At 44.1% G+C, this 117,604-nt stretch overlaps 1 protein-coding gene across 8 annotated transcripts; it reads right to left on the bottom strand.

The window, feature by feature from the left end:
* Positions 1–41,350: 41,350 nt before the first annotated feature.
* On the bottom strand, positions 41,351–102,738 carry PAPOLA (poly(A) polymerase alpha). 8 transcript variants are annotated; one of them, XM_047080136.1, is made up of 22 exons: positions 102,533–102,738; positions 85,786–85,959; positions 85,291–85,357; positions 81,563–81,644; positions 79,699–79,808; positions 79,190–79,243; positions 76,219–76,330; positions 75,439–75,528; positions 75,210–75,348; positions 73,590–73,662; positions 72,156–72,276; positions 71,119–71,203; positions 66,110–66,163; positions 65,472–65,591; positions 64,023–64,132; positions 60,100–60,221; positions 55,725–55,867; positions 51,826–51,926; positions 51,377–51,597; positions 47,498–47,560; positions 45,570–45,644; positions 41,351–43,536 (listed from the first exon to the last, which is right to left on the bottom strand). In XM_047080136.1, exons 1-22 carry the CDS (start codon positions 102,538–102,540, stop codon positions 43,441–43,443), a joined length of 2,220 nt encoding a protein of 739 aa, XP_046936092.1. In that variant the 5' UTR covers positions 102,541–102,738; the 3' UTR covers positions 41,351–43,440. The 8 variants fall into 8 exon arrangements, with proteins under 8 accessions (XP_046936092.1, XP_046936091.1, XP_046936090.1 ...); XM_047080135.1 differs by lacking the exon at positions 102,533–102,738 and adding an exon at positions 102,136–102,346 and having other exon boundaries at positions 51,826–51,923; XM_047080134.1 differs by lacking the exon at positions 102,533–102,738 and adding an exon at positions 102,136–102,345.
* Between the last annotated feature and the right edge of the window lie 14,866 nt (positions 102,739–117,604).

Consider the following 117,604-nt stretch of genomic DNA (forward strand, 5'->3'; position numbering starts at 1 on the left):
CGCTGACCCGTGACTCTCTGACCTTGGGGGCCCTTGGCCTGCCTCCCACGGCCCACCGCAATGGACTCTGGGAGACTTAACTCCTTCCCTTGCTTCCCGGATCACGCCCGAATCTGCCAAAAACCTTCTCCAGAGCCCTAACTACAAAGGGAGGACACGAGGGAAATAAACACAGGAGCCCGAGGGGCAGGAATTGGGTCCATCTAAGCCAGTGCAGGGTCCTGACCCCGTAGAGCTGGCTATATCCCCAGGTTCTCCACTGCCTTTGCCTGAGTGCTATTCCGTAGGTCCAATCTGGTCCTACCCGGGTCGAGATGCTCCACATCCAGGGAGCCTACCGCCTGTGGAAGACGGGCAGTGTAGCATCTGGAAGGTGCTGGGACAGTAGCTGGCCCGCCAGGAGGGCTGAGTGTCCCCGGTGGAGGGTGTGCCTGAGCGGAGTCTTTATGGATGCACCCTGGCAGAAGGGAGGAAGGTCTGGAGCCTTATGGAGAGGGGGCAGCCCGGGCCTCAGAGCCTGCACAGGGTGGCACCACCCTACTGTGTTTCCGGCACCCCTTCAAATGTCAAGGAGACACAGTGTGTTAGTGTGCGTTCTCCAGAGAAACAGAACCAATAAGAGATCGATATAGGGCCAGGGAAGGGAGAGGTAGGAAGGGAGAGATAGAGAGGGAGGGACAGGGACAAAGAGAGACAGAGAGGATGTGTTTTAAGGAATTGGCCCCTGTGAGTAAGGAGGCCGAGAAGTTCCCCGACCTGCCGTCTGCAGGCTGGAGACCTAGGGGAGCCAGTTCATTGTTCTGAGAACCAGAAGGCCAGCGGTGTTAAGTTCCGGCCGAGGGCAGGAGACCGGTGTCCCAGCTCCGCAGTCAGGCAGAGAGAGTGAACTCCCCCCTCCTCTGCCCCAGCCCCCAACCGATTGTGTCAGCGCCCCGCCCCCCCACCGTCCCCCCAACCCCGCACAGGGGAGGCCACCTGCTGTACTCACAGCCCATCAGTTCAGTTGGTAACATCATCCAGAAATGCTCTCACGGACACACACAGAAATAACGTTTAATCTGGACACCCTAAGCCCCAGGCGGGTTGACAAAGAATTAACCGTCACACACGGTGACCAAGAATGACTTCGACAGCCCAAGGGTCCGTCAGCAGAGGAGCGGATAAAGAACACGTGGTATGAACATACGGTGGAATATTACTCAGCCACTAAAAAAGGGAAATCTTGCTGTTTGCAACCGCCTGGGCGGACTTTGAGGGCACTGTGCTCAGTGAAAGAAGTCAGACGGAGGAAGACAAAGACTGCTGTATGATCTCACGTATATATGGAATCTAAAAAATAAAACCCAAACCAAAAAAAACCAGAATTTATAGACACAGACAATAGATCAGCGGTTGCCAGAGGCGGGAGTTGGAGGTGGGCAAAATAGGTGAAGGGGGTCAAAAGGTGCAAACTTCCAATTACAAAATCGAAAAGCCGTGGGGTTGTGACGTACAGCACGGTGACTACGGTTAATAGAACTTTTTGTGTATTTGAAAGCTGCGGAGGGAGTGTATCTCATCAGAAAGGAAAGAACGTAACTGTGTGTGGTGATGGGTGTTAACCACTTACTGGGGTGACCATTTCACAATACATCCAAATATCGAATCTCTAATGTCCCCCCGAAACTGATATATAATAATTGTGTATTGATTCTGTCCCAATTAAAAAAAAAAAAAAAAGACTTGCCCTGCCTTCCTACAGCTTATAGTCTAGGGGGGAGAGACAGATAATATGGAAACACATAAGCAAGATCATTTCAGATAGTGAGAAGTGGTTTGGAAAAAATAAAACAAACACTTGACAGGGGAGCTAAGTGGGGTCAGGAGTTTCTTCAGCCAGGGTGGCCAGGGAAGCTTTCTCTGAGGTGACACTCAAGGTTCGTGAGGGACGAGACAGAGCCAGTCGGCTGGCATGGGAGGAAGAAGGTACCATGCAGAGAAAATAGCAGGGACGGGGCGCCTGGGTGGCTCAGTCACTTAAGCATCTGACTTCAGCTCGGGTCATGATTTCAGTTTGTGAGTTTGAGCCCTGTGTCGGGCTCTGTGCTGACAGCTCAGAGCCTGGAAGGAGCCTGCTTCAGATTCTGTGTCTCCTCTCTCTGCCCCTCTCCTGCTCATGCTCTGTCTCTCTTCTCTCTCTCTCAAAAATAACAAATAAAACACCGTTTAAAAATTTTTTAAAAAAGGGGCGCCTGGGTGGCTCAGTCGGTTGAGGGTCCAACTTCGGCTCAGGTCATGATCTCACAGTGTGTGAGTTTGAGCCCCGCGTCGGGCTCTGTGCTCACAGCTCAGAGCCTGGAGCCTGCTTCCGATCCTGCATCTCCCTCTCTCTCTGCCCCATCCCCACTCATGCTCTGTCTCTCTCTGTCTTAAAAATAAATAAAACATTAAACAATTTTTTTAATTAAAAAAAAAGAAAATAGCAGAGACAAAGGTCCTGAGACAGGACTGTGCCCGGCTTGTCTGAGAAGACATCAGTGCACAGAACATGAGAATGAGTGGAGGGAGGGGGAGCTGGTAGGGGTCGCACTCCTCGGGCCTCGCAGCCATGCGCATCAGTCACTGGCGCTGCGTAACAAAACAGCCTGAAACTTGGTGACTTGAAACGACGACACTCATTGATTTTGCTCATGGATGTGCCACTTGGCCGGGGCTGGTCTCGGCTCCACGAGGACAGGGTCTGGAGAGCTCACCTCCAAGATGACCCACGAGGTTGGCTTCAGCCGTGCCTTTCCGCGTGAGCCTTTCCACACGAGCCTTTCTCGGGTTGCTCAGCTTCCCCCAGGGCGGTGGCTGCGTTCCAACAGTGAGCATCCCAAGAAAACCAAGCAGGAACAGGGCCACCGGGTACATGATCGAGCCTCAGGAGTGTCTTTTCTTCCAAGTCCATCCAAACCGATAGAAGTTCTACCTCTCGGGAGACAAGAGCCAGGCTCACCCTGGAAGCCATGGTCGGGGGCAGGAGGTGGGGGGAGGCTTATGGTCAGTTTGGGAAAATACAAGCCCCCCCCCATGCCGGGAAGCAGTCTGGTTTTGCTGTACATGTGACAGCACACTGTGGGATGGCCACGTGACTGAATTTACATTTTTAGAAGATCAGGTGGGCTGCTGGGGGAGGGCGGGTGGAGGGGCTGAGTGGAAGCAGTTAGGAGGCGATGGCCATAGTTCAGCGGAGAGACGCTGGAGGCCGTACCCCGGAGCAAGCAGTGGACACAGGGAACCCCAGGAAATGTACACAGTTCCTTTTACTGGCGCATGTACTGACGCGACTCTGACGGGTCAAGGTGGGCCATGCATGATGTGTTTGGGGGTCTAGATTTTGTCCTGGGGCATTAAGCCAGGAAGTAATATGATCAGGGGTGTGTTTTAAAGTTTTTTTTTTTAATTTTTTTTAATGTTTATTTATTTTTGACAGAGAGAGACAGAGCATGAGCAGGGGAGGGGCAGAGACAGAGGGAGACACAGAATCCGAAGCAGGCTCCAGGCTCTGAGCTGTCAGCAAAGAGCCCGACGCGGGGCCCGAACCCACGAACCGAAAGATTATGACCTGAGCCGAAGTCGGACGCTTAACCTCCTGAGCCACCCAGGCGCCCCAGTCAGGAGTGTGTTTTAAAGGGAACCTTCTGAGCGGTGCCTGGGTGGCTCAGTCAGTTAACCACCCGACTCTTGATCTCAGCTCCGGCCGGGATCTCATGGTTCGTGAGATCGAGCCCTGTGTCGGGCTCCCCACAGACGACAGGGGAACCTGCTTAAGATTCTCTCTCTCCCTCTCTCTCTCTCTGCCCCTCCCCAGCTTGTGCCCTAAATAAACAAACAAGAACAAACTTAATAAATAAATAAAGGGGACCCTCTGAGAATATGGAATCTAGGACAAGACTCAATCTGACCTGGGCGGTAATGGCCATGAGAACCAGGCACCCAGCCGTCTCCTGGGGTTCTGTAAATTCACCATAATGCCAACGGGCCACCCGCTGCTTCGAGCCCTACCCCGGTCACGGCGACTTTCTCTGCAGATTCACTGAGCTCTGGGATTCTCTCACCTTCTTGCCTCTCGGGGACCCGCCTGTGGTTTCTGTCCTCCGGGCACCCACTCCGTCTTTGGATCCGTCAGCTCTCACCGGACGGCGCTGCAGTAACCAGCGAGCCCCAGAGCTCGGGGACTCACACCAACAAGTATTTATTTCTCCCGTTCGTTTCACGCAGGCCTCAGGGGCTCTACGCGGCGTATCTCCCTGGCTTCCGACGGCTGCGTCTTCTTCGTTTTCAGGTCCAGCCTCTGTATGTGACAGCTCCTTCCGGAGGCAGAGGGAGGAGAGGAAGAGAGCTGGTGGGAACCCGCGATGTCGAAGCTCTTAACACGCCTGCTCACGTGGCACTCACCCGGCAAGTCCCACGCCGGGCCGGAGCTCAGGGGGATGCGAGGCACTGCAGTCAGGTGGCTTAGAAGGAGACGTGGAATCCTCTGACGGGAGAGGACCAGCAGGGGCTGATGGCCGCGAGGCCACCTTCCCCCCCTTTCACCCGGTAACCTTCGCCACGGGGGTGGGTTCAAGGACGGGCACGTGATCCGAGCCAGGCCAACTGAGTCCGCGAGATTCATCTCTAAGCCTCTCTTTTAGGCTCGCGGGAAACAGAAGCACCTATTCCCGTGGGGGCGCTTCTGAGAAGGCGGATGTGAGCCTGGCGCCCTCGGGCAACCGTCTTGGAAGCGAGTGAGGACAGCCTGCGTGAGGACGGAGCCCTCCCAGAGACAAGAGCGAGGCCAGCTCCCCACCTCCCTCGGGGCCCTGCGGCCGCTGCTGAAGGAAGCCACCCTCGGTCTGTCTGGTTACGAGAATGCGCTCAGGCCTTTCGAGCGGGCTTTCTGTCACTCGCCACCAAGAGTCCTGACGAACAGCACGGTCTAATCAGACCCTCTCTTCGACTACAACAGCTGAACTTCCCGGAGGGTGTGCTTTGCGTCTCTAACTAGACGTGAACTCCTCAAGGATAGAAACCCACAGCATGCATTTCCAATCGCCCCGAGCGTCTAACACACAGCGAAGCACACATTTGGGGGAGAATTTATGGAACGTTTGCTCGGTGCCGGGCGTCGCGCTAGGCGCTTTTACGTGACGTATGTCATCCCGACCTTCGGGGAAACCTGTAAGGCGCATAGTACCGTCAACGTTCAAAATGATCAAACTCTGTCCACGTCGCTCCCAAGCCAGTAACAGCTCGAGCCGGTGCCATCGGCCCAGGCTGTCGGTGCCATTGGCTCCTGGGGCTTCCGCTCATCTCGTTAGGCTCCAACTTAGGGTTCTGGCTGTAGTAAAGGGGACACATTCCTCCCGGGCTGACCTGCCGTGACCAGGGGCGATGAGGAGACCAGCCAGGGCCAGTCTGGACTCTGTGCGCAGGAGGTAAGCCCCTTTGCCTTGGGTCAGGGCTCCCCACTCCATCTCCAGCCCAGGCTTGCCCCCTGATCGAATACGCCCGGACCTCAGAAACAGGCCCTGAAGGCTGTATTCACTCCATTCAACCACCTCTAAAACCGGCCCGTCTTTGGGCCAGACTTCTGCCCATCCTGTAGGTCTTCGGGGCTGAAGCAATGTCCTGTCAACATTGGAAGCATGAGCCGGGAGCCCAGACTGCTGTTCCCAGGTTGTCTCAAGTCCCCTGCCTTCCTCGAACTGCCTGTCCCAGCATCCAACCCTCCTACCCTGAGATTATTAAATATAACTCCCATTTGCAGGAAATATGCAAAAACTGTTTATCTTTGGAAACTAAAATATATGAAACTGAGTCATCAGGCAAATTATATGCATCAGTAAGTGATAAATGTTCAGGGCCAGCAATCCTGAAATAGTGCATGAAAGCCTTTCTGCTTCTCCTCTTTTCTGCCTACAGAGCACTTTTGAGCAAAGTTCATCGCTGGCAGTACAAAGTCGCGGCCCGTAGAGGCTTCCACGTTGTGGCTGCCCGCTCAGAGGGCTGCCGGGGGGCTCCCGGGGGGCAGGGAAAGTCCGCGGGCCACTGTTCCCAGCTGGTCCCCCTGCCTCCACCCCAGGGCAAGACCGTCAGAACGTCTCTGGGCCCCAGCTGGAATCCCAAGACCCCTGCAGCCTGGCGTCTTGGGACGAGAAGGAGGTCCGGTAAATGTTCCTCCTCCTGACATCCCCTTGGTTCGTCTGCCCGAGGGGCTGGGCACCGACAGCAACCCCACTGCCAGGCGCCCAGAGGAGGGCCCCATCCGCCAGGGCTCCCCGTCACCGAGGCCCTGAGAGGGGCGGCAGCTCCTGGTCTTGTCTAAGGCCCCCGTGGTTCCATGACTGATTTTCTCGTTCCAAGCGACTGGATAATGTGGCCAGCGACCCAGACATTTAGTCGCTCATTCAACCACAGCGGCCTGGCATCTCCCGTGTGACCTGCACCGTGCTAGCCCCGGGGGTGCCGCAGGCGCGATCAGGTCCCGCCCTGAGCCACTCGCCGTCCAGGACCCCGGGCGCTCCTCGGGCCAGCCTGGCAGGGGCGGCTGAACTTACAAATCGGCTTCTGTCCTCCTGGCCCTGACCGGCCACAGCTCCATTCCGTGCCCTTTATTGGCTCACTTTCCGCGTGGAGAGGTCACGGTTTTAGCGTAGCACGATGTTGAGAATCTGTGGGAGGATGGAGTCCCTGTGCCTCGGGCTTCTCAGGTGACAATGGGAACAATACAGACTCTTACGGGGACAGTCTGTCCTCTGCTGTCCTCCAAGCCCTCCCTCCTGAGTCTGAGCTCTACCCGTGGCCTTGGGGATGGATCCCCTCCCGAAACACGCGGCTTCATCGGATGCCACACCCCACCCGCCTCAGGGCTGCCGTGAGGACCGAACGCGACGGCCTCCACGCAACCTGTCGTGCCGTGAAGGGTTTCGTGAAGACAGAGCCCGTGTTCCCCCAAAGGCAGAAAGCCACTTTCCACGTGCAGGATCAGCTGGGAGGTTCTGGGCTGCAAATAACAGAAACACTGACTCGAAGCGGTTCAAACCACCTCTCGTTGCTTCCCGAACAAAAGCCCCCGCTTCCGGCCTGGGATGTCCGCTGACCGGCCTCCGAGGCGAGGGGACTGGGAACCTTAGACCAATGGCACCCCACAAAGCCGTGGCCGGTGGAGAAGGTGGGAATCCGCCGGCAGGGACGGGAGGCACGGGTTCTGGGCAAGCCACAAGGGCGTCCGTCGCACCTGCTCACACAAGACCTTGGAGCGTGAATGTCTTCATCCACTTGCAAAGCATTCTTGGCATTTCCTCCTGATGGTGACAAAATGAGGAAGAACAATCGGTAAAACCTGGATTGGAAAGGATGCTTCACACCCGAGAGCCAGGGCGCACGTCTACTCGGAAGGAAGCGGCCTTTACCCCCCTGCCCCCCACAGGGCCCCCGTCACGCTCTTTGTGTGGCAGAGTTGTTGTGCTGGAAAATGTGGAAGTTGGTCTCCAGAGTCCTTCTCCTCCGGCGCAGGGATTCCACTGCCTGGGAAAGGAGTCACCTGGGAGAGAGAGGCCTTCGGGGACCCTCCCTCCCCTCCTCCCAGTGTGCCTCTGCTGTGGCCCATCCCCCAGTGACTCCCTCTCAGCCCCATGCCTCTGACTGGTGTCCACTCCCTGTCCCCTTAAGACTGGCTCTTGCACAAGCCCCACTCGTGGGACCGGCTCGGCAGACTTTGGCTCTCTGGCCGCACGGCCCAGGCCTTAGCCCAGGACCCACCCCCAGCCCTGCCCGGCCTCCATTAACCAGGGCAGTCCCCACGCCACTGCCCGGAGCTCCAGCAACAGTCAGCTGAGGCCCCAGCTCGGCAGCCGCCGCCCAGAGAACAATCTGGGGGGGGGGGGTCCAGGGCTCGGCACCCAGTAAGCACCAACTACATACCATATACATGGTGACAGAAGCAATAGGATCCCGAGGGCAAATGTGGACTGCGGTCAAGGTGTGCCCCCAGCAGGACCTGCTCAAGTGGGGGTCCTGGAGGTGAGTGAGAAGCTTGAAGTGAGGCCAAGAGTCAGGCCCCGGACCGTCCTAGGTTCCGGCCATAAGAGCACAGGTGTGTTCCCTTCATACCTGCACGTTACAGCGTTACGACGGCCGCATCGTGGCCACTGGCGCTCTGTGGTCGTCCCCTTCTGGAAGTGGCCCCCCCGTGCAGGGGCTGACCCTGAGAGGCCACATCATGTGGTGCCCACCCACTCCCAGGAGAGACTCGTCTGGGTAGCCAGCCCAAAGACTCTGCCCCCACCCCAGGATATGGAAACTGAGGCACAGTGGTGCCCCTCCAGTGGTGGGGGGGGACACTGGAGCAAGTCGCGTAAGGGCAAGCCCCCCCTCCCGCTGCCGGGTCCCCATGGCTGCCCTGGTTCCCCTTCTTCCTGAGCCAGCGCATCCTCCCATTCACAAAACACCCCCTTCCTATGGTAAATGCTCTTTTCTCGGACAAGACAGTCAGGGTCAGTGTGTGTGGCTCGCTTCCAAAAGGATCTTAATAAACACGGCGGGGGCGGGGAGGGGGCGGTGCTTAGCCATACCCTCACTTTGCAGGTGAGGAAACTGAGGCCCAGGAGGTCACGTGACCGGTCAGGGGCTGCCCAGGGAGCAAATGGCAGGTCAGAGAGACCCCAGGCTTCTCAGCACCACCCCCCCCGCCCTCCCTAACGTTGTGCAAATCACGGGGGACTCGGCACTCCCCGGCCTCAGTGGGCCCCCACACCACGGGCTGCGGGAGGAAGGGCCTGGCCTGGCTCATCAGCGAGCCCAGAGGGGAGCCCCGGGGGAGGGACCCCGTCTCACCACCTCCCGTCCCCTCCGCGCCCACACACCTCCGGTCCAGCCGTTTCCCCGGGGGTGACAAGGGCCGTGACGCCCCCAGAGAGAGAACGTGCGGAGAAGCAGGGAAATGGCTTCTGGAGTGTTTACTGCTCCCTTAGCCGGAAGGAGCGAGTCTGCCTCCAGTACATAAACTCCTGGCAAAGTTGGGCTTTCCATGGTTTGCTGAACTCCTGAACACAGATGTCCCATTTGTGTTTCATTAGTACATCAGCCGCTCTGCGGCTCTCGACCTCTGCACCAGGCAATAATTACCTGGCTCGGGCCCATCCCCTCACCAGCTGGCTGGGGACTTGCTCTGCCCGACCAGGGCTGTGTCTGCTGTCGGCCCTTTCCAGGCAACTGAACGGCTGCGTCATCACCCACGTCCCGGCTGGGCCCCGGGCTGGGGATGGGGGGGGGGGGGTGGGTCCGGTAGACTTGAGCCAACACCTCCAGAGGAGGAGGAAGCAGGGGTGAGAAGGGAGAGGAGGGAGGGGAGGAGGGACGCCGGAGAGACGGGGCAGGGAGGAGGCTGCAGGAGGAGGAGAGGGAGGAGGGGTGGGGACAGGGGGTGGGGGGGTGGCAAGGAGAGGGAGGGGAGCCAGGTGGAGGCCCAGGGCCCCGTGCGGGAGCCGCATCTCTGAGCTGGGCACGCTCAGGAAGGCCCGGCAGGCAGGGCCCAGCCTGGATCCCAAGCTTCATGCGTTTGGCTCGGCCGATGCGTCCAGACAGCCTCTGAGGGCAGAGGACATTCAGGGGAGCTCCTGGAGGGACTTCGGCCAAATTTCGAGGGCGGAGCGGGGCTGTCCTGAGCTGACAAACCCGGGCATGGTCGGGGGCGGGGCTGGTCTGGGCAACCCACCTCTCCCTTCTCCCCCTCCTTCCCCCCTCCCCAGGCCCCACTCTGGATCTGGTCTAGGCCCACAGGCACCAGCACGCAGTGGTCCCTGAGCTCCCCCCACCCTCGCTGTCTGGGAGATTCTGATTGCGGATCAAAGGGGATTGGCTGCAAAGCCAGCACAGCCTCAGCCTCCGGCCCCCTCATGTGCCCAGGCCCCTTCCAGTGGTCCTGCGTCCGATTCAGAATGCATAGTTGTGTGAGGGGAGACCCCAAATGTTATAAGCTCCGGACCAACCCCCCTCCCTCCTCCCCCCGCCAAAAAAAAAAAAAAACCCTGATTCTACCTGGGCATAAATTCTCAACATCTTTTCATCCACACTGAGGTTTGGGATCCGGACACGGAAATGAAGAGGGAGTCTAAGGTGCGAGCGGCAGAGGCCAGGTGTGAAAACCAGAAAGGCTTCAGCTTTGGATGCAGGACCACACGGAGAGGGGCAGGGAGGGCGACAGGAAGAGAGGGGTCAGCATCCATGAAGCACCTAATGAGTGCACCGTGTTAAACACTTGAAATCACGATTTCTTTTCTTTTCTTTTTCGGGTTTACTTATTTATATTTTTGAAAGAGAGAGAGAAAGCGTGTGCCAGTGGGAGAGGAGCAGAGAAAGAGATTGAGAATCCCAAGCAGGCTCCACGCTGTCAGCACAGAGCCCCACGTGGGGCTCGATCCCACGCACCGTGAGATCATGACCAGAGCCGAAACCAAGAGTCAGACGCTTATGTGACTGAGCCACCTAAGGCGCCGCTGAAGTCATGATCCTGTCTGATTTTCCCAAAGCTATGCTCCCCTCCTGCAGGTGGGAAGTTTGGGCCTCAAAGGCGTACGTGGTCCCAGAGCGGAGGTGGGACTCAAGGTCAGGCCTGCGGGCTTCCAGGGCTATGCTTCTCCTACGAAGCATGAACTTGAATGTGCACGGGAGCTGGGGGGAGGCGGAGCGAATGCCTGCGATCTGTTGAAACCACTGGCCTCAATGACCCTGAAACATTTCTCAAGTGACTTGTACCTAGAAATTAACAGTACGGTACATTTCGTGACTAATTACGACCTGTCCAATGACTTTGGTAGTCTCATTAGTTAGCCTGCTGGGCTTTTCTGGTTTTGTTTTTGTTTTTGTTTTTGTTTTTACCATAGAAATGTATTTATAGTTGCCCCTTGAATGACACAGAGGTTAGGGGCACCAACCCCCCTCATCGTCAAAATCTGAGTATAACTTTGTTTCCCCAAACATTTAACCAGTAACTTAACCACTTCCCCCCAAAACTTAACTACTGTTGACCGGAAGCCTTACTGACCACCTAAACAGTGGATTAACACACATTCTGTATGTTATACGTATTTATCCAGTATTCTTACAATAAACTTAAGAAAAAGGATGTTATTAAGAAAATCGTAAGGAGGGGGCATCCATGTGGCTCAGGCGGTTAAGCGTCCGTCTCTCGATTTCGGCTCAGGTCATGATCTCATGGTTTCATGAGTTCGAGCCCTGCGTCAGCACAGAGCCCGCTTGGGATTCTCTCTCCCTCTCTTCCTGTCTGCCCCCCCTCCACCCCAACTCGCACTGTCTCTGTGTCTCTCAAAATAAATAAATAAAAGCTGTAAAAAGAAAATCATAAGGAAAATACATCCACTATGCTGTGCTGTATTTATTGGGAGAAAAAAAACCTACATATAAGCAGACCACGCTGTTCAAAACCATGTTGTCTGAGGATCAATTGTGTATCCACAGATTCAGCTCACTTGTGACCTTGCCGGCCTTAATGCACATTTCCCCGTGAGTTCGTCAGCCTCCAGTTCTCCCTCCAGGAGGCTCTCAAGCACAAACCCATCACCACCAAGGAGAGGAGAGAGAAAGAATGACATAGCTGGGGGACAAATCGCGTCTTTTTTTGCCAACTCCCGTAAGTTGGCCGTGACATCCCGAAGTCCTGTATTAGATGAGGCTCTAGGCTTGGCAGCTGAGGTCTGTTAGCAACGCCTGCCCCCAGACGCAGGGAAGGAGGAGAGGCAGGATCCCAGGCAGGTATCCATCAGCCCCTGCGAAAAGCAGAGACAAACCAGAAGGATGGCCCTCCACTACAGAAATGAGTTTTAGGGGGCGCCTGGGTGGCTCAGTCGGTTGAGCGTCCGACTTCGGCTCAGGTCATGATCTCACGCCTCGTGGGTTCGAGCCCCGCGTCGGGCTCTGTGCTGACAGCTCGGAGCCTGGAGCCTGCTTGGGATTCTGGGTCTCCCTCTCTCTCTGCCCCTCCCCCGCTCACTCTGTGTGTGTGTGTGTGTGTGTGTGTGTGTGTGTGTGTCAAAAATAAACATTTAAAAAAACTGGGAGGGGGGAATGCGAGCTGGTGCAGCCACTCTGGAAAACAGTATGGAGGTTTCTCAAAAAGCTAAAAATAGAACTACCCTACGACCCAGCAATTGCACTATTAGGCATTTATGCACAGGATACAGGGGTGCTGTTTCGAAGGGACACACGCACCCCCATGTTTACAGCAGCCCTATCGACAATAGCCAAAGTATGGAAAGAGCCCAATGTCCCTCGATGGATGAATGGATAAAGATGTGGCATATATATACAATGGAGTATTACTCGGCGATCAAAAAGAAGAAATCTTGTCATTTCTACGTGGATGGAGCTGGAGGGTATGATGCTAAATGAAATTAGTCAGAGAAAGACAAAAATCATATGACTTCACTCATATGAGGACTTTAAGAGATAAAACAGATGAACATAAGGGAAGGGAAACAAAAATAATATAAAAACAGGGAGGGGGCAAAACAGAAGAGACTCATAAATCTGGAGAACAAACTGAGGGTTACTGGAGGGGTTGTGGGGAGAGGGGATGGGCTAATGGGTAAGAGGAACTAAGGAATCTACTCCTGAAATCACCGTTGCACTAGACGCTAACGAACTCGGATGCAAATTAAAAAAAAATAAAACCAATAAATAAATAAATATTTTTAAAAAATTTTTTTAAAGAAATGAGTTTTAGTTTGGGATCTGTGACCGGACTTAAGTGCCCTCTGCTGTAAAGGAGCCGGAGTCCGCTTGCCCCAAAGAGCTTCTGGAACTATAGGTGCCCTGTTAGCTGGGGTGGCCACGGCCAGAGATGCGCAATGGCCAACAGGGAGGAAGATAAAACTTCAGCCCAGTGTCTGGGGCACCTCGCACAGGCCACCTTCGCTCTATCGGCATCTATCCAGTTGTTGAAAGCAGCTTTCACTTAATTTCCACAAGAAAACACTCACCGCGTGAAGACTTTGTCTAAGCGAGGGATTCTACTAAAGTCGGGAACCAGCTACAGGTCCCGTGGGGGCCTCGCGTGCTCGGGGACCACTGTCCTCCCAGGGCTGGGATCAGGGTGAGGCGAACACGGGACTCGCCTGGGACACAGAATTTAAGAGGATGCCCCAAATCAAGATAAGTAATATTTTAATGCAAAAAGTATCGGGGGGGGGGGGGGGTTGTGGAATGCACGATGAACAAAACCCAACATTTTAAACAGAGACAAGATCATTCTTGCTGATTTTTTCCTTTTGCCTCAGGCGCCAATATGGCTCGGCACGGTTGATCTTGTCTTTGAAATTTTGATATTTGGTTCATCGTGGGTTTTTCCACAATTCTGAGTTTTGAAATATGGCATTAAAAATACCACTTCTCTTGGGGCACCTGGGTGGCTCAGTCAGTTGAGCATCCGACTTTGGCTCGGGTCACGATCTCGTCGCAGCCCATGGGTTTGAGCCCCGCGTCGGGCCCTGTGCTGACAGCTCAGAGCCTGGAGCCTGTGTCCCCCTCTGTCTCTGCCCCTCCCCTGCTTGCTCTCTCTATCTCTCTCAAAAATAAAATAAACATTTACAAAATTTTAAATACTATTTCTCTTGATTGCTGAGATGTGGGGCACCCCCTTGGAGGCTGTGCGGGAGGGGGGAGGCCAGCGCCTCCCTCCTGGCCTCACAGTAGCACAGACACTCTCTTCCTCCAATTTTCTAAGGCAGATCGGCTCTTTCCATCCCAAACTCAGTGCCTCATCTCCCAAGACCTGAAACTCTGACACCCCTCTCGGCAAAGGACCGCCCTGTTGAGACAGGAATGAGGGAATAAATTCGGGAGGGGATTCCCACGGAGGTGAGGCCCCTTGCTCACCAAGAGGGCTGTTCTCCCAGGTTCTCTGTGGACAGGAGAGTCCCCACACACCAGGGGAAAGGCTACTAAGCCAGATGGGTTGGGTAAGCAGTCCTGAGGACTGAGATAAAGACCAGGGGCCAGTGGACAGGAATGTGGGTCCGGTTCTCATGGCTAGCGGGCGAGCTGGGAGGAGAGGTCACTTCTCCGCAGCCCGGCCTCTGTCAGGGTCCTGACCTTGGACAGCTTTCCACGGCATCCAAATAGGTGCCGAACCCTCTGGGCGGGACGCTGTGGGGTCCGAGGAGGGTTTGGAGCAGGAGGAGGGCTGGTTAACCTCTTCTCGCCTCTCGCTCTGGGACTTGGTGCATTCCCCCACGGCTCCCCCTGCCTTTCCGCTCTTCCTGTTCCGCCCTCCGTGTGCGAGGCGGCCCGAGAGCCAGAGAGGCGTCCTGTCATCCAAGCGTCTGCTTCCTGGGCTGCACAGATCAAGAGAAGCCAGGAGGCCCCATCGGGCGCTGGGAGGACGCTGGCTGGGCCTGGAAGGGCAGGGAGGCCTTCTGGGGCCTGAAGAGGGGCCACCGGGATCAGTGCCTGGACAGAGCCAAGCCTGGTGTCCTGAGAAGCACTGGCGGGCGCACCTTGTGTACCAGGCTTACGGTCACCTCAGCACGGGTGGTGACCGCTCCCGGTTCGTAGCAGAGGGAACACGGCAGAACCCGGGCCGGGGAACCCGGGCTCAGAACCCATCTGGGCCAGCGTCCCCGGAGCCCGAGGAAGAGCCGGGGGTCCTAGTGTGCTGCATCTGCCCAGACCAGTGCGTGGGCCGAGCTCAAGGTCCCGAGGTTCCCCCCGCCCCCCACCAAAGAGGGAGAAGGGGCCGGCCCTCCAGAGGCTTCTGTGGCGCTGGGGAAAGCGCTTCGCAGACCGCAGGCTTGCGGGGGAGCCCGGTCTCTGCGGCTGACTAGTTGTGTGACCTTGGGGGAGTCAGTCTACCTGCACGTGCCTCAGTTTCCTCATCCGGAAGACGGGGATGGCGGTGAGGTCCACCTCAGAGGCGGTCGTGAGCGCGGAAGGGGCTCCGCTCCAAGTGAGGGGGACGGCGGCTGGCCCGCGGGGAGCGCTTGGTGCCCACCACACTGGGTAGCCTTAGGGACTCGTAGGAAAGGCTAGTCTCGCCATGCTATTAAGCGTACGTTATAAACTGTTTCAGGTGCCCAGTCCGAGGCACGTGGTGGGGGCCGCCCAAAGACACGCTATCTCCCTAGCGCACTCCTGACATTAATACTCCAGGGAGAACAGCTCTCGGAGAGGAGACGGGGAAGAGAGAACGAAGGCGAACAGGGACTAAATAGGTTCTGGAAACATACCGGCTCTGCTTCTGAAGCCACGTGCCCAACACAGACAAGGGCCGGAGGGTTGGGCCGGGGACGGCGCCACCTTAGACCTTGAGGTCAGAAATGCAGACCGGGCGCGTTTTGTTTTTTTAAAGTTTATTTTAAGTAGGCTCCAAGCCCAATGGGGGGGGGGGGCTTGAACTCACGAGCCTGAGATCAAGAGCCGCACGCTCTACCGACTGAGCCACTGGGCGTCCCTGTAGACCAGGTGCATTTGACCTGCTGCTTTGCTATGTAGTCTCACTGAGCCAGTAAATACAAGCAAGCTTGGCCTCGGTGCTCGGAATCTCCCTCCTCTCAGAAACTGTCGTCCTGGGTGGAGGGGGGACCGTTGAGGACCAGAAGGCAGCGAGGACCGGGCCACCACGGCCCCAGGCACAAGCCGGGTGAGGTGAGCTCCCGGGAGGACACGCTCACACACAGCGCTCCTCCTAGAGTTTTCCCGACCGAGATAATGACATCCTAACCCAGCACCAACGGTCTTTGAAACGTCACCCAGAACCAAGCACGTGACAAGAAAATGGGGCCACAGAATAAAGTGTGCCGAGGACATGGAGGGATAGGACAGCCCGGAGGGGAGGGGAGAGAGGGCGGAAAATGACACGTCCACAGCAATGGAAGCTGCCTATCATCCTGGAAGGTTCCAGACTCCACAACCAGCCTGAGCCTGCTGAAGACATTCCGGGCTCTTCCTCACCCGGATGGCAGGTTCCTGGGTGCCCCGGGGATGTGCCGGGGCTGGAGCCCTGAGCTGGCTATGTGACCCAATGGGCCCAGCACCCCCCCAGAGCACAGCCTCCGCCCCTTTCCAGCTGCGCCCTTGGATGGGATGTTTCACCAGCCTGATCTGGGTTTTCTCTTCAGCAAAATGAGAAAAAATGGAACCCATCGTGTAGGACCGTGGTGGCACAGGTTAGAAAAACAGCCAGAAGTTCTTAGAGACTAAATAAAGTGCCCAAGCTTACACAGTACGTGGGGTAGGACCAGAACTCAGGCCTCCCATCCCCAGCCTGTGTCTGTCCACCGGGCCACCCTGCTCTCGGACACCCTGTCACTTTGTCCGCTGAGACCGGAGTCACAAACTGGTGGTCTCAGAGACTGCCTTCACAGCATTGAAATTATTTCACTTTGTTGCCAGCGGTTTAAAAAAATGGGAAACTTCACATAACAGCATAGATCTCCGGGGCCCCTGGGTAGCTCAGTCCGTAAAGCATCTAACTTGATGTTGGCTCAGGTCATGGCCCCAGGGCCGTGGGATCGAGCCCTGCGTCGGGCTCTGCGCTGACAGCACAGAACCTGCTTGGGATTCTCTCTCTCTGCCCCTCCCCCCACTCACCCTGTCTCACTCTCAGAATAAAGAAACATTTACAAAAAATCACAAAGATTTCCACCTTCCCCCCGAGAAATCATAACCTCTGCAAATGCTGAGCCTGATTCCTACATGGTGACAGCCGGCTGGCCCTGAGAGGCAGACGCTCCATCTGGGCAGGGTCACAGACCCTACTTTTCCGGGTCCCCCCAAATATCCCAGGTCTCCTTCTCCCCATTTCCTTTCCCTTCTGGCCTCACAAGCACTCGGACACAGGAACGTGCCGCCTTTTGGAGAGGACGTCCCTTGCCCCTTAGGAGGGAAGCCTCTCGACACGAGAGCTGATAAAAATTGCAAAGCATCCCTTGAAATGTGTATGTGGTGATTAGCAGGCCGGAGACATGATTTATGAAGAACGGTGAACACAGGAAATGTGCCAAGCTTGGCTGAACAGTGACGTGGCCAGAGATGCGCTCCGACCACGGGCCTCAGGAAGGAGCTGAGTCCTTAGAGGAGCCTGAGGGGACAACCCAGCGAGGCAGAAACTGAGCCACGGGAATTTTCAGCTGAATTATCAGGAAACCATCCCCGGAGTTGTCAAAGCCTGGGCAGAGTCACCGTGGAGATGGAAGGAAATGCCTTTCCTGTTCCTGCCTGACTTCTCCTCAAAAGCGGACATCAGGCCTTTCAGCAGGCACGGGGGAGGCAGCCTTCCTTCAGAGACGCTCTGGAACCTGGAGGAAGTGGGCCCGGGAGGGATCACCAGGATTTAGCTTCAGTCTTTAGCACCCAAAGGAAATGGCCCAGTCAGGATCACTGGGGTCCGGTCTGTCCCAGGATCTGGGCTGGTTACCAAAACACGGCCACGGGATCCTGGTTTTGGAAGAATAGCCTGTTGGGTAGGTGTTTTAATCAAGACTCTTTTCAGTTGTAACAAAAACCCAACTCAATCCGGTTCACGTGAAAAGAAAAATTACTGGCTTCCGTAAATGATCGTTTCAGGGGTAGCACTGCTTCAGGTATGGCTGGATCTAGGGGTTCAACGGATGCCATCAGGACCTAGTCTCTCTCCACCTCCTAACTCTGCTTCCTTCTATGTTGGGTTCATTGTCAAGTAGACTCCCCGCCGTGGTAGTGAGTTGGGGATGACCAGAGCTCTGATCTCACATCCTGGAGACCTCAAAAGAAGGAAGCACACTTCTTTCCCATAAATCTCATCAGACATCCTGAGAATAACTCTTACTGAAACAATTTTGGATCATGTGCCCATCCCCATACTAACCAATCAGACTGAGCTGGGGGTGTGATGCTATGGCTGGCTATCCAGCACCCTGAACCCATCGAGGCACTGGGTTGGAGTGGGGTTGGCCCTTCCTCAATCCAGATGGGCTGCCTGTAGAGGAGGTATTCTCCGTAGGACAATTAACCTTCTGTTTCTAGAAGTGGGAGGGGTGGAACTGAGGAGGCAGAACAACACAGTGGGGAGGCAGACAGAGAGGGCAGGGGAGGGGATCCACGACAGTGAGGCTGTCTCTTAGGGCCCACCCAAGCAGGGCCACCACGGAGGCTCCTGGGGCACACTGGGATTCGGGGACACTGCCACTGAGGCCGCCCCAAGTCTCACCATGGACTGCAGGATCCCAAGTGTCCCTCCCCCAAACGCTGAGGCTGGGGCAGTTAACACTCTAGTCACTTGGTGAGGCTGCCTTGGGTTCTGAGTGAAACTGCAGCTTGAAGAGGTCAATGCCGGAAGCCTGGAGGGGCCTGGGGAAGGCGGGGCTCAGGGGCTCGGGATTCTAAGCCCAGAAGGGCAAAATGCACATCCCAAGACACCCACAGTCCCCCCCCTACCCCCCCGCACCCCTTCCCAGTGTCTGTTAGCCTCAGCCTCAGGAAGGATGAATCCCCTTCCTGCCAATGGCTGGCTTAGGCCTGGGCATGTGGTTCTAGCCAATGGGAGGCGAGGGAGGCTGGATATGGAATGAGGTCTGGCCTTCTGGAAAAGGTTGTCCTTGCTGCAAACAAACAAAAAGAATCCCCTTTGAAGTCCCTTTTCCAGCACTGGACTTCATCACGTGCGGATGGCCTGCCTGGACTGGGGCGGGAGCTGCCACACTGAGGGTGGCCACGGAGAGTCGTGGGTCTTCGGCGATGTGGCACAAGTGGCTGAATCCCCCAACCTGGAGCCGCCACCTCGGGGAATCTGTCATGTGACAGGGTCGGTGTCCCTGCACTTGAAGCTAGCTGAGCTGGGGGGTTTGTTCCCTGCAGGGTAAAGCAGCCCACCGAATACAGGGCTGACGCCACTTGACTCAGAGCCGGAAGGGACGTGCGAGGCTGAGAGCAGCACGGCCCAGGAGGGAGGGGGTGACCCCAGGACCCTGGCCACCCCAGGACAGCGTCCTGGCCACTGCCGCGCGCTCTGATCACCGGGGGCTCGTCTTCTTGGAGACACCTTTCACCGCTCAGGTGAAGAATCTGCATTTTCCATCACCTCTGGGCCACAAAAGGGAAATTTTTTTTCCTACGTAACTTTCTTGCTCTGCTTTAAATAAAGCCTCCCCCAGAAGGGCCAGGGATGTTTCTTTTATACGTGCTCAAAAAAAAAAAAAAAAAAAAAAAGCCCTCACCTATCAACAGGGGCAATTAAATTCATTCAACTACAACACTGATGCTGATGCTGACAAATGTGTTAAAGACACGGGAGAGGGGCGTCGGGGGTGCTCAGTTGGCTGGGCGTCCGACTTCGGCTCAGGTCACGATCTTGTGGTTTGTGGGTTCGAGCCCCGCGTCCGGCTCTGTGCTGACAGCTCAGAGCCTGGAGCCTGCTTCAGATTCTGCGTCTCCCTTTCTCTCTCTGCCCCTCCCCTGCTTGCGCTCTGTCTCTCTCTCTCTCTCTCACAAAAACAAACATTAAAAAAAATGAATACATACATACATAAATGCACAGGAGATGCTTTGTACGAACCACCCAAAGGGAAAAAAAGGACACAAAACTGTATGTACAGTGTGATCCCAATTTCACATATGTATATATAATACACACACGTAGGAAAGGGCTGGCAGGAAATCCAACAATGTCTAGCCCTCGGTGGTAGAATCGAGGATGATGCTTTTTTTTCCAAACTTTATATCCCTACATAGTTTTCAAGTTTTCTACAATGAGCATACATTTGGACTATAACCCCCAAACTAAGTGGAACACGGAGGCCCCTGGCAGTACTCCAAGCAAGCACCGGAAGGAGAGAAAAGTCTTCTGTTCTCCGCAAGGTGCGGGGGGCTCCAGGCACCCACCGGGGCCACACGGGGCCAACGCGGCCGTTCGGGAGTGGCCCGGGAGCGCCGAGCTTATCCTCCTGAACGCGCAGGTGGAAGCAGGAAGTCGGCATTCCCGGGCCCAGACCACCTCCCACCCGATCCTGGAAGTTTTCTAGCTGAAACCAAGAAGCAACAGAACCCCCAGCGGCGAGCTGGCGTGGGAGCGGACGCCCCCCTGCACAGGCCGACTCCCTGGGACCCTCTCACACTCGGGGAGCTCGGCACGAGGGAGGTTAATTCTCTTATCGAAACTGTACAAAATCCTAATTTTGCAGAGTGGCAATTTGGGGGAAAAAAAAAAAAAACCCCAGCCATGGGAAAATGTTAGTTATGCAGCTCTAGACGTTCAGTTCTCAGGGGATCAATTATAAAAACACTCATTCAGCTATTTCTATTCAAATGAACACCTGAGAGGAGGCCTCAATGGTTTTAAAAGTGTGTGGATATTACTGGATAAATGTTAGCCCAATAAAAGAGATCATCATCTGCTATTTGTGTACATTTAAGTTGACACTAAAAAGATCTTTGTGGAGGATCGCTGTGGCTGCTTCTTTTTCCGCACGCTTCTTTTTATCTCCTATTCCCTTAACGCTTTAGGAACTGAAGGAAACAGACCAAATGCGGCCGGTCACGGTCCTCCTTGTTTTCTCCTTCTTTCTCCCCCCCAACCCCGCCCATGATTAAAGGGACATGGGTGCTGGGAAGGCCACACCTGAAGAGGGGAGAGAGGTGCCTCACACTTATGAATATGTAATGTCCTGCTTGGAGGCGCAGTCACGAACTCGTAATAAGAATTCACGAGTCTGTGTTTGAAAACAGACATTTGCATTTGCCCTGCGGTCACAGTACATGGACCATTCTTATTCAAAAATTTATTTTTCTTCGTTTTTTAAGGCCTGGAAATATTCTGTGCCCTCACTCCCCACCAACACACACACACACACACACACACACACACACACACACACACACGCCCTTTTTTCTATGTTTTCTTTAAACAGAAATCAAGGGAGCCCAGAGCCCCCGAAGCCTCGCCCCTCCAGCTTCTGGACATGGGGGACTTCCAGCTCCCAGGTAGAAACCCCCCCCCAAAACCTGGTTCCAGCAGTCATTTTTGTGTCCAGGACGAAATGCAGAATGAAAAAGAAGGGGAGCAAAAATAAATGGGAGAGGGTATGCGGGGGGCTCAGCAGACCCCAAAGACGTAGGGGTGGGGGGGGCTTCGCTGGGCACCTGCAGGGACCAGACAGGCCAGGGCAGGCCAGGATATGGTTTCTGGTGTGAATTCCCCAGAAAAACAGCACCCACCTGGTCATTTCTGAAAAACAGACCTCTAAGAAGGGGCCTTTTACATCCGGAAGCACGAAGTTGGTGGCACGTGCGGGGGGAGGGGTCACCATCTGAGCTACAGCTCCCCCACCCCCTCGGCGGGGCCACCCCTCTATACTCGGGTCTCTCCTCCCTTGCTGGCTGCTCTATAAAGGGAAACTCGCTCGGTGACTTCTGCTCAGGGTCCCCGCCCAGCCTGGACCCCGGACCCCGGGTCCGCGAGGCCTCCGGGCGCGCAGCCGGCGGCGTGGACGCGGTCCCCGACCGTCCGGCTGACCGCGTGGACGCGGCTGCGTGCGGCTCCCCGCCCGTTGCCGCCCCTCTTTCCCGGGAGGTCGCGGAGGCCGAGCGAGGCCCAGCCCACGAGCCCCGCGGGGGACTGCTCCCCCCACCCCCAGGACTCTCTGGGGGCCCGTCACTTCCCGGGGGCTGCGGCCCGAGGGGCGGCGGTAGGAGGGGACAACGCACTTCTGGACCCCTGGCCGAGCCGCTGGTGGCGGAGCCCGCCAGCCAGGAGGAGCAGGTTCCTTTGTGGCCGCCCTGGGGCTGGAGAGCCAGCCCCCATTACAGGACTAACAGTGACACCTGCAGTTTAACGCGCCGCATGTCACGCTGGCCGACAGGCGCCTGGGAGAGGCCTCCGGCCACCACATCACCACCCCCCGGGGGGCCTGCAAACCGCCCAGGCTGGCCAGGGGTCCCCAGGGAGGGGGCGAGGTGACTCAGTTCTCCAGGCCTGGTGAAGGAGCCAGGGAGGCTGGACACCCACCTGCTGCCCCCCACTTCTCAGCTCTGAGCCGCCAGAACCCAGGATGGCGCTTCTGGTCTCCCCCACGACCAGCGCCCCAGCAGGCCGCCCTCCGCCACCCATCTGGGCAAGCCAAGGCCAGAGGTACTTGCTGGGCCGGGCAGCAGCCGCCGGCAAACACCCACTTCACAGATAAGGAGACTGAGGACCGCAGGGGGGAAACGGCTTGGTCAAGGTCACCCAGACAAATGGTATCTAAGTCTGGTCTCCAGCCTCTGACCACAGAGCAGTGCTCGGGACTCCCGTGGGCCCCTCGACTTCCGATGGGGCCACCGCGGGAAAATGCACATGGAGCCTTGTCAGGGGTGTCACCCCTCTGCCATCATCCGCTGCCCCCCGCCCCTCCGCGCGCACACGCGCACGCGCACGCGCACGCACACGCACACGCACACGCTGCGTGAGGGCGGCGGGCCGAAGGTGAATCGCTTCTGCTTCTCTGAATCCAGCGCCCGGCTCCACTGCCGCCCGTCCGCGCCTTCGCAAGAGTCTGAGCCAGGACCCGGGGAGCTGGGAATGAAAATGAAGCGTCGCAAAGATTTCTTTATAACTTTTCTCAATATTCTGCTGATTGCTAGCTCAGTAGCAGATGTGGTATGCTTAATGATGCATAGACAAGAAGCAGCCCCTAATCCCTAAATGAACTTCTTATCTCTAAATATATACAGGGGAAGCTATATAAACTCCATTAGCCCCTCCGCTCTTCTAGCTATCCGAACTGAGGAGTGGAGGGAGAGTGGCCACCCAGGAGACCTGGCAGGGGCGCGGATGGAGGGCAGCGCACGACCCGCGGCGCCCACCGCCTCCTCCGGGTGACCAGCGGCCCGACTTCCCGGCCGTGTCCACACAGGGATCTGACGGGTTTCCCGGAAAGGAGCTTCGCTGGTGTCTACAGCAAAAGCGATAACGTCCTGCACCAGCCAAAATCCTCGCCGTTGATTTGTTTCCCGTTAAAGGTGCCGAGATGATCCCCTCAGGTTGGCTTTTCTTCCTCATCTCGGCCTCTGCAAGATATACACCTGTGGCAAGATCCAGCAAGGTATTAAAACCGAATTCGTGGGGCGCCTGGGTGGCTCAGTCGGTTGAGCGTCCGACTTCGGCTCAGGACATGATCTCGCGGTTCGTGGGTTGGAGCCCCGCGTCGGGATCTGTGCTGACGGCTCGGATTCCGTCTCCCTCTCTCTCTGCCCCTCCCCCACTCGGGCACTTTCCCTCTCTCCCACTCTCCAAAAAATAAACGTTAAGAAAGAAAAGGATCTTTAATTAAAAAATAAAAACTGAATTCCTGAACAAGGGAGTTCCAAGAGCATTGGCCCTGGGCCTTCTTCACTGTGTGAAGGGGCCAGGGACGCCTCAGGGGCCAGTGGGGACAGACATGAGCTCCAAGTGCAGATGTGTGGCAGAGGCAGACCCTGGGCTACAGGGACACGGACCCTCCGCCCCCACCCTCCCCCAGGCCAGGGAGAAGGCAGAGGAAAAGCCAGTGCAGAGGCTCAGAGACACAGGAAGAGCTGTTCTGTCTGGAGCCGGCAGGTAAGTCCGGAAGGCAGCTGGGGAAGGGCCTCCAGCACCAGGAAAGGAGTTGAGCTGTGTCCTACAGAAGATCCAGGCCTGTTCCCTCGGGGTACTGCTGACAAACCAGGGCTCCTGCCGCCAGGCCGAGTGGGTGGGCGGGAGGGCAGATCCCGTTCCAGACGCAAGTCCCAGAGATCCCGAGAGGCCTGTCCAGGGCCCGGCCAGTTCACTTCAAGTCAGTGTTCAGCCCAGACGGCCTGCTGCTCTTGAAGGAAACCCGAAGAGGCACAGAGAGTGCCAGTGGAGAAGAGAGTGAAATCACCCTCCGCCCACCCTGCAGCCAAAGGAGAGCTTATGCATATGCATCGTGGGCCCACTCAGAAAGCTTTTCGATTAGCCGCGTGGAGAAGCCGTGGCCGGGTTGGAGAATCTATATTTCACCTTACGCTGCACACAGCTGGGTTCAGACTGGCACCGGTGCTAATATGCAAAAGAGGCGATATCTGTATTCATCAGGACTCCCTCTGAGAAGCCAGGAGGGGCAGGCTTCTTCTCCAGTTCCAGGGCCCAGCAAACAAAGAGAGCGGGGGGGGGGGGGGGGGGGGATGCCAGGGGGTCAGGCTGGCAGGCAAGAGCCAGGTGGGAAAGAAGAGGCCATTGCTTCGGGAGGAGAGACCAAATCTTCATCAAATCACGGTTTTCAGAGGAAAAACATTCGTGATCCAAGAGGAGACTCGGAGCCCAACGGAGCTTGGAACCAGAATCTCCCCCAAGAACCCCAGTCAAATGACCTCATTTTATCGATGGAAAAACTGAGGCCCAGAGAAGACAAATACTTTTCCGAGAGGCACACAGCCAGTTTTATTTATTTATTTATTTATTTAGTATATATGCAAATACATTTGCGTTTACCCTAACTTTTGTTCGTACGGGTACAGAAAGATCCAGGAGATCCCTAGAAGGTCAATCATGTCAAAGCCAGGCTTTTTCTGCTACACCCTGGGTTGAGGAGGGGAAAAAAAAAATGAAGTCTAGAACGTGGTCCTTGCCCTCAAGACGCGTACGTACTGTTTGGGAATAAAAAGGCCGGCTCGTGTTCAGAACAACACAAAGCAAACTGGAAGAACTTAAAGTCTGGAATGCTCTGAGTGTTCTTGGGAGAAGTGACATGAACACGGGCTCGTGCCAGGTTCGCGGCATGCCCGAGGAGGGTCCGTCTGGTCCGCATCATCTCAGGGCCCAAGGAGGACTTAGCAGTCACGCCATAGCTCCACGCCAACCTCCACCTTCCTCCCACTTCCCTCTGAGCCCTGCTCTGGCTCCTCGCCCCAAATCCCCTTCGTCGGGGTTTCCGGAAGAAAGATGTGCAGAAAGCTCACCGGCCCACACGGATGGATGCAGAGCAGAGAGGACGCTCTTAAAGAGGCAACTGAGGCCAAAAAGCTGCTCTCCCCTCCTCCCCCCACACAATTGGCTAACTGACTGGCAAGGCAGCTATCTGTGCTGGGTACACGCAATTACGAGCTAGAAACCTCTTTTCTCAACCGGTTTCCTAGTTAGTCTGTAACATGCAGCTAATAGAGTCTATTTCGCGGGTTCTGCCTGAGTCCAGGACCTGGTGGACTGAAGTTAGCTGCAGGTACGGGCATCTAGGGTAACCCGGGGTGAGCTGCGAAAACAGGTGTTGTCAGGGCGGGGGTCAGCCGTGAATGCCACCTGAGAGCCCCCGATACTCGACAGGGCCCCTTGGCGCGTGGGCCGTGCAACTTTCCTTCCCAGAGCCCAGAAGGCTTTTCTGCTCATGGCTCTGTTCAGAGATTCCGGGCGGCTCCAGAGGGAGAGAGTGTCTGCCAGCCAGAGGCCCGGGTGCCCAGGCCTCTAACGGTAGCAAAGATGCTCTGCCCTCCCTCCCTCCCGAGTCTGCCCTACACCCTCTTCCGCCAACTCCACTTGGGACGATCCCAGGAATTACTCTCGAGTCAGCCTGTGCTCCCAGGAAGGACAAACCGCTAAGGCTGAACGTGAATCTTGGCAGGGCTCTCTCTTGAACGCGCTTAGCATCTAGGTGAAGAAATGAGCATTAGGGCAGTGATATCACATTCATCTTTTTGCCTAAAAATGAATCACAGGCCAAGACCGGTTGTTCACCATCACATAAATCACAGCGGAATTTCCTTTACCGCACCGGCAAGTCCTATGTCGGTCGCGCTGGCCTTGGCCACACTTGCAAAGCTGTCTAGCCCGTCCCTTCGTTCCAAAATGCCTGCCATGGCCAGTGAGGGGCTGAACTAGAAGACTTCGGGTAACCGGCAGTTAGTCCTGGTCCAAGGAAAGGGTTTTGACGGTGACCCCTGTGATCTATGAGGACCTTCTAGTTACCACCACATCCCCATTAGCTGGGCTCCCTGGCATGGTTTATTCACTAAATGACAGTAAGAGCTGTCACGTCGGGGTCTCTTCCCAGTCAGGTGGGACAGACCATGGGCGGAAACGGCTCCTGCCTGGAGGGGCCCCCTTGGCCTTCAGGGTCCTCTCTTCGGAGTCTGTCTGCTCAGGACTGGTCAGAGGGTTTGAATTCTGACCCGAATGCTTCCTTGCTGGTGCCCTTTGAACGAGACGCTGAATTTCCCCGAACACTTAGGTTCCAGGCAACGACACCACCCCCACGGGGGTGTTTTGAGAACTGAATGAAGCTGCATTGCCCTAAGCACTCCACAGCGATGGGCTCCATCATCTAGAAGGTGTGGGACCTCGGACACGTATTTAGGCGCCCCGTGCCTCAGTTTCATTGTCGATCAAATGGGAACGATATTCTCTGCTTACAAGATTCAGCGAGCTCCTCCATGTAAGGCACTCGGTAGCACCCAGACACATCAAGTCTTCCTAAGTGTTAGCTGGAAACCCCCCCCGCCCCGCCCCCAAGTACATCAGGAGCTCCTCAGGCCGGGACTCGATCAGTCCCTCACTCCCAGAACTTACACTGACAAGCACTACCACTCATCAGGGGCCGCGGCCACAGACAGGTGTCAGGACATGGCCCCGGCTTTGAAGAGCTCGGTTTCCAGGTGGGGCGACAGGGCAATAGAGCAGGTGCTAAGGGAGACTTACTGCAGTGCTTTGGGGCTGGGGCCGTGAGTGTGTGTGGGGGGGGGGGTCTATGCCAGCCCGAGGAGAAGATGCTCTCTCTCTCAGCTACAGTCTGCACGGTGAGTGGCAGGTGCCAGGCACAAAGGGGGATGGGCAGTGAGCAGGTGGACAAGAGTCTCCGAGCCTAAGGAAGCCACACAAGGGGGTGCTCTCGGTCTCCCTCCTCTGACCCACCCAGAACCCTCACCAGGCATCCGGGGCTCAGAAGTGCTCAGGAGGGCAAGTAGCCAGCCTGATGCACATGGTCGGTGCCCACCCCCCTCCCCCCCAGTCTGCCTCACATCCAAGGGGTAAAAGAGCCCAGGTCGTGGCCGGCTTATTGGGGGGGGGGGGGGACAGGGGAGGCACGTACTTGGGCAATCAGGGGCCAGCAGGTGCAGGCTCTTGCCTTTGGCCACACTCCCATCACCTCTTTCCGGCAAAGGTGCCCAGCACTTTGTCCTCACTTCTCCCCTTCCCGCGGGCCCTGCCCCAGCCCCCCACGGCTACACCCCCTCAAAAGCTCCTCTCCAGGCTGAGATGTTCATTGTTCGCTGCTGTACCCTCCGCTTCAGCCTCCAGTGAAGGCTGTAATTAGAACCAGCAGACAGACAAGCAGCGTCAAGAGGACGGGCTTGTCCCCAGACGCCTGTTAGGTTGTTTTTCCAGGGTCTTCCATTCAGGTCACAAGTTGCCAAATGCCTGGGGACGGGGGTGGCCTTTGGTCAGACTGCAGCGTCTCCCATCAGTAGTGAGGGCAAACGTCTCTCCTGAGCTCCCCACCCCCGACTCAGAGGCACTGAGAAGAATCCAGCCTTGATCTCTTGGAATACGGAGTGGGTGGGCGAGGGGGGCTGGAGGGCAGCGGGCAGCAGCGGAGCCTGGGCCGCAAGCCCTGTGGGCCGGTGGCTGGGTGGAGGTGGCGAGGGTGAGGGGTGCCTGCTGTAATCTCTATGAACATAGAGCTGTTTCTAGCCTTCATTAAATAAAGACTCAACCACATTCAGCCTAGCAAAGCTGAGCCCCCCCCCCCACCCCCAGTGATGGATGTCAAGGACTAGAAGGTTTTCTGGGGGAGGACTCTGCAGAGACACAGGCCCCCACCCTAAAAGGGCACATCGTGGCCCCCACACACGTGCCAGAAAGGAAAGGGCACATTACTCACGGCCTCCGCTGGCTTCAGTGACGAACTGCTCCTTCTCGCTCTGCAAGCCAGATGAACTTGTGTTTCAGGGACCCGGGGCCCACAGCAGCCAGGGGTGAGGTGCTACTAGGACAGTCCCGGGGGCCAGAGCCAAAGGGCCCAGAAAGGGGGTAGGGGGAGCCGTCACTGCACGTGCCGTGACTCCACACTGAGCCCCGCGCTCCAGCTCCCTGAACGGACGGGGGTCTTCGTCTGCCTTCGTGGGGCTGACGGAGGGTCAAATGCGGAGGAACTGCCGAACACATGAGCTGGGGTCTCAACACAGAAAGGACCTTGGCTTTGGCACCCGACAGGTTTGATCTAGGACCGGCTCAGTGGCTCCTCGGCTACCACGACTTGTCACGGCAGCCAAGTGTGATGTCACCCAGAGCCCCAAAGGGTCTAGCACTGTGGACACGGAGTCCCAGCGGAGCCCCTGCTGGCCTGATTCCCTCCCTGTAACAATACCCTACACCAGGGGGACCAGTTCCCAGGAAGCAGAAGTACATTACCAGGTGGCAAAGATAAAGCAGGGAGGGGGCCGAGAGGGCAGAGCCTAAGTCCAGAAGACTTTCTGAATGTGTTTATTTGGTTTTTCCAACTATCTGATAGGGGTATTCATCTCAGCATGATGCCTGTCTCCAGGGGGAGCTGCCAAGATCCAGTCCTATCCTGAAGAATTCCGGAGTCCCTCACCCCTGCACAGCCTGCCCTCCTCTCTGCCCCCCTCCTGGGTCTAGACACCACCCATTTCTCCAGGGCTTCAAGCCACACTCCAGAGGGTGGTTCCTGGGGATGCATTCGGGAGACGGTCCTGGGTTCTTCACTCAGCCTGTGCAACAGCCGGGACAGTGTGGAGGGAAGACGCTTAGAACACAGAAGTGCTTACCTAGTGGGAGCTCGGCTATGTTAAAAAAATGTGTATATATATGTATATACATATATATATATATATATGTGTATATATATATGTATGTGTATATATATATGTATATATATACACGTATATATATATATATATATATACACACACACATACATATATACATATATATATATATATATATGAACATAAGAGATTTAAAACACTAACTCTGATTATGGATTATGGAAAATCCATAGGATTATGGCTGATTTTTATTTTCTTCTTTATACTTTCTTTTACCTTTCAAGTGTTACAATGCATATATATTCCTATCATGATCAGGAAAAAAACGGACATTAACAAATTCTAGATCAGGCATCAAATCTGCCTAAAATCCAGTTCGCCTAATAATGAATTTGCTAAGTGACCTGTTCACACACCATCCACTCTGAAAACAATGTGTGGCATTTTATATACAATGTACTCGGCACAAAACATTCATTTTTAGATACTGATTTTTATTTTTACCTCCTTTATTTAAAAAAAATATATCGTTTTTATCTCACTCTTCTAAGGGTACTTCTGCCTTAATTTTGTGTTTTCAGTAAGATGTTTTCTTTTTTTTTTTTAATTTTTTTTTTCAACGTTTTTATTTATTTTTGCGACAGAGAGACAGAGCATGAATTGGGGAGGGGCAGAGAGAGAGGGAGACACAGAATCGGAAACAGGCTCCAGGCTCTGACGCGGGGCTCGAACTCACGGACCACAAGATCATGACCTGGCTGAAGTCGGACGCTTAACCGACTGCGCCACCCAGGTGCCCCAGTAAGATGTTTTCAAACAAATATCTTCAGATAAGATAAAGTAGTTATAGCACCCCCTGAGCAATCTATCAGGAAGGTATCAGTGTTGATATTTCTACTTGCTCTACTGATGAGTTTAAAAATTTTAACCTTTCCTTCTAGGTATTCTTGTCGTAATTGGTTTAAAAAGAAAAATATTTAGGGGCGCCTGGGTGGCTCAGTCGGTTAAACGTCCGACTTCAGCTCAGGTCATGATCTCACAGTTCATGGGTTCGAGCCCCGCATGGGGCTCTGTGCTGACGGCTCAGAGCCTGGAGCCTGCTTCGGATTCTGTGTCTCCCTCTCTCTCTGCCCCTCCTCGTGCTGTCTCTTGGTCTCTCAAAAAATGAATAAATGTTAAAAAATATCAATAAAAATAATTTAAAAAAGAAAACTATTGATACGAAAGTAAATATCCTAACTGATATGAAAAATTAACATATTTTAAAAATCCAAGTTTTAGGCAAACTGATGGAGTGTGAATGGGTCTGTTCACCCAAACTGGCCACAGCCGAGCCTTCCCAACATGACGGAACACACGTGCTTTTCCTGCAGCCTCACTGAAGCCCAGCCAGCTCTCCGGGCATCCAAACAGCACAAAGGCCACTCAGCTATTCTGAAACTAGAAGCCTGTGCAAAAAAGAGCGAATAACTCTGTCCTTCCCAGTGCTGATTTCCAAACAGAAATACTAAAAAAAGTAACACTGTAGAGGGGGAAAACGCAAGGCGACATTTCAAGACTACGTTTTGGAGTAAAGCAGGTTCAAGTTCCAATTTCCTGCGTGACCTCGGGCAAGGTGTTTCACAAGCTAACCGGTTTTTCTCCTCTGTGAATGGGGACTCTCCATTTACCCTGTGGGCACCAGCTGTAACGTTAGGCTTACACCAGCTCCGTGAGGAATTTTCCCCCTCACCTCAGTGTCTGAGCCCCCTCACTGCCCACCCCCGCCAGAAGCTGTGCACCGCGTTTGTGTTGGCGCTAAGGCAGAGGAACTTTTCTGAAGGAGAGATCAGTCTGCCCCACCACACAGTAATTTGAAAAATTACAAGGACTTTGCCTGGGTCCAGATTTTTTTCCCTTCCTCTGGTCCTGCCCAAAGTTCCTATCTGGAAGACAGCTTTGGGAATCAGAAGAGGTCTGCAGACAGATACTCCTGTACAATCTGCAAGAGGCCTACGTGTCCACCCTCTTAACCAATCCAAATTATATTTAACCTAGCACTTAAACAAGGAAAAACCTATGATTCTCTTTACACGTTACTTACTTGCTAACCTATTTAAGATTCCAACACGAAACAAAGAAATAAACAAACAATCCCAAAATTCGTCTGGAACCACAAAATACCCCGAATAGCCAAAGCAATCTTGCAAAAGAAGAACGAAACTGGAGGTATCACAATCCTGGATTTCCAGATATACTACAAAGCTGTAGTGATCAGAACAGTGTGGTACTGGCACAAAAACAGGCACACAGATCAGAGGAACAGAAGAGAGAGCCCAGAAATAAACCCACAATTATACGATCAATTAATCCTCGGCAAAGGAGGAAAGAATATGCAACGGAAAAAAACAGTCTCTTCAACAAACGGTGTCGGGGCAACTGGCCAGCAACATGCAGAATGAAACCAGACCATTTTCTTACACCACACACACAAATAAACTCAAAATGAATTGAGGACCTAAGTGTGAGACCTGAAATCATAAAAATCCTAGAAGAGAGCACAGGCAGTAATTTCTCTGACATCAGTCATCGCAACATTTTTCTAGATGAGTCTCCTGAGGTGAGGGAAACAAAAGCAAAAATAAACTACTGGGACATCAAAATGAAAAGCTTCTGCACCGTAAAGGAGAACACCAAAAAAACCCAAAAAACAAAAACAGAACCTACGGGATGGGAAAAGATATTTGCGAATGACATTTGATAAAGAGTATATAGAACATATAAAAAATTTATACAGCTCAACACCCACCCCCCAAAAATAAATAATCCAATTAAAACTGGGCGTTAGACATGAACAGACATTTCTCCGGAGACATCCAGATGGCCAACAGACACATGAAAAGATGCTCAACATCACTCATCATCAGGGAAATGCAGATCAAAACCACCATGAGATGCGAATCACACCTGTCAGAATGGCTAAAATGAACAGCACGAGAAACACGTGTTGGCGAGGACGTGGAGAAAAAGGAAGCCTCGCGCACTCTTGGTGTGAATGCAGACTGGTGCATTCACTGTGGCAAACGGTATGGAAGGTTCCTCAAAAAGTTAAAAACAGGATTACCATATGATCCAGTAATTCCTCTACTGGGTATTTACCCACAGAATACGAAAACACTAATTCAAAAAGATACATGCACTCCTATGTTTATTGCAGCGTTATTTGCAACAGCCAAATTATGGAAGCAGCCCAAGTGTCCACCGACAGATGAATGGATAAAGAACATGTGGTATAAATATACAATGGAATATTACTCAGCCATAAAAAAAGAATGAAATCTTGTCATTTGCAACAACATGGATGGAGCTAGAGAGTATTATGCTGAGTGAAATAAGTCAGGCAGAGAAAGATACCATATGATCTCACGCATATGTGGAATTTCAGAAACAAAACAAGGTACAGGAGTGTTTTTTCATAGGGGCACATGTACCCCAATGTCTATAGCAGCATTATTATTCAACAATAGCCAAATTATGGAAAGAGCCTAAATGTCCATCAACTGACAAATGGATAAAGAAGATGTGGTTTATATACACAATGGAATACTACTTGGCAATGAGAAAGAATGAAATCCTGCCATTTGCAGCAACGTGGATGGAACTGGAGGGTATTATGCTGAGCGAAACCAGTCAGGCAGAGAAGACAGATGTCACATGTTTTCATTCATATGTGGATCCTCAGAAACTTAACAGAAGACCGTGGGGGAGGGGCAGGGAAAAAATAGTTTCAAACAGAGAAGGAGGGAGGCAAACCATAAGAGACTCTTAAATACAGAGAACAAACTGAGGGTTGATGGGGGTGTGGGGAGAGGGGGGAATGGGGGATGGGCATTGAGGAGGGGACTTGTTGGGATGGGCACTGGGTGTTGTATGGAAGCGATGAATCACGGGAATCTACCCCCGAATCCAACAGCACACTGTATACACTCTTTGTTAGCCAACTTGACAATAAATTATATTAAAGAAAAAAAAAAGAAAAAAGAAACAAAACAAAGGAAAAAAAGAGACAAACCAAAAACCAGACTCTTAACTCTAGAGAACACACTGATGGGTCACCAGAGGGGAGGTGGGGTGGGTGGTGGGGGAAAAGGGGATGGGGTTAATGAAAGCACACTTATCCTGATGAGCACTGAGTAATAAATGGAATTGCTGAATCACTATATTGTAAATCTGAACCTAAATTAACACTACATGTTAGCTATACTGGAATTAAAGGAAAATTAATTAGTGGCTCGGTCGGTTAAGTATCTGACTTCAGCTCAGGTCATGATCTCACGGCTTGTGAGTTCAAGCCCTGCATCAGGCTCTGTGCTGACAGCTCAGAGCCTGGAGCCTGCTTCGGATTCTGTGTCTCCCTCTCTCTGCCCCTCCCCCACCTGCACTCTACCTCTCTTTCAAAAATAAACAAACATAAAAAAATGTTAGTAAAAATTAAAAAATTAGAAAATAAATAAACAAATAAATAACTGTAAAGAACGCAAATAATTCCTGATTAGAAGCAGGAAATAGATAAGGCAGAATTGGAGTAGCGATTCTGAGTATGTATTTTAATATAAATTTGATTGTTGAGACTCAAATATTTTATGTGTATAACAAAATTTTAAACATGAAAAAAATAACATCTGAACCAATGATTAAAAAATAAAACCCACATGGGGCGCCTGGGTGGCGCAGTCGGTTAAGCGTCCGACTTCAGCCAGGTCACGATCTCGCGGTCCGTGAGTTCGAGCCCCGCGTCAGGCTCTGGGCTGATGGCTCAGAGCCTGGAGCCTGTTTCCGATTGTGTCTCCCTCTCTCTCTGCCCCTCCCCCGTTCATGCTCTGTCTCTCTCTGTCCCAAAAATAAATAAACATTGAAAAAATAAATAAATAAAAATAAAACCCACAGAAATAAAAAAAAAAAACAAAACGTGTTCTGTTTTGCTCAGAAACTCAGCGTTAAACAACCTGCCCACGGTCCCCAGGCCCTGGTGGGCGAAGAGAGGGGATCTGTCCTTCCGGAGACCTGGGCTTTTTCCTCTCATCACTGACCAGCTTCACTTCTTAGTGCTAATTAAACATCACACACACTGACGGCGGCCTCAGAAGCCTAAGGCACAAAACCTGATGCAAAATGGAGCATAACTGGATTAAAAGGCCAAGGGCGAGGTTTGGCAATATTCAACTTAGAAGTCAGAAAAAATGACCTAACAGAGTTTTGGGGGGTTTCCCTCATCTTATCGAGGGACCTTCAGTTGGTGGCCACTCACACCAACTAACTACATACATAATTTCAAGAAATTGGTGACAGTATTCGGCTGAAGTAATTATTTACAAACAAAATTCACCATCAAGTTGATCTGACACAAACTTTACACTTGAATGGAATCTCAAACATTCAACCGCCTTCCAATGTTGGATTTCCTAAATCCTAGCTTGGACCAACGTTCAAATTGCCATCCACCATTTTGGCTAAGCCAACTAAGAATGCAAAATTGTTAGAAATTGTTAGTCAAAACCTTTCAGGCTGATGAGCTTTCCAGAGTGAATGTCGACGTGCTAAAGCCTAGGTCTGAAAGCAGCAGTGACATAAAAACAGGCACTCTTTCCACTACCGCACAGAAAAGGTGTTTGCTAAATGTTTCAAATTGGCTAATGTGATAAAATGGCAGTCAAGATGGAAGGCTTAATGGGCAATTTTGCTCACTACTGATTCTAGCATGTGCCAAGCCTGACACAGATGCCCCAGGAACCCACGGAACTCTTACACGAGGGACGAGGCACCCCTACCACGATGCCACCGCCCCCTAAAGTGGCAGCTCAAGTCTTTCACTGAACAAAAAGCCTAGCACTCATCTCTTACTCTCCAGAGAGCCCCAACCTTCCAGTTGGCGCGTGTCTGTTCACGCCTCAGACACTCAGATGGGATTCTCCTTCCCGTCTTTTCCTCCTGGTAACCAATATGGCATGTTTCAAGTAAAACACCACACGAGTCAGAGCCCCTTAAAAATGCTTTTACTTCAAATCCTTCATTCATGGAAACTCCATGGTTTTGGATGTTGTAATCTTGAGTGGTGACCAAAAGCTACAAATGAGAATTCCTAAATGATTCTGAATTTAAAACTTTTCATAATCTCTTTACAGTTTAGCAATTAGCCATTACTAGTAAAAAGGTAATGGAAAAAAACAACAACAACAAACAATTTCCGCTGGAATGTAAATCCCATGAAGCCATCAACTAGATTTGGAAGTGGTGATGCAGATTTTGAAAACACTTGGTCGAGTAAATAAGGGGAGGTCGGCATTATTTTCTCTAGGTTTCTGGCCTCACGTTACAACATTTCCCCTTTATCCCAACTACATTATTTTTTTTTTTTAAGATTTTAATCTCTACACCCAACGTGGGGCTCAAGTGTAAAACCCTGAGATCAAGAGTCGCACACCCTACTAAGCCAGCCAGGCACCGTCTGCGTGACTCTTTTTAGAAACTTCATTCTTAAGATGTGCATACACGTACGTGAGGAATATTACACAGCAACAGTAAAAGGATGAGATTTTTTACGTTTGCAACAGCATGGATGTTGCTAAATGTTTCAAATGTTTCAAATACCCTAGCCCTGTAGGGTACTATGCTGTGACAAAGTCAGAGAAAGATAAATACTATACAATTTCACTTACATGTGGAATCTAAAAAAACAGAGTAAACAAAAAGCAGAAGTAGACCTGTAAATACAGACAACAAACTGATGGTTGCCAGCGGGGAGGGAGAATGGGCAAAATGGGTGAAGGGGAGGGAGAGATGGGAGGTCCGTTATTAAGTCAGTCGTGGGGATAGAAACTACAACACAGGGTGTACAGCCAGTGCCATGGAACAGTGTGGTGTGGTGACAGGTGGCGGTGGCGCTTCCCACGAGCACAGCACAACTAGAGATGTTGAATCCCTATGCTGCACATCTGAAACTAATGTAACATTGTGTGTCATCGACACTTAAGTTCATCCTCGGCCCATTTCAAATCTAAGCCATTTCAAACTCTTCTGGAAAGGGAGAACTTTCATGCTTTCCAACGTTGTTTGACAATCGCCAATCCCAAAACTCTTCATTGAAAGTACCGCGAGGGTGAGAGGGAGCGGATGGAAAACACAAGGAGTCGTGGCAGCTCACCTCTCTTTCACCCACCACAGTACCCAAGCCCATTTTGTAGGGATTACAATTTACAGGTCTGTGATTAGAATCAACCCTGGGAAACCAACCTGGGGAGTGTGTCCAATAAATCTTCTTGGGAAGAGGACAACCAACCAGCAGAAAACAGGCTCTGAAACATGCTATACAACTCTGTGACAACCAGGAAGGCTCACTACACGACAATCCTGCAAATGTTCCATTTTATTTCCTCCTAAATCTAAGGTAAGTTGAGAACAAACAATGTAGAATGGCAGGAAAAAAACCCTTTAGAGTCAGACAGATGCGGAGAGAAATTGCATGATCTTTGACAAATTACTTAAGCTAATTTATCTAATTGTAAATTACTGGTGTATATCCATGCTCTTCATTATCCCTGTTATCAACGGATTCCCAACTTAGCAACAGCTCATGCTTACCATTAACCTCAAAAAATGCCTACTCAAAAGAACCTGATCTAACGACAAGTTGCCCCATTACTCCCCAAAGTACTGCTTCACTTGGAGGACGTGTTCTCAAAGTATACACCAAAGGTAGGAGTTTGATCTAATTCCCCTCCTGTTGTCCAGTTCTTGGAGAATGCATGTTAGAGGTTAGATCACCAATACTCAAAGTACAGGGATCGAGTGACGTGCTAATGTCCTGTGGTCTGGTCTGGCTTCAGTCTTAATGCACTCTAGCCATAAAACACCTGCCAGCATGTAATTTTACTGCTGATAAGAAAAACAAGGAGTAAAAATTCAGAAATCTGTTTTAAAGCTCATGTTAAAGGAAATAGAACTTATTTCTAAAAGAACAGTGAAACTATTGTAATCAAGGAAACCATGAGATTTGTTGGACCCCCCCCCCCAACCCCATCAATGGGAATGGTTGAGGTGGTCATGGATACAATGAACTAGATGTTTCAACGGGTACCTTCTAACTTTGAGATCTCAGGAACAGATTTTTAAAGTTAAAAAAAAAAAAAAAAAAAAAGCTTGCGAAATGTGTGTGTCTTTGTGCGTGCGTGTGTCCATCCACCCAACAGTCCTGGCAGATGGCAAAAAACATACATGCAAAATCATGCAAGAACTTTCATCGTCAAGAAACTGGTGTCCACATCTGGGTCACTTTATAAGACAAAAGCCACAATGATACAGTAGTTTCCTTAAAAGACATCGGACCAGTAAGATCATGCTCACATAACCTAGGACGGCTAAAAAATTTTAGGCAAAATCTGTATCTTTAAGATCAATATTAAGAGTGTCAAAAATTCTAGTGGACCATCAAGGAGACCACACAAAACGCAACAGCTTACTTGAAAGCCAGCAACCTAAGCTTCCTAACGGTGACAGGTGAAACACACACACAATTGTAATCATTACTGACTAAGGTATTTAACAACCCATAAACTAATCAATACTTACTCCGGCCAAAGCTCATTCTTGAGACTGTCAAACTAAAGATTTTGAGGAGGCTGCTGTCTGGAAGAAAACAGGCTTTCTGCAAAAACTGTAGTCCTAGTTTCTAAATAAAACTTAATTTTACAAAGCCAAATTCGGATGGATGATTAAGTGTTCTTAAGAATCTGCAAAGATAATTACTTTACATTGGGAAGTATGCGTGTCCTATTTGCAAAGAATACGTCCTGAGCACTCATTCCACGAACTTTAGGATAAAAGTGGGAATGGGAGGCAAGTCTGAATTAAAAAGATGTAGTAGCCTAATAGTACAGCAAAGCTCTTCTAATAGTGTTGGCACAGTGTGCAGGCACGGTCGGTTCTCTGCTGGGGGCAGCTTTCTTGGCTGTGAAGGCGGATCGTGCCCTCTGTCACTCATGGGGAGCAGTGCTGCCCAACTGTCTCTTTTCAACAACTTTATCATCAATCTCTTTATTAACAGCTCCACTGCAGTCAGAAAACGCAAACAAGGACCAATTCTCATGCCAGATTTCTGGAAATCACATAGCACCAGGCACCACACAGTGTGAAAGTTTGTAAGGAGGGTGTCGTGCCAAGAGAGAGACAGCATCCACAAGGAACAGGCACAAAGTTGGGACATTTTGCATTATTACAGTAAAATACATACACCTACTTTCTTATGCCTGAAATTTGAAAAGAACCCAGACACCCACATATGCATGTATATATGGGGATGCAGAGGGGAACAGCCGTGGCACGAGATCATTTTACTCCCCAGAAATAACTGTTATTTTGCATTGACATAAGTCTTCTTAAAGGAAAAATTGTTTAAAAAAAATGTTTTAACGATCTTAGGGACTCTGACATTATTAGAAAACACACAAGACTGAACTAACTGCAATGAGCTGTAAGAAACCCATAAAACTAAAATTCTTGAATTATTCAAAATACGTATTTTCAGATTGAAATCTGTTGAATCAGAAAATAGCATCATACAAATTAATTAAAAGAAATGCTTCTAAAGGGCTTACAAAGTATTTCTGAGAAAGAGATTTAAAAAAAAAAAAATCAGGTCATAATCACATGACTGACATGAAATTAAAAACATCCACTTTAGGTGAGAACAGAGTATACGGTCTGGATACTTCCAAATACTGAGATGCAGGAGACTTACACGAGGTGATGCGTTGTCACTTTAACTGTTAATTACATTATACTCAGCCTGAGACTTAAACCTTAAACTTAATGGCTTTCTCGTTAATCTATTTCAAACCATTGATGCAGCAGTTTGAAAAATATTCAACCACAGATAAAACAATGGGTATGAAATGTACCGAAGGGCTAGGATACTATGTAACTGAATCTATACTGTTCCAAATAATGTGTTTTTGCTGTGGTAGGTCTCAGGTAGGCCTTATGGCTGTGGGGTCTGTGCTCAGCTGGGAAAAAGAACTCTGCTAAGTCCAAGCGTCAGTGGCAAGTTCAAGCCCAGGGTCAATCAGCTCAGGGGCTTCTAGCCCCTGGCTGTTTATTTCACAATGTAAAACAAAACCCACACATTCGGAGGCTTTCCCTGGTCAATTCTGGCACCTCAGAAAGCGGGAGTGTGGAAGGTGCAGCATAAATCCATTGTCCCGACTGAAAAATAACACAGGTGAACAGAAATTCTAAGTGGGGTGGCAAGGAGAAAACAATTTCTGATTAAGGGATTATCCTGTACCTTAGAAATATAGCAAAAAATGTAAAGCTTCTATTAAAGCACACAACAGATTTCTATTTTTCATTTCAAAAGATGACCCATTTCCCAACCTGTGAGTGCAGCATCTAGATACCCAGAACAGAAGGAAAGGGAATGCAGTGCCTCATTTAAAAGTTCACATTTTAAACAGCTGGTTAAACTCTAAGCCCTCAACAACACTCTGCCCTGTCGATAGGATTTTTCGCTTTCTGAGAATGGGAAGCCTTTAAAGAAGGTTAACTGTGGAAAAAAAGCACAGGAGCCAAAATTACCACCTTTCACCCGCATGTGATCTTTCTGAAATGTGAACCTGAGCAGAGCCTTAATTCTACATTTTCAAGGAAAGGCCTGTGAACTAGGAGATGGCGGGGGGGGGGGGGGGGGCGCGCGGGCAGGAAGTGTGCTTCAAACTCCATCCCTTTCGATAAAATCATATACGCTTGGTCGCCGATCAGCCGCAGTGATGTCCACAGGCCCCGGAGACAAAAGTGTGTCTCTGAGGAAGAGGAACAGAAGCTGAAGACTCCCAAGTACACGAAATCACTTCTAGGATGAAGTATATACAACCACTTGTAAAATACACGGCTCAGAAATACTGATGCCAATAAAGCCACATAAAACGTCACGAGAATGTTTCAACTGGTACGTACAGAGAAAGGATGAATAAATGGATCAGACCAATACAAAAAACACACTGCGCAGAATTAAACGGGCCACTTGTCACGGTATGACTTTAAGTCACGTTTATTACAGAGCACACTTAACACCTCAGGTGCCAAGTTCAGGTCTAAGTGAAGACAGCATCCATTTGTGATTCTGGTTTGAAGAAAAACTACCAGGAAAGGCGTAAGGTGGAGAATTTAAAACAAAACATGCAATTCAGGCTAAAAGCAACTAATTTTCCTTGTGCTGTTCTTTTATTAGAATTAAAATAGGCAAAAATCTATCCACAAGGTTATTCAATGCCTTTTTAGAGAAACCGTTTCTCTTTTTGGGCAAATGCATTTAAGTGCACAGGCAGTTAGTACTCCCAGGGCTCGGTCTACAAGCTTGTGTATATTAACGATTTACCCTTTCATACACCAATTGCTACTTGGAGCTGCTGATCACTTATTGCCACCTTGACTGCAGCCAGAACTAATACTACGCAGAGAGCTCTAAAACATTTTTCTGTGTGGAGAAAAACACAGAGGTGTTAATTAGAAAAATACAAACTTTATTCCAGAATATACCCAGAGCCACAAAACACACAACTTTCAAGTATTTTGCTAATTCAGCAAGATGCACGAAAAGCCCAAAGACCACGTAGGTGACCAAACTCAGAAAGTGTGATATTCAGTCCCATGTTTAAGTGTCTGTCTAGGTAGAAGAAGTCCAGCAAGTTCAATTCTGTAGGTGTGAACAACGGAGTCAAGGATAATTTTTACAGTATTTTCCCTTTTACTGAACAGCCCCGGAAGTTTAATAAGAAGTTATCCCGTGTTGCAGTTGTAAATTGTTATACACACACATAAGATGTATAGATGTATATAATAAAGGTATAAGGATTTGGAATTTCAGGAACGAAATACACACAAATGCGTGTCCGGGAGAACAACGGCTTTTACCTCGGGAGGTCCGCCCCTCCCCTAGAAGCACTTAAGATGGCCATACTCAAGAGCGGGCCACTACAAACATACGAAGCAGTTCCCTCTTACCCCACGACTTCAGTATGCAACGTTGAGCATTTGGGGGGGTTAAGAGAAGCAGTATCTGGTTTGGGTTTAGTAAAATGAGAAACAGGAGATCTCAGCTGGTTGTGGTCTAGAATCCTCAAGTCACTGAAAAACAACAGCGCCACCTGCTGACACGAGAGACAGTGGACCAATCGCATGGAACACCAACAGCTTTGGAAAAGAAACGCATCAGCAGTACACGGTCCACACGATTGAGACAAATATGCAGAAGAGGTATAGTGTCTACGTACACAAATACTGTAGCCAGTGGGGCAGCTGAGAGTGAATTAATAGTAACTATATTCACATTTTCCTCCTTATAATGATCATGTATAGGAAAAATACTGATTATATAAGGTACCGATCATTACTAGACTGCCACTGCTAAGCATACGTTAACAAGAAGCAAATCCTTTGTCAAGGTAACCTAAGTAAACTCCTTTGCCAATCTTCGCTGACAGCCGTCCCATAAAGTTGTAAGTATAACCAATGTATCGCTGAAAAAACAAAAGAAATCAAGTCAGTCCGAAGAAACCAGCCAACTGTGGGATTGTGCTGTTTTTTTTTTTTATTGTGTTTTCAATGGAGAAATACATCATCTGTTTACAAAATAGCTCTTGAAAAATACAAGGAGTACAGATACTATAAAACAAAGCAAACTCCAGTCATGAGACACTACATACATCATGCGAAAGCAACAGTCTGATCTCCAGGTTATGAAAACTAGAATTAAAAAGTCACTACACAGAAAAGGTCCAAGTTTCCAGCTTGGCAAAACTTGGGTGCAGTTACATGAAACGTTTAATAAACTGAATTGTTTTCCCCCGATGTGTAAACAAAATGACAAGACTAAATCTGTGCCTGGCAATTTCAGTCTAACTCTGAAGCTACACAAAACACACAGACACCTTGTACACTTCACCTGTTAGCATGACCATCTTTTTTTTTTTTTTTTCCTTAGGTGGCGGGAGGAAGGGCAAGGTGACTGTGCGGAGCGAAGATGTGGGAAGCGGAAACACGGTCTACTAGACGTTATAAGGTACGGTGAAAAGAAAGCCTCCATTAATGCATAGCCTAAGGGGAAAGACTACACTCCAACTTTGGAAAATTAATTTAGAAGGATAGGGGAAGAGTTTAAGTAACTGCAGTTTAACATGAAAAATGCACATGTGATAGAATGGAGCACAATGGAAGATTCATAAAACATGCTCATCAGAAAAATCTGTTAGGTTTGCTTTGTCCAGATTAAGAAAAGTGTAACTAAGTTTATCAACATCTGGCATCCCTCATACTTCGTGAAGACGGATATTCTGCTGCTTAATTATGAGGATTTATTTTCTTTAAAGAAAGGAGTTCCTAATCTACTGATCGGATGAGACAAAATGAAAAAGGAGTAGAGGGCTGACTAGATGCCAAGTGCTTGCTAGAAATGATGTTTAAAATGTTTCTACATGTAAAATTTACTGACAAATTTCGGTCAACCATTTAAAAATAAAAATTAGTTTAAAATTCTTGGAGAAAATGCCTTTTTGCCCACATGTCTAAAATTGAAAATCAACTTCACTACAGAGAAGAGTTCCGTGGAGTGTACAAAATTCCGCATACTCAGAGATCAAATGGCCTTCCGAGACAGGTCGTCACAGTCCACAGGCATGACTTCTAGTCACCCTCAAGTCTCAGCCACGGGACCAAAATTTAGTGTTCTGTGCCATGTGGCCACAGGATCATTGGTTTCACATCATGGCTTAAGAAAATACTGGCATTTTGTTTTTTATGAAATCAAGTTCTACCTTGCTGCGTACAAGCAGAAAGGGAAAAGAAAAGGGGCGGGGAGCCAAAAGCTTTGTTTCAAAGACAAACAGGTCGAAGGCAAAAGAAACGTGGAGCTTTAACAAGCTCAAAGAAACACAGTCGCTGGCTGATTGCTGATTTGTATGCACTCTGAACAATTCTATAAATAAAACCAATATATCATTTCTTAATCATGACCCCATCAAAACCAACTATTTCCTAATTATTCGCTCCATGTCAAATGTATACCCTAGGATTGACATTTCATTTGTAAGGGTTCGAGCTCCCGCACAGGGACTGAACGAGACGTACTCTTACCCTTTCCCTCAAGTAGAAAAGGACACCGCTGCACGACAGTATCCAGTTTGCAGACTAATGGTAAAGGAAAGTTTTCAGGAAAAAAATGAAAATCCATCAAGCCGAAAATCTAAAATTAGTTCTCCTTTCTAATAAAAAAATTACATAAAAGTGCATCATCGAACAAGGAATTCTTATGCCAGTTTGTATTGCAAATTTTCCAAACAATGCATCAAACATAAACCCAATCCAGATGTCAATTATGGATACAAATATAGCTTGAGGTGTTTTTTTTTTCTTTTTTTTAAAGGCAGTAATTTTTTGAAATCGTTAATGTAACTGTTGCTAACACAATAATAATAGTACTCCTGGCTTCACATACTAACCTGGACTTCCGATCAAGTGCTGATTAGCCCAGTAAGGGAGGTCACAAAAAAAACCTAAATCCATTTTCAGTCATGTCTAGTCTTGTACCCTCCATTCTCCTTTTTTAGCATTTGAAGACAACAGGTTGAGTTGGCAGATATTGTTTATGGACCCCTGAGGTTGTTTTTACCGATTCAATCTCAGTTTTATTGAATTCTTGATAACAGGAATAGGATTTGCAGGGAGAGCAGGGATATCAGAAAGGTCTGTACTGGATGTTTTCTGAGAACGAAAGCAAAGAACACAACATTGTTCAAAGCACTGTAACTTAAAAACGAGATTTACTTTCCACTGCTTTACTTTCTAAGAAATGGATGGGACCTTACCATAGACGTATTAAAAATTTTAAGAAAAACAAAAATGAGGTGCAAATAAACACGACTATTACTGTGAAATGATTTGTTCCACACTTGTAGAAATTTTCAAATAATAAAGGAGGCATATTTTAGCAATACACAGAAAACTCCTAAGTAATTTAAAACACAGATTTATAAACACGCTGCTCTAAGAATGACCTGTCATATCGTCATTAAATTCACGTTGAACTATATTTACCCGCAACAGCACTAAGAGCTGTAGCATTAACTGGTATTGGAGCACCCCCATGTGGGAGAACACTTAAAATTCACCTTCTACACAGGAGCAGCAGTTACCGGTCAATTTATCATTTTCTGACCGTAAAAATCGTAAAAATCGATACAGCTGAGCCAGAATTTAATTACTCTAAATTTTAGCAAAGTTTCATGTCAAAAAAGGATTAAATCACAAGCCTCTGTTAACATTCAAAAACAGAGATAAATGTTTGTTTTATTATGGGAAATTCCAGGCATCCACACAAGCAGAGCACGTTAGCTCATGAATCCCCCCACTTGGCCGTTACCTTCGCCGGCGGCCCAACCAGAGCCAACCACCCACCTTCACCCCCAGCTTACTTGGAAGCAGATCCCAGAGATCCTAACATTTTGTATTTCAAGTTTATCTCAAAGCAGTAAGGACTCTTTGTTACACACAGCTACGACATTATAATCCTCTCCCCAGAAAGACAGACACCGCTTCTATTACCAAATAAAGGGATGTACTTCCTTGTCATCTACGCAATCACTCTTTTTATAACTGGGTGTTTTCTCTCTCAATGGCTCTAGGAATGTTTACATTAGAATGTAAGTTTTACTCCCTCCTAAATATACCCAAAAAGGCAAACACCCACGAGTACTGACCACGATAGGGATGAACTTATTGGTAAGGCACAACTAAGAGAACCGTTCTCCAGAGTAGTGCAGCAGAGGCCAAAAGACATGCAAATCGCATCCCAGGAGTTCACGACTGCTGAACAGCTTTGTCCACGGATCAGTACCAAGCACATTTCCTAATGCTGTTTTAGTTACTTCCTCCACCCCGACTTTTTATTAGATAAAAGTTATGGAAATAAAAGACATTCCAGAAAGTGAACACGACGGTTCTCTCTTTAGAGGCTATGAGGGCTAATGGTCAGCAAAAACACATTTTAACATTATCACGTTAAAATAACCCCGAACCTCACAAAGCAGCGAAATACCACTGCCTCAGCTCAGCAGCTTTGCTGTGAGCAACACCGACCTCCCGAGGGTCACCAGCTCAATGTGCACGTAAAGAAAATATTTACTTCGTGTCAGAGTGTGACCTAGACGTTGAAGTAGAATCAATCTGAACAACTGTTTCACAAACAAAATGAAGGTTCCCAAATCACTATTTAAAAAAAGATTCCAGGTGCCTACTGTATGCAAGGGACTGCCACGGAGAGAATTTCTAGGACAAATGAAAAAATAATTTTAAAGAATTATGGGTTACATTAAATTAATAATTGAAAATCAGAAGTAAAATGTGAGACAGAAACACATTTTAAAAATAAAAAAAATTAAAAAAAAAAACTTATCAACCTCACAAAAAGATCCACAAAGAATGGTTTTCGGTTCTACCGTAATTTAAAATTCACTCTGACCTATAAAGAAAACCTCTGTAAGAATACTGCATCCTGTGACTACTGAGGATTTAAATGATTTGCAGTATCAAATAATATACACAGGGAGGAGTCGGCATCTGGACAGTGCAAAGAACGGTCCCATTAAATCCAGTGCTCTAGCTTTATACTACGATACAAGTAGTTACTGTCACAAAGATCATCTTAAGGGTCTTTGGCATATGCTCATTTTAGTTCATTATACCCCACTAATCTTAACAACATTTATAAAACTCTCCTTGCTTTTTGCACTTAGTACCTGAGAGGCCAACAGAGAAGCCGCTGTCTGAATAGTTTCTGATTGAGTTGTACTTGTCTCTGTATCAAGTTGTTCCTGTGAGACAAAGAGGACGGGGGAGGAAAGAGACTTAAAAAAGAATAAAAGAACATAACTGGGTTTGGTGGCTAATAAAGAAGACAAATTGGAAGACAAGAGGGTCAAGAGAAAGATGGGACTACATTACAAACTCATCTAGTGAGCCTCGCCGTAGGCTCTTTCATCATTTCAGATACACATAAATTTCTACTTGCCTACCTACTTAAATTCTATAGGCATGGTCAGAATCTCTCATGACTTTCCAACTACCTCCAACTTGGACATCTGAAGAAAATAATCACTAAAGATGCACACAGGCACATTACGAAATGTTGCCCAGACAGTAATTAACATAATACAAACCCAAGCTCTTAGCTATGTGAAAAAAACCCAGTTACTATTATTAAAATTACCCAAAAGGACAAAAACTGCTCCCACACCTTTAATTAAAAGTAAAAAAAAGTCCCTAAAACATTTCTCTCTCTCTTTTTGTTTTTTTTTTTTTGTTTTCTCCTCCCCTCTTCAATAATCAATGCACTGATCTACTCTATTATCAGAAAAAACAGGGCGAACCATGTCATTCCTCTGAACTTTTTTAAAGGTGTGCACAAAGCAAAATAATACATATATACGCACAAAGATGAAAATAAACATAAATATTTGAATTTCTACAAAACAACATATACAAAAAAACAATGAAATGGCAATTTTCTCTTACGAAACAGAAAGGGGTAAACAGGGTGTAGGTAACAGAAATGGAAGAAGTGCAGGCTTTCTGAAGGACAAACTGGCAAAATGTTGTAAGTCTTAAAACTAAGTGTATGATCTGCCTCAGTAATTCCTTTCGTTAATTTATTCTAATAAACATAAATGGATGCCAGGTATTTAGCTACAGTCAATATGACAATAGAAAAGAGCAACTTTTTTTTTTTAACAGAAACAATCGCTAAAAATAGGGAACTGGCTGAATAAAATATACTAATGGCTTTGAGACAGCATTCTAAACAGCCGTTAATATTTTGTGAATTATGTAATCACAGGAACAGTTTTTCCTGGTTTACAGAGTAAAGGTTGGAAGGTAGAAGGCACTGGCACATATGCCCAAATAAATTCTATAAAGACATCAAAAGAACACATGCTAAAATATCAATTATGGGAATAATTTGGGGAAAGTATTTCCAAATTTTCTACAATACAAGGAAAAAGTTAAAAGCCTTCAGTACATTCCAATTTCAAAAAAAAAAAAGACGTTCGAAGTCTCATGTGGCTTGGCTAAACCACTCTCTCTCACCTCATCTACCTCGCCTCAAGCCCCATGCACCCCAGAAGGCTCAGGCTAAAACGTTCTGCCAAAGACATTCTCTAAACACACACACCCCAATCGTGAAATGACCTTCTCACTTCTCGTCATGCCCCCAATCCTATATACCCTTCAAGAACCACCTCAAACACTTCATACATGGTCCTTCTACGAAGCCTCTTGCCCACCGTTCCTGCCCTCCTGCCCTCCCCATGCCTGCAGCCTCCATTACTTTGATCTTCTCTGGTAATGAGATTAGTTGCATCTACCTCCTATCTTCTCTGCTTGATTATAAGTTCTTTTAAAGGTACCGAACATGTCTCACTCGTCCTGCTGTTCCACTCAGGGTCCACCCAGATTACTGTGCCTTCAGTAAGGAGCTCACACATTTGAGAAATTCAATTTCAGCACTATAAATTAACATTCAAAAGGGACAAACACTTCTCTAAAAACAATACTGCAAACAACCTAAAGCCTACAGAACAAAAGACAGTACAATATTCTAGAGACATTTTTAGCACATCTTCTGTACTCTTAATCGTGTATGTATTCCAAGGCTAAATTAATATACCTTTGTTTCTGTTTTATCATGTCCACTCAAAGCAAGACAGTTAGCATCTTCGCTTGTTTCATCCTGTTTTTGAAAAAAAAAGCTTTATTCTCTAAAATGAAAAATTTAGATTACTTGCCAATCAATGCTTTAATTGATAAAAAAAATTTAATTTTTTAAAATTCAAATAAATTATAAATTATAAAATAAATTATAAAATAATTTAACCTGTAAGATCAATTATGGCCTTAAAATAGATTACTCGCTCACTTGAAAAAAAATTTTAATGTAACATATTTAATTTGGCTTCAGTATCTTCCAAACTTAAAAAGAATATGAAGAAAACTGTTACTGTTGATCAATACCACCTAAGTACATTCCCCAAAACCACGAGTTTCAGAAAATATTTTTTGTAAGGAAGAGAAAAAAAAGAGTTCTTTGATCAAATAATTTACAAACTTGAACACTATCACATCACCTCCGCCCCCTTTTTAGGAGATTCACGCATATATTGGCACATAAAAGATTCTGAGAAGTTCAAGAAGGAATACCTCTTTAGCTTTCCCAAACTTAATTAACCACACAATCCCCCTGGCTTAGTAAAACTTATTAACATCCTGAAGAAGAGTGCTCTCTTCTGGTCTTAATTTTTTAATTTATTATAATTCTATTCAAAACCAACTCGTTTTTGGTAAAGGAGGGAAAGGAGGAGTCAAAAGTTACTGTACTTTCCCGTTCCTGCAGTCACTTGCAATTAATGTCACTTTCTTAAGAAAAACTATTTTTTAACACTAACTTCTCTGCTGTATTTACTGGCCGAACTTTTAATTTTAAATGTGGCTTTAAAACAAGACATAGAAACCACGGAGTTTCTATGAGTGGGAGAGATTTAACAACAATATAAACCAATTCCAATAAGGACCTTATCTGCATCCTGCAAACATTACAAACTTAAAGAACAGTAATGTGTCACAACTGGGCAAATTTCAACACTGACTGGATATGTTAACACTTCAGAATTATTGCTAATATTGGCAACTATACTGGTGTATGTAACTATACTGGTGTGTGTGTGTGTACACATACAAATACACGCACACATGTGGTAATAATATACTGTAGTTGTGTTTTTAGAAGTCTTGACCTTTACTATACACAGAAATATTTCTGGCTGAAATGATATGCCTGGGATTTGCCTCATAACAATGGGAAAGGAATCAGATGTGTGGATGAAGAGGGCTGGCCATGAGGTGCTCAACTGCTGAAGCTAAGTGATATAAACAGGGCTGTTCATTGTAATTTTGTTCATGTTTGAAATTTTCCGTAAGTTTAAAAATACATATATAGCATCACTGAACCATATAATCTGGGTCAAACATTTTTCTATTTTTATCTTACATTCCATTCTTACCATTTATATGTATTTATAAAGCCTTTGCATATGATGCAAATTAAGCAGACGTAAACTCCCTGACAATTCCTGAAACCCTCCCGTCTCAATGCATGTTAGTATACTATTAAGACCTGTGGTTTCTTTCTGGTTTGCTAAAATTTCTAATATCAAGTACTCACTAACAGAGAATAAAACACCTGGTTTAGGAGAGCTTCAAAATTAGTATATTCATAACAATCCTCTGCTTTAGCACCATGAGACTTAGCCCTGGGTTCTAATCCCAACTCTGACTTTAATTAGCTTTATAAACGGAAAAGCCACTGAAATTCAAGTTCCTCTTCCAGGAAATGAGATCAGTCTAGGAGATAACCTAAGATCTCTTTTATATTGTAAAATTGTTTTTGTTAGTCGACTCCATGGAGTTTCCATAAGCAAAACCTAGACTGTGAGAAAACCTAAGAAAACAAAACAAAAACAAAAACCAAAAACTGCAAGGAAAAAAGGGAGGGAAATCTGTATTTTAAAGAATACTTAAGGGACATCATTCAATAGCTACACAGAGATCTTACTTAGTTCCAGACTGGAACAAATAAAGACTTTTAAAGAGAAAAAAAAAAAAAAATCAATGATGATGCAATCAGGGGCATGTGAGCACTGACTAGATATACGGTATTAATGAATTTCATTTTTCTAAGCGGGTTAGGTTTATTTTATTTAAGCTGTTTTTTGTAATCCTTACCTTTTAGAGGATTTTAAAAATACTACTGAAATGACAGGATGTCTGGATTTTGAATCTAAATAACCCAAGTACAAAGGGAAATGGAAAAGGATGAAGAATTAAGGGTATAGGAACTGGCAGAGTCCCTTATACCTGAAGCCACATGATGGGTACATGAAATGATTCTCTTGGGTATGTATTTAGAACTTTCCATACCAAGTGCGATAATTCTATATTCCTACTGCCTCTCTAACTAGACAGGAAACATGAGTGTTCTCTACCAAGGTAAGTGCAAACCGAAGTACAAACACTGTGCCAAGACACAGGGAGTCAGAGCTCTCAGGGAGCCATTAAAAGAATTAAACCATTAACAGTAAGGGCACAGAATGAGCAGGCATCTAGAGTTATGCTTAATATACTTTACTAAGATAAAAGGAAACATGAATTCTGAAATGCTCTGCCAACTGCAAACAAGCACCAACAGACAGAATGTGGAGCGACCAGAACTGGCACATTTTCAGGTTGCTGCACGACAGTCCTGGAGCACTCGGGCTTTCCTGAAAAGATTCCAGGGCCTAACCCCCGGAATCTCTGATTCAGGGTATCTGGAGGCCTCCATAAAATCTATACCAGGAGGGGGGGGGAAAAACGCTGAAAAATTCTGATGTACAACCAACACCGAAAATCACTGCCTTAAGAAGTAAGTATGCAGATGGGTTTTCGGAATGCGTGTTGTAAGATAGGATATAATATATTCACTCTTCGTTTAGCATCATTAGGGTGACAAAATTCATCACATTATTCATATTTACTTAATAATGACTATTTCAAAAAGAAAACAAAAACAAAAACCTAAAACAAAAGGTTTCAGAGTAAGCTGGGGAACAGAACACTTACAAATTAGAGACAATCATTTTTCACTAGTACAGATTAAAACATTCCCATGAGAAAATCCAGATTTCCCCCCCCCCCCCCCCACACTCCTCCTTCTAAAGAAACTTTGGTGAAATGAGTGAACTCCTAAGTAACAACTTATCAGCCAAAAGTCACAATGAAATTGGGAGTTTCTGGAGTGTCACCTCTGGGGGCATTGATGACTTGTCTCGCTAATAGCAAAACAACAAGAGAGTGACTCCAGGGAGCAACAAAATTGTGTAACAAGGCTACTTACTTCTATTTCATATTTTCAGACCCACACCAAAACAATGTGCACTTCAATGGTTTTCCTAAACGGAGACCCTGACAAGGTAAACTGGCCACTTATAAAAAAATGAGAGTACTGCTAGAAAATTTCCTGAAGGTTAGAGGAAGTAGTCATCCAAGGTCTCAAAGTTAATCGGACTTGGCAACTTTTGGTTACTCATTCACTAAGAATTCCCTGAAAACCTCTCAAATTTAGTAACCCTATAATCCCGAGTACAGTGTAAGAACCTCCAAAACCCATTTCAATCACAGAACTGTGTCCAAAGGCGCTATCGAAGGATTAGCGCACATAAAAGATAGAGTTACAAGAGAATAATAAATTAGGATGACTGACGTGGAAGCCCATGCTACACTGTATTATGGACGAGACAAGCTACTTGTAAATGAGAGGCACAGCTTTATGGAAGAGGTTGTCACTGGGAGGAGTAGGAAGGGTGAAGAGAGACTATGGCCCTAAAGTGCTATGTAAAGATTTTCTAAAGCATTCTTCCTTGCTGCTTCTCAATTTTGGCTCACAAAGATTTTCTTCCACTGGGTTTTAAAATACGCAGGCTGGTATTCCCATGGCTAACTAATATATAGATACCTCTTCTGTTTTGGTTTTCTTGGGGCTCTCTTCTTTATGAGGTGAGGATGTCCTCTTGACTCCTACTATAGGATTAGGTATTTTTGTTGCTGCATTTCCTGAAGGTCTAGGTGGTGGGTTTACCAGACGTGTTGAAGAAACAACTCTGGAGACCGTAGGCTTTGGTGGTGGTGAAATGGCTGGCTGTGTGGCAGTTTGAGGAATGCTTTCACTCGATGTACCTAAGAAGGTCAAGTACATGAACACACAAAAATTATAATAAGTCATATTAACAGCAAGGTACAAGTAAAGCTTTATTTAGGTCTCTGAATTTTATTTCACTATTATACGACAGTGTCAAACAACTGAATTCAGGCAACTTAATCAACAAATAAAGCCATCTTGCAAAACGGAGGATAAAACCAAATACAGTGTAAATATTCTCAAGCCTGTCAACCCCATCACCTTACCCCCTGAGCTTTCACTGGAATTTACTTGTGGCACAGAAACTTCAGTAGCCTGTATGTTGGTCACAGATGCTGCTGTTACAGCTGGAGCAGGACTGTTTCTGCTAAAAGAAAGAAAAGAAAGAAAAGAAAGAAAGAAAGAAAGAAGAGAAACAAAACAGTGAAATATAAAATAAAATTCCATAACAAAATTTAATATGCGAAGTTATTTTCTAAAGGAAATGATTCTTTAGTTTTACTTCTACATATACATCAGTAACTGACTTTGATAAAATGTAGCCAACAACCAAAAGCACACAGACATTCTAGAGCAGTGCTGTCCCACAGAACTCTTAGAGCTGTGCTGTCCATTACGGTAATCACTGTTCACATGTAGCTACTCTGCACTTGAAACATGGCTGGCAAAACAAGGAATAATTTTATATGATTTTAATAAATTTAAATCTCTACTTGTGGCTAGTGACTAGCATATTAGATAGGACAGTTCTTTTTTTAATGTTTATTTTTGAGAGAGACAGAGAGAGAGCGTGCGTGAGAGTGAGAGTGGGGGAGGGGCAGAGAGAGGAGACACAGAATCCAAAGCAGGCTCCAGGCCCCAAGCTGCCAGTACAGAACCTGACACGGGCTCACACTTAACAAACCGCGGGATCATGACCTGAGCCAAAGTCGGACCCTTAACCAACTAAGCCACCCAGGTGCCCCTAGACAGGGTAGTTTTAAACAACAACAACAACAACAACAACAACAACAACAACAACAACAAAAAACCTGATCGTATCTGATTTGGGGAAACAAACTTAACTGATGTGGGGTATAAGAAAACTCTGTCAAACGCTATAAATAAGAAATAAGAAATTTCTTATTTCTACCTTTCTACAAAGGTAGAAACTTTGTAGTTTCTGCCTACAAAATCTAAGGGTTCATAACACCCTAAAAGACCACCCAGTGACCCAGATAAACAACAAAGGCTTTCAAAGCCATCCCTCCTCTTCTAGGTTCTGGATCCCACTGCCTCCTGTCATCTCAGCAAACTCAAACCCTTCATCCTTTACTTTCCTATCTCTTCAACTTTTCTGTCTCAAACCAATCCTATCGTAGTTAAATAATCTCATTTTGGGGCGCCTGGGTGGCACAGTCGGTTAAGCGTCCGACTTCAGCCAGGTCACCATCTCGCGGTCCGGGAGTTCGAGCCCCGCGTCGGGCTCTGGGCTGATGGCTCAGAGCCTGGAGCCTGTTTCCCATTCTGTGTCTCCCTCTCTCTCTGCCCCTCCCCCGTTCATGCTCTGTCTCTCTCTGTCCCAAAAATAAATAAACGTTGAAAAAAAAAAAATTAAAAAAAAAAAAAATAATAATCTCATTTTAATTACTCCCCCCCCCCCGCCGAAGAAAAACCAAAGCACAAAGTCCTCTGTAAAGACTGTCACTCTCTCTGCCAACCGTGGAACAATGACGCCAGGACAAGGCGGCAACACAAAAGGACTTTGTGTTTCAGTGCATGACATTCAGGTGCAACCAGAGCAGTCAGCTCACTAAAGCTCTGGAGAGTTCACCGGTACAGGGAAGCCCAGACATCAACAAGCACAGGGGTTCCCCGTCCCCCCCCCTCCCCCCCACCGAGGAAGACGACAAGGACACAGGACTGTGGAGAGGGCACACACATCTAGTGTCTTAAACAGAAAGGGACAGCTGGCCAGAGAAGCACCACAGATGCAGGAGAAACCCAGAAATAGCTAGCAAAATGGCTAGCGTATAATAAATACTCCAAGTTTGCTAAGCAAATATACAATTATAACTTAAAATCCAGAGGTTACTTACAGAAGATTACTATTATGTAAGAAACTAATATTAAAACTTCTGAAGTTACTTAGTATGTATGCCTATTTACATACATGTGCACAAACTCAAAGTACAAAAGCTTCTATACAAACCCCAAACCTCTTATTAAAATGTCTGCTTCTTTGTGGCGGGGGGGGGGGGGGGGGGGGCGGGGGAAGAACACTCAAACTTAAAAAAAAGAAAAAAAAATCCCTGGAAATTAAGACTCTACAAATGGGGAAGTGCTTTTAAAACTACAAGATTTAGGGGTGCCTGGGTGGCTCAGTCGGTTAAGCGTCCGGCTTCGGCTCAGGTCATGATCTCACAGTCCGTGAGTTCAAGCCCCGCGTCGGGCTCTGTGCTGACAGCGCAGAGCCTGGAGCCTGCTTCGGATTCTGTGTCTCCCTCTCTCTCTGCCCCTCCCCTGCTCATGCTCTGCCTCTCTCTGTCTCAAAAATAAATAAAAACATTAAAAAAAAAATTTTTAAAAAACTACAAGATTTAGAATCCATGTTCGTGCCTGAAGTCTTCAGACTGTGCACAATTAGCCTAAAAACACAGCACGCATTCAAAGGCCAAGAGAAGAAAAGTGACCCTATCTGACTGTACATCTACATCTCCCCTACTGCATATTTGTCCAAAGAATCATCCTAACCTCCACCTCTGCCATTGGTTATATTTTAACTAGCAATCCGGTATTTAAAACTGCTTCTTAAAATACGAAATATGAAATATAACACGCACTCACAAAACTGCTCAAGTTTTAAGTATCAACTCATTAATTAACAAAATGATCAGCACAACTAAAAATATTAGCAGCACCTGAGAAGTCTACCATAAACAGCTCACTTCGAAGATACCCTAGTTATTTCCATTAAAACAAACAAAAAAAGACTCTGCAAGGATATACCGTAAGAATTTACAGAAGTAAAAATAAATATGGCTTTTTGTGTTCTAATTTTTGCCACCATAGCCATGTCTTTCTTTCGTAAGAAAAATATTTAGGGGTGCATGGGTGGCTCAGTTGGTTGAGCACCAGACTCTTGATTTCAGCTCAGGTCACGATCTCACAGTTAGTTAGTGGGATCAAGTCCTGTGCTGGGCTCTGTGCTCACAGAGCACAGCCTGCTTGAGATTTTCTCTCTCTCTCTCTGCCCCTCTCCCACTTATATATAAAAAAAAAGTTTCCTGTAACTAAAACCAGCCCACAGAGATCTTCACCTCCTTCAGGAGACCCCTAATATTTTCATAGATATGTTCTCCTGCTGCACATATAGAAGCAGCTCCAGGACAGAAAGGTGGTTTTCTCTCTCTTGTCCGTTCTCCTTAGCACACCACACAGTTCACTGAAGGTTGGCAGATATCTCAATACAGCTCCTTCTGGATTAAGTTGGGATTACATCCCACTAAAGCCATCATAAGTTGAAAATATCTTAAGTCGAAAATCTATTTAATAACACATAACCAACTACCAAACGTCATAGCTTAGCCTAGCCTACCTTAAACATGCTCGGGACACTTACGTTAGCCTGTAATTGGACAAAACCACCTAACACAAAGCCTACTTTATAATAAAGTGCTGAATATCTCTTGTAATTTACTGAATACTGTACCAAAGGGAAAACAGAATGGTTGCATGGGTGCAGAATGGCTGTCTGGGTACCGGCCATTGACCCTGTGACTAGGGGCTCTCTGCTGGTGCCAGGCATCGGGGACTATCGTACACAGTATGTTGCTAGTCCCAGAAAGGGTCAAAATTCAAAACGCGAAGCATGGTTTTTCCTGATTTTGTCCTGCTTTTGCATCATTATAAAGTCAAAAAATGGCGAACCACGAAAGTCAGGAACTGTCTGTGTCGGAAACTTGAGGGATTACGGCGCTAACATTCATTCGTATCTGAATGAAGACATACCTGTTCCAAAAACGGAATACAAGTACGACACAACAGGACAAAAATAATTACTTCCCCCCCAAAGTAAGTTTAATTGCTGTTTTTAAAAAAGTCAGAAGATGGGGAAAAATAAACAGATGACTTTAACGAGAGAATCCATCAAATGTGTTTAGTCAACAGCCACTCCACGCCTTACCCCTGAGAGCTGCCAGAACTGTTCAATGGACTGGTCTTCATAGCACTAGTAGGTGAAGGCACAGACATGCTGTTGTCACTGTCCATAGACAAGTCGAGGCTGCTGTCATTGAGAGGTGTCAATCTGACACCTTCCGTTGAATGCTGCAATTAGTAAAATTAAACATTTTTAATTTTATTTTAAATTAAATATTAGATAAATTAAATATCTGAAATATATTTCAAATGTATCTTTATTTTAGCCAGATCTCTGAAACACCAACATCTTTTACTCTGATAAATGATTTCTATTAGAAAGTACAAAGGAATGAGGTCCGGAAAAACCAGAAGTGTCATGCTGACTTACAAGGCAAACATTTGGGAGATGTGAACTTGCTGGCCTCCAAGAGGCCTCGGACCACAAGACAGTTCCTCCACGGGAGAAAACAGGAGAAACGGTGCAAAACTAAACGTACACACTGTCCTTAAGACACGCTGCGCACTAAAAAGCACTCTCGTGTGGCCACAGATGGACCTTAGATCAGAGGACTATGAATATACACAAATACATAGACATCTGTATTAGGAAAACAATCTAGATGATAAACAATACTAGCAACGAGGATCTCTGGTTATTGGGTTTATGAGCAATTTTTAAATCAATTTTTAATTATTCTGAAATGAATATAAAATCGTGTAATTTCAAAAAAATTATCAACTAAGTACAGTGTAGCGCCACTTCTAAACATTTGTAAATAAATGAGCTTCTCTCAAAGCAAGAACTTCTGGTGCTCTGACCGCCAACTTAGAATTTTACCATGATACATCCACTAGTATAAATTTTCCTGTGAAAATAAATTTTGTAAAAGTGAAACCTAATATCCACATGTAAATCCTAATGCTAGTCTTGCTTCTCAAAAATCAAAGCACTCAAAAAGGTTATTTAATATAGGAAAGCCAAAATAAAACTTAAACTATGAATGGTTATATGGGATGAAAACTGATTTCTAAACAACTTAGGTTTCTCTTTCTACAATCAATAGTATTGCAATATCAAATGGAGTTTCTTCAGCTTCTTTTTTTTTCCAGAATACTTTTTAACCTTGGTGCTCATTTACCTACAGGAACATTTTATTAAATTGTTTTTCCTTTCCTTCTTTTTTAAAAAGGTATTATTTATTTATTTTGAGAGAACACGGTCAAGCAGGACAGGGACAGAGCAAGACAGACAGAAAAATCTATTAGCTATTAGCACAGAGCCTGATGCAGGGCTTGAGCTCACAAACCATGAGACCATGACCTGAGCCAAACTCAACAGTCGGATGCTTAACAGACTGTGGCACCCAAGGCACCCTCTACAGAAACATTTTAATGGAAAGGATTGCACTGTTGACAAAAACCCACACACCATTTACGTGTATGTGCATATGTGCGTGTGCTCTCTAGTTACTGATCAAACGGGGAAGATGAGATTTGGCAGAAGGGAGAGGAAGAGAAAGTAATGCCACTTGTTCACGTAGTCAGTTGCGTTGTGAAACAAATCTTCTAATGAGCATCTTTCCTACACAAAAATGCTACCAATTTCACTCTCCACCAAAGATTTGTACAGGAAGTAAATTACACTCAATTCTACAGTTACCTGCCTGACCAGGTGATCAAAATACCTATGAGACAACAGGCCACTGCTGAGGATGATCTGTGAACGTGGAGGTTTTAACTGGTTGGTCTGAACACAAAACGGCTGCTCTGCTTTGCCTCTGTATCCATACCAAATTTGACAAGAGACTTCAATGCCAAGAAATCATAAAGGTTCTATCGAAACTTTCCAATAAAAGATAAAGACAGAACATACGAAAGAGAGAAACCTAGGTTCAAGTCATGTTGCTTACTCTACAACCTTGGGCAAGTTTTTTAGCCACTCTGTTTCTCCTATAAAAGACATACTTGTAGACTGTTGTAGTATTCAATACAGAAAAACACTTGTACAGTGCTTTGCAAATAGCAGTTTATAAAAGGATGGTATTAATAAGAGTCTAAAAGAAAAGCTTCATGGATCTAGATTTCTAGATACTTCTAAAAACAAGAAAATACTATTTTACTAGTGGCTAGAAATAATCCAAATGATGTCAAATCAAGGACAGATATAAGCATACCATAGCTATACAAAGAAATACTAAGCAGCCACATAGTATTTGTAATGTAATGTAATCTGGATACATAATAAGCACCCAAAGAGGAGGTCACAAAAGGCAAGTATCACCAAAAACCTTTTAAAAATACATATGTATAGGTTACATATGTGCACTGAAAGGTCTATATAGAAATAAAACTGAAATGCTGAAGAGTAGCTGTTACTGGGTGATAAGATTATAGTTAAGCTTTATTTGATAAATACAATGTCTGGACTAAATAATAAATTTCTGATCATTCATAATTCTTTTCAAATTCCAGATGATTATGTGTAAGTCGATAAAACTTTAAGAAGTAGAAAAAAATGTACTTAAACTATACTTTAGTTGCTCCAAGTATCAACGTAGGAGGGTTTTTGGTTTTTGTTTTTTTTTTTTAAAGTAGGCTTCATGCCCAACCCGGAGCCCAACATGGGCATGAACTTATTACGATACTAACAGCAAGACCTAAGCTGAGATCAAGAGTCCGACACTCAACGAACTGAGCCACCCAGGCACCCCTAGATAGGAATTTTAATTTAAAAGGTTAATCTGAACCAAGGGTCCTGGAAAATCTAATTACCTCAGTTATAAATAGCTGTTTTAATGGAAGTAAGTGTTAAAGAACAACAATCTATTTATATTTACGTTCACTTCTGAAAATGCGTAAAATGTTTACATATTTTTACATGCAGTAAATACATGTTTAAGTGCAGTTGTTTAAACTCATTAATAACACCAAGGGACAATTAGAAGACAAATGTCTGACTTGACACTTTAGTTTAAAAATAAAATTGTTCACTGGTAAACTTTATGTATGCTTTATAACAATTAAACAAATAAAATGGCTTGAAATAACAGCAGTACATTTTATCACTTTCTAGATATTACTTAGTTAACTCAAAAAAGCATCAGGTTGAGAAGAGAATGACAAGCCGTATAAAGGCTTTACTGTGGTAAGCCATTTTAAAAATGAAAATGCCTTTTACACCTGCATTTTAGACCAAAATAAAAAGGCAAGTAAGTACCTCTGCCCCCAAAGTTATGATGATAACAACAGAAACAAGTATGAGCACTCACTATGTGCCAAGCACAGAGTACCTATAATATCCTTACAAAATACCTAATGAGATAGATAAAAATATTATCTCCATTTTAGAGAAAAAGCGAATCAAGAACATGACGTTTGGTCCAGAATTGGGACCACAGCTGGGAGGCCGTGAAACCTGAAACCTGAAATCGAGCCAGCTGACCCACAAAGTCTCGTCCTTGGCTCAGATGCTTGTACCATAATATACGCTATGCTCTAAGACACAAAACCTTATGATGCTGAAGCCCTTTGTGTGTTAGCTTCGTCCTCTGTCCCAGCCCCAGCCCCAGATGACCAACCATCACCCTGAAAAGTGGTGGCCATCGTTCTCTAACAGACTTTTCTTTCCTATTCTCTTAAAAAATATGTCATTTTACATTTTTAAACTTGCAAACTTTAGATAAAATTATTAAATAGTACATATTCATCTGCATCTAACTAAACATATTAATATCATATAGCTCTAGTCCAATTATTTTCACGGCAGTGTGTTAAGTATTCCGTTACAGAAATAAGCCGTCTATTTTTGAAATCATATAACGTTAAAAATCTAATTGTCATCTCTGCACTAAAATTCTAATATATTCTCTAGAAGTCCAAACGAGAAAAACACAACTATAAGTTATTCAACAGGAAGCACCATTCCCAGAACAATAAACTACAAAACATTAATTCTGGTCAGCTCTGCTTGTGATTTTCATACTCCACAACTTAATTTTTAAGCAATATACATATATAATTCTTAACAAAATAAAGCCATTTTTATAACAAGCCACAGAATTTACTTGATCCACAATTTACCTAATTTGTCTACTTTTTAAAGGAAAAGAAATCAGGTACTGCTATAGGCGGGATAGTAAATGGACAGTAGAAAATTTTGAAAAGAGAATATACGTTTATATCAAATAAGGGTGAAGAAGCATCTCCATGTCTGTGTGTGGTCTGAATCAAGTACATGCAAGAAACTTGACCGGAAGCAAGGTTTCACATAATGGAGCTGCTCCCTAGAACAGATTTTTCACCTGCTGTCATCTACTTCATGTGTGTGACTTACTGAGTCTAAACGCTGAGTAAGATAGGCTGGATACAGTAAAAACATTATGTCAGTAACGCTTTTGTTAAGTACTTGCTAAATTTACCTTTTTCTTTTTCTGAAGAACATGATTAGGTAGTAGTTGATGGAGTTGCTTTCTTTTTACATGCATTGCAGCAATTTTCATGTCCACCTCAAACATCTTGCTGTTTATTGCTTGCCTATAAACTACACAATTAGGAAATTGTTACAAGAAATAGCAACATTTTAATAAAGGCAGTTAAACTCACCCAGCAGAAGCTATTCTAAGTAGGGATCTTCTTCTACCAATACTGTACATAAAACTTCAAAACCATCAGGCAAAAAAATGATCTGACAAATTCCATTGCCTGAGCAGACTCTATCACCACAAGGTGTATATAAAGAATAAAAGCACAAAGTATACTAATTCTTCCAGTGCAATAACTCTTAAAATAATTTTATGTTTATTTTTAAAATTTTTTTAATGTTTATTTATTTTTGAGAGAGCGAGAGAGCGAGCAAGCGCACAACAGAGTGGGAGCAGGGGAGGGGCAGAGAGAGAGGGAGACACAGAATCCAAAACAGGCTCCAGGTTCTGAGCTGTCAGCACAGCGCCCGACACGGGGCTCGAACCCACGAACCACAAGATCATGACCTGAGCCAAAGTCAGATGCTTAACCGACTGAGCCACCCAGGCGCCCCTATGTTTGTTTATTTTTGAGAGAGAGAGAGAGACAGAGTACGAGTGGGGGGAGGGGCAGAGAGAGGGAGAGAGAATCAGAAGCAGGCTCCAGGCTCTGAGCTGTCAGCACAGAGCCTGATGCAGGGCTGGAACCCACGAGCCACGAGATCATGACCTGAGCCGAAATCGGATGCTTAACCGACTGAGCCACCCAGGCGGCCCTTAAAATAATAACTTTAAAGAACTTTAAAATAGCAACTCTAAGAAACAGCAGAACTGGACAAAAGGAGTTTCTAAAACCCATACCCTTTTGTGCTACCAGTATAATTTACAACTCTAGCCCAATTATGTAACAAATGTAGCAAAAGTCAAGCTTATTAACTACACCTAAACACAGCGTTTCAAGAATCTGCAGAAAAAAGACTTTAAGTAGCAACATGTTCTGTTATAGAAATAACTGAATAGGGGTCACAGGAACAAAAACAAAATGCTACAAATAAATTAATCCACCTAAGTTCCAGAGAATCCCAAAATGGAAAAATCAATTCACTCAGTCATACGAGTATTTACTGAGCACCTACACTGTATCACACTGTTCTGGACATGGGGGACATAGAAAAGAGTTAAGAGACCAAAAGAACTTTATGGAGTCTACATTCTCATAGTGACAATACAATAAATAGGAAAGAAAGCAAGTAACAAATATTTCGTATCAGATGATGATAGTGCTACAGAGGGAAACTGAGTAGGGAAGACGAGAGAGAAGCTGGGCCTGGAAAGTGAGAGGACACGAGCCTGGAAACCTAAGTGAAAGTAAGAAGTAACTGGCGGACCAGCATTCATTCCAGGAAGAGCCAATGTCAAGGACTCACTGTGGGAATGTCTGAGGAACCACAAAAAGGCCACTGGAGGGAAGGAAAAGTAAAAGTCCTTTAACAGCAGTTCTAAAATCCCCAAAGCGCCCAACACAGAAGTTTTTCCTAAAATGGGCATCAGAAGTCACGTGGCAACAACACACCCTGATCTAAACTACCAACGTGTGGCTGTTTGGTCTCTACCTTCGCTTACTTAATGCAAATACCGAACAGTTCCCTGCAGAAATGTTCCTGTCTCGGACTACCAAATACCAGGCATCGTCCAGTCCCCACTAGGAATCTTACTTACTAACTTTATTACCTTCCTGGCCCTGAGAGATGTGGATAAAGGATTCTGAACTTACAACAGGAAACGAGGCCAGAGGCATAGTGAGAAGGCCAGATCAGGTAAAAGCTTGCAAACCACAGAAAGGAAGGCCTGAGACTTTTATTCCAAATGAGACAGGTAGCCATTATAGGTTTTAAGCTGGTGAGACATGATCTGGCTTAGTATCATTTTGGACGCTGACTGAAAATAGCTATTATTCTATTAACAGCTGGGTGAGGTCAGGCCGGGGAAACTGCAGTAACGGCAGTAATACAACAGAGCAATGACAAAGGGCCTGGACTGATGTGACGGCAACAGAGATAGCAATTAGTAGCAGGAATCTCAGTGAATACTGCAAGTAGAGGCAAAAGGATTTTTTAATGCATCAGTATCAAGTATGAGAAAAACAGGAGCCCTGGAGGACTCCAAGATTTCTAGCTTGCACAAATACAGGGATATAGTTGCCAATACCTGAGATTAAGAAGATCTGAAGAGAAGGTGGAAGAGACTGGAAGTTAAGAATTGGAGTACTGAACATATTAAACTTGTTTTCTGAGAAAATCTCACCAAGTATTCCATTAAAATGTTTCAAGATACAGGAAAACTAAACACTTCCTTCCCAAAATAACTACAAGTCCTTTAAAATCTTGATGGTTCATTAGCACAATCTTTGATAAACAGCTAAACTTAGATGAAATGCACAAAACCAATTTTCTAATTCAAGTATCTCTACATGATTTGTTAGTTTATAAATAGTTTAAGTCCACATCAGAATTTTTACTTTGGAAAAAAACATTCTGCGGTGTTCAGCAAGTGAAGTTATCACCCTCCAAAGCACATGCTAAGAAATGTGGAGGAATGTTTTCGTGGTCACAGCAATTAAGGGTTACCACTGCCAGGGACACTAAATACCCTTCAATGTTCCCCACAATAAAGAAATGTGCCACATCCCACTTACATCCCTAGAAATGAAAAACTTGCTTACCAATTATTTGAACCAAGAAATCAGCTCAATTTTACATAAGAAACAGAGTGTTTTTAATCTGAATTTTTCAAGAAGACAACTACCAGGTGTCTCATTTAGAGTTCACCTTTCAATTTACTGGAAACTTTAGCCGCTGTGTCACCAATGGCAATCCTGCCGCTGGCGGTCTCTTGGGTCACAACAGAGAGCACCTGCAGGAACTCACAGATGTCACGCTGCTGGCGATTCTACACATACGTGTAATCACCTGACTACTTGAGTCTGCCTCCTAGTCACCGCACCTGAGCATTTACACACCGAAAGACACACTCTTTTCCTTTCATTTCTTCACACTTAGTGTACGATACTGACTTTTTAACAAACTGGACCGATTTCTGTCTCTCCTCTAAGGAGGTATAAAATGTTTAATGTTACAGCTAAAGGTTCTTAGGGGAAAACTCCTTATTGGGGACAGGTGAAAATGACATACACTAAACTTTTTTTTTAATGGGGAGAAAAGGAGATGTGTAAGAGGAAAAAAAGAGTTAGTCCCTACTCATCACTCTCTCCATGTGCATTCACCATCCTCTTGGAAAGTTGTGCACCTATATACACACACACACACACACACACACACACACACACACACATACACAGAACAGCCTTAGGTTCTGTGAACTACACCCACCATGTGCACTTTAGTTAAACTGGACTACCTTCTATCTCAGGGTATAGGTTAATGTGAAATGTAGCTCTAATCACCCTATTCTCTACCCATGAATCAACACTGGAGTCTATTATTTGACACAGAGAATAAAATTTCCTCAAGTTACCAGATGTCTAGCTTTGAAAATGTCTAAAGTTCAAGATCACTGAGGCAGTCAGACACAGACTCAGTCCTTCACACAATCAATACTCAAGTGGCATCCAATTTTATAAGTAATTGTGAACAAATTTTAAATGGTCCTCCTTAACTTTAAATCTACAATACGAAAAAATCATTTTTATCTTAGACATGACCAAAACTAATACCTAATCCAAAAACATTAAGATTATTTTGATAACCACTGTTCAATATTCCCAAGTAAATTAACAGTTACTGCAAATATCGCTATGGTATACATGAAGACAAATTCAAATATGCAAGTTATGGGTTTTGATCATCCAAGTAGAGATATACCTGTATCTGTGAAAGACTGAATATCATAGGTGAGATCAACACTGAGATTTTCAGAGTTTTCTGTTTTTTTAAACACTAACCCAATCACCCACATCGTGCGAAATTCTTCCCTGCAAAGTAAGAAAAGCGTTACTAGTTTATTTCATGAAAATGTTATCAATGTGGTTACAATCTGAGGTACGTGGGAAAACAGGATACAAATGTATAAGCAAACTACGTTCTAAACCCAAACCCGATCACTACTCCAAGCCCTCCCCCATGCCTGTCATTCCCGCCCCTAACCCTGACCCTATATATAAACAGGGTGCTGACGACCAACGTTAACGACCCGAAAGTACCAAAGTACAAAAAAATGACCCGAAAGTACCAAAGTATAAAAAAATGACCCGAAAGTACCAAAGTACAAAAACTATGTTCAAACTGAAGAGGGAAAAGGAATAATGCATTTTAGAAAAATCTGAAACAAAAAAGGTGATTCTAGATATAAAAATTTAACTAGAACTTAACATACATTCCTTAAAATGTTACAACTCAATCAAAAACGTGGCACGGACAATAATGTGACTACAGCATAACAACAGGAACAATGGGTGATTCAGCTACTTTTGAATCTCTATCAGTAGACTTAATAATCTACTGAAAATATCAGTCTTTTAGTAATTTAGATTACAGCAACAAAAAATTATAAAAAGCTCAAATATACAACTCATTTACACGACTGCAACAGGAAATAACCTGTATAAACAAATCAGAATAACAGCTAAACCACTGCAGCATAATCTCAAATGATCAATTACTTCTATTTTTCAATCTTTCTTTAATGCTACTTTATTTTTTTAAAGCTCGCTACTCAAACTCCCTTCACGTTCCAAATGCAACAAAGTATAAAGCAAAGTAGATTTTGTATGAGTAATAATACAGCAACCACTGAACCAGAAACTGACCTATAAAAGACTCTTAAAAGAAAAACATGAGCCTTTTATTAACAGATCTTCTCAATGTTCCAGAATCCATCACAAATCGGATTTTTGCGAGGTCAAATGAAAGCATGTTCTTTTTTAAAAAATTAAGATAAACAGCAAGACATATTTGGTATAGCAGCTATTCTAACAAGCACAGCACAGTAAGGTGGGGGGGGGGGGGAGAAATGTAAAGAAATGCTAAAAGGCAGATCTGCATAATTTGAACTCTAATTAGTTAATAGGTACCTCATCATTAGACTATTATCAGAAAAAACAATTTATTTTAGCATTGATTTTTCTCAAGAAAGTTTTTCTCTTCAAGGTTTCTGATGCGGAAAACCTAAACTATAAATCTCAAATTGGTGTTGTGCCTTATCTGATCAACGGAATAGGGACTCTAGTTATTAAAAATCGACTATAAAAAGCTTCTATGAGTAAAAGCTGAAAGGGAGAGGAGGAAACTAGATTAAGTTAGAAGACTGCTTACTTGTCAGGATTTTCTTTGGGTGCTGGAAATGACTGGGGATTCACATGAGCCAGTGTAATAAATTCGTTCTTCTCCAAACTTCCAACCAGGATTCGGATTTTTGATTCCACCAAGCCCACCCTGAACAAATGTCACTTAGTATTAATGAAAATTCTGGTTAATTTAAAAAATAAAATAAAATGCACAAAGTCAAGTATGTTTATGCAAAGCAGTAACAGGAAGTTCACACTTAAACACACGTGAGAGCAGTTCAACCATCTGAACGTCCACAGATAAAACCAGTCTCATGCTCTAACCAAAAATGCTGATGCAAAAACTGAGGAAGGAGAACCAAGCCACATTTCAAACTAAGAAGGTTACAAAAGACATCCCTGCAAATATTTAAAGGATAAAAATCAGGACACTAAAACAAAGCACCTTAAACATACAGTTAGCGATACGTGGATCTCCATAAGGGAAATAAAAACGGAAATGGTGTATGGATCCCCAAATTCCTCTACTTCCATTTCAAGTAGTAAAGCTCGGCTTATGAATCAAACCAAACTGGATGGGAGCACAACCTCCTCCCATCTCCTACTGTGCTCTGTAGCTATCTGACTTTTGCTTATTTTTTCTGTAAAGTCTAATCTTATACTCACCATTCTAGGCGCTGTTTTTCTGTTGGCGCACTTGCTAGAAGTACAATATAATGCCTTTGGAGATAAAGACAACATGCTATTTATTTTATTTAACTGCTTTGTGCTGGATATTAATACCATAATGTAATAGCTTTGCGACAGTTACAGATCAGCATCAATTTAGCAAGGGGGGATCGCAATCTCAGTATGTCCATAAAATCATAAAAGCTAATTTTCACAAGTTTCTAACTACTGGTGAGTTTAATTCTTCTAAAAAAAAAAAAAGTGATTTTATAAATAATTACCCCAAAGCAGCTTAATTCAAGGACAATGAATAAACATGAACTGATGAGTTTGGTCCAAAGACTCTGATGGAGTGCTTTCTATCTATAAGCTGCTCACTAAAATATATTAAAACAAACTTGTTTTAATTGAAGTAACGCACCATGGCTTTGGACACAAAAACAGGATCACTAAATACACATATTCTATCAGTAAGTTCAAAACAGTTCAAACACATCATGCTTTTTAACTCAAATTAAAAGGTAGCAAAAATTAAACTGAATACTGAAGGTAGGCCACAGGATTTTATTCAAGGAAGAGTGTAAACTTCTATTAAAAAAAAAAAAAAAGCAGACTTCACTAACGTGAGATCAACACAGAAATCTGATTTTTATGCGGAATCCAATTCCATCAGAGAAAAGGCAAGTTTTCATTTCACAAAATACCATCAGAACTAAATACCTATTTTTAATCTTTTTAAATCAAACTATTTACAACTAGAGTATAATCCATATAATTTTATAATACCAAAAAACTTTCATCCAATATACTCTTCTACAGAACCCATCTCAGAGCTGCTAGAAGCCAAACTTCTCACCAGAAACTACCTCACAGAAAGCAAACTCACACCATTACCAAGGATAGTTACTAGTTTGGAAAGCTGGGGTATGACGAAAATTTTTAAATTAGTTTACTCTTTTAAAAGGCTGAACCCCTTATCGTTCACATCTGACGAATGAGGTTTTCAGGCCAAAAGCGGAACGCCTGACCTAGGCCAGGAAAAAAAACTACTAACCCCAGTTCAAATCAGTCATCTGGAAAAAAAAAAAAAGAGAGCGAGAGAGAAAAAACATTTAGGCAGGGGATAGAGAAAATTTGGGAAGTTAAAAAACATTTTTTAACCATTCTTCCTTAAAATATTCCATTTGTTTGCTTATTATTTACGCTCATTAAGTATTTAAAAACTAGTCACGATTCTTCATCGCTATGTGACCCAGGTGCGAGACTTGTGTGCGTCCTCTGAAAAATAACATCTCTTACTGGCAGGGGAACTGTGAGGTTCAAATGAGTTGGCTTCAAATACTTATAAACTTAAGGGAACACAGGCAGCATATGTAAATGTGGAAACACGGAGACAGGTACGTGAATACGCAGTTCAAACCATACAGACCAGTACTTCCTTCACCACCAGTTTACTTTGTTCTGCATTATTTGGATCAAACCAAATAGGACAAACACAGATGGCCTAAGTAAATAAAAGTTAATAAAAGTCACATAAAAGCACTAAAAGCTCATGCATCTTACGAACACAGAAACCCACTCAGAGCCCTTAAATGCTCTTAAGTCCACTAAAATCCTAACAAGCTCAGTCACCTTATTTCCAGTCCCTGGGAGATTGGAAATGGGCAACAGTTTGGGGGGGGGGGGGGAGAGAAGATGGAGAAAGAGCTCACAGAAGTCTAACAACTTACAACAGGAGACAACAAACTATAAAAGCAGGCATGTACACAAAAACAAAAAAAGCAAGATGTCTGCATTCACCTAGTACAGGGGACAAAACTCTCAGTCTCTAAACTACTCTTACAACACTTAAAATGGATGTTCTTAATCACCGCCTTAGTCTTCAGTACAACAAATGTTCTCTATTTACAGAGGCAAAACATACAATCCATTGGAACATAATTTTGTTGGCAATTTAAAGTTTAAAATTTCCAAGTTTAAGGAGTTCAAACTGGTTCTTATTGCAATGCGGGGGGGGGGCGTGGTAATCTACTCTTGTTATATCCTTCACTCAGCCACATTTAAGCAAATTTAAAGTAGAAGATATTAAATACAGTAATTACATTCAACAGAAATAACCTGCCATTTGGAATCCATTTATAAAACAAAGACTCATCCAACTAAGAAACAGAAACCAAATCCCAACCAAGTTTGTTAACAAAGTTTTAAAAACCAAAACTGGTATTCAATTCCTAAGATCTGTACCAGAGAATAGAAAAACCAAGAAGTACTTCAAAATTTAGACTACATATATCTTCTTATTGCTGTCCTAAAGAATGTGATCCCCTATTTCCAACTGCTACTATAATTTGCTTAAGATGTTCAAATGCTTTCAGGAGACACTTTTGAAGCCTTAATGCAATGGTCATTAACTTGACCCAAACTTAAAGTATGTTTCCCCCCAAAAAATTTTTTTTCACTATAAAAATGTATCCCAAATGAATTAAAACCTATTTAAAAATTCCTAAGAACAATTTAGTTGCTTTTATTACCTAATAACTATTTCCAACCAAAATATAGTATGTAAGTAGGTTTCCTGGCCATTTCATCAGAATATTGTACTTGGGTAAACTACAACTCAGATATGTGCACTGAAAAATATAATCATCTTAGAGAAAACTCCTCACAATTCCATCTTTAATTCAGAAACAAAAGTTTACAGTTTAGTATTTTAAGTTTTTAAAACATTTTAAGGCTAATTATTCTATTCACACATACACCTTGAAATTATAATCCTACGCCCTAGAGAACATGTTGGCCCCTCCCTGTTACCTCTCCTCCTTTTTCCAATTGAAATGGAACACCTGAATGAAGTATTCACATTTCCTATGTCAATGATGATTACCTTTATTGCTATGTGTCAACCTGAATAATCTTAAAGGAAAAACATGAGAATTATCTTCTTGTAGCTATTTAAAATTGAACAGAGCGAGGTTATCCCTTTTTCTCAAAGAACACCGAGATCATCTGGAAGATGGATTTGTCTGCTTTGTAAGACAAATGAAATTTCCCCCATGGTTCCCACCCTTCCAAGAATGACAGGCAGGGATATTACAACCTAAGATCCAATACATAACCAACGGCCCTGGTTTCAGGACACACTAAGCCAACTCTGACTCAAGAGACAACTAAGGATTTCGATTCAGTTGTACAGCCCACTTGGGGGGTATTACACGTGATACGTTAAAAGGAAAACTTCAAACCTGTGACTAACTGCACGTTCTAATGATAGTAAGCACTAGACTATTCTAAAGAAGAACATTTTGGGAGAAGTTAAAAATACAAATAGGATTTGGAAGATGAAACTAGCCCATTATTGTCATGCTTTCAAATCTGTTTTCCCAGGACTCACAGCTAAAACTTAAATTTTTCTGATAGAATGCCCTCTATTTGTTGCTACTTCCTCATATCTCATCATGCTTGAAGTCATTTTTGATCACCTAAAATGATTTGAAAAGTTTCAAGAGAATTCAGTAAATAATCTGTAACCTTTTAATCAGTCCATTGAAGATCTTATAGGGACCATTTGGTGTCAGTTAAAGGACAGCTCAAAACTTTTAAAAGAAAAAAGATTAAGCAAGGTTTAAAAAAAAAAAAAAACCTTCAAAGCTCTAGTAATGCAAATTTATTCAAATAGATGACACTATCAAGGTTTCAAATTTCAACAATTAATCTTTCTTCAAGTGAAGGAAGCCATTTCAGAAACCTCATTCTACCCACCTCGAGTTCTACCAGGAAGTGATAGGAAGAATGAATCTAATTTCGTCTTTGATTCTCAGGGATTAAGAGATGCTGATACTTTTCTACAAAACCAGTTGCTTCCTTATTCTCCATACAAGTAATTAAGTACTTTGATGTTGTAGTTTTTAAAGTATCAGAATATATGTTTATTAGTTTAAATGTTCAAAAGGTACTTCCTCAACATTGGTTAAAATAAAAACAAAAACAAAAAAAAAACAAAAAAAAATCTGCCAAATGGAAAAGCACAAACTTACGGGGAATAATAAACATGAGCATTCAATGTTATGCTATTTAAGTTTTTTACTGACAACGCAGTGCTCCCAGAACACAACAATTAAGCTGGCTCCATATTGCTTTTTCATGCAAAAGATACAGAAACAAAACACAGAGACATCATGAAGGTCATCATTCTTGTTTTTAATTGGGGAAATAGCATAAAGCAACCTTGCTTAGATTATTACAAAACACAATCCAACACAAGATCAAATGGTCAGGAAAGTTTCAAGCATTAAAGAAAAAAAAATTTTTAAGTGGGACTTTGGCAAGTTTTCAGCTCAGGGCAAATAAAAGTGCAAGTCCGTTTTTTTCGTTTTAAAAAGTAAGATTTATTATAACTTACAATTTTCATCAAAACCAACACAATCAGGCTTTTAACCTGTACTATGGTATTATCATTATATTAAAACCATTAGTAAAAAATATTACACCCACTTAGATCCCAAGAAAATTATTTGTAGCAATGTCGGAAGGGGCTTTATTAACATTAGGGGGAAATGGTAGGCCAATCATGTGCTTTACTTACTAGAAACCCTTTCCTGACTCTATGTTGACATTTTATTAGCTCTGCCTATGTTCATATAGGATCTCAATGGTAAGTTTCCAGAGCTGGCTGGAAATAGCTTCCTAAGAGAGAACAGTAACTACAGATTTCAACTGCTCACTCCTTTGCCAAAGCATACAGATTGAGAGTTCAGGTGACGACTGAGACGCCTACAGAATGGATGTTGCTACATACGTGGGAGTTGGGTTACACCAGGTAGCAAACGGTAGGGGCTACACTTCACCTCAACAAAGAAAAAATAAGGGGTTTACTAAAATCAATACAACCTTTGTGACAGGAAGGAAAATTTAAACTACATTAGCCTAGCAAGAAGAGAGGTCACATATGCTACCATTAAACCATTACTTAAGAGAGTAACATGTCTGACATGCCTTAAAATACATACTTGTACTTTTGAAAGAAGTTTGGAGCTTCAAAAAGTTTGGACCACTCTGCCTTACTCAGCAAAATTTCATCTGTGATAGCAAGACCTAAATTAAAAACATATTAAAATGTTGGCATGCTTCGGTCTAACAATCTAAAATTTTAAAGATCTTAAACATACCACATGCATTCACTATGATCCTAAAATCATAACTTTAACAAATAGCAATTTTGGTCTATCGACTTTACAGCACAGAGACTCTTACATACGTACACACTTTTCAGAAAGCTGGAGGATTTTTTGAGAGCCAGGTTTCTGGTAAATTACCATTACTCTAAATGCCATGCTCATAGGATGACTCTCTCCAAAAACTGAAGCACTGTCGTTAACCAAGAAAGAAAAATTTCCCCAAAGCTCTGATTCTTGCCTTTCTAAAAACAAGCTTCCTAATGTTCCTAAGCGACATCCTCCCATGAAGAGCCTCTTCAGACTACAGAAAAGAATCTTACACTTCTGAGTTTGAAGCCGGTAGTGGTACAGCTAATTCTGTTTCCTTGACTATTATCAAGCAAATCAAACAATCCTGTTTCAGCTACTTCCCTCAAAGACCTTTTTAGGCAATGAAATTAACAGTACTGCTGCGAATGGAAGTTTAGAGGTTTTTCCAAAATAATAGGCACTTTGGCCCCAATCCTGCTCAAAGCTCTTTCCAAGTATATACAGTGCCTGGTAAAAAGCATCTCTCACGTCACCCAGTGGAGACAAACTGGTAGCATTTAAAACTGTACATGGCAATGGTATGGCACTAAGCCCGTAAAGGCACAGCCAAGGAGACAGCTTTAAACTGGTTAACTTTCCAGTATATAATCAAACATAATTTGCCTCAAAGGAATTGAATGGAGCTTTTCAAGTCACTTCTCAAATATATACTGTAATCAATCAATAAACACCAAAACCCACTTCAGTGAATGCTTTCTTCAATTTCAACTGTATAACTGGGTCTACAATGGTATGTAAATCCTTCGTGTATAAAGGAGAGCATAAGGATAAACACTTACCTTGTTTAAACTCCTCAACCATGACCATCCGTGTTGAAACGGACACATTGTACGTGGAGTTCTGTTGTGGGTATGCTGGTGTAATTATAGGCATAAGATGGTACCTATCACTGGGGTTTACCTACATACAACAACAGCCAATCAGTTTCTTCAAGTACATATGCAACAGATACTTGGACTTTTTACCCCTTGTTAAACTGAACCAATGATTAAATTTTAGTTCACTCATAGCTGGAGTTGAGAAAGAAAAACCATGTAAGGAGACATTGTTTTTACAGAATTTCTTTATAGAATCAGAGATTTGGTCTAAACTAAAGGTTTGCTTCAATCATTTGGGCATGACTATTCTGGCAACCTTAAATAGTGTACCTGTCGAGCAAAAAAAGTTCTAGTTGGGCATCTACTGATGTTTAGTTTTTCTTTTTTCAACAACAGAAATGGGGATGCACACATAATTATACTTTTCGGAAACGTCCTAACAGTGTTCTGTGCAAAACAAATTTTAAACAAGATGGAAACGTAGTTTTTAATGTACCGTTAACTTAAAGGACGTATAAACTTATTAACACATGCGGAGACTAGGTTACCCATGGTGGTACCATTTTAAGAAAAAAATGAAATGACTTAATAACTTAATCTGTATACTAATGATACGTGACATATTTCCACAAAGGAAATGGTAAACTCACATCCTTCCAAAATTAAATGCTTGGGGTTTGGAAAACTTGAAAATACATAGCTTGATGTAATTAACAGAATTTAAAACTGACATTATACTGCAATAAGACAGCAAATTAATGTAGAAAATCGAATCTATAGACCTTAAAGTCTTATTGAAACCTATGTTTCTTTTATCAATTAAAAAATTGCTTGTTAACATTTAAACTGAGTAAGCGATAAAGGTCGTAATTTCCCATAAAGCAGAAAAGAAGCTCTTCTTTTAGCCCAACCAGGTTTTTGTAATCTGAAATATCCCAACCAATTTTTAAAATTACATCATAATAATCAGAGCGATACTGCTTAGAAGTTATCTGCCACACGTAAACATTAGACAGTTCTCCTACCACAACCCAATTTTAACATTTAGATCAAATAAAAAAATACAGGAATTTTGAGTATCTTTTATTTTTTTTTTTTTAAGCACAAATGCCCACACAACTTTGACTTACAAGGTAGTTCTATATAGAATAAATTAAAATGTTAGTGAACTTGATATTATAAACTATGTACAATTAAATGGAGTTTACAGGGTACATAATTATGCTTCTCACATCAGAGGACAATTATAGTTGATGTTATCTAAAAAAAAAAAGTGTAATACGGACATGTCCACTCATACGTAAAAGGATGGGAAGTCTCCCTGAAGATTATGCAGATGATTTTTACTTGTTATTGCACAGTGCGAATTTGTAGGGGAAAAAATAATACACTAACCCTTGGGTCCCATACAGGCAAATTAAGATTGCATTCTTCAGGCTGTTTCAATAGCACTGGATTTGGCCATTCCCTGTTTAAAAAGATTGTAGCACTTGATAAGACTATTGGATATTACCATCTAAACGTATTTTGTTAAACATAACAGCATTTGTGAATGTGATCCTTCTTCATTCATTTTGCCCTCTTGATATATATAATCTCTTACTCCTTTCTGTTGATGTTAACACCACTCAAAATACTTTTCCTCTATGAAATTAACTTAAACCATTTGGTAGCTTTCTTAGGCTGAAGTCAAAACATCTTCTCTGACTCTCAAAGAACTGATAAAGCATTATTCTTTTTTTTTCAGTACTATCCCAGGGCATTTGATGTGTTCACCTCAACCTTCAACAGGATAAATCCCTCTTGAAAGATAAAAATCCTCTCTTTATACTAGCTATGTTCAAAGACAAGTGAGGATGAAAAAGTTCACTCATTTAGGCAAAGGAATATGAATAATTACAGAAATTGATTTGGAAAATTTTTCTCTATCTCACGACTTAAAAGTTGTTAACATGAATATGTGTAATGAAACCTTGTGACGCAAATACGTTGTTTTCAAGATGCATTCTATGAGTTAGCTACCTCAGTCCTTTATGGAAGTGTTTAAAAATTGGAAAACATTTGCCACCCTTAGTATCAAGCTTAGCTTTTTAGAAATATTGTTTGCTATGTATGTGTAACATTACAGAAATCCTGATATCCTGTAGTCAATCTCCTCAAAATTGATTATATGTGATTAAGTGCTATCCAATCTGTAAATAACAGAATGTGTACTGAGAAGTGTGGCATAGTTCTAAATTATATTTCCAATAACTCAAATTTTTATAAAATTAAAAAGAACTGTTTTTGCAGAGGGAGTAGGTACAGGGGTTGAGAGGTATAGAGTGGGAAGACAAATCTCTGATACCAATTTGATTAAAAATCAAGAAACTGAATCTTCTAGGCCAAAGAAACTAATATGAATTGGCAATAATTTTTTATCTTACTTTTCTAAAAGAAATAATGTTTGACAAATGTGAACATAATGAAATGAGGAAGCTTTAAGGGAAAAAAAAAAAAAACTCTCCTGGGTCAATGACTAATCTCCGAGGGATGACAAATTGCCATTTTTTACACATTTATATTCTTAAAAGCTTTTTACATACAATTACATTTTTAATGCTTTGCCAAAGATAAATGGGCAACTGAAACAAAAAACAATTCCCAAAACTAATGACCTATAGGTTTAGAAGAATCCAAAGAGTAAAAGAAGTGGTATATATAAATTTTATCCAAAGTTCCTGAAACGGATACCATTCATTGGATTTTAGCAGACATGACAGCTAAAATTCAGGGTTTATTTGCAGGATAAGGAAGCACAAAAAGCACCTGCCTTACTATCCTGGGAAAGCCAGGGAAAAGGAACGGAATTTAGGCTTGCCATTTTCTACACAATATGATCTCCCCAAGTCTACCTAAATGGCTACATCATGAACTAAAATTTCAATCTGAAACCAGCTGCAGAAATGTCATAGAAATAAGACTAAACTTCAGTGTCTACAATCAATTTTATTTTAATATAATCTAAACACATACCATTTAGAAAATACCAAGAAAAATTTATGTACAAGAGTTGACGCTATTGCATTTGGATAAAGCTGGCAAGTTCTTGCTACTAGCATAGCCCAGGAAACACCACCGAGGAAACCTAATATATTGGAATAGATGTTGTGGCCTGTTGATAAGGGAAAAGCAAAAAGAAAAGTTAGTGTTGAACAAAAGTTTAAACATTTTTAATAAGCTAGCCAACAAATTCTGAACTCACGTTTGGCCCACAGTTTGATAGCTCTCAGAGTTAACCTGAAGTTGTCAATGTTTGGTACTAGATGTAAAATTTCATCGGTTACCCTGCAACCTGATTAACAGGGAGTGAAAAAACAGAACATTAAATCATCAAAAGTTTAATGACCATATTTCTTTTCAATTTTCTAAGACTGATGTCAAACTTAAATAAAAACATTTCACAGAATCAGTAATATTAACTGATTTAAAAAGCAAATAAAAAACCTAAAACTTGTATCTCCTATCACAAGTATTACCATAAACCAAAGAGTCTGAACTATAATCTACCTCATCTCAAACTTTCATCAGATAAATTAAAACGTCTTCCAGTCCAGATATGCTGAGAAGGGTTTCCTCCCCCTAAGTTTCCAAGAATTATTCTTTGACAGCAAGGCAACAAGCAACATAAATACAACAGTGTTCAAAATTAACCCCTTTAAACACAACATCTGAAAAGGTTACAAAGGATCATCATCATCATCACAACTAATTCGGTTATACAGTGAAACCGACACCACTAGCAACAGAGTACAGATGTCAGTCTTTAAATGTCCCAGAAAGAAAACATGTTAACAGTTCAAGATACCAGTGAATAAAATAAATTCCCTCTGGCAGTCTAGCTATTAAGTAACGTGTATTTTATCTGACTCGCTATGGGTAAATAGCATGGCTATAAAAAGCTCCATTATAAAATCTGAGTTAAAAACGATTTCATATTTGACAAGAACAGCTACTACACAAACGGAAGTGGGTTTTAACATACCGTTAAGACTTCTTATGCATCTTATGTCTAAATTCTTAAGCAGACTGTCGTCTCGTAAGTCCAAGTCTTCCGGAATAGTCTGCAGTGCTAATCTTGCAAACAAAATATCAATCTAGAACAAAAACAAAACTCAATGTTCCATATACATCAAACTATTTTTAAGGCATTTCTTTAAAAAAACAAAACACTTAATACTCTTTAAAGCCAGGATCTTCTCATCAACTATAAACATGACAATGCCTCCAAAAGGCCAAACAACACGAATCTGTACCACAGGTATTTTTTTTTTAATTTTTTTTTTAATGTTTACTTATTTTTGAGACAGAGAGAGACAGAGCATGAACGGGGAGAGGGTAAGAGAGAGAGGGAGACACAGAATCTGAAACAGGCTCCAGGCTCTGAGCCGTCAGCCCAGAGCCTGACGCGGGGCTTGAACTCACGAACTGCGAGATCATGACCTGAGCCGAAGTCAGACACTTAACCGACTGAGCCACCTAGGCGCCCCTGTACCACAGGTATTTTAATCAGATGTTAAAACACAGCACTATGAAAGAGAACTTGAATAAATACCTACTTGTCATTTTAGTCATGCTTACTAAGTTTTATTTACTAAAGTTCATTAACGCAAAAATTAACTGTTTAGTTCTCCCTCTATATGAACTGTGAATTGATCATATATGAAACAATACAGTGCCCAAATACAAGGCCAGTATCCCTACATTTAGCCCAAATACAGCTGCCAGTAAAAAGGGGGCTCCTTATGTTTAAGAACTTACATATCTGTAACATTACACTATGTTTCCCCAACTTAGTTTTGACTAAATAGAAACAACCCAAAAAAAAAAAACACTAGATAATTCTGAAGGCTTAGAGAATGAAACGGACAACACTTTTTCCCTTTTCCTCAAGAAAAGGTGACAGCACGAAGAAACGGCATGGATTTGGTTGTTATTCCTGAGGGCATGATTTCATGGTTCTAAAACTTCGGATGCTGTCTATGTCTAAAATAAGCCTCTTAGAGTATCAATTTAAAAAGCAGTATTTTAAGAGCTTATTGTGAAAAATCACTCAAACATGCACCTATAGACCAGAAAAACAGCTGTACACTTTTATAAATAATTCCTCGTGGCACAGGATAAAAGTTCCAATGAGGGGCGCCTGGGTGGCTGAGTCGGTTAGGCGTACAACCTTCAGCTCAAGTTATGATCTCACGGCTTGTGAGTTCAAGCCCCGCTTCGGGCTCTAGGCTGACAGCTCAGAGCCTGGAACGTGCTTCAGATTCTGTGTCTCCCTCTCTCTCTCTTTCTCTGCCCCTCCCCTGCTCATGCTCTGTCTCTCTCTCAAGAATAAACAAACATTAAAAACAATTAAAAAAAAAGTTCCATTGAAACAAATTCCAACATCCAAATAGCTCCTCCAATATAGACAGAAATAATGATCATGTGCTTACAAAAACAGATACCTCAAAAAGCAACTCAAGGAGACTGCCAATTAAAGTTAGGATAAAATGGGGGTGGCCGGCTGGCTCAGTCCATTAAGATGATCTCCCGATCATGGGATTAAGCCCCGTGTTGGGCTCTGTGCTGAGCGTGGACCCCACTTGGGACTGTCTCTCTCACCTCTCTGCCCCTCCCCGACTGGTGCATGGCGCACACACGCTCTCACTCTCTCTCTAATAAAAATAAACTTAAAAAAAAAAAGTTAGGATAAAATGATTTTTAAAATGTTGCAATGTAAACACATTCCCTAAAACTGTTTTTTTTATATAACGTATGGACAGAAAACGAATACATTAAATATTTCGAGTAACTATTTGATTTTCATCTCCACCTTGAAAAGTTTACACAATTGAGTTGGGTCTTCCACCAAAACACAACCTCCTATCGTTTGATAACGTTCCTTTGGGGAAAACAGGGCACTGCTATACATTACAGACAGTTTTATATTTATTTGAACATTGACAACAAATCTATCTAAACCTGACAAACCTTCACTCAATTTAACATTTTATGTCAACTTATTAAGGACCTTTACTAAATTTAACATTTAACGTGTACTTATTTTATATCTACTTTTCAAGGACGATGGAGCTGGGCATCTTATGTAGCAATTATAGAAGTCGCTTTTTTTCTAAACAATAAAGCATTACCCTTCCAGTTTTCAGAATTTTACAATCTGCACTATGACTACCAGTGGCTTCCCAGCACCATTACATACGGCAGAAGTGACACAGGTAACTGAAGGCGCTTCACTGTCTTATCAGCTTTGTTCCAACTGCCTTCTCTACAAATGTGGAAAGTAGCAGACAGAAATGAGTGTCATCTCAAGAATTTGAACTCCTAAATCCTCCCCTCCCAGAAAATATCTCTGCATACACAATATCAGGTCACAGTTTTCTCTAAACTTCTTAAATATTTCATTTAAATGAGGTCAAGGCAAAGTTCTAGCTGCAAAAATAGATTGTGTTATTGCCTTAATGAGACTAAAAGTCTATAAAATTTGCATGTGGAGAACCTACCAAGTAAATGGTTCCACAGAAGCATTTCAAAGTCAATGTTGCATTATTGCTGCCTATATTTTAGCTCTCAATTTCATGAGGCTCTTTTTAAAAGACTAAAACTGATATTGTACAAAGAACAGGGAGTCAATTCCGTTAAAAAATTTTAATTTTTATGTTTTTATTTATTTTTGAAGGAGAGAGAGTGACAGAGCATGGGCGGGGGAGGAACAGAGAGAGAGGGAGTCACAGAATTCGAGGCAGGCTCCAGGCTCTAAGCTGTCAGCACAGAGCCCGATGCGGGGCCCAAACTCACGAACTGTGAGATCGTGACCTGAGCTGAAGTCGGACGCTTAACCGACTGAGCCACCTAGGCATTCCCCCCAAAAAATTTTAGTATCTTACCAACTCAGCAATTAAAATAAACTTTCAGCCTACCCCAATCAAAATTACACACAGCAAGAACTGCCTTACCTCTATCCCATCAAAACACAGTTTGATAACTGGTACAAATGCCTCTTCAACAGCCTGTAAGAAAATTAAACAAACTCAGCGTCGCTGCAAGTACAGATTAGACCTATACTAGTTTTAGCAATTGTAAGTGAATGGGATTATTTGAAACTGCTTATACATAATTTAGCAAAATGCCTGACAAAGACTAGGTTCTCAGCAACTAGCTTTAAGACACTAGGCTCTTGAATCAGACAAACCTAGGTTCAAATCCTTGATTTCTGCCACTCAGATATGTCATTGTGGCTACATCGCTTAATGTTTATTTTGTTTGCCTTATTTCCTACTCTGTTCATGGGATTAAATTTATGATTTCAGACTTGTTGTAAAGAGTAAAATGCAAGCATACATGTTAAGCACTTGAAAGGGTCTGGCAAACTGCAAGAGCTCAATAAATGATGGCTACACCATAAAATTCACTCAGTTCACTGATGTTTACAACTCCTCCCCTTTCACCCCAAACATTTACGCACTCTTAAATCTTTTACTTCTTCCTGTAATTTCAACTTATCATAGAATGAGGTGAAAAAGTCACTTCGATCAACATGTCTTGGTGCAACACACAACGCATCAATATCGGCACCTAAAAAAAATTAAGCCCATCAACCACTAATTACTATTACAAGAAAATTATTTTACATCTTATCATGGCAGTACTTGATGTTGAGATTCTGTTAACATTATACCGGTGAGCCTCTAAAAATGTGCCCTTCCCCTTAAAGAAAGTACTGGTCAATATAGGGAAAACGTCATCTTAATTGATGGGATATCTTTTTTCCTACAGCATCCTATTTATAGCGGCCCAGGTGACCTGGGAGTCAAACAAAGGGGACTCAGATAGGACTTTAATGGTGAAGAGGGGGAACTTTTCAAGAATACACCCAACATCCTGATGTTGCTAGTCATAGCCATGTTCATTAGCAAACCACACACACACACACACACACACACACACACACACACACGGTTTTCTTTTACACATTCTGTGACTGGTATTTACAGGCCTCTATCTGGACCCTAAATGGGACCTATAGAATAAACTTCAGAAAGGATCACTGGCAAGAATCAAATAGGCAGGCCAATGTAAGATATCTGTTACAAATTCAGTGCCTGATAGTAGGCCAGCACAGAGTACATAGGGGAAACACAAAAGAGATGACTTAAATCAAGAACCAGGATCCTCAAAGGGAGAGATCAATGTGGAATCAGGTCAACATAGTCATTCTCCTAGAAGACTCAATAGCTAAGGCATTACTCTGAAGGCTGTATATTTAGCACATACATGAAAGAGAAAAGCGTACCCGTACAGGACACATCAGAAGCAAATGCACTAACTACCACTGGCACGGAGCAGCGGGAGATGGGGAGGAAGGAGGCCAGAACAAAGAGAACACTACACTGGCAGACACTTTTAACACAGAAGCCTGTGGTTAATGGCTGAAGAATCCTGGTTCCGCCAAGACATGACTGGGAGAAACTGTCCAAGCCTATTGCCTCTTTAAGCCTCAGACTTCTATTTGTTAGCTGAGAATAAGAGTACTGAGGAATAAATAAGATCATGAAGACGAGAGCTTACTATTAAGGAGCCCATAAATGTTCTCTGCCATGACAACATTTTCACTGGGTAGGAAAAAACTACAAGTGCAAGTGAGAAAATACTGCCAGTGATTACCAGTGGCTGCAGATACACACTGTTTTGGCTCGTTTTTTTGCTTAACTGTATTTTACAACTGTGGGGGGAAAAAAGCATGGGGAAGAGAAAAAAAAAAGCAAGCAGAAAAGAAAATCCACAGGTCTTTTTTAAAAGCTTTAATTCATTTTTGTTCTGATCTCCCAACTTCATTTTCTTCAGGTAGAGGAAATGATGTAGAGAACAGCACTGTCCAAAAAAGAACTCTCCGATGAGAAAAATGTTCTATATCCGCACTCTGCAACACGGGAGGCACTGCATTTTTTTTTTAATTGAAGTACAGTTGACATACAATCTTGTATTAGTTTCAGATGTACAACACAGTGATTCAACAACATTATATATACATTATGCTGTGCTCACCACTCTCAGTCACCATATTACTATACAACATCACTGCAACACTACTGACTATATTCCCTATGCTGTACAGAACTGATTTTTTTCATTTACTTAATACTGTATTGGACAGTGCAGGTTTAGAAGGCATCTTTATCTTCTTAACCAACTTCAGGCCCCTTGAAGTACTCTATCTCCCACGCAAACCTAAGCTGTATGATACAGAGGTAACTGAGACGAATGTGTCATTATGATGTTTAAGAACTAAAACAAGTACTCCGTCTCAAAATAATTAAAACAGTATTTACCTTTTGTATGTACTCCTAATCTGTAAGATCCAAATGTAAAAATTTTTCCTCCAACATTTTCAATTACAGATTGTGGAAGATTCTGTTTAAAGAAACAAAAAAAAATGGGTATTTTGTCAGGGGAGTACAAAGGAAATTATTGCAAATAGCACTATATATGAAAAAAGAAAAAAAAAAAAAAACAACTCCAAGTAAGAATTCAGTGCACATTTATGGAGGCAAAACAAACTCTATAAGCTCTACAAAATACCAGGCCTTCATATATCAACCAATTTTGAAATTCAGGCAATTTCCAACTTTTAATGAGCATTCTTTAGTGACCCAAACCACTTTAGAATTTTGCCACATTTCTGGAAACTGCTATAAAAGGGGACTGAGAGCGTGTAATTCCATAGGAGCCGTGTTAGAAGCAGATTTTTACTCATTTTTATTCATGACTAAGATGTTGCACCCATCATGAATGTTAGAATATTAAAAAAAACACATATTCTGACTGCTTAGAAGATTACAGTCAATGATCATATTGAATACCCCATAGTACATCACAGTATAATTTTACCATATCAAAAGTGACTTTAAGGCCAATACGGCTACATAATAGTTCAGATTCTCAAAAGGTTTTGGTGGGATGACTGAACAGAAAACTTACTGACAGTTTCTTAGAGGAGAAACACCCAGAAAAAGGAAAGGAAAGCATTTAAAAACCATCTTCCTGACCCTGGTACTCATCTTCCTGACCCACGGTACTCACTATGGTGAGTATTTAATGCCACTGGAAGTAAGGATAATACATGCCCAGACAAAAAACAATTTTAACGTGTGCCAGGTCAATGTTTCTCTTCACTTTCTAATTCCTCAGTAAAGTCTGATTCACTACCAAACCCCAAATCATTCCTCACCTCCCCCAAATAACATAAACAGTGTTACTTCATACTCCAAAACCCTAACAATCAATCATAAAGATTCAGGGACTCCCTTGTTTTTTAAGGACACTTTTAATCATCACCTACAGAAAACAGACGATCTGTATGTAAAATATTACATTTTTTTGTCTTCCTATATTTTGAAAACTAAAAACCTCACATGCAAAGATGGCCTGGTTATTTAAATTAATCCAGTAAGATGCTGCTGAAATAGGTCTACAAAGGGAGTTAGGAAGAAGCTACCTGAGAACACTGACTTCCTAGTAAAACACGAATCTTCTGGACGAGCAAGCTCTAAAGAACTGTCCAATATAGTAGCCATCAGCTTCACTTCACTATTAAGCACTTGAAAACACAGCCAGCTTGGCTGAGGCACTGAATATTTAATTCTACTTCATTTAAACTGAAATACCCACACGTGGCTAGTGGCTACTGTATTAGTACACATTTAGACATTAACATGTTTATAGCTATTTCAATAATCGTTACCCATGGTGCGCCTGGGTGGCTCAGTCGGGTGAGCATCCGACTTCAGCTCAGGTCATGGTCTCACAGCTTGTGAGTTCGAGCCCCGCGTTGGGCTCTGTGCTGACAGTTCGGAGCCTGCTTCAGATTCTGTGCCTCCCCCTCTCTCTGCCCCAACCCACTCTCATTCTGTCTCTGTCTCTCTCAAAAATAAATAAACATTAAAAATAATAATAATAATAATAATAATTTAAAAAATAATAATTGTTACCCAGAAATGAAGAATGAAGATTCCTTAATTTGGGGCATAAAAAAGTATTTTAAGTTGCAAGTCTTTTTTTTTTTTTTTTTTTTTTAAGACTTAGGATATAGACGGCAAACAAGACAACTGAAGTAAAATTAAAATTTTATATAATTCCCCCCCCCCAAAAGACTAAAAATGATTTGGAACTATATATTAAATCACTGTTTCTCAACCAAGGATGATTCTGCTCCTCAAGGAACCTATGGTAACATCTGGAAATATTTTGGGTCATAATTTGGAGAGATGGGGGGGAGGGAGGACAGGGGCGGTGTATCTAGTAAAAATGGGGCCAGGGATAGATAGCAACCTTAAAAAAGAACTATCTGATCCAAAAATACCAACAGTGTCAACATCAAGAAATCCTATATCAAGTCTTAAAACTGAGGAAGAAATTCTCTCTACAAAAGGCAAACACAAAAGATCAAAATTTATGAAGCCTAACCTCAGTCCCATTCTCTAACCAACTTAATACTTGCAGTTAAGCTATACAGAAAAGGACGCCAATAAATTTGAACAGGAATGAGCATTAATTTCGTTAATCCAAACAAAATTTCTACCCTCAGAAAAACCAGCAGGAAGAACTCTATCAAGAATTACTGGTTAAAGAAACTTACGAGGAGGCACTTGAGGAAGTAGATGAAACAAAACTATCAATGAAGCAATATGCATTTTTCACATCAAATAAATCTAAGTCCTGGCTTTGTCTACTTGGCTGCGGTTTTAAACTTAAACATCTAAGACAATGCCATTAAAACATAGCTGTTTCCCTCAGAAGGTTAAGGAAACACGAAGTTCGATAAAGGAGGAAAAAATACTTAAGTTTGGACATCTTCTGCTCAGCTCAAAAAGAACTTCCTTTTAAAAATCTCCTTCGTGGGGTGTCACCTGGGTGGCTCAGTCGGTTAAGCGTCCGCCTTCGGCTCAGGTCACGAATTCACGGTTTGTGAGTTTGAGCCCCTCATCGGGCTCTGTGCTGACAGCTCGGAGCCTGGAGACTGCTTCCAATTCTGTGTCTCTCTCCCTCTCTCTGCCCCTCCCCTGCTCATGCTCTGTCTGTCTCCCTCTCTCATAAGTAAATATTCTAAAAAAAGTTTTTTGATTAAAAAAAAAAATCTCATTCGTATCAGGACTTCTATCAATGAGAAACATGTACTACACGGAATCTGCTATTTACAATACTCCCATTGATGAAGTTTTAATCAGTTACTTGAAATATATACACATGATTTCAAGAAAACAATATTATAAACTTGACTAAAACCAAGACTTTCTTCTATGTTAACATCTCTCTCAGGTTTTCTTTACCCTTGGTTCTCTTTCCATCAATTTTTCAGTTGTGTTATACATTAAATATGCATTTTGTACTGCCCTGGGAAAATTACCACTATCTATGCAATTTTTTTTTAATAATCTTTACCCCCAATGTGGGGCTCAGACTCACAACCCTGAGATCAAGAGTCACACACTTCACTGACTAAGCCAGCCAGGCACTCCTATGCAACTTGTAAAAATGGGTCAAATGAATTCCCCACACAACTCTGAGAATATATTTATTTCCTTTACCAGAAGCCCCATCATGGATACAACAACCATATATATATATATATGATTTTTCATAATGAAGTTTTAGGAACTCAGAGAATGTTATAAAAAACTAAACATACTCAGTTTGAGAGTATACTATCCGAAAACCTAAAAACTGTTCGTTGCTGTAGGATTGCTTAAAAGGTAACAAGATTCTCAAATACTTAATATACATTTTTAAAGCACCTCTTCAGGGAAACATCTATTATTTCTGCGAAGCATAAGTAATTACTGAGTTTCAGTTTTAAATATGGCAACCAGACAGTACTTATAAGTCACTGAATTCAGTTGTTTTCCCAGCTTTCAAAATAACTAGAAACAAAATATCAAACCAATGGTCTAAAACAAACTCTGCAGTGAAGACTAAGTCCATTCTAGGAAGAACGGGGTTACTTAAGACTACCGCTGTGTTCAGCTGGCAAATTATTTCACATACGAATACGTCACCTTACCTTGCTTTCACTGATTTCTCGTATCCACTCTTTTACCAGGTTATTTAATTTGCCCAAAATTAAAATCCTGTTGAAAAGAGCAAATATCAATCAAGTATCAAGTTGTTTCATTCCTAACTCAAATGAGAATCGGTGCTCAATAGGCGGCTCCCCAGACTGTAACCAGTTTTTAAGTTCCAGAAAGTAAGCACACGGTAGGGAACGACATGCAGGCAGGCAACATCACACTGGCCAAGACGTTCCTTCAGCTGAGTCAGCCACTCCCCTTCTGACAAATCTGTACTGTAATAACCCAAAAGCATCAAAATTCAAAATTAAGGGAATAAAATTCTATGTAGAAAAAAAAGGTTTTGCTAAGTATTGCTGCTGTCTGAAAAAGACAAATTTCAGAGGAGAATTCTGGCTTTCTGAGTAGGTTAAGGCCTCAAAACTAGTTTATTACAGTAATAAAAAAATTATACACGAAAAGAAACACACGCGGGCGGGTGAGTTCACCTGCGCTGCAGTTCCTCTTCCTCTTCAAACACCCCAAAGGGCTTCAGAGTCTCGATGAGTTTCTGTGTAAGGAGGCAGTCAGTCTCCTTGGGGGCTGCTAAGCTGATAGGAGAGGTAATGCCATAGTGCTTCTGTGGCGGCTGTGTTTGTTGTGATCCCTGCGTTGTAACTGGACTGCAAACAAAATTGAATACAATTACTGCCAAAGAAGTTCTACAATTTGAAACAAATCGCTTGACTAGAATCGCTTTCATAAAACATTACTAAACATAGATGGTTCCCTGCCCACCCGAAAAGCTTCCTCTCAAAGACATCTCACCACAAAAAGTAACCAACCAAAAGCAAGTGAGCAAAAAAGAAAACTTTATTTCTCTTCCCACTCCAAAGAGTTTAACTTTGCCACTACCTAAGTATCTAAATAAGCTGGAAAAATCCAGATCAAACATACTGGTAGAGAAAATACAATCTGGAATATAGTGAATTTCTGAAAAAAATTTTACTTCGGGAAAAGGAGCCAAAATCTGTTAGTTATTTCTAAAGCAACGATTAACAAGCTACAAAAACACCATTTAACCAATACAAGAGACTCCACAAACAGAACTTAGTACCTGACTCACAATGAATAAAATTCAGAAAATACAGGGCAAACAACAAACATAACTTGTGGAGTGGGAGGCACTATATTCACACTAAACCTTACACATCTGTGATAAGAGGTTCACACTTCCACAGTGATGCTAGTCTAAAAGTTTTTTCCATTTTAAGAGGAATTCCCAATTTTTACAATCAGTAGGATTTTAATATAACTGGTTTTTAAAAAAAAAGGCATGGCATTATTGAAATGCTTTCAGAAATTAATTCGACTCCAGTAATTTTTCAATGAAACCACTGGTTTTGTATTCTTTTTGTTAAAATAATTCTAAGTCAAAGGACAACAGCTCTAAAGGTAAGTAACACAATTATTATTTAAAAACTAACAAGTCCAGGGCGCCTGGGTGCCTCAGTCAGTTAAGTGCTGACTTCAGACCGCTAAGTGTCCGACTTCGGCTCAGGTCATGATCTCACAGTTTGTGGGTTTGGGCCCTCCCCCGACCCCTCCATCAGGCTCCGTGCTGGCAGTAAGGAGCCTGCTTGGGATTCCCTCTCTCCCACTCTCTCTGCTCCTCCCCGGCTTGCATGTAAGAGCTCACTCACTTTCAAAATAAATAAGTAAACCTTAGGGGGAAAAAAAAATCGAATAACATACAAAATGAGGAAAGGGCTAAGGAAAGAACATAACATCTGGATCAATTATTTTTCCCAACTCTGTTCACTAAAAAATTAAGTGTTCGTTTTACACACATACACACCTCTCCTTTTCTTTCCAAGTTCTAAATATGTATTTTTTAAATTGAAATTCAAAAAAAAATTGAAGTTCAAAAAAGAAAAATTGAAGTACTATACTTAAGCAGCAACATGCCAAATGCAAGAGTCCCATGCAGGAAGCTCCATTATGCGTTTAATACTTGTCCACTGGGTTCTGGTTTATACTGTGAACGCTGGGCTGTGTTCTGTACTTTGTCTTCTGATACCAACACAGACCTAAGGATGCCAGGACAGCCATCCTGATTGTTTCTAAGTTAGCCATTGGTCTGTGTATCATCTAGTCAATGTTTCCTGGTCCAGTTATGCACTGTCTCAATTTTAACTCAGGTTTTATAGTAACATTTACTAAATAAGTATGTCAGATATAATACCTGTTAGAGCAATTAATTCATGTCAGATCCTTCTTCCTACTCCTGTAACCTAAACTGCAGACCTATGCAAAAGCCATGTTAATTCACAGAGCTGGGGATTCACGTGAGTACCAAGCACTAATACCTTACATTAATGTTCTATTTTCCAAATTTATGTAGCATCTCATATGATTAAAATATACAAAATCAACCCAATAAATGCATTCATCATGTCCTGGTTAGTGCATGTTTTTGTCAATAAACAAATTGTTATCATCAGATTCCACAAAACTGACAACAAAAAGGTAGCCCTCAAAACTGTGTAACCATTTGAGAATTCTCCTTCACACACTACTCTGATTTCCGGTAAATTACATATTAAATGAAAAAACAGCACACTTAACCACATATCCCGAAGAGATTATATATATTCACTCTCATATTTTTCTTGCTTCCTAGGAGTTTCTCCAAGCAAACTAGCACCCTTCATGACGACCCCAGGATCAAAAATACTTTTATAAATGATTTTAGAAGGGAAGTAAAAATAATACAAAAACAGGGAGGGGACAAAACATAAGAGACTCTTAAATATAGAAAACAAACAGGGTTGCTGGAGGGGTTGTAGGTGGGGGGATGGGCTAAATGCACAAGGGGCATTAAGGAAGACACTTGTAGGGATGAGCACTGGGTGTTATACATAGAGGATGAACCACTGGAATCTACTCCTGAAATCATTATTGCACTATATGCTAACTCACTTGGATGTAAATTTAAAAAATAAAATAAAAATAGAAATTAAAAAAAAAAAAGATTTTAACATGAGTAGAGCCAGAAATGAAAATAAGTATAAAGTTCATTTTAGCTAGACTTGATTCAAGTAAGGAGAGATTTCGCGTCAAGTCTGAACTGAATTCATGTTTTCACAACTTCAGGTAATAAGCCTCTATTGTATTGTTTTTTGTTTTGAGCAAGTAATAGGTTTCTTGCATTCATTCCTGTCTGAAGGGGTGAAATCCATTACCAGCTGAATTTGGGATCATCAACAAACTATGAGTACCCATTCTCTGTGAGGTTAAGGCTCACTTATCTTTCCCATGTTTTTCTTTCTCAATATTAAGGTTTTTCATTCTCATACAAAAAAACAATGCTTGGAAAGGCCCTGTCTACATCAACAATATCAACAGAACATTAGGATATAGACTCATATTTCTAAATTCACATCAAGTTTGCTCACCCTAATTTGAAAAAAAATGTTGATTTCTATATTAGTTTCCACATTAACATTTTGATAGGGAAACATATCAGATGCAAATTATAACTTTTTATTTACTCTATTCAAAATATAGTCGCATCATCTAAAATGAAATCACATTTATTTATCCCATCTAATTCAGGAAAAAACGTATATATCTATACATGTATACATATAGAACATAACACTAATTCAAGAACACATAAATAAAAATAAATCACAACCAAATAAAAGGAAAAGAAGAAATATATGTTATGAAAGTTACAAGACACCTGTGCCTCCAATAAAAATGACTTAATCTTAGCTTAAGTAGCTAGACTAGGGAGTTCCAGGCTGCCATATGCTTTGAATGTCCAAAATGTCCCAAGCAGAAACATTAGCCATGACTGTACTGTAAATGGAGAAAGTCGAGTTTGCCATTCAATTTTAAATTAGAAATCAAGTAGACTGATAAAACAATTTAAAGGATCCTTTATTTGCTGTTCTGTTTCTAACAAAACAAAAATACACACTCTCCTGGAACAATTCACCGGACAGCTACCAATCCCCAGAACACAAAGCTCTTCCTCCCATTCTCGAACACATTAGACATCTGCCCATTATCTATCACTTTCTAGAGACATTTTTGCCAGTACTTAATTTTCTTCAGACTTTATTCTATTTTAAAAATAAAATTCTAGGGGCGCAACTCAGTTAAGCATCCGACTCTTGATTTCGGTTCAGGTCATGATCTCACAGTTCACAGGATGGAGCCCCACATCAGGTCTGCACCAACAGGTGGAGCCTGCTTTTGGGGATCCTCTCTCTCCTCTCTCTGCCCCTCCCCTGCATGTGCCTGAGCGCGTGCGTGCTCTCGCTCTCAAACTAAAATTTAAAAAATAAAAATTCTACAATTATGAAAACAAAGTGAAAAAAAACCACATTAGATACAGAGCCACAGTATTTGTGATTCATTAATATTTCTTTCAGGTTTTTAGTATCAAGAACACTTATGCTTTTCCTAAAGAGCAGTTTATTTTCATCTCAGGAACGTAATTTATCTTTACCTTTAGGACACTCTGAATTCTGAGAGTGAAACTGGTGGCCATTCAGCAAGTTCTCTACAATGAGCCAAGTATCACTGTTTGTAAGAAGTTTATCCTAATTTCTTGCTGTTTTAGATCTCTATCCTTACTTTGCCTTTTTACCCAATCTTTTTTTTTTTTTAATGTTTATTTATTTTTGACAGACAGAGAGAGACAGCTCAAGCAGGGGAGGGGTAGAGACAGGGAGACACAGAATCTGAAGGAGGCTCCAAGCTCTCAGAGCCGAACATGGAGCTCGAACTCACGAACCATGAGATCATGACCCCAGGGACCCCGCTTTTCACCCAATCTTTAATGCAAACATCTTGCTGGTTTTTCACATGTAACTAAAGCATTCCGTCTTAATTCTTTCTGGATCGGAGCAAGGTATAAATTCATACTTGTATATGTACTTACAGTACATTTACAAATTTTGACCCCTCTCAAAATCACAAAAGACAACAAAACATTACTTCCCCTACCCCGCTTGTTTTGGTGAGCACCAGAGCAGCACACTGAGGGTGTGGGGGAGCACAGCGGTAAGAATGTTCACAATTTTTTTCTCCCTTAGGACATGGGATATTTCCTTTACAATAGTTAAAAATCTTTTCATCAAGGCAAAGCTTACACAGGACACACGCCCACCTTTCCTTTTGACTTTGTTTTGTTCTAACATTCTGTGTAACAATTCCACTCCAACTATTCTCGTTCTGACTCTTGGCACCCTGTCCTGCCCCTTTCTCCCTTGCCATGCCAGTCCACCATCCACACTATTACCAAGAGCATATCTTCCTAAAACACAGCTTCCTTAAAAACCTCTAGGACTTCAGACAATAGAATCCCAGACAATAGAATCCAAAACTCTGTCTACAAAGTCTGCTCTCAACTCAGAAGCAATCTGATAAACAGAAAGAAAAAGCAGGGCTGATTTCACAGCTACTAGTTACAGATCACTCGTTTCACTTCTGCCACTAGTTACATTACCAGTAAGCTGGACCTCTCTTCTCTACATTGGATGGCAAACTAGAAATTTAAAAACTATAACACACCTACAACACTAAAGAACGGTTTCCAAGCATAGGAAGTTTTAAACCAATACTCAAAAGTCCATCCTTTCCCAATGCTAGGCTATCCAAGACAGGGTTCTAATTAGAATATTTAGGTACTTAGAAAGAATATCAACATTTTTGTGAAACTAGCATAGGACTATAGGTTGCTTATTTCAGCTATATATTTATTTCTAAAGTTTAGACATCTGACTTAATCAGTACACACTGAAATATCAACAACCACTAGGGTACATGATTGTAAAGCTAACTCAAATAGTGTAAGTATATAGTATAGTATGATTTAACTTGTTTTGTGCCCATATATCCGAAGTCTGATCAATCTTTGTACAAATCATACGAATAACCATTTCAAGTCAGTGAGGAAAGTATGGAATATTCAAATGGGTTCGGTTACTCATTGTAAAATGTATATTTCAGATGCCATTATTTCAAAATATTGAAAAATTAGAGATACTTCAAAGTTAAAAAAAATTAAGAACACTATTTTCAGAGCCATGCTTAAGATACACAAAACTCAAAAATACACAAAAAGATTTACCTACGTAAAAATATTCTAGCTTTTATATAACAAAAATGTATCATAAAGTTAAAACAATTAAGTGAGGAAAATACATGCAACCTATGCGGAGTCATAATGCATAAAGAGTTTTTTTTTAAATCAACTAAAAAGTTTCACTGCAAATCAGGCAAGTAAATCAGGACATTTTTCTGTCAGACTGCAGAAAAACAACGATATACATCTGGTAAAAATGAAAGACTTATTATAAACCTACAATATTGGTAATGTTGTTAAGAAAATGAGCACTCCTCACAATCACAGAGGAAGTGAACATCATCTTAAAAGGCAATATGGCAATGTTCATTAAAATAAAAGATGCATGTATCAACTTTAAAAGTTTGTATGCAGGGGCGCCTGGGTGGCTCAGTCGGTTAAGCGTCCGACTTCGGCTCAGGTCATGATCTCGCGGTCCATGAGTTCAAGCCCCGCGTCGGGCTCTGTGCTGACAGCTCGGAGCCTGGAGCCTGCTTTGGATTCTGTGTCCCCCTCTCTCTCTGGCCCTCCCCCGTTCATGCTCTGTCTCTCTCTGTCTCAAAAATAAATAAACATTAAAAAATAATAATAATAAATTAAAAAAAATAAAAAAATAAAAAAAAGTTTGTATCCAGCAACTTCACCTTTAGCAATACTAGGGATACCAGGACACAAGACTCAAAGAAGAGGCCCTGAAATTGTGAGACATGTTCTCTTTAACTCACAACACAGTTTTAGTATATGAAATAGAACATAAAAATCCAAATTTCCACCCACTTTAGGTAGGGGTACAATGGATTATAAGACAGGCCAAATATGGGTCCAAACTCCTGTACAGCAACAATAAACTTGAAATGAACAGTGTCTATCCCAGGGTTATACCCTATGGAGGGGGGGGGGAATGCTTGGTATCTAAATACCTCCTTGATCCCACAGATTCCGGAATTTGACCTTCCTCATAGGAATAATACAAAAAGATATCCAAGGCTGTTCGGTGGGGCACTGTATACAATGCACTAACTGGAAACCACCTAAATATCTATTAACATAATATAGGATTGATTAATTGCACTACATTCTTACAATGTAATACAATGCCATATAAAAAGAAAAAAGTGATTATTACACGTAGTAGCATGCAAAAATGGTCACACTATATCAGGTGAAATAAACTGTGGAATATAATTATGATAACAGGATTTATTGAAACCTCAGTATATTCCAGGTAGCAGGTCAAGCACTTTATTCCCAATTGTTCCTAGCAACTCTACTGTATCTGTCTCCATATTACAGAGGAAGAAAGTAGGGGCGCCCAGGTGGCTTAGTTGGTTAAGTGTCAGACTCTTGATTTTGGCTCAGGTCCCGACCTCAACGATTCAATTCGTGTGATAGTTGGGCTCAGCGCTGACAATGAGCTTGCTTGGGATTCTCTCTCTCCCTCTCTCTGCCCCTTCCCTGCTCACGGTCGGTCTCTCTCTTTCTCTCTCTCTCTCTCTCTCAAAATACATAAACATAAAGGAAAGAAGAAACAAATACACCGGCTTACCTAAATTCACTGGGCCAGGACAAGAACGCGGGCATTTAACTATAATTGTAACCTTTATGCTGAGTTGTCTTTATACATCTTTCACAAAACACAGTTTTATATATTGAAAAATTTATTATGTCTATAAACGCATAAAAACACACCAAAAAGAACTAAGATAGAATTTCACTTTGCACTTTCTAAAGGTTTGTTTCAGCACTGTGAAATTATTTTTAAAAACAAATTTAATGATGTCCTACAAAAGGCAAAATCATCTAATTCTACTATTCACCATAAAATTAAGTTAGTGATAGTAAGAAGGCCAAAATCATCCCCTAAAATTTTTCCCTGGCAGCAAGGAACACCAAGCAAATGTTTAATTGAAAACAATAATTAGCATTTTGATTATTAGATTTTTAAAATCAGTTTATGCTAATCAAAGCACATTATTTTAAAGTGAAATAAACAAAGTTTCAAAAAACGGATTTTTCATAGGGCATGTGGGTGCCTCAGTCAGTCGGACTTTGGTTCCAGTCATGATCTCGGGGTTCAATGGTTCACACCCCTACATCCAGCTCTGTGCTGACAGCTCGGAGCCTGGAGCCTGCTTTGGATTCTGTGTCTCCCTCTCTCGCTGCCCCTCTCCCACTGCGCTTCATCTCTCTCTCAAAAATAAATAACATTTTAAAAAATGGATTTTTCAGTGCAATACTGTGATTAGAAATAGTAAATACAAAAAAATCATGCTCCATTTTCTTGCTCCAGAAAACTGCTAAAGCGTTCAAGTTTATAAAACTTTGTATCAATCCAGTTTTTCTAAAAGCTTCTTTTTCTCATTTACCTTAATTTTGCCAGAAAGCATAGTATTAGGCTGAATTTACTGAATTCCTAAATATGTTATGAAATACAACACTAAAATCAGGAATATAAAAATTGTCTCTGCTCTGGGTGACAATCTCAAATTTGGTCTGGGATCCTTAAAAAACAAGTGCAAAGTAAAAGCTTAAAATAAATACTACAGAAACAAAGAATCGAAGCTATGCCAAAGAAAATCGTTAAGGAGGTGTGTGCACTCTGAATGACTTTGATGGGGTGGGGGGAGGCAGTCTAGGCAGATGACGAACACAGAAAAGGAAAGGACAAGTCACCAATGGTGTTTTCCCAAATGGTTAATGTGTAATGACTGCATCCCAATTTAAACAAAGCTCATACTACTGATGAATCCCTGCTTCCTCATACTGAGCATGTGGAATATGTTGTGGCGTATGGTACCAACAAAGTCAACTGCCTCCAAATCCAAAGCTACTAGCCAATAGAAAACACTTTAGCATTTCTTCCTAGTTTTATTTGAGCTAAAATCGAAAGCTTAACTTGTTTAATAGTCTTCTTTGGAAGCAATCGGTAAATCACGAAAACTTACTCAACGTAACATTTCACCACAGTGTGATTTGCTGTAAAGAGGCTTTAGCCTTAAACATAACAAAATGTGCCCATCCGGATTACACAGGAAGAAAAGGACACCAGACAGAAAAGGAATAAGGGATCTTTCTAAAATGTCTCAATGTGCACTCAATATTAATCCTTAGCAGAAATATTACAATTACTTTCACAAGAAGTCTAATGTGGAACGCTTTAATTTTTTTTAATTTAATTTAATTTTTTTTTTTTTTTTTAGAGAGAGAGACGGAGAGAAAGAGAGAGAGAGCATGGGAGAGGCAGAGACACAAAATCCGAAGCAGGCTCCAGGCTCTGAGCTGTCAGCACAGAGCCCAACGCGGGGCTCCAACTCATGAACCATGAGATCATGACCTGAGTCCAAATCAGATGCTTAACCGACTAAGCCACCCAGGCGCCCCTAACATTGAATGTTTTGATTTTAGTAGTAGCTTAGTCAACCATACAGACAAGACAATGTATTTGATCACTAAGAAATTATACTAAGAATCACTAATTTATCTGCCATGTGTTCTTTGTTAAGCGGTACCAAACATATCTAGAACTACTTGTTATGTTCTTAAAATATGTATTCCAAGTGAATCAGCCGATATTTAGTAAGTACAGGGTCCAGTAAGTTCATGCTCAAGGGACTAAATTATGATGAATCCCAAAGGCAAACTTTGGAAATGCCAAGGCTGATTATGCAGGTACTTGTTACTCAATTATAATAGCCAAGTTATTCTTCCTTCCTAAGGGCACCTCCAACTGCCTTCTTGCCCCCTCTCCCAACAGACTAGGAGAAGTAAAAAAAATAGCCAGACCTGGGGCGCCTGCATGGCTCAGTCGGTTGAGCATCCAACTTTGGCTCAGGTCACGATCTCACAGTTTTTGAGTTTGAGCCCTTCGTCGGGCTCTGTGCTGACAGCTCAGAGCCTGGAGCCTGCTTCAGATTCTGTCTCCCCCTCTCTCTGCCCCTCCCATGCTCACATTCCATCTCCTGTCTCTCTCTCTCTCTCAAAAATAAATATTAAAAAAAATGTTTTTTTAAATAGCCAGACCACAGTACTCACGCATCAGTTTTCCAAGTACAACTTGAAAATGAAGACAATGTAAATATAACAGAATTTGAAGAAGTATAAAGATGTATTAGAAAAGAATAGTCAAAAATATACTGTTGGGGCGCCTGTGTGGCTCAGTTGGTTAAGCTTCTGACTCTTGATCTCAGCTCAGGTCATGGTCTCCCGGTTGGAGGGATGGAGCCCTGCACTGTGCTCTATGCCAACAGCACAGGGCCTGCTTGGGATTCTCTCTCTCTCAAAATAAATAAACTTAAACGTATATATACATATATGTTCACATATATAATCATAGTTTTATAGTACATACTATATAATATATAGTATTATAACAGTATTATAACACACATAGGTACTTATACATAGAAGTGTGTGTATGTGTATAGTCATAGCATAAAACATTAACTGCAGGAAATACAAAATGTTTTTGATGACCAAAATGACAGGAATATTATTCTTAACCCATAAACTGTAAAAGCCATCATAAAATGCCAGAGTTGGTTTCTGGACAAAGCATAGATGGGATATAAATTTCAAAGATAATTCTGTGACAGAAGAGGAAGAAAATAAAGTTACCTAGCAAAATCCCTACACTTTTTCCTTTCCCAAATCCTTAAATTTCCACAATTGAGAATGTTATATAATTCTGAAGACCTACAACTCAAGGATTAAAAAGTAACACCTAGAAAGTCAGCTAAGCATCCCAATTCGGGCAAGTTAAGATCTCACAGTTCATGGGTTTGAGCCCTGTGTCAGGCTCTGGGCTGACAGCTCAGAGCCTTGAGCCTTCTTCAGATTCTGTGTCTCCTTCTCTCTCTCTGTCCCTCCCCTGCTCATGCTCTGTGTGTCTCAAAAATAAACAAACATAAAAAAAAAAATAAGTAACACTTTCCACAGAAGGCAATCGTCACAAAATAGGAGCCTGTAGAGTGGTAAAGCTGTGCGTAGCTTTAAATAAATAACACTAAAAATACATACTAAGATCTTAGGTTCTGTAGTATATTATAGTTTATGTATAATACACAAATACAATAAATACATGTCGGCAGTAAAAAAAATGTGAGGTTCAAATATTCTACACGCAAGAAATATGATCTTGAAAATTAACTCTACTTAAGACATCTGAATAGATCCCAACTGAGCTGATCAAACAGTTTCTGAGGAGATGGTATAGTACCAGAACGAGAACAGAACACGGAACCCAAAGTTGAATTAAGCCCCAATTTACAATGTAAGCACCCTTAAGACCTTGGATAAGTAACTACTTCAAGCCTCAATTTATTTATAGGGAATTAATACCTCCTGTAACGTTGCTGTTCTGTGAATCATAAACTGAGAATGTGCAATTATTTAAAAGCTACCGAATAATCAGAACAATGAACATACAGAATAAAAAACATGCCTCCCACCCCATCAAAATGGGAAATAGCTAGGAATCCAAATGGCTTCATTCTGGCCAGAAGACTTTCACCTCTGGAGGTGGGAATGATCAGGGAATAGGAACTGATTTACTCAATTCTCACACCTTATCTCCTAACTTCCCCATCAAAAAGCATGAATTGAAAACAGGCCTAAGGTAAAATACCACATTTCAAAACCACAGTCAACATTTATTAGGCAGCAAGCAATTCATTAGAAAAATCTCTAAATCCTAAAATCTGAAAACCAAAATCTCTCCAAGTTAGAAGTTATCTTCCCTAGGGGTGCCTGGGTGGCTCAGTTAAGTGTCCAACCTCAGCTCAGGTCATAATCTCACGGTTCATGGGCTGGAACCCTGCATCGGGCTCTGTGCTGACAGCTCAGAGCCTGGAGCCTGCTTCAGATTGTGTGTCTCCCTCTCTCTCGGCCCCGCCCCCGCTCACACTCTCTTGGTCTCTCAAAAATAAACATTAAAAAAAAATTTTTTTTAAGTTATCTTCCCTAAAGGTTATCTATGCATTGTTTCCCAGGACAACAAAAAGTCTTTAAACCACTGTGTCCATCCCTCCAGACTGCCCAAAAGCCACCCAGAGATGCTACAATGGCACCGCCATTGGAAACAGCAGACGAGAAGCTATTAGCTGTTGCTGTACAGCAGCAATTTGTAAGTTCTCAAACTTTCTGGTTACAGACTTCTTTTATAAGTCTTAAGATTTACTGAGGACCCCAAAGAACTTTTGCTTATATGGATTATGTCTGCCAATATTTACTGCACTGGAATTATAACTGGGATATGTTTTTTAATGTTTATTTAAGTAGCAAGAAACCTGTTACACATTAACATAATTGTTTAAAACTGTTCTCCAAAACAAAAAATTTAGTGAGACAATCCCACTATTTTATATTTTTGCAAGACTCTTTAATTCTGGCTCAATCAAAGACAGCTGGATTCGCCTATCTGCTTCTTCATTTAATCCCTTTGATAGGTTGTTCTGGTAACACACCTATGAAGAAAACCTGGCATCACACCATCCTCACTGGAGAAGAGTATTTTAACAGCTTTTTTAAATAATTGTGGATATTCTTCTTTGATACTACACCAAAACTCCACAAGTGGTAACTTACGAAAGATTACGGTATGAAAGCTCAAACTATTATCAATAAACCACCTGTACTCTAATGTATTAAAATCCATGAGTCTAGGGGTGCCTGGCTGGCTCAGTCCGTGCAGTGTGCCACTCTTGATCTCAGGGTTGTGAGTTCAAGCGCTCTGTTGGGTGTAGAGATTACTTAAAAATAAAATCTTAACAAAAAAAAAATCCATCGGTCTACCCTGTCCTTTGAATGAACTTTTTACCAATGTACAATTTTATTCCAACAAAACTATGCAGATCTTGCAAACGTCGACACATCATTACACAAAATTTAAAAAACTATCGTTAATATCACCACCAATCTAGTCAGAAACACTTTTTTTAATTTGGGGAAAACTGTCAAGCTCACGATGACACAAACAAGATTTCCAAAATTCTAGCTTTTGTCACAAAGTTCAAATTTATCATTTGGCCACCAAAGCTGTCAGCTGTTTTCCTTAAAGAGACAGGATCACTTCACGGTCAAGTTAAACGTCAAAACCCATGGTTCATCATCTGTTTTTTCAGATAAAAGAGCTCTGTGAGGAAAAACACTAGTGCAGTTCACAAATCAATCATACGTGTGCAACTTTTTAGTATACATGTGTACTTCCTCTGTTACCACGGCATATATAAGACATAAACTTGAGTCAAGATTAAAATGAACGTGTTTTACCGTTTCATCAAGAAATTTTGAAATGTACGTGTGTGATGAAGAAATGTAAGAACTCCTAGTACAATATGGTGCCTCTCTCTGCCTTGATTTTTCCTAAGGCACGAACAACATTCCCCACTAGAGCTTTCGCACCGTCAATGCAAATGTCAATAGAGTAAGAGACATAACACTCCAGCACTATTATGAAAATAATTTGAATCTTATGTACTCCCTAAAAGGATCTCAGAGACACCCCTTCCCCCAGCTCCCACTGTGAGGATCGCTGGTACTACCATCCACCAGGCGGCCCCCGTTCTATCCATTAGAACTTCATGAAACTTTTTGACAGCCCCCAATAGGTGGGAGAAAAGCTATGGTCTCCCCGAAATCTTGTTAAATATCTCCTCCAGTAACTTTAACAACATTCTCTAAATGTTATATGAATGCTAGGCCACTGACAATGGTTACTCTCCTCAAAATCTTTTATTGTAAGTGTGATAGCCAGAACTGAGCTCATGCAAATAATGATCTGCCCATCACAGGGTAGGGCAGAAATCAAAATATAGTTTCCAGAAGGGCATTATATTCTATTAATGCAATGGAAGAACCTTGCCAGGGTACATATGCAACATCTAGAGACATTTTCGGTTGTCACTACTGGAGAGATGGGGGGTGGGGCTCCCGAAATCCAGCAGGTTGAAGCCAGGGATGCTGTTAAACACCTTACAACAGGGGCGCCTGGGTGGTTCAGTCAGTTGAGCGTCCTATTTCGGCTCAAGTCATGATCTCATGGTTCATCAGTTTGAGCCCCATGAAGGGCTCTGTGCTGACAGCTCAGAGCCTGGAGCCTGCTTCGGATTCTTCGACTCCTTCTCTCTCTGCCCATCCCCCGCTTGTGGCTCTGTCTCTCAAAAATTTATTGTAAAAAAAAAAAAAAAATTGGGGGGCGCCTGGGTGGTTCAGTTGGTTGAGCGTCCGACTTCAGCTCAGGTCATGATCTCACAGTTCGTGATTTTGAGCCCCGTGTAGGGCTCTGTGCTGACAGCTCAGAGCCTGGGAGATTCTGTGTCTCCCTCTCCCTGCTCCTCCCCCACTCACATTCTCTCTCTCTCTCTCTCTCTCTCTCTCAAAAATGAACAAAAACGTTTAAAAATAAATAAATAAATAAGCAAACAAACACCTTACAACACACGAAACAGACCCCTCCAAAGAATTATCTGGCCATAAATGTCAACAATACCTACCAGAGAAACACTGTATTGATGGATCCTAAGATTACCAAAATTTCTGGAAGCTTCATCACCATGGCTTTTTTTTTTAATTTATTTATTTATTTGTTTTGAGAGAGAGAGAGAGAGAGAGAGCGCGAACAAGTGCACTCAAGCAGGGGAGGGGCAGAGAGAGAAGAATCCCAAGCAAGCTCTGCTCTGTCAGACCAGAGCCCTAACATCCAGGAACCATGAGATCATGACCTGAGCCGAAGTCGGACGCTTAACCGACTCAGCCACCCAGGTGCCCCATCACCATGACTCTTAAATTGGACCAGCCTTTCAAAATTACACATGCTATTACATATGCTTTTTAGACAAGACAGAAACACTTGTTCACAATGCTTTATAACGAACTTCAATACTCTTTGATTTAACCCATTCTGACAACTCACGTAAGGTCTATACACACTCCCACCCACCCAAATTTAACAGGACAGGCATCCCTAAACTGCAAGTGGAAATCAAACAAGATCTAGTCTGAAATCACAATTCACAGCTTCAAAGAAATGAAATGAAAGACAGTGTGACACCAGAACATGAAAAACAAAGAAAGCCAATCAATGTGGAAAAAGGCGTATTTAACTAAGCAGTCTGGTCTTTCTGTTGTTTACTTAAATGTATACTACGCTTACGGTTAAAAATGAAAGGGACAGCTAATGAAAAGCTGGCCATATTGTTAGCATTTCAAAAAACACACTGGAAAGCTAATCATCCATGTATGAATCTGCTGCCTTAACTCTGTCTTCCATTTTATACATTTGAACTTACTTCCAAAAACATTTTTGCTCTGAGGTCTTTAAAGAAAACGTACACCTCCCTTCCTCAAAGAATGCTGGGAAAAAGTAGGTGTAAAAGTATTTTTATTTTCTAAAGAGAAAGACACAACTATGTTATTTCTAATTAAAACCTTTCAAGGCATACATTTCCTATCACTGACCAATTTGTAACACTGCCATGATTATCATGAAGTTGCTTTTCAAGCACAGCAATAAGACGTGAGCTAACACAAAGAAGTCACATGGCATCACTAAAAACATTTAATTGCTGATCTGGAAAATACCACAAAAATCAGTGCTCCTAGTGCCTCTTTGCACCATTTCATTAAAAGGATAAATGAATCAATTAACAGGGATCTTGCAGATTCTAAGATTTTAGGTCTGCATATTTAATTAAAACTAGCAAATATTCTCATTACAGAAATGTTGACAGGTCCTTTAAAAATGACAGGAGCGGGTGAGAAGGAGCATGAAATTCTTTTTAAAAATACTGTATAAAAAGCAATAGACGTCTTAAAGCCTGTGTCAAAGTTAGGGTGTGAAGAGACACACACGCACACAAGTACACAGACCTATAAACTTGTAAAACTGTAATCAGTGATGTTTGCGAAAAAGAAATGGTCTTTACTTAAAAAAATAAAATAAAATAAACCTGTGGTGCTGTATTAGGTGTCTAGAAATCAGAAGACCTTTATTTTGCATTTAAGTAAAACTTCCAGTGTCAATTACATGCTTCATTTGAGGACCACAAAGAAGAAAATTCAGTCTAGTCTCAGAGGAGCACTCTCACACTTGAACCTTCATAAATGGAAGAAATGCAGTCTCACTATTTAGGCCTCGACACTGCTGTATATACGCAGAAAGGAAAAACAAACAAAACAAAACAACTGTAAGCGACTTCCGATCCCAACAATGAGCTCGCAAATTACATCTCATTCTTTGAAAGAGAAAGAAAATAGGAACTTTTTAAAACGCCCGACAAGGGAAGCAAGGGAGAAGACGCAGCCCTCGAGAGGCCAGAAAGGCGGGGATGGACTAGCTTTAAGTCCACAATGAGAAAAATTTAAAGCACCACTAGAGAGACGGGAGGGAGAAGGCAAGCAGAATGAATCCGACTGCCCTATCAAAACAAAACAGAGCAACACCTAACAAAACGCGCTGCGGAGGACACACACCCTGGCAAGTGCCCCTTCGCCGAGTGGGGGAAAGCCTGGGGGCGGGGGCGGGGGGGGTGTCCAAACACAGAGCAACGCTCGACGCTCGAAACTGCGCTTTTAGCTAGTGCTCGTGCAAGCTGGGACGTGGAAGTGGGTTAACTCTGGCGCACGATTTGGGCATCCTGGAAACGGGAGGAAGAGAGGGACGCGGCGGAGGCACACCAGGAAGAGAGCATCGAAACGAGCCTGGGAGACGCCGAGAGCGAACCTGAACCCCCTGTGCCGACCCCGCGACCAGCAGGGCCTTCCTTCCCCGCCGCCAGGCATTGGCTTTTTTGTTTTGTTTTGTTTCTCTTTTCCTTTTTTCGGACGGGGCGGAGAAGCGGGCGCAGTAAGGTTCGGGTACCCCCGGCCGTTCCGGAAGGGGAAGGCCCCCGGCCCGACGGCCGCGGAGCCAGGAAGGGGTGGGGGGAAGCGGGAACCGAGCACTAGGGGAAGTGCGGCGGCGAGCGGGTGAGGAAACAGGAAGAGCCCCGTTCCCGCCTGCCTCCCGCCCCCCTCCCCGGGCCGAGGGCCCGGCTCTCGCGCCACCCCCTCCCCCTCCCCCCCCGACGCCCCCAAGGCCCCGCCGGCGTGCTAGAGAAAACAGAATACAAATCACTCACAACGGCATCGTCTCCTGCGCCGGCACCGCCCAGTCACTTCCCCCCCGCAACCGCCGCCGCTGCCGCCCTGGGCATGATCCACTGAGGCGGGAGGGAGGGGGGGGCCTGCCTCAGCCCTGGGTCCAACCCCACTCCCGCACCGCTCCCGCCGCTTTAAGCGCTTCTCCTCCTTCCCCTTCGTCCTAACATGGCGCCCGAGCGCTACCACAGCAACGTTCTAGAACTGCTGACGCCGCCACGCACGCCGTGCGCGCGCCTGCGCCGAGGCCGCCCGGCCCCGCGCAGCCTCACGGGAACTGTAGTTCGTGAGGCGGCCGGCGGGCCGGCAATTTCCGCCCCGGGGCCGTCGCGCTTCCGCGGCGAGGGTCGGGGGTCTGGTGGGAGCGGTGCGGGAGGCTCCCGGCCGCGGGCCGTTCCTCGAGCGAGGACGCCGGAGGGCACGACGCGGACGCGGCCCCGACGACTGAGGAAGGGCCCGAGCGCGAGGCTCCGCTTCCAGCGCATTGTGAGGTGCCGCCGTTCTCGCCGCCCGAGGTCGCGGCGGCCGCGCTTCCCCTCGAGCGGCGCTTGGCGGGGACCGAGGCGCCCACGGGTGTGCCGTGGGCCGCCCGAGCGCGCGGGGCTCGGGTCGGTGCCTTGGGTGGCCGCAAGTTGCTCGGCCTCTTCGTACTGTTCTGCCAGGCGACAGTAAGATCTGCCCCCGAGGCTTGTGGCGATTGCTGCGTGTGTTGGCGCCGGAGGGGTGCTTGGCACGGGCTGGTTGTTGGGACACTCCCCTCCCCTACTAGACCGGGGTCCCCCTAGGCGAGCTTTTCGGCTCCCCTGGCCACTGGAGAGTGTGCACGCAGGCGCTCAAGAAGTCTTTGTGGAATGAATCCATTTGCGGGGCAGGACTGTGATGACGGCGAGTTCTGGAGCACGAGCTCATCTTTACAAACAAGTGGTGCCCTGGAACTTACTGATAAAGCTGCTGCACTTAAGTGGAAAGATCGCTGGCAGTAACCGTTGGGATTTTAGCAAGGACTGTGTTGTGCGGCCCCGATCTATCCCTGGGGGTGGGACCCGGGAGCGTACCCCTCCCTCCTCCCCCGGAGCAACGGTTGAAAGAAAAGTGCCTGAAGCCGATCTGATACTCCTTCCCTCTTCGAATTAGAATGCTATCGAAAGTGTCCCACCGAAGGCTTATGGAGGGTCGGGAAGGAAATAAATACGGGGAAGATGAAGTTCTAAATTATTTAAGTAGATTAGTAGTGGACTCCTGGAACCTGGGGAAATTTGGCAAAGGACTTCCCTATTTTCACAGGACATCTGTCTAGCAGGAGGAGCCATCTAGGACTAAAGGCTCAATGGGAGAAGCCCAGGACCTAAACCTGCAATCTCCGACACTATAGTCGTTTGTCACTTGTGACTTTTGAGCCCTGGGAATGAGGCTAGTTCATTTAAGATGTTCTGTAAGTGCAAAATACCGATTTCAGGGGTCTTAGTGGGAACAAAATAATGAGATACCTAACTGATACTTATTATATTCATTACATACTGAAATAGTACTTTGGATATATAAAAAAAAATCGTTTAAAATGAATTTCATCTGTTTGTTTTTAAAATGTGGCTACCAGGACATTTTAAATTCTATACGTGGCCCTCATTTCTATCGAACAGGGCTGATTGGGAGACGGACTTGAACTTGATTCTCAATTCTACTTACTCCCTTACCCTCTTGTCATCAAGGTGGTTTGGGTTGAGGGCCCAGTAGCACACCCGTCCTTGAAAGCTTGAAAATTTGAGATCCATGGGCGCCTGGGTGGCTCAGTCGGTTAACTGTCCGACTTTGGCTCAGGTCATGATCTCACACTTGGTGAGTTCGAGCCCCACATCGGGCTCTGTTGCTGACAACTCGGAGCCTGGAGCCTGCTTCGGATTCTGTGACTCCCTCTCTCTCTGCCCCTCCACCTCCCTCTCTCTCTCTCTCTGTCTCTCTCTCTCTCTCTCAAAATAAATAAGTAAACTTTTAAGAAAAAAAGTTAGGGGCACCTGGGTGGCTCAGTCAGTTAAGCATCCAACTCTTGGTTTCAGCTCAGGTCATGATCTCCTGGTTCGTGAGTTCTAGCCCCGCGTTGGGCTCTGTGCTGACAGTGCAGAGCATGGTTGGGATTCTTTGTGTGTTCCTCTCTCTGCCCCTCCCCTGCTCACTCTCTCTCTCTCTCAAGATAAGTTTTTTAAAAAAAAGGTAAAGAAGGGACTGATTTCAGAGAGATTCAGGAGATGTAGTTAATCCTGAATGTGAAAGGTGAGGGAGGGGAAGAAGACCCATGATTTCAAAGGTTCTAGGGAAGGTGACAGAACAGAGGGAGAAACAGGAGGATGATTGGAAGACTGCACAAGGTCACGAGAGTACTTTGGTAGGAGTTTTTTGAAACGCCGGTGGGACCTTTAGAAATGTCTACCAGGCGATCGAAAACACGTCTCAGGAGCTGAGGAGAGAAGCCAGGGCTGGAGATAAAGATTTTAAACTCTGAAAGCAAGAATTGGATCTCGGAGTTCTGTTTCAGCTCAGCATGTTAGGAAGCGCCTTACACACACCCAGTAACTACAGTCTAATCCACCCGAAAGTTCACACGTGTGTGATGAGCTAGGTGCTCCCATATCCCCAATGTTTAGGACCCACTTAAGGACATAACTTGAGCCAAGCAGAGGGGACAGTCCGATAGAACCAGTCTCCAGTGTGCTGGCGGAGGCGGTAACCCTGCTGTTCATCTTTGCCTTGTCCTCCGAGCCCTGCCCGGTCCTCCAGCTGCCACCCCATGGCTGCGGCCCTCCCCCTACCACAGTGCCTGTTTCTACTGGCTACTCAGATGGGGGAAGACGTCTTCTGGTTCTCCTAGGTCCACAGTACATTCCAGTTTAAGAAATGCACAGAAATGGGAGGGGGGGGCGCCTAGGTGGCTCATTGGGTTAAGCGGCCGGCTCTTGATTTCAGCCCAGATCATGATCTCATGGTTCATGAGTTCGAGCCCCGCATCGGGTGCAGAGCTTGCTTGGGATTCTCTCTCTCGCTCCCTCTCTCTGCCCCTCCTGCATTCTCTCTCTCTCTCTCGCTCTGTCTCATAATAATAAATAAGGAAACCTAAAAAAAAAATGCACAAAAATGTTTTTGAGAGCAGAGCCTCTTGACCTATTGAAACTAGCTAGATTTTTTTTTTCAGTGTCATTTAGGAGGTGGCAATTGGAGATGCTATGTTGATATGGAGGGTTTTTTTATCCCATTAACAAACTACAATGATTCATTTGGCTACTAATGGTGCGTAAGTTTTAAATTTTTTTAACCAAGATTAACCAGATTTATGAGTCATTAAAGTAAAAGTAGTAACATAAACACTTTCATCTAATGAGTATTGTACACTTGAGCTGTATTTTCTTTAAATTCTTTTCTTTTAAAATTTCCTGTAGGTGTTGATTAGTTTATGTGGTTTTATTTATTTACATTTATTCATTTTTGAGAGACAGAGAGAGACAGAGCACAAGCAGGGGAGGGGCAGAAAGAGGGAGACACAGAATCCAAAGAAGCAGGCTCCAGGCTCCGAGCTGTCAGCACAGAGTCCGATGCGGGGCTCAAACTCACAGACTGCAAGATCACGGCCTGAGCCGAAGTCGGACGCTTAACCGACTGAGCCACCCAGACGCCCCCTAGTTTATGTGTTTTCTAAATGTTTGTTTATTTTGAGAGAGAGACAGAGAGAGAGCGCGTGCCCTCCCAAGTGGGCGGGGGAGGGGCAGAGAGGGGGGAGACAGAGTCCCAAGTAGGCTCCCCGCTCTCAGCGCAGAGCCCGAAATGGGGCTCGAACCCACAAATCCTGAGATCATGACCTGAGCTGAAAGCAGGAGTGGGTCACCCAGGTGCCCCTATTAGTTTATGTTTTAGAGACCATGTCCCCCGCCATTTGCATGAAAGGAAGAACCACGGTAGCATGTTGATTCTAACCGGCCCCAGACCTGTGCCTCCTGGAGTCCCTGCCTTTGGTCAGCAGCACGACGGTCTTCCACACTGAAGCAAAATCGCCAACCCATCACCAACTCCAATCCATCGAATCCATCAGAAACCACCCCCTGCTCCGTCCCCTCCGCCACTGTCGTCTGGCTTGGATGACTGTGGCAGTGCTTTCCTTCCGGTCGTTCTCCAGACAGCAGCTGGGCTTTGAAAGCATAACTCAGCTTTTATGACGCTCCCACAGGAAACCCAGTTTAATGGCTTCCCATTGCTCTTAGAATAAAACCAAACTTGACTTACAAAGTCAAGGGGCGCCTGGATGGCCCAGGCGGTTAAGCATCTGACTCTTGATTTCAGATCGAGTCATGATGTTCTGGTTCGTGGGCTCCATGCTGACCGTGCTGAGCCTGCCTGAGATTCTCTCTCCTTCTCTTTCGGCCTCTCCCCCACTCGCTCTCTCTCTCTCTCTCTCTCTCTCCCCCCCTCCCCCCCCCAAATAAAATTTAAAAAAACAAAACAAAATGGAAAGTCAAGCCAAAGTGGCTTACAAGGCCTTTCGTGATCTGGCTCTCAATTTTTCCCTCTAACCTCATCTCAGGCCCCACCCCTTTCCTCACTGTGCCTCAACCCTACCGGCCTCTATTCTTTCCTTAAACGTGCTCAGCGCCTTGCTGCCTCGGAGCCTCCATGCTTGTCCCCTCTGCACTGCCGCCCTGGCCCTTCCCGCAACTGGCTTGTGCTCAGCCTGTCAAAGCCCAGTGTCACTGCCTCCTGGACGCCTTCCCGGACCACCTCGTCTAAACTGCTTCCTTGCATTGTCATCCTTCTTGCATAACCTGCGCTTCCTTGCTAATTTCTTTATTTTTTTTATTTTTTTTAATGTTTATTTATTTTTGAGACAGAGGGAGACAGAGTGCGGGTGGGGGAGGGGCAGAGAGAGAGGGAGACACAGAATCCGAAGCAGGCTCCGGGCTCTGAGCTCTCAGCACAGAGCGCGATGCGGGGCTCGAACCCACGAACCCTGAGATCATGACCTGAGCCTAAGTCGGACGCTTAACCGACTCAGCCACCCAGGCGCCCCATCTAATTTCTTTATTATTATGTATTCTGTCATCCTCACTAAAATCTAAGCTCCATGAAGATAGCGGCCCTGTGTTGTTCAAACTACCCTAAGCCCAAAGCATTAAAACAGTGCCTGGTGAATATTGGTACTTAAGAATCAGATTCTTCCTGGGGGCACCTGGGTGGCTCAGTCGGTTAAGCATCTGTCTTTGGCTCAGGTCATGATCTCACAGTTCGTGAGTTCAAGCCCCACAATCAGGCTCTCTGCTGTCAGCATGGAGCCTGCTTCGGATCCTCTGTCTCCCTCTCTCTGCCTCTCCCCTGCTCGCTCTCTTTCTCTCTCTCAAATAGACATTAAAAAAAAAAAAAAAAGAGGGGCGCCTGGGTGGCGCAGTCGGTTAAGCGTCCGACTTCAGCCAGGTCACGATCTCGCGGTCCGTGAGTTCGAGCCCCGCGTCGGGCTCTGGGCTGATGGCTCAGAGCCTGGAGCCTGTTTCTGATTCTGTGTCTCCCTCTCTCTCTGCCCCTCCCCCGTTCATGCTCTGTCTCTCTCTGTCCCAAAAATAAATAAAAAACGTTGAAAAAAAAATTAAAAAAAAAAAAGAATCATTTCTGATTCTTTAAAGACAACTCAGATTTGCCCAATATTTCCATTCAGTTATTTTCACTTATGTAATTAATCTGGCTGAAACAAACAAAAACAGTGGGTAATTAGCATGAGCTGCCGTAACAAAGTACCACGGAATTGGTGGCTTAAACAATAGAAATTTATTTCTCACAGTGCTGGAGGCTGGGAAGTCCAAGATGAAGGTGCCAGCGTGGCCAGGTTTTGAAGACACTCGTCCTGCCTTGTAGATAGCAGCTTTCTCACTGGGTCCTCACCAGGCAGGGAGGAGGGGAGAGAGAGAGGTGGTGTGAGGGAGGGGAAGGAGAGACAGAGAGCAAGGCCCTGGTGTCTCTTCTAAGGAGACTGGTCCCATGGGTGCCTGGGTGGCGCAGTCAGTTAAGCTCCCGACTGTTGGTTTTCAGCTCAGGTCACGATCTTGCGGTTTTGTGGGTTCGAGCCCTACGTGGGGCTCTGTGCTGGCAGCACAGAGTCTGCTTGGGATTCTCTCTGTCTGCCCCTCCCCGACTCACACCGTGTCTGTTCAAAATAAATAAATAGAAATAAACTTAAAAAAAAAAGAAATTAGTCCTATTGGATCATGGCCCCACCCTTATGGGGTGGTCCCATTTAACCCTAGTCCTAGTTACTTCCTTATAGGCCCCATCTCCAAATACAGTCACATGGACGGGGTTAGTGCTTCAACATACGAATCTGAGGACATTCATTCAATCCATAACAATGATCATCCCTGCTCGCAAACACCTAGAACGTAATGATACCTGTTCAATGATACTAGTTCTTTAGTGCTGTGTGACAGTTTGCCACACATTTTAAACTACAGAAAACACACATTTATTATTGAACAGTTTCTGTGGGTCAGGAGTCTGGAGATGGCTTAGCTGGGTCCTCTGATTCGGCATCTCTAACAAGACTTACATTCACGGTGGGCCCGGGGTCTCATCTGAAGGCTCGACTGCGGAGGGATTTACTCCCACGCACGTCTGTTGGGGAGATTCAGGTCTTGGAAGCTGTTGGATTGAAGGTGTCGGTGTCTTGCTGGCTGTTTGCGAAGGGCCCTCTCAGTTCTCAGCCAGGTGTGTGGGTCCGATGGAGCGGCTTGCTTTATCAAAGCACGTAAGCCCAGAAGGCAAATTCTGCTAGCATGATCTCATGCGCAGTCTTGTGGAGCCTACGATTCGATGTATTCCGTTGGATAGAAGCAAGTCACAGGTTGCACCCATAGTCAGAGGAGATTACACAAAAGCACGAATACCAACAGGCAGAGATCATTGGGAGCCATCTCAGAGCCTGCCTTCCCTCTCAACTAAACTCACTTTGTATGACACCTAATATTGTGCCACAGCCAAAAACACTCTAAATAATTTGAATGGCATTTTGATTCATTTCTAGTTTTTCAATATAAAAGACTAGGGGTGCCTGGGTGGCTCAGTTCGTTAAGCGTCCAACTTCAGCTCAGGTCATGATCTCATGGTTCATGGGTTCGAGCCCCGCATCGGGCTCTGTGCTGACAGCTCAGAGCCTGGGGCCTGCTTCAGGTTCTGTGTCTCCTTCTCTCTCTGCCCCTCCCCCACTCACACTCTGCCTCTCTCTCTCTCTCTCTCTCTCTCTCTCTCTCTCAGAAATAAATAAACATTAAAAAAATGTTTTTAAATATAAAAGACTAAATTCCTTACTGGGAATTCAAATAGTATTTTTTTTCCTGAAGGGGCTGTAAGGAATTCCATGACGATGAACAGGTCTGAATTTTAAGGAGTTGTTTTGTTTTGTTTTTAGCTTTTAAGGACACATGCTATACTTCACTTTTTAAAAAAAAGTTTTTTTTTAACATTTATTTATTTTTGAGAGACAGCATGAGTGGGTGGGGGAGGAGCAGAAAGAGAGGGGGGACACAGAATCTGAAGCAGGCTCCAGGTTCTGAGCTGTCAGCACAGAGCCCAACACGGGGTTTGAACTCACAAACTGTGCGATCATGACATGAGCTGAAGTTAGACGCTTAACCGACTGAGCCACCCAGGCCCCCACTTAAGTTATTTTTTCAAGGTAGAGCACCGGTTCCTTTTTAAAAGATTATTAAAGTCCAATTATACGGTAATCTGTACCAGTATGAAGCCTTTTATGCTTTCCCTCTCTGTAAGACTCCCTATTGACCCGTATGAATTTTTTTTAAGTTTATTTATTTTGAGAGAGAGACAGAGAGAGCACCAGTGGGGGAGGGGCAGAGAGAGAGAGAGAGAGAGAGAGAGAGAATCCCAAGCAGGCTCTGCACTGTCAGCGTGGAGCCTGACAAAAGGCCCGATCTCGCGAAACGTGAGATCACGAACCCGAGCCGAAATCAAGACTCCGATGCTCAGGGGCGCCTGGGTGGCGCAGTCGGTTAAGCGTCCGACTTCAGCCAGGTCACGATCTCGCGGTCCGTGAGTTCGAGCCCTGCGTCAGGCTCTGGGCTGATGGCTCGGAGCCTGGAGCCTGTTTCCGATTCTGTGTCTCCCTCTCTCTCTGCCCCTCCCCAATTCATGCTCTGTCTCTGTCTGTCCCAAAAATAAATAAAAACGTTGAAAAAAAAATTAAAAAAAAAAAAAAAAGTCCGATGCTCAACCGACTGAGCCACCCAGACGCCCCAAGCTGTATGAATTTTTATCCTGTGTACGCTCCCATGTAACTATCACTTAAATCAAGATACAGAAAATGTTCCGTGCCCCGGCAGACTCCCTCCCAGCGAATAACCCTCTATCATTACCACCACCGTTGCCAGATAACCACTATTTTAACCTCTCTCGCCATGGACCAGTTATATTTACTTTTCAGCTTCCCACATGTGGAATCACAGAGTCTTCCCCCTCGTTTATAACTTCTTTCATGCAACATTACGTCTGTGAGACTTTGTCAGACTGACAATTCATTCTTTTTCATTGCTGTGTGGTATTCTCTGCTATCACAATATCTTTCTCCTATTGTAAATATCACCATAGATCTTTCTCCTATTGATGGACATTTGGGGTTTGTTTGTTTGTTTTTGTTTTTTCCAGTTTGGGGCTTTTATGAGTAACGTTGCTTGAACATTCTGGTACGTGCCTTTTTGTAGACGTAAGTACTCATCCTTCTTGGGTATATACCCAAGAATGGAACTGCTGGGTCATGTGTGTCCCCATACTCTGCTTTAGTAAGTGCTCCCAAAGGTTTTCACCGGGATAGCATCAGTCTGTACTCCCACCAGCAGTATGTGAGCATCACATCCCCCCTCGACCCTTGATGCAAACAGTCCACTTGATTTCAGCCATCTGGCGGCATTGGGGTGGAATCCCCCTGCGGTTTTCATTTGTATTTCTCTGATGAGTAATGAGTAATGGCTTTGAGCACTTGTTAATATGCTAATTGTCCACTCACATATCCTCTTTATGAAGTGGTTTCTCAAGTCTCCTGCCTGTTTTTATTTTATTTTTAATTTGAATTAAAATTAATTTAATTAGAGTGAGAGAGACCGACAGCAGGGGAGGGGCAGAGAGAGAGAAGGACAGAGAGATCCCAAGCAGGCTCCGCACTGCCAGTGTGGAGCCCGAGGCAGGGCTCGAACCCAGGAACAGCGAGATCATGACCTGAGCTGAAACCAAGACGTGGTGGCTTAACCAACTGAGCCACCCAGGCGCCCCTCTTCTATTTTTTAAATTGGATTGTCAATAAATAAATACACTGGGCTGTCAGTTTTATTGACTTGGGAGGAATTTTTAATATATTCTGAGTACAAGTCCTCTGTCCTAGATCTTCAGTGCGTATCGATGTATATCCATTGCAAGTATCTTCCTAATTCTGAAGGATGACTTTTTACTCTTTTTTTTATTTTTATTTTTTACATTTTTATTTATTTTTGAGAGACAGAGAGAGACAGAGCACAAGTGGGGGAGGGGCAGAAAGAGAATGAGACAGAATCCGAAACGGGCTCCAGGCTCTGAGCTGTCAGCACAGAACCCGATGCGGGGCTCAAACTCACAAACTGTGAGATCCTGACCTGAGCCGAAGTCGGATGTTTAACCAACTGAGCCACCCAGGCACCCCCTTTTTACTCTTTTAATATTACCTTGAGAAATCTTCACCCACCCCTGGGTTATGAAGAACTCCTCTTATGTTTTATTCTATTGTAGAAGCTTTATTGCTTTGACTTTCCTGTTTAGGTCCACAAGGCATCCTAAAATAATATTGCATATAGTGTGAGTTAGAGGTCAAGGGTTTGGGTTTTTTTTGGTTTGGGGTGGTTTTTTGGTTTTTTGGTTGATTTTTTTTAAACGTGTGACCCTCTAAAACGACCTGCCCCATATATAGGAAAGACCATATTTTCTGTTCCATTGATCTTAATTACTGTAGTTTTATAATAAGCCTTGATATCTGGAGAGTGAAGTCCTTCAGGTTCCTTGTCATTCTTTAAGCCTGCTCTGGGGGCACCTGGGTGGCTCGGTGGGTTAAGCAGGTAAGTACCCGACTCTTGATTTTGGCCCCTGTCATGTTGGGGTCCGTGCTGACAGTACGGAGCCTGCTTGGGATTCTCTCTCCCTCTCCCTCTCTCTCTGCCCCTCCCCCACTCATGCTCAGTCTCTCTCTGTCTCAGAAATAAATAAACATTAAAAATTAAAAAAAAAAGACTGCTCTGATGATTCTAGGTCCCCTGCATTACCAAATACTTTTCAGAATCAGATGATCAATTCCCATGAAACAAACAAAAAAAAAAAAACACTGGGAATTTGATTAGGATTGCATTGACTCTCTAGATCATTACTGGGGGAAGAATTGAAATATTAACAATATTGAGCTTTACAAGCCATTGACATAGTTTATCCCTCCATTTATTTCATTTTTAAATACCATCAGCAGTGTTTTATAATTTTCAGTGTAGAGGTTTTACACATCTTTTTTAGATTGTACCTGGGCATTTTATTGTAAATGGCACCAGCTCTTTTAAGTAATATGGAAATATGTCTATCCAAACTATAGGTGTATATGTCTATCCAAATTACAGTTATAGAGAGAGGATGCTTAGCAGTGACGAGCTGGCCTGCTCAGATTTTAGGGAAAATCGCCTCCAGAGACTTTAATTATAAAGTGACAGAAAAATGAAAAGTCACCTTAGAGCGCCTCCCAACCTTAGACCTGAAAGGATGAATATATTAATATCTCTGAAGTGCGAATGTGTCAAGGAGAATCACAGAGGTAAAAATTCACCGCCCATCCAAAAGTCTAGGCAAGTGCACCTTGTCAGGAAGAACCAGAACACGTGACAGGTCTGGCGGGGGTGGACAGACCACACTAGCTGAGGCCAATGCCTCGTCCTGGTTTTGCGTTCACCGAGCAGTTGTGACCATCTGGCTACTCAGAAAACCTGCTTCCAGGAAGAGAATGCCTTGGCGAAATGGGTGTGAGCACCTTCCCACCCAACAACTATGGTGTCCTGTCGTGGGGCGCCTGGGTGGCTCAGTCAGTTAAGCGTCCGACTTTGGCTCAGGTCGTGATCTCCCAGTTCATGAGTCCGAGCCCCGTGCCGGGCTCTGTGCTGACAGCTCAGGGCCCGGAGCCTGCTTCGGATTCTGTGTCTCCTCCTCTCTCTGCCCTTCCCCTGTTCATGCTCTGTCTCTCAATAATAAGAAAATGTTAAAAAAAAAAAATTTTTTTTTAAAGAAAACAACTATGGTGTCCCGTTGTAAGTAAGTCGGTACCCTGACCTCTCTTGTCTCCTAGGAGACTTAAGGTAAGTCAGCGTCTCAGGGTCCTACCTATCCTGAGGGCATGGCTGAGGGCTGGACTCCATGGTGAATTCACCAAAATCAGTGCCATTAGTGAAGCCTCGTAGTGACCCCCAGAGTTACTTGAGTAACCCATCACAGCCGTATGGAAATGTATATTATGGACTTCCGCAAAGGACTGGAGACTGGAATCAGTTATATATAAAAAAAATCACAATAGCTGTAACAAAATTTCAGATGCATAGCTCTCATTCACTCATATTTATTACACGTCTACCATGAAGCTATGTACTTTCTTCATCTCTGAAGACCCAAGAAAAAACCGAAACCCCCACCTCTGTGGAGCTTACATTTTAGTGGGGGAGAGACAAGAAACACACAGAACGTCAACATAAGCAGAGAACAAGAACGGAGTGGGGCGCCGTGGACAGGACGGGCCGAGGAGGCCCCTCCGGGGACATATTGGATCCAAGCCAAGGACAAAGTGACAGCCACAGGGAGATGTGTGGGCTGAGGATTCCAGGCGACGGCCCCACAGCAGACCGTACTTGGCAGTGAAGAGTGAAGTGAGGGGGCAGTGAGGGCACGAGGGGTCAGGCTGTGTCGGGCCTCCTAGGCAAGGTCAGGACTTTGCCGCCCCCCCACCCAATGTGGGATTGCAAGGCCCCGGAGGGCTCGGAGCGGATTGGACTTCTGTTTGAACAGGATCCCCCTGCCGGTATGTGAGGAGCAGTCACAGGAAGTAGCAGCCCAGTCATGGGTAACAGCAGCCCACCAGGTGGGAGATAGAGGTGTCTGGGGCAGGACAGTCGCATCGGAGGGGTGAGGAGCAGGGGACTTGGAACATGTGGCAGAAGCCGGGCCCATAGGATGCGCTGGTGAACTGACTGTAGATAAGAGTTGCAGGTGACACCAAGCTTCGGAAGGATGGAATTGAGGGTCCCTGAGATGGTGGGCAGGGGGCGGGAAGCAGTGGTGGGGAGGAGGGGGGAGAGTGATAGGAATTGGACTGGCCCCGTTTTAGACACTCGGGTGGAAGGAAGAGGGGGTTTCAGGGAGGAAATGATAAGATGCTCGCAGAGGTCAAGTAAGATGAGGACCCAGATTTGGCCAAGGGATTTAGAAATGTGGAGGTCACTGTAACCTTGACCTAAAGAGGAGCAGGATCTTGGGACCCAGGCTGGAGGGGGACACCAAAGTCTAGGAAGGCTTTTGCATTTTAATCAGCTTCTGTCCTGTGTGGGGTTTTTTAATGCTTATTTATTTATTAGAGAGAGAGAGCACGTGTATGCACATGAGTGGGGGAGGGGCAGAAAGAGAGAGGGAGAGGGAGAATCCCAAGCAGGCTCCACGCTGTCGGCGCAGAGCCCAACGTGGGGTTCGAACCCACAAACAGTACCCCTGTCCTGTTTTGTTTGGAAGCGTGGGAGCTAGTACATTAAGTTCAAAGCTAAGAGTGATGATCCAGAAAGGAGGGGAAAGTCAGGCTGTGGGAGAGAAGAGACCACCCTAGGAACAGAATCTGATGACGTGAGCAGGGATGCACCCAGGGAGTCAGGAGTTGGTCTCGGATGGGAGCACAGAAGCGAAACAGCCAGTTTGCAGTAGGGAGAAGAGAACAGCCCTTTTGATTGCTTGGGTTTTCTCAGCGAACTAAGAAGCAAGGTCCCGAAATGTAACCATCGTGGGAAGGCACGAAAAGGTGACTATGATTAAGGCTCTAGGATTAAGGTAACTGTCACGAGGGCTCATGACTTGCAACTTGAAGTATAAGGGTCAAAAATAGTGCAGTGAAGCAAAAGAAAAATATAGGTAAATTGGATGTCATCAAAATGGCGAGCTTTTTTGGCATGAAAGGGCACCATCAAGAGAGTGAAAACACCAGCCACAGGGGCACTTGGGTGGCTCAGTCGGTTGAGCATCTGACTTCAGCTCAGGTCACGATCTCACAGTCTGAGTTCGAGCCCCGCTCTGTGCTGACAGCTCAGAGCCTGGAGCCCGTTTCAGATTCTGTGTCTCCCTCTTGCTCTGCCCCTCCCCTGCTCATGCTCTGTCTCTCTCTGTCTCAAAAATAAATAAAAACATTACAAAAAATTAAAAAAAAAAAAAGAAAGAAAACACCAGCCACAGAATAGAGGAAATACTTGCAAATCCTCTATCTGATAAGGGTCTTACATCCAGAATATAGAGAGGACTCTTACAATTCAATGGCAAAAAGACAGTCAACCCAAGTACGAAGGGAGCAAGCCCCCCACCAAAACTGACAACGGTTGTTCAGGCAAGAACTTGTACACAAATGTTCACAGCATCACTATTCACAATTACCCAAAAGGTGGAGACAACCCAAATTGTCCATCAGCGAGTGAACGATTAGACCGGTGGTGTGTCCCTACGCGGGAATAGTATTCAGCCACAAAAAGGAACCCGTGCCACAACGTGAGCTTTGAACACATGCCAGTGAGAGAAGACACAAAAGGCCACACGCTGTATGATTCCGTTTACATAAAATATCCAGAAGAAACCAATCCAGAGAGACAGAAAGCAGATTGGTGGCCGCCAGGAGCTGGGTTGAAGGGCTAGTACAGGGTACGGGAGTTCCATTTGGGGCGATGGAAAGGTTCTGAGGCCAGGTAGTGGTGACGAGTATCCAACATCGGCTGGAACAGACTAACCCCATCTGGGGCAAATGTGCCCTGATGACAGCTCGGTGACCCAAAGCTGGGGAGCACAGCCCTCCCCTCACATTCTCTCCTTTTGTTCAACCACACCCTTAAATGCACCCTCGGGGCGTAACCGTTCTCGATCTGTCCCCAAAATCGGACTATTACACACACTTATTTTTAACCATTCTCCCACTGGGTGGACTCCCAGCCCCTAGGGCTATACAGGCGGGCGGCCCAGCGACAGCGAAGCTTCTTGTACTCCCGCTTTTATGTAATTTGGCCTTAATAAAAGTACCTGGGGAATCGTCTGTTGGGAGATTGCCCTCGACAGGCCCCCTGGGAAAAGAACCACTGGGGAGAGAAAGAAGGTTCCGCAAGGAGATCGTGCGGCCCTACATTTAGCCCTTGCCACCCCCTATAAAGACTCCTCTACCCAGAGGAAGGATAGCCTCATCCGTTTCCCAGCCAAGGAAGGAACACATGGATTTGAAAGCCCCACTCCGGCAACTAAGGAGCGTATCTATGGGCACAAGTTACCCCAACCCCTAGGCCCAGCTGGCCCCCCGGAGGCATTCCAGATGATGACTGAACCTAGTCGGCTAAAGTACAGAGTGGTTCATTAGTTCCTAGGTGCATTGTCTGTCTGAGACTGTATGAGGCGTGGGTTCCTAAGGCCCTCTTGGCCCCCTCCTGGCACCTCCGACCGAGGCGAACACTTGTTCCTCAAGCCACAAATGGTTCGGGGAAACAACTAAGAGGTCATGTCCCTGTAACTGTTCCGCCTGAGGGGTTGAGAGATAGATGACCTTTCATGAAAGCAGCAGAGCAAAGGCTTCATAGATGACAGATAAACGTAGATACATCATGAAAATAATGTAAGACATGAATCAATCCGCAACGGGCAGGAGGGAACGTTGTGAAAAAATAACCATGTTATTCCGTAAAGGGTGATTACACGTAGGAACATTTTTAGAATCAGGTAATGCCAGAAAACAGATGACGCACGCT

Source organism: Lynx rufus, unplaced genomic scaffold (assembly GCF_022079265.1).
Source record: "Lynx rufus isolate CCGP_SWC_20201006 ecotype Redwood Valley unplaced genomic scaffold, mLynRuf1.p SCAF_17, whole genome shotgun sequence".
Classification (NCBI taxonomy): domain Eukaryota; kingdom Metazoa; phylum Chordata; class Mammalia; order Carnivora; family Felidae; genus Lynx; species Lynx rufus.

What these genes read in the sequence shown, in the direction of transcription:
- PAPOLA (XM_047080134.1), bottom strand. Translation starts at nt 102,194, where the DNA reads ATGCCTGGCGGCGGGGAAGGAAGGCCCTGCTGGTCGCGGGGTCGGCAC. An exon ending in GGTCGGCACAGGGGGTTCAG is followed by an intron (nt 85,960 to 102,135) that starts GTTCGCTCTCGG and finishes TTTTGTTTGCAG; the next exon opens with TCCAGTTACAACGCAGGGAT. An exon ending in CTTCTCTGTTGGCCTCTCAG is followed by an intron (nt 43,537 to 45,569) that starts GTACTAAGTGCA and finishes TTTCGTTCTCAG; the next exon opens with AAAACATCCAGTACAGACCT.